Here is a 144179-nt window from a genome sequence, read left to right as displayed (position 1 = left end):
GGTTGATTTAATCAAGATGATGCCAATCTATTCGACCTTTTTGGCTTTGCAATTCATTATCAAGCTACAATACACATCCGTGTAGCCAAATTTAAACCTAACACAGCAAAATGCTTTACCAAAAACGTACTTAAAAGTAGGGTTTAAATTTAGTGTCGGATTTTGTTAAAATAAATTTTAATTTAGAAAGCCATAGTTTAAATGAATGCAAGATTTCTCCGCGGCTTATAGCAATTGTTAAAAAAAAATTGCTACCGGTCTGTAGTGAAAAACGATGCCCTATAGCAGTGCTTCTTAAACTTTTTTAGTTTCGTTCACCCCTAGCATCTATCTCCAGATTTCATTCACCCTTGTCTCATGGTATGATAAAACTGACTTGTACCCCTACGAAAAGCAATTCGGAATTTTTAATTAAATATTGCTGAGAAAACTTGAAAATAGTGAAGGTTGTTGTCGGTCGCGCGAAGCGCGAAAAAAATGGATTTAATTGGTTGAATTGGCGCTAAACTGTAAAATCAGGAGGCTTTTCGCAAAACATTTCGCCCCCCTGTTGCTAGCCTGCCAATTATATAAAATATGGATAAAAAATAGTTTGAACGGGAGATGACTTTTATCATTTATCTATAAGTTAGAAAAATTATACTTAAACAGGGCCGTTATAACTTCGATGATATGAAAACATGGAATGGCCCTCAAAGAGACTTTGTGCTCAACAAAGTAAACAAAATTAGATAACAGAAGATTCGCAAATTAAAAAAAAACAGAGGTTGTACAGCGCAGTAGGAGTGGTGTACAACCAAAACGAAAAAGATACCATTAGAATCATAGCAAAAAATATAAATATTAACTTAGAGCTCGCCTTCCCCCCTACGAATTGCTTGGAGCCCCCCCAGAAACCTTTTTTAAACCAGCAATTCAGCATCTTTCATGGCTTAAGTATTTTTTGGAAATAAATACAACCTCTCGCCTAAAAGTCTTGTTAAAAGTATTAGCAACTAACTCGAAATGGGAAAAAAGAGGACATTTGGACATTTTTGAGGACCATTCAGTTTTCTTAAGAAAAGGGGACAAATCCTCCTAAAAGAAGACATATGGTAGGCCTATTACAATAAGGAAAAAAACACAAAAAACAACAGTTGAGTAGTCGATTTACTTCAGAAAGTTGTTTACTAGTGACTATAGGATGCTCCTGAACTTTCGTTCACCCTTATTCACCCTTTTGGTTGGTTCACCCCTGCAAAAATTTTATTTACTCTGGGGTGAACCATTCATCACTTTAAGAAACACTGCCCTATAGTGAACGATTCGTTCACCCTTCTTAGCAAGAATAAGCTACGTAGAGATTCTTACCTAAAAAGTGATTGTTTATGAAAATCGTGGTCAACATTTTTACATAGCCTAGCGGCCTGGCCTAAATAACTCACACCAGCAGAATATTTGCGATAATTCATAACTGTTACATTTAAGGATAAAGAGTCGGTTTATCTGTCGCTTATCATCGAGAAAACACATCACGATGAATCTCAGTTTTGTTAATAACCGCCATATTATTCTGTCACATTTCTTATTATTTGTATTAATAAGCTGAAACGCTTTTGGAAGTAAGAAATCTTCTGCAGCAAAAAAAATGCAAAAGTAAGATTCTCGCGTTCGTATTAGATAATCTTACGACTGTTTACAAAAGCAGGTATAAAATGTACCTGATTTTATGAACATTTCTAACATCATTATTTTATTATTATTTGAAGGTACACTTGGATCGGTGGCGTCTACAACATAAGCGTCAAGTGCTACAATAATTCAAACGTAAACAACTTTCATTCATACGTCACAATAACAATTGAAAGCGAACAAGAACCATACGGACAGATTACGTCATTTAAACACGCCGGTCCGCCCAATAACGTCACGGCACGTTTAAACATGACCTTGGATGACCCTGACACAAGAGTCTGCGTCCTCGTGGTTTTTGGTGACGCTAGCGAGGGCGACATAATTGTCGCGCGACACGTATCGGACGCGACATGCAGAGATTTGTTCGAGTCTTACGGGTCCCTCAATAAAGTGGTGCAAAAACTAGATAATTTTGTCCAAGAAATTGTGCTGAAATTTAACTACACGTAAGAATGTTGCCTAATGTTTTGAAACATATTTTATCTTTATAGTTAATTGATTAAATATTACAGAACTATATTTTAATCATAATGCTGTTTTAATCTATTTGTTTAAGTCGACTAAAATTAGTCTGTATATCACAAGTCAGAACGCGATAACGTGTTCTGACGTCATATTAACAACAATAAGCATTTCTTACCAAACCTGACATCACATTGGGAAACAAAACCTTGTTTTTGGCGCTTCGAAAAAAAAAAGATTTACTCCAATATAGAAAACAGCTTTTTTACAGTTCTTATAAGTTACGAACTCAATGTAATATCTTAAAATGTAAGACAAATGTCAAAAAGGCTGTTCATGTAACCAGAACATGGTTTTAAAATTCTTGGAATATTTAAAAATTAACAACTTCCGCATAAGCGTGTTTCGTAAGGTCAGAGATAATGTTGCACTGAATATGTGAATAATGGAAATCACCTTGACCCTTGCAAGATAAATGCCGACCTTAATTCCTGATCAGTAACAGCAGAATACTCTAGCAAAGCTAGCAATTCATGTCTAAAATTGATTCGAATTAAGATATACACTGTATTCTGCAGGTTAAAGATAAGAACGGGACAAACATATTCTAAAACATCTTGAAAAAGGGAAACATACCTATTCTTACCCTGACCTGATTAAGCAAGAATATGCGAAAGCTATTTGCTCTATTGAATTAAGTAATTTATTACTAAACCGTCTAAATCACCCACATTTGTCACAAATCATCAGTGTTGTAATGACTTAAGTCAGTGACTTGACTTCAGTGCACTTAAGTCGTTGTTTTCAAATGACTTGACTTGACTTAAGTCACTTGAGCAAAACGACTTAACTGGACTTAAGTCTTTCGGACAAATGACTTGACTGGACTTAAGTTTTTTGGGCAAATGGCTTGGGTTGAAATGAAGTGTTTTTTTGTCTTTTTTCAATAAAATTGAGCTATTTATTCAAATTGTTGCACATAAAACAATTTGCTTGCTATATGTAGCGTTATTTATATTTTTTAGTTCAATTATTTCTCATAATCGTACGAGTTTTATAATTGCAATAGTTCAACGCTTTATATTTACGAAGGACGTGACTTGAAGTTGACTTGCTCTAATTATGACTTGACTGGGACTTGATTTGCGCAACTGATGACTTGGACTGGGACTTGACTTGTTATTTATTCAAAAGACTTTACTTGGACTTTACAAATGACTTGACTGAAACTTAAGTTATTTCAAAATGATTTGTTTACAACACTGCAAATCGTAACTTAAAAACACAATTTGTCAACGCTGCCACTTGTTTTTTTTACTTTGTATTCATGTTTTACTTCTATTTTCTTTTCATAGTTATCTTACAAATACTGTCAGGTCTACACTTAAACCTTTCTGTAATTTTGGTGTAGTTTTTCTAAAGCTACTGACTCGTTTTCATAAGATATAGCTTTTTCAGACGTGATGGCACATACAATATATCAGCCTACCACTACAACGGATCAACTATCATCAAGTACGAGGAAAATCATTCATTTACAGCAGAACTCGGTGATTGCTCAGCAATTCTCGTTATGGCTGGAAGCAGTAATTCTTCACTGCTAATTTACGCCTCAGACACTTTAAATATTGCGTCACATTTCACGGTTCACTGCCCGCAGCCTCACCAATCAGCAGCCGACTACAAATTCACCTTCAACTGGGCCAGTGTCAACTGCTTGAACGAAGTTTCTTCGGAGCGTTTTTACCCCGAGTTTCGCGGAGTTTCGGCAAGTTTCGCGCCGCGAACGTTCACCTTGGGATGTCAGCTGATCAGAGTCACTATGAGCATGGTAGGGTTGGGTTCAAACATTTCGTACACAGCAGAAAGAGAAGTGAACGTGAAGCGATCCAATCTGGTTGCGATGATTTATGGAGGCAGTACAAGAACCTTAGGAAGACTGAAAGGTAGGTATTGTTTGTAAAGTAACGAAACGAGTTGTCAAAAAATGAAATTGCAAGAAATGAGTAAATATTGCCAGATAAGTATAGTAAAAGTACTTGACTCACTCAAGCCCAAACTTTAACTCAGTCATTACCGAACTAATGTTAGCAAAACAAACCCCTGGCCGAATGAGGCAAGTCATTTGAAAACAGTGACTTAAGTGCACTTAAGAAGTCATTTACTTAAGTCATTACAACACTGGCATTAGCCAACATGTACGTTTTTACTCGTATATAGATGTCCATAGAGATCATACATAAAAAATAGTTCTTTTTTGTTTGATTAGGAAGTACTTGGGTACACACTACACGGATCTGTAAAGTAGCTTGATAATATTGTATACAGGGGAGACATGACCACCGTGCTATCTGACTCCACTAAATCGAAACTAAACAAACTGTCTTTGTATTTCAAAGTGCATACTGTCAGGTCGTTTATTGTACTTTCACATAATTCAGCATAGTTCGCTTTCAATAAAAGAGCTTATACAGCGCAGTAGAAACACGCGTTGCCAGTAAGGCGTGCATTGTTGACTGTTTTGCTGTAGAAAGGACACGACTAACGTTGCATTCAAAGTGAATGCGTTGAGGATTAAAACTGGCCAGTTAACGAGCAGGATGCAGGGAAAGGAAATATGCCAGAACGACTTAACCAGGCATTTAGCACACGCACAACGAACACAGTAAATAACAAATACAGACGGTGGGACCTCTGCATTACATTACAAAGCCAAATAAGTCGAGTAGATCGACATAATCTTGATTAAGACGTTCCATACGTACTTGTATCATCATCAGTAAACGCACTTGTATTATCATCAGTTAATGCGACTAAACGAAGTACTTGTCCAGATATTCTGATCGATGCCCAGTCGGTATCGTACGACCCTGACACTGGAAGTTACGTTGACCTGGAGTTCGTCTTTATCTACAAGTTGCTCCCACATGGAGCTGTGCATACGATTGGAAACACTTCATTAACGGAAATTCCACCTGTTTCTCTGGAAGGGTGAGACTTAACAATTGAACTGTACGTTATTGTATTTTTTTACTAAATTTACTATACTTACGATGTTAAAGCGGTTGATGCTTTATTCTGTAGCTTCGACGTGGAAAAGGGTGTTTCAAAACAAACACGCGAATAATAATTATATTAACCAAAAACAGTTCCTCTGCCAATTGTAATCGTTAACCAACGTTTATTATAAATCTATACAACTTTTATTGACGAACGATTCTGGATTGTTTAAACAACAGAATTACAATTCAATAAACTTGCCTTTGCCTGATCAACACAACTATGAAAAATACCGATTTAAAATGTTGCTATAACGAAGAGTGATTTTGGGTAAAACAGGCAATCGAATTTGGCCATAATTGTTTCAATTAAAATTTAAAAGGGGTTGACACCGCGGAAAACGAAAATAGACTTTTACTAGGATGTCTTGAGCAAAAACCTAAACGATATACTCAGATATAACTAATGATTCTTATTCTTTTAACACAAAACCTATTAAACATTATATTTTTTCGACAAAAATTCTGTAGGTTTATTACTAATATTTACACACCGGAAAACCCTCAAAAAACTCGTTTTTGACAGCGACCGACTTGGTGTTCTTCGCATCAAGTCACCTTCGAATGACCTTGGCGATGACGTTACAGTGACGGTAGCGGTGCGCTCATCGGACGGACGGAGGTCAGAGTTCACGCAGAGGATTCGCTTGGTTGATCTGCCACCGCCCAACGTCATAATGAGGTAATTGTGTATCAAAGAAAGATAAATCCTGACAATGATTTTCCTCAAAAGTGTGCGAAGTAAAAACAGGTTAAACATAGAAATGAATATCAAAGCCCATATGGTATTTTGCGAGCGTTTCGAGTAAACCTTAAGATGGGTTGATGTTGTATTTAGACGTAGAATAAATATCAAAGCCAACACTGAAATTGGTAGCATTTTGTGAACGTTTCGAATAAACCTTTATTTGCTTCCGAGAAAATGGCCTGAAAGTTAATTCTACTACTACTACAATTTCCAGCTTTTATGCTCCAAAGCAGATAATGTGTAGAGCCATATCATTAAGATCAATGACAAAGCCAAATGCGCAGAAATACCCACTAATAAATAAGACCGGATTTGTGGACCCTTTTCGGGTTAGGGTTGTGTAATGGTTGGGGTTAAAATCGGGTAAGGGTGAAACTTATTAAGGGAGTTAATGATAAGGTTAGAGATGAGGTTTGGAGTAAGGTGATAGGTGGTGTATAGGCCTGGTTCTGGTCATTTAGGTCTAATTCCGACCGTTTCAGTTTGGATTTTTCTTTCGACGGCACCGGTATTCGGACTATTAGGTATTAATCCTATTTTTGTTCCGAACTGTGTTTTATTCAAAAGTTGATTCTACTTTTTGGTCTTGTGACTGGAGTTCCTAAAACCTTAACCTAACCAAAACTGTATCCAACTTTCTTCAGCTGCCTGGTGAACTGTGCGGACAACATCGTGCACCCCGAGCTGGGGGCCCTCTACCAAATCGATGCGGCGGACGGGGGTAGCTGGTTGCAGACTGGGGGGTTCACCTTTACCTGGAGCATTGAACTGGATTCCAATAATTCGGCTCACATAGTTAACATTGCAGGTAATCTTCGGGTTGGCTCAAATTTGTGGCTAAAAATAAAGTGGCTAAAATGTTAAATCAAATATTTATCTTTTTATAACATACAAACAAACTGATTTTCGGTTTACTAAGTTCTGTACTTAGTTTAATCTTTATCATTGAGGTGCAACCAGAATCGTTTGTTTTCACCATTTGGATTTAGGCAGATTTTGTTTTTCGAAAGAATACTTTGATTACTTTGCTTTGTATATGTATTTTACTTTACTTACAGGAGCTGACGATGCCGTTTTAGGCGAAATATAAATTTTCCGTCGACAAAGTCTGTCCCTTTGTCTCGCTCTATTTTTTAAACTTCGAGTTTTATTGTGATTCGTGTTAATTTCGTCCAATGTAAACGGTATTTCATCCAGATTCCAGCAACAGACAACTGTATATTCCGCCCTACACTCTCCGCGTCAACAATTGGTATTACGTCAGCTGTGACGTCATAGACAAGCAGACTGGCGCCCAAACTACTGTGACGTCAAAACTTGGAACAGACCAAGTCCCTTACGGAGGAAGGTATGGTTAAGTTTTAATTGCGACAATATTAATAGAATGTTGAGTTTATAGATCAGACCGGTTAATCGTGCTGACTTTATTTTGAAAGCTAGTTTGTAAACATCACTAAATCATTACACTGACTTAAAAAATATTTGAAACTAATTAAAGAGTCATTTTAAGAAATCCTTGACTGACTATTTACATTGAAAACCAAAGCAAAAAATATTTGCTGTATACTTTCGCTCAAGTAAAACGTATAGATTTAAAAAATGTGATTTAGCAAACGATTTTTAGCTAATTTTACCTGGCTTCCTTCCGTCAAACTTTCTTACATCCGTTAAACTTTTCTCTGAAATCTTTGTCTGTGTTTTTGGATGTTTATGAACACAACAACTGTTAGGCTAGGGTTGCTATTTTTGAACAGGCCAAATCTTTGTCAGACTTATCACAATTTTTTATACCTTTAGTCGACATAAACATTGTGATACAAAGCTTATTACTGAATTTTATGTTAGGAAAAATTGGACGTAATGCAACCCTAGTATTAAGGGTGTTGGCATATGAGCATATCTTTACACTTTTCTTCACCGAACTAGATTTGCAAAAGAGGAATTTTCTCACAGTGAATATCGTGACATGTCTAAAAAAATCATCCTCTGGGCCAATAAAAAAAATGCTAATGAACTATTTACATTTAGCTATTAATCTAATGTATTTTGCCTAAAAAAAACACAAAATTGATTTAGAAATCCTAAAAAAATACATTATGGAAACCCCAAAATAGTAAAAAATATAAAAAAACTTGTAAAAAAATACATTATGGAAACCCTAAAACTAGTCGTTTTACCAGTTTAGAACAAATAGCCTAAATCAACTTTAAAAATATATATTTCCAAGTACTAAGCTTTATTTGGTGCTAAGTTAGTCCCGCCAAAAATTGTTTTACTTTTGACTTATTAATCTAACGCCATTTGTTTGAAGAAAAAATTCTAAAAAAATACCTTTTTTTCACCAGCTGTGCAGTTACTCCAACCATTGGTCGGTCCTTGTCCACTTTATTCACATTCCAGTGCAGTGATTGGAAGAAGGACAGTGTGTTGGAACTCCCCCCTGCCTTACTACTCGAGTACAAGTTCTATGTGAACGACAGTGGGCAAATGAACCTTCTAACTCACGCCTTCACCCAACAAAGCTTGCCCACTTTGGCCCGTAAGTAGCTTAAAGTATCTGTTTGCGTTTTTTTACTGTTTTTTGTTTGTTTTTTATTGTTGTTTAATTGTTTTTTTATGTTATTTTGGTAGTTTAAATTTGTTATTGTTTTTTTTATGGTATTTTGGTAATTTTTATTGTTATTTTTTTCAGGCTTGTTTTTTTTTTTGCTCTAAAAGTATCCGAAATAAAACAAGGTCTTCGAAATATAAAACAACGTCATACTTGAAAATAAGTTGTCGTTCATCCACACGTTATTTAAAGTTTTTCCTATTGATTAAGTATTTTCCAATCTGTTTGTTGTCAAGTTTTGTCCTAGGTTTTATCAGACCCACCGAATTCATTTTTGCACTGTACTCAAATCTTAACATTTTGTGAACAAACTTTTAGGCATAATGGTTGAAGATTTTAGCTAGACGTAGTGGAAAATTCCCACTGAAAATATGAAAGCCCATACAAAAGTAGGTAGCATTTTGTGAACGTTTCGAACAATTCTAACACCTGTTTAAAATGAATAAAGAGATATACGAAACGTTGAAACGTTACCTATTTTTATATGGGCTTTGGTTCTCCTGCTACGATTACTAAACCGTTTTATTTGTGTGTATAAACTAAGATTCATTCGAATTTAGAGACTGATGATGCCGTGATTGGCGAAATATATTTCTCTTTTATAAACTAGAACCTATAGTGACTGATTTTGACTGAGACAAGAAAGTCTATACTACATTGCTACCATTCGAAGTCATTGTCGTCATTAATGTGCATTAGGACGAGGAGATATCTTCTTTTTTACATATTCAGTTTGGATAAACTAAGGCTGCGGAGTCGGAGTCGAACTCGGGACTTGAGTAAGACTACGTAAGAGTACCGAGTAATGGTAAAGATGTAATAGCAGATGGTGGGATATTTTTCGACCGCGTATTGCAAGGGATGAGTTGCATGGAACCCCTTTAACTGCTGAATATCCACCTTTGTTTTGTAAATTTTACTGGAGTCGGACACTGGTTCATTTTTATTCGACTTTGCAGCCCTGGCAAAAATTATGTTTAAACAGGACAGAAAAGCAAATTAAAGAAACCTCAAAGTTTGTCCAGACCTAAACAAGTTGATCAATTTTCCATACAATTACATTATAATTTTGACATTATTAACCTCAGCTCCTGGAAAAGATTCCAACAACCATAGTTTGCAAGTGACTGCGATGATTTGCAAGAGAACGATATTTTGCGCCAAGGTGATTCTGGACTTGACCGTTTATCCATTCACTGAAGAAGACTTGAACAAAAGTGGCGACATAGTCGATTTAGCAGGTGAAAATTTCAGTAGATTTTGTAGCTGCAACTTTTTAAGGAGTATAGTGATAATGGTTGAAGATAGTGTTGAACTGAATATGTGATATTGATAATTAATCGCTTTAACCCTTGTAAGATAAACGTAAATTTTAATTATTGATCAGAAACTCCAGAATACTCTGGAAAATGTAATTAAAACAGGTCAGACACTTTTATAGATGTTGAAATATAAAGTTTCTGACCTAAATGACTAGCTTTTCTGGTTTAAGATGTTTTAAAAACTTTTTTAAGAAAAAAAACTTTGGGTGCGTACTACATATTCGAATTTCGTGTCATTAAAAACAATTAGTTATATACATACTAATCAAAATAAAAATCTTAATTGTGTAAATTGTGTTTTTAATAATATTGCTCAACGATAGTGATGTCGTTTTTCACCAGCAACCAATTGATCATGTTTCTGTAAAATAAACGAAAACATTCCAAACCACATTAATTTTGCGGAATTAGGTTTATATTGCACTTTCACATTAAATGAAGATTTATGAAGTAATTTAAAAGAAACAAGTTATCTTCTTACAGTCAACACTGAAAACGTGGACCTCCTGGCTCAAGTGGTCAAGTCGGTTTTGCTCGATCCGAAGACCAACTTTTCTGCGGATATTAACAACTCAACAGAAGTAATATTTGCAGCAGTCGAGATTTTAACTTCAAGTTTTTTGAGATCCCAAAAGATCAACCATAATGAAATCCCAATAATCATCTAGAATTAATTGTTAACTCTGATAACTTGAATCGGTGTCTTACAGTCGAAAAATAATTCCTACCAAAGTCGCAAATGTGTATCAGTCGCTAAAAGCAACCTTTTTAGAGTAAAAAAAATGTTTTTCAGAATAAAAAAAAGTGTCTTTCCTATGTCTTCGAGAGTCAAAAAAACCTTTCAGAGACAGTTATCCTACTTAAAAACGAGACAAACCATGTAGAGTCAAAAAAGTAATAAAAAAAGAGTATGTTAAAAAAGAAAATGTCACTCAACAAAATTTTTACAAGACAAAAATGTCTTTTAACAATTTTTTCCAAAATAAAAATGTCTTTCAACAATTTTTTTCAAGATAGAAATGTCTTTCAACAAATTTTTCAAGATAAGATTAAAAATGTCTCTCAACAAAATTTAAAAAAATAAAATTAAAAATGTCTTTTAGAGCCAAAACTCCAGCAAACGACTTGAACTTCGCACTTCGCTTGTGATAGCGATCGACAAACTTGTCCACCTCAAGCCTTCGGTCACACTTAACGACGTCTCGCAACTTTCCGAGGCCCTCGAGGCCACCACGTCATCAGACGATGACGTTACTTCGCCTATGACGTCAGTCGGAAGCAGGATTGCGTCAGAGCTGAGCGGGAATATGCTAAGGCTGGTGGAGAGAACGTCAGTGCCACAGGCAGCCGTCGTCGATATTTCGACAAGTGAGTTGAGTTACATCAGGATTAAAAGGTTGAGTTGATGCGTTTTTGTTTTTTCTCATTTAAAAATGAACAGCGTTGTTGAAATTTTACGAAGACCCATTGTGTCGGAAGATTTAAAAATGTGAAATAACAGCTTGAAAAATCTAAAAAAAATATTTTTTCCATTTGATTGATACATTATATTTTAACAGTTTTCGATTAGTAACTGTTAGTAATGTTTACAATCAGGAACTAAGTTTTAACAGAGTTTCCAGGAGAGTAAAGAGTTGTGAGATACATCAAAGTAAATTGCTTTTTCTAATACTTAAGTTTAGAATATAAACAATAGACCCTTTGCAATTTTTCGCCTTTTAACGGATTTGAAAATGTGCCCTGAAACGACTGTTTAGAATAAAACTTGTTCGTATTGTTGAATACCCCTGTACATTTTTTCTCTGTAAGATCGTTTTTCTTATTTTTTTCTCTCAGAACTGGTGGCATCCTTCGGCAACTTTCTAAACTCTCAGCAAGCGAACGTATCTGCTCAAGCTGACGTCATGCTTTATCCGCAACTCGAGCAATATAAACCAGTGGCTGATGACGTCAATGACCTTTCACCCAGAGAGATTCTGTATCGGCAAAACGCGGATGCTGAGAAATTAAATTTGGAAAATGAGCTGCTAGAAAATAAGGTCGGGTGCTTAAAAAGCAATTTAAAGTACAGTAAATCACGCTAGAAAAACAAATAGCCTGCAGTGAGGTTCGGTAATACCGGGACCTTCGCTCTACCACCTTAGATACACAGGCTCAGAGGGGAACGAGTCGATAAACAAACATACAACAACGCTTGCCACATTCTGTTAGTTACAGTCTGCGATGGCTTTTGGTGTACTACGCTAACCGGATCTGTCGATCAATGATGGACGCAAGGCAGGCTAGAAAAACAATTAGCTTTGCAGAGGTCGTGACTTCGAACCTCATCACAGGATAGTAGTTTTTCTAGTCTGCCCTGCTTGAATCATTGATCGACAGATTCGGTGAGTCTGCGATGGCTTTTCGGTATACTATTGATACGTAAGCCGTAATCGTTGGTCAAAAAGCAGCTTCAGAAGGGCTGGGTCAAAGTTGTTGTATACGCATGTGTGATTGTGTGTGCATGTTCCACCTCAGTTTGAGTGATCTTTCTCAGCGGTTAAATGCGATTTAATTCTTCCGCGGATGGATAAAGTTACCTGTTCATCAAAACTAGACTCAAGCACATCCTGCTATTATCCCGTCATAACCTATTATGACGTCACGCAGTTACTTTTACCGTTACTTGTCCAACAGCGGCGCCAAGTGGTCGAAAACGTGATGAACGGATCGGAGCTCGTGACGCAAACGATGACGAAGGCCAATTTGGTGCACACCGGAAATGACGTGGCATCGGTGACTGGTGACGTCATGAACGTGTCGGTCCTGTCACTCTCGGGCGAGGGAAAGCCCCTACAGACGGAATCGATTAGCGATACGAAAGTTGAATTGTCGTCGACTAAGGCCGCAAAAGCAAGGGTCGGTTGTTTGTTCTTGTATATCGATTGTACAGCATTTATTTCGATAACGATACTCCGTATTAAAAAAAATCCGGAAAAATCGATCCTATACCGGTACCCGATATTTAACAAAAAGTAAATCTGAACCGATCTGATACCAAATGACTTTATTACTTTTGTCAAAAAATTTGATTTAAGTTTAAATTTGCAAATGTATGTTTCCCGGTTTGTGAGGCAAATTATTGGCCCAGGAACTTAGTTATCTTTGAAATAAGCTGCCAGGCATAATATATAACCGAGTGTTGCTCATCCAGCAGTATTATATAATCAACCGACGTTTCGACGTTCTATAAAATACGCCTTCAGCAGGATTATCGCATATCGCGCAAGACAGATTATTATTATTGGTTATCTTTGGTTGTTTAAAAGGATGTCCTAAAATATCGGAACCGACACGCGATACCAAGTGCTAGTATCGGTACTCTTCCGATACTAGGGTGATATCGGTGCCTACGACGCTAAATTAATAAGGAAATTTCAGCCATGATTTGCTTTAAAACGCAGTAATTCTACCTCAAAAAGTATTTTTTTTAAAAGTATGTTGACAACTGGAGGTAACTACTCATTTTAACGCAGAAGCAACTTTCGACCCTATGACATGAAAAAATCAACTTTGAACATTTCAATTTCATCTATTTGACTTGTTTGTTTATAGTAATGAGTAATGACGTATTTTTGGTATTGAGTTGGACCGCGATACTTTTTATGCAGAATATCGGGTATCGGTATCAGGATACAATGAGAAGTATCGTGCATGCCCAGCTATTATACGCTTTTGTCGATAATATAACCTTACTATTATAAGATCCAAACACAGTAACCTTAACTTGTTTTAAAGCTGTGTGATTTACTTTTATTTTGTTTTGTCGCAGGTCGAAATCTTGAAGCAGAATCCTTTTCTTTTCGACGAGACCTCGTTCCTAGTAAACTCCCCCGTTGCTAGGTTACAGATGACGTCAGACGGCGTTGGGCCAATTGCGGATGAGGCCGCTGTGACCTTGCGGAACCGGCCAGTGGAACCGAGTGTTCCAGTGGCATTAAGGTGAGTCCTGAATATTGTGCAGTGCTTCTCGGAGATATTAGTCTGCCGAACACTATTCAAATAAATTGGCGGCATATTTGTTTTAAAATGCAACTTTAAACAACAAACTCAACCTTCTTATACGGAAAGGCAATAGGTAAACATAATCTTTTTAGTTAACTGACCGATGTTGCAAATTCATGCCTTACAGGTTTGATTTATGTTGATGTGTAGTTCTGTTTAGTTTTTTTCGTTTTTTGCAGCTTCTTCACCACATCTGATACTGCCTTACACAGTGTTAAATTTGTAAATGTCAAGTACTAGGGATGTCGATACTTGACATTTCACTCCGAGAGCGATTCCCGATATTTTAGATAAAAGTATCGCGATATGATTTTTACTATTCAAGGTAAAATCGCTGGTTGCTTTTCAAATTAAAGGCCAAAATTGCGATATAAATGTGGTATCGGATATCGGACGAGTAGCGATACAACCAGCCGATATTACCGGACCTCTCTATCAACTACTTACGTTGGCTTTGACGCAATACTTTTAATTATATTTGTTGATCAGTATTTCAATATTACACTTCCCTGCTTTACTCGCATTAAGTTCTTACTTCCTTATATTTTACCTATTAAACTCGATTTTCATATTCAGAAAATTGCTTTATTTGGCATCAAGCATTGCCTCCGCTATTATTGTACATTGCTGATTTTGACGCAATGCGTCTTATTTATAACTGTACATCAGTTTCAATGTAAACTTTTGCCTAATCAAATGAACCATGCTAAAACAAACTTCCCTACTTTACTCTTACTTCCTTATGTTCTTGCATTAAGCTCGATTCTCACATTTCAAAAAATTGCTTTATTAATTTGATATCGGATAGCGGACGCGTAGTGATATATCACACGAGTACCGATTGACGAAATACGTTTAAATTATTTTTGTTGGTCAGTATTTAGATGTAAACTTTTGCATAGTCAAATAAATCATGCTAAAATACGCTCCCGTACTTTACCCTCATTAAATTCCTATTTATTTTCTCAATTTTCTTGCTCTAACTCGGAACATACATTTCAGACCCGGTTCGGCTTCCACGAGTAGATTCGAGTTACGATCGTCGAGTAACGTCATCTCCATCTACTTCCGAGTTACCGAGTCGAGTAGTAGATTCCGGGTACTCTTACGTCATAAAGCCCCGCCTCTACTCGCCAACTACACGACCGATCCTGACGTCACTCATGACGTCACTGATCACGTGTTCGAGTTCCCGTTGGCCGGAAAAGATGTGACCTCACAGGAAGCGTACAGGGTTTTTCTGCCGCAAGGGGCGCACAAGGGTGAGGGGGTTTATTACGTCACAACGGAACTTTTGGCGGGTGAGTGACGAAAATATGTTGCGTTTGTTTTTATTATTTTCTAATACAACCGAAGTTTTTCTGTGCTTCCGAAAAGAAATGTCAAAGCCGAAAAGGTCGAGTAGATCGACATCATCTTGATCACATTTACACTAACCGAAGATGATACAAGTTCGTATCGAAACGTCTTAATCAAGATGGTGTCGATCTACCCAACCTTTTCGGCTTTGAACTTATTTAAGACGTTTCGAACAAACTTCTATCATCATCAGGTAATGTGAAGGGAGGATAAGACAAAGTCTACTAAAGATCATGATACAAGTTCGTATGGGAACGTCTTAAAAAGGTTTCAAAAGCCAAAAAGGTCAAGTAGATCGACATCATCTTGATCACATTTACACTAACTAAGATGATACAAGATCGTATCGAAACTTCTCAATCAAGATGATGTCGATCTACTCAACCTTTTTAGCTTTAACATTCATTTTCAAGTTACATTACAGATCTTGCAATGTGCACCCAATTATGTTATCTCTTGTGTAGCAGTAGGTCGACAGAAGCGATCTCTTAACAGCAACGAGACGCAAGCAGCAAACATCTCCATGAGCATTTCCACACCTGCTTGTAGCATCTACGATGAAGTGACTACAAAGTGGAGCGCAGGGAACTGTGAGGTGGGAGATAAGATTTACCGAACACCACGATATTTCTCAGGAAATGAAATCAAATCTGTTGGCCTGAAAAAAACTCAAATTACATATTAGGCTGCACTGGCTTCAATTGATAGGTAGCAAGACTATTTAAAATATATAAAAGTTTAAACAATTAGAAAATTATAATTCCAATCAATAAATTATTCGTTTTTTGCTAACGGAAAGTCAATTAGCAATATTATTTGAAACAGTCTTGTAAAAACTGTGTGTAAACTAAAGGTATATTAGACTCTGCATGTCAAAGCTAAATGTCAACTAAATAGCACCATCTAAAATGAAATAACAATTCTAGAATATTAATAGCTTGAGAAGCGCAACGCTTCGAACAAAAATCAGTCAGCAAACTCGTAAACTTTTAATGTAAATATGCATTTGCCACATAAATAAATGGCATCATCAGTTTGTCAGTACAAGTAAATAAATAGTAAAAATATTAAATTTAGTAATTTTTTTGATGCCATTTATTTATATGGCGAAATGCATATTTACATTAAAAGTTTAAAACCTTGCTGACTGATTTTTGTTCGAAGCGTTGCGCTTCTCAAGCTGTTATTAAATTTTTTTATCGTCGGCATTATGTGTTCTGTTGGAGGGCAAGATTCTCTTGTGGAAACACATACCAAACTTAACAACTCTAAAACAACTAAATTTTCTATCATAGGTGAGTGAAACCTCGTCGTCCGAAGAAACTGTCTGCGTTTGTCCCGTTACCCCGGGAATTCCCCTCACCGTGGGGGCCCAGTTTTTCGTGCCCCCCAATACAATCGACTTTTCCTCGGTCTTCAGCAAAGTCGACGTGGTCGGAAATGGCGCCGTCTTGTGGACGCTGGTGTCAATCGTTGTGACGTTTGGCTTGCTGCTTTTGTGGCTGAGAAGAAAAGACAAACAAGACAGGGAAGAGGTTTGTACCTAATTTATAAACGACAGAAGCCTTAAGAAGCAAGTGCTGTAATTACTGTCTGGTTCAGAAAACGCGTGTAAGCATCCGCACGATAAAAACGCCAACAGACAAAAGTTCCAAAGTTTTACTTTCAAGTTAAAGCTTTCCTAAATATAGATTTTAATCAATTGTAAAATTGTTCTTCCACCCCGACCGGAAGACGAATTTTGCAATAGATACAATGCCTGGCACCAACATTATATTCAAAGACTTTAATCGTAGTAAATTGTCAAACAGGCCATTAAGCACACAACCATTACTTTTTTAGAACCTGTCAAGATTAATTAGCATAATGGCTGGTGACTATAGTAAGACATAGAATGTACATCTAAGCCCATACAGAAGTAGGTCGCATTTTTAAATGACCTATCTCTTAATTCATTTGAGGTTTAAAACGCTATCTACTTCTTCATGGGCTTTCCATAATTCTTCTTTCGTCTTTTAACATTTCGTTTTTCGTTAAGTGGTCGACGAAATGGCTCGCGGACAACACTCAAGGTCACTCGTACTTCTACAAGGTCACTTTTATCACCGGGATGTGTCGTCACTCGGGAACCTCGTCACAAGTTTCCTTCACAGTTGCTGGAGAGGACGGAGCTACAGGACCAAGACTAGCTCAGGACACTTCGGGAAAGGTGGGGTTCCGATTTGTACAGGATACTTGACATTTTATCCCTATACCGATACCCGATATTTTTGACAAAAGTATCGCGATCAAATCCAATACCAAATGACGTCAGTACTATGCTCATACAAGCAAATGAGAAGAATTGAGACGTTCAAAGGTACTTGTTTCACGCTTTTGGGCCAAAATTCAGTTTATTGTTAAGAAGTTAATCAGCCTACCATCAGTTAAAAACCTACTATTTTTTGATGATTTTACGATTTAAAGTAATATATCAAATCATGGATCTACATTTAGTTTGATATCGGTTACACACTAATACCGCCCTGGTATCGGACGAGCACCGATACCACCACTTGGAATCAGGTATCTGCGACTGCGATACGTTTTTGTCGAACATCCTTAATTACAGGGTTACCACAAAGTCTTGAAATGTTTTGGAATTGATTTGCACATTTATTTCAAAAGCCTTGTTTTATTTTACGTGTAGCTTAAGTCACGTTTTTTTTTATTTTTTTTTTGGTTTTAAAAGTGCACTAATAAAGTTTAACTATTAATATTGCGTTAATAATGTCATATGTAGCCTACTGTTTTGTTTGCGAATTATATTTAAAGCATTAAGTGACTCAAGTCTGAGCCTTTGAAAACCTATGAATTGAGAAGCTTTTGAACAGTGTTTGGTTTTATTTTACGTACATCCTTCATGTGCTGTAGTAGACACACTTTAAGTCATTACAACACTGCTTCACAGATCTGGATGAAGAGTGGTAGTGTTGTTCATTTCCTCATGAGCACTCACACCTGCTTGGGAGACCTGGAGTACATTAGAGTGTGGCATAACAACGCTGGGAAAAATAGACACAAGGCAAGCTGGTTCCTTAATGACGTGCTGGTTCAGGATCTGCATACCAATGAGATGTGAGTTTCATGTTGTTCCCAGTCATTAAGCTGTTGCAAGGGTTTTGAGATAAATAGCTCAATTTATAGTAAATGCTAAATGAAAACACTTTTTTAAACCAAAGTTATTTGGGCTCAAGACTGAAGTCCAAGTTAAGTCATTTGTCCAAAAGACTTGAGTCAAGTCAAGTCATTTTACTGAAGCGACTTAAGTCAAGTTAAGTCATTTTAACGAAAAGACTTAAGCCAGTTGAAGTCAATTTACCGAAACGACTCAAGTCAAGTCAATTTACCTAAACAACTTGTTAAGTCATTTAAAAAAATGACTTAAGTGCACCTAAATCAAGTTATTGACTTGGTTAGTACAACACTGGTGTTAAGTTAGTACAACCCTCGTTTTAACAGGTTTGTGTTCCCGTGTAATAAGTGGCTTGCGGTTGAACACGGAGATGGATTAATTGACAGACTTCTGCCAGTGGCTGGACACGACAACCTATCCTCATTTAAGTAAGTGTTTCGAAAATGTTTGCAGAACTGTGATGTTGTATTAATTAGATCAACTGGGTTTTAAGCAAGGCAAACCGAAAGGACTTAAACATTCTTACACATGAGTGCTACTGTTACCGGGTTGCCGCGAAATGTTTGTTTCTTTAAAGGATTCTAATCGATTTACGTATTAAAAGTAAGACAAAGTATGAATATCGAAGACAGGACTAGGTAGCATTTTAAACGTTTGATATTCTTATTACGTTTTACCACAACTTCCAACCATTATGCTCCGAATATTGAAAAGTTTTTTTAAAAACCTGATGTTGTTTCTAAGTCTTTGAATTTAATTTATGTCCAGCAAGTTATGTGTTTTGCTGTTAAAATAACAATTAAAAATGTCTTTTTAAATGTGTTGACCATGATATTTAAATTGTATTGTTTTCAAAATATATTCAAAAAACGTCAAATGATCCAAATACAGGTCTTCAATTGTAGCCGGGGTGTTAGCTAATCTTTAAAGAGTTAAACTAACTAACAATAGCCCAACGTTAATATTGTCTATAGTCAAGTAAATACATCGGTTACAACTTGTATAGCGAAGTGGTTATTATTATCCACACTGAATCCCTCTATTCCTAAGTAGCTAAGCATATACTCGACTCCAAATTTAGTGTACAATAAGAGAGGGAGAACCTATGGTGGCAAAAATATAATGAACTCTTTGCTTATGGAAGCCATGCTGACTCCCTCCATTTCTAAGCGAGCATATACTTCCTCAGTTTCAAATCCAATGTATAATAAGCTTTGTGGTGGTAACACGTGCAATTCTTCACCAAGGCGTGTGTTCTCGTACACTGCTCGTCAGAAGCTGACTGATGGTCACCTGATCCTTTCTATCTTCGTCAATCGACCTCGAAGTGAGTTCACGAGATGCCAAAGAGCTGTTTGTGTAATGGCAGCTTTATTCCTCGTAATGATCGCAAACGCTATGTTCTACAGAGATAACTCGGATGTTGAAAACACGTAAGTGGACTTAGTTGGTTGAATGGTTTGTTTATTAGTTATTTGGTATGTTGGTTAGTTTACTGACTGCTATGTTTGGTTATTTTGTTTGTTGTGAGATTCAATTATTTGTTGATAAATTGGTTATGTGGTTGGTTGGTTGATTTGTCATCTGGCTGATATTTACAATTATCATTGACTGATTTGTTGGCTGGTTAATTGGTTGGTTGTTTGTTTGACTGGCTGTGTTGTTTAGTGATTTGATTTGTTGGTTTATTGACTGTTAAGTTGACTAGTTGTATGGTTGGTTGTTTAACTAAGTGTTATGTTGATTTGTTGTATGGTTGTTTTTTTAACCAACTGTCAAATTTATTCGTTGTAATGTTGGTTGGTTAACTAACTGTTATGTGTATCGGTTGTATAGTTGGTTGGTTATGTGATTGATTGGTTGTATGGCTGATATTTAAAATTATATTGACGGATTGTTGATTGGTTAATTGGTTGGTTGTTCCCTGACTCGTTGATTGATTGGTTGATTGGCTGATGTGTTGATTTGGTGATTTGTTTTGCATAACTAACTATTATGTTGATTCGTTTTATAGTGGGTTGGTTAACTGATTGAATACGCTGTTTGGTGATTGATTGGTTTGTATGTGATTGGGTTTGGACTGACTGTAAATAACTACCGAAGAACTTGTTTTTATGTTTACTGGCTGTTATGTTGACTTCCTGTATGGTTGGTTGGCTAATTGACTGATGTAGTAATTTTTTATTGACTTCATTGTTATATTGCTGGTAATTATTTGATTAATTGAATGGTTATAATCAAAGTATTCTTTCGAATAACAAAATCTGCCTGAATCCGAATGGTGAAAACAAACGATTCTGGTTGCACATCAATGATAAAGATTAAACTAAGTACAGAACTTAGTAAACCGAAAATCAGTTTGTTTGTATGTAAGTTGAATGGTTGTAATTATTTAATTAGTTTGTTAATTGAATAGTGTGCCAAACTTAAGCATTCCCGGTGTCTATCCTTATCTTTACAGCGAGCCACAGGCCAAAGTAATGATCGGACCAATATCGTTGGAGCTTAAGGTGATATGGATCAGTATCGTTTCAATGCTGATAGTGCTTCCCCCGTCCTTGCTACTTGTGGAACTCTTTAGACGAACAAGAGCCAACAAAGTGCAACATACCGGAATGTCAACCTGTACGATGAATACGGTAAAATATGTTAGTAGTTTGCAATAAACATAACCCCACATACAGGGTTGCCACAAAGTCTTTCAGTCTTTATAAGCCTTTGAATGTCTTTGAATTGATTTACGCATTTAAAAGTCAAAAAAAAAAAATTTTTTTTCTTTTTAAAAAACTTAATTTTTTTTAAAAACACTTGAACTGCCTTTTAATTTGTTTTATGTTCAACTAAAGTTTTAGAAAATGCGCCCCAATTTCAGACCTTAAAGTTACAAATGTTCTTTAAAAAAATGTTGAATGTCTGAAGCCCTGACATAAAGTTTTTGTTGAGAGATTTTAAAGCCCTGATTATTAGCCTCAATTTGCTCGTGTTGGCTTAGTGACTTTAAAGAAGCCGGTTGCTTGATTTTCGTTTAGTTATTGATAAAATCACCAGGTACACTTTTCACGGATCTGTAATGTAGCTTGAAAATAAATGACAAACTCAAATAAGGTCGAGCAATTAAGTGACTTTTATAAGTAAGGTTCGAAGACTTCAGTCACATTCAGTGATGATGATGCCAGTTCTTATCGAAACGTCTTTTTTATAATGATGTCGATCTACTCGACTTTTTCGGCTTGACTTATTCTCAAAATACTCATCATTTTTAAAGCAGGTGTTTTTTGCCATGTTAATTCCTGCAAGAAAAAAAGAGGTATTTAACTTAACATCGAACACTTATTCTATAATTATTTGATATATATATAATTTGTAGAATCTTTTCTATACCTTTTGACCGATTTCCTTTGTCCGAAATATTCCAGTAAAACTACACTAGAACCTAACTTCTTTCTTCTAAATCAGGGGTTCTTAAACTGGGGTCCATGGATTCCCTGGGGGTCCGTGAACTAGTTTTAGGGGTTCCATGAAGGCCTAGTTAAAAAACTAATGTATACTTAAAGTAATTATATTTTAAAAGAACACTTTAATTAAAAATTGAACGGTTTTGGACTGAACGTATAGTTAGACTCCATTTAACTTTTAAATTTTTTCGGACCGAAATAACAGAGTCATGAAGTCTATTTGTTTTGTGACGTCAATTTATGACGTCATTTAGGAGCATTTCTTGTCTGCCGGGGTCCATGCAAAGCAAAAAAAAAATTTAGGGGTCCGCGGTAAAAAAAGTTTAAGATCCCCTGTTCTAAATGATGCGTCTATCATGTTGTTACTACTAAGCAATTTGACGTATCTTATTCGAATACAAATCTTTGCTTCTTAATTTCAGATTGCTTCACAACCATCTGGCGGGACGAAGCACCTTCCCTATTGGTGCACATATGTGGGATGGGCCATCGCAATTGTCGCCGTTCTAACCGCTGGATTCTTCTGCGTGTTATACAGGTTCAGTTAACCTTCAATATAATTAATATATCTTATCTCCGTTATTTTAGGCTTGTTATATTATTCTATACCCTAAAATACGTTTGTATTGTTTCTTTAATTTATGACTTACCATTATTGTCAGTTTATTTGTTTAAGCAAAATTGAATGCTCAGTACGGTTATAGAAACATTTTGCCAGTTATTTTTTTTAGGGTTGTTTCAATATTTTGAATACAGTTACAAGAGATTGGCGTTGCGTACAGCAGATTAAATGAATACAAGTTTAAAATATGTGTTGCAACAGTATTCGTCAACGTTTAAGCGTCGCCAAACATTGGTTCAGACTGAATCAGTTAGGATATCACATACGTTTACCATGTTGTTGGCCGATTTGAGTAGATTGATCAAATTAGTAAACAAGCAAGAAACTAAAAATTAGGGTGTACTACTTTAACACAACCGAAACTCCCAGGTCTGTAGTTTGCTAACTCTTACTAACAAGTAATTTTCTCCACCGCAATTTACTGTTTCTCTTGGGATAAATCTGTCAGAATTAAAGTTAATTTACCACCTTGTAGGTCAAGTTAATTGTATATTATACCAAACGAAATAAGAAAAAATCTATTAACACAACCGTAAAGAAAAAGCAGCTTCAGAAGGGCTAGGTCTCAGTTATTAACACACATATGTGTGAATGTTTCATTGAATAAATGATATGGTACTGTGGATCCCCTTCTATGAGGTTGCTTGTACTAACAGATTGAGCAAGCATAGAGCCTGCATAGCTCAGTTGGTAGAGCGACGGTCCCGGCTTGACCGGAGGTCGTGAGTTCGAACCTTACTGCCGGCTAGTTATTTTTCTAGTGTGCCCTGCTTGCATCATAGATCAACAGATTTGGTGAGTCTGCAATGGCTTTCAGTGTACACCACCGTAAAGTTCAGATATTTAGTTTTTTCACCTTTAATAACCAGAAAACTTCTTTGCAGCTTTCAATGGGGAAAGGAAAAGTCTGAAGCTTGGCTTTCTTCCCTTATACTTTCCTTCAGTGAAGACTCCATTGTGGTGCAACCTATAAAAGTAAGCTTCTGCTGGTTGGTGCATTCTTAACAGTGATGTTATGACGTAATTCGATCAAGTGACTTAAGTCACTGTTTTTAAATGACATGACTTTTGACTTTAACTTCAGTCATTGAGTCGAATGACTTTGGCTGAAAATAGAGTTATTTAACTCAATTTTTGCACGCAAAACATCTTGGATGTTGCTGGAACATTGAAACAAACAAACAAGTACCGAAAGAGCGTCTTTTTATTATAATATGCCTGGTAGCAACATCATATATTGAATTGTGGTTACATGTAATTAGTGAAACCTGAAATAAAATCATCATATCGGATAAATACTAATTTTGTAATGACTTAAGCCACTGTTTTCAAATGACTTGACTTGGACTTGTAATTTTGTCAACCGTTATTGTCCGTTTTTTTACAATGAGAGCCTACACAAGGGTTTATAACCAAGGTTTTCAGAGCAGATTCTATAAGTATTTTCTTATTTTTTTATTATACGGTTAAATTTGCCAATTTTAATCGCTTAACGCTATACGCTTACGACAACAACTTGACCTGGAGGTGACTTGCTTTGATAATGACTTAACTGTGAATTGACTTGCTATTTTCCAAACCGACTTGACTTGAACACTTAAAAAATGACTTTTACAAACACTGATAAATACAAACACTTTTGTGACATAATCTGAACCAGAAGGTGCGAATTATGTTCATCAAATTATAATATTACATCCGAGTCAAAGTTAATTTTCTCTTCCAGGTGATTTTGATCGCCAGTATTTTCGCCATTTTGTGTCGCAAGAAATCTGACCCCCTCGAAGCGTGGAAAGAAGAGCAGTGTGACGTCATAACCACCCCTCCTACGTCACCGTTTGACAACGGGCCAGAAATCCCGGGGAAGCCCCAAGTTTGCTTCGGTTTGTCCAAGTTGAATCGATAAGAATATCATTTGATTCCATTGGATCTTTTCTCTTTGATACAAATCCAAACTGGATTAACGTTCGTGATACAGAAAAAAGTTTAAATGTTTTTTTGGACAATTTTATCGGTAAAATGTGATATCGGTCGATTTGTAGAATTTTTTTAAAGTTTTGTTTCTCTGTATTATTCTAGCCTTGTTTTACGAGTTGAATGGTGCGTTGTGGCGTCATAGTGGTGCGTTGTGTTTATAACAATGGTTTTTCACAGCTTGGTGCTCTGTCACTTTTGGTTTTACTGTCGCAGTTTAAAACTTTCCTAAATCAAATTGATTTTTTGTGCTCCTCTTTGTTATAAAATTACGCTATGCTGGCCTTTGAAGTACAAAATTACTTTAACATTCTTTAGACTTTCCTGTCTTACTCGTAGTCGCTCATTTAGAAGTATTCAAGAAAAAAATAAATATTTCGCTACAAAATAAGGCATCGTAAGTTTCTTGATTCGAATGAATGTTCAATAACTTTGATTAGGGCAGGAATGTTTAAAGAATAGTTGCTCAAATTTGTATTTCTGTCGGCATTTACCTGTGAAGGCGGGGTGCTTTATTTTTTTACATTTTTCTATTTTTTTTGTCAAGCACTTAGATGTGATACAAATCTTTGTTATGAGAGCATTATTTCCACGCTTTGTGTTAATTTTTTATGTTTTTAGCTGAACACGAAGAGGATACAACCAAAGATTCACCGGAACAGCTTGGTGGGGAACTTAGTGAGCCGAGGTTTCGAGCCAAAACCGAAAAGAAAGCGATTGCGTTCGTCACTGAGTTCCTGGTCTATATCTTCTACATCGGTTTGTTTCACCTTCTTTGTATATTTACCACAAAAAAAGGGCGTATCTTTATGGAATCAAAAATCCCGATGTAGACCAGATACTTCCTGTTTTAAACGAACCGGCGCGTCAGTAAATAATCATTGTACAATACATAATTGTGCATGAAAGGGTGTACTACATTTGTTGATTGTTTTCCTAAATTTATGTTTTGTTGATTTAAAAACACGTGAAGAAATTTTTCTGCGTAATACATTAAGTAACACTTTAAAGAGACAGAAAACTTTTTTAATTAAGTCAAAAAAACACACTGTTGGTCGACTGTGTCAAGTGCGACTTTCATAATTTTATTGTTTGATTAACAACTTGTGTTATAATTTTCTGCTTGTCGATCACTGTCCGGATGACACAAGTTTAAAAATGCGAGCGAAACCATTATAAAACATGTTTTATAAATTTTATTATTGCTATGTTTATGTATTTTACTTGTAGGAATGACGATGCCAGTCGTCCAATCATGTTTTTACTCGTTTTTTTAAACTTTGAGTTTTATTGTTACGACAAAAAAATATCGCAATTATTTGGTTCTAACCACAAGACGTAAAAGCAACGTTACAGGTCTTTGGGTTGCCTAATGTAAAAAGACACAAGATGCCTCCGGGAACGCTAAAATCGGTCAGCCTTTTCAGGATTACATTGCAAGAAAGGCAGGCTAAAGAAATATATATGCGGTGAGGTTCAAACTCACTACCTCGGTCAAACATGGACCGTCGCTCTACCATTTGAACTACACAAGCTCAGAGGAGAGAGAGTCGAGAAACAACCATAGCACCATTGCCTGCAGCATTCTGCTTGTAAAACAAGCCTGTGGTGAGATTCGAACTCATGACCTCGGCCAAACCGGGACCGTCGCTCTACCAAAAAAACTGCACAGGCACAGAGAGGAGCAAGCGTCCTGTTCGTAGATAAAAATACTTCCGTATTCCTTCATATGCTAGTAATGAAAATAAACCAAACTCAAACATTATTTTTCCCAGGTTTGCTTTTCTTTATTGCTTACAAAGGCCACCAGGACTACCACTTATTCCGCAAGGTGGCGGAACTGAGCAACTCATTGGCGGCTGAAGATTTTGAGGAGGTATGTAATCAACACTTTATTTAGATCTTTTCACGTGATTTGTTGATACTGAAGGTAAACTAGTTCGAATTGAAATGTGTGCAGGTTAAATTAAAGTGGTCGAAATTTAGGAATAATATACGCGAAAATTTCCCGATAGCTTATTAAAGTTGGATTTTTAATTCAAATTACTGTTAAGTTGGGTGTACGGATTTAACTCAAAAGTACTTCTAAGTTTATCTAGTGTACTGTTTTGACATAATACTCATAAATACAATATGAGCTAAGTATGTGTTTCCTCAACAGAATCTTGCCATTCAACAAAACACAAAAATGCCGACGATAAAAGTTCTACAATGCAATAGGTGTACTGTAATAACTGAAATAAATTCAGCACGTAAAATGTTTCAACAAACCAGTTCTAGGTTCAGTTGGTGTCCCGATTAACCGCAAACTAGTTCTAAAGTTAAAACTTGTGCTGTTTAAACTTTGGGTTCTCTCAGATAAGCACAAGATCGGATGTTTGGTCCTACTTGGAGGAATCTCTCCTTCCAAACGTTTATCCTGTGAAGAGATACAACGGTAAAAAGATGAATTGGAGAGAGCGAATCTTCATCAGTGATGAGGCCAACTATAGACTGGGTCCTGTGAGATTGCGTCAGATGAGAAGAACTCCCGGTAAACAAATACCAGTAATTGGTAGAATAAGTTCATTTAATTTTAATGGTGAAAATAACGGCCCAAATAGATGTTAAAAGCGACATGCTTTATTTTCAAACGTTTCGGCAAATTCTAATGCCATCATCAGTGATGTTCCAAAGTTCATTTAAAATAGGGAAAATCAGGCACCTAAGAAAATGCAACATATATAGACTTTCGTTTTCTGTTAACATTTTTTGGTTGAAAGTAGCTAATTAAAATAAAATAAATTTTTAGAATAGTGTTATCCATGCACTTATTATTATCTAATTTTATAATCCAGCCTTAAAACTTATATTTTCTAATAAAAAAATGATTTTCCTTAGATCTGGCCTGAGGTTACCGATACATAATATAACTGAAATTATAATAAATAGCTTGCGTACCACTAAAAATGGCCCAAACGCCAACAGTATGCGGACTAATTTATTATGTCACTGGAGAATCTCTCTAGGCACAAAATTGCTGCATATGTTTGGCATGATATTGTATATTTATGAGCGTTTATTTGACCTTACAAAGTATTTTTTATATTTGTTTTATCATTAAACTAAAACAGACGCAAAAATATATGACCTAGAACTAGACCATCTTTAACAAGCCTTTAGAATTAAAGTTTGTTTAAACGTTATAACTCAGTTTGAGTCGGAAAATTACTAATTCTTGCATTTTTGACCACTATCAGAAAACAGTTTTATGTTGCTTTTATTCAAGCGTAAAACTTCTATTTTACCCCCTTAAACCGATATATTCAAATAAATAACAAATTTGTCAAAAAAATTGCAAGATATTAAAGAAAGTTGTCTAAAATTTTCCAAAGATATTGAAAAATAAAAGTTGTCTTAACTTTTTTCCCTCAATTCTTTTCACAGCGCTGTGTGATAATTACGAACCACTTATACCCGGCCAAGCATCATCTTTACCAAACTCTTCCACCCCAGTCAAACGCCCCTGTTTCCATGACAACTACTTGGCCGAGGACAGCGCGAGTTACGCCCCCTCGTGGCGGAAAACTAACGGCTCATCCGACCTCGAGGGATGGGGGTATTCCCCTTCGGGAACCACCAACGCTCTGCCCATATTAGGGAAGATGGCGTTGTATGGGGGCGGAGGGTACGTCGTTGATCTGGGTAAGAAGTACATTTTTTTCATTTTGTTTGGTAGTGTAATTGTATAGTTATGATATTTATGATGTCAGTGTTTTTGTCTAGTTATGAATTTCTAAGACGTCAGTATTTTTTATATATGGTTTTAATTTATGACGTCATTTTTTTGTGTGTATTTATTACTTTTTATGACGTCATTTTTTGTGCGTATGTTTATGGCGTCAGTATTTTTTTTTTATAAATTCTATTTAAGTTCTCTTGGTCGACTTACTCTGCCCAAAACAATAATACGAAAAATTATGGGCGTTCGATTAAATTAATTTTCTTTCGAAAATATTTCACTTGTTCAGTTTTTAAAGTTTCAGAACCGGGATCGATTCCCATCTAACAATGGGCGCTCGTGAAAATGGTGTAAATCGCTGGATAGAAAATCTAACAGAACACTTCACTTTGAAATCGTTTTCCTTCACATTAATTTATTTAAAATTATATAAAAAAGTTAACTTAAATAAAGAAAAATATATTCTACATTTTAAACAAAAATTGTGTTCGTAAGCGTTTTATTCTTTAAGGTAACAACAAGTTTTGTGAAATTAATTTAAAAATATTCAGGTTTTTAGCGAAAAATATATTCATTGTTGTTTTAAGAACCTAAAAACAATTTTTGTTTGCGATCACACGAAAGCGTTTTCCAAGGTTACGCCTGAAAATAAAACAACAAAAGGTTTTTTTTTTCAGGCGTAACCTTGGAAAACGCTTTCGTGTTTTAAAGATCAAAAAAGATTTTGTGTGTAAGAATAAATTTTTGTGTTTTTTTTCAGGCGTAACTTTAGATAATGCCGAGTCAAAAATCGAGTCATTGAAGAGTGAACTCTGGCTGGATCGAGCCTCTCGCGCGCTACTCGTCGAGTTGTCACTCTACAACGCAAACTCGGATATCTTCACTTCTGTCAATCTACTAGCTGAGTTCCTAGTAACAGGGGGAATCACCGCAACCGCAACTATAAAACCGTTCAGGTTTGCTTGTATCAGGGTTCTTCAACTATAGGGTCCGTGGACCCCTTGGGGGTACCTGGTGTACTTTCAGGGGTCCATGAAGGCTAAATTGAAATATTAGTGTAGTTTTTGATAAATAGAATGAACTTTTTAGAATAAAATTCATTAAATAAAAAAAAACACTTTGGCGTATGGCTTTACACTCAATTTCGATTTTTTACGTCAAAAACGGAAGAAATTTGCTTTAGTGGTTTGCATTTAAAAATGTGTAAAAGCACTTATTTTAACAAAGTGATAAGAGTGGGAAAAAAAACAAGGTTACCTTACATAGTGTAATATATATTACAAAATATTCTAAAATAATGGTGAAACCTTAAGGCTTATTGTTGCCTAATAAGGCTTCATAGAAAGTGATCCGCGATGAAACTGCTTGAGTCTGACGCGAGAGCTATGCTTTACTCAGGTCTGCTTTAAACAAACAATAGTAAATCCAAATAAGGTAAAACATTTCATAAGATTTTTTTGATTTACGCATTTTTTTGCAATAAAATGACACCGAATTACTTTAATTTGTCGAATAATTTAGGTACTATTATTTTAACTTGAAGAGAAATGTTTTTGCAGCATTCCAATAGCGTGAAGATATATTTTTAAAAACTTTTTTATGTCAATATTAGTCACACTGACGTCTCTTTTTGCACAACTTATTTTTTCCATGTATCGCCAGGCAGCTAACTCTAATTTATTTTGTAGCAATATGACAGGAATTTTAGGTTTAAAGTTTAAACTGAATAGCGGCATAGGACCTACAGTACTCCTACCCTATATTTTTACATGCCATTAAATTTGATTTTAACTTTTGTGAAGTATGTTTTTTTGCTATTCCAGGCTCTACCCCACTAATGACGCAATAATGGTGTTCGGCGCAGCAATGGTCGCTGGATTGTTCGCCCTTTATTACACAATAATCACTTGCAGAAAGATGATAACTTTAAAGAAGAAATTCTTCCACAGCGCTTGGAATTACGTCGCTATTGTGAGTTTCAAACTGAAATTTCCCCAATGTTTTATTTGTTGTTTCTCAATTAAGTTTCACTAGACGATGATTTTGTGTCGTTTTTTATGCCAAGGAAACACTGGTTAAGGTGGATTCTTTAAATACGTAGATGTGTCACAGTAATGATCTTATTGGATAAACGCATTGCAAGTTGATTAACTTAGTTTCACGTAAAACTATTTACTTGATATGGAATAAAATATTTTGATTAAAAATAAAAATATTTTTGATGTCCGATTTAGGAAAACGTAAATAGTTTAAAAACAAGTTTTACGGCTAAGATTTTAGAAGACATAATACATACGCGAATTCATGCTTAAACTTCACCACATTTGTCGAATAACATTTCAGAAAGATTTCAACTTATTGTCTAACCAGCTCTACAATGTATTTACTAGCACATAACATTGCATTGAAGCATTAGAGTCTAAACCGTGGTTGACAAGTGCTCACTTTATAGCTAATCATTACTATTCCAAACAAAGCCAAATATTGTCTAGTACAGTGGTCGGCAACCGACGGTCCGCGACGAGTTTGTTACCGGTCCGTAACAATGTTGCCAGATTCAAATTTGATTTAAACCCAAACTCTAGGCTTGCGTTAACAATTAAATGTATTTTATATTCAAAACTCGTTAACTTTTGTTTAAACATACTCCATGGTTGATTGGTATGTTAAAAAATCAGAATTATTGTCGCAAATAAAATAAAATAAAAGTTTTATTAAAATGAGCCGCGGGCTTGGTTAAATTGCTTGACGGGCCGAAAGCCTCCTGGGGGTTTCATTAAGTTCAATAATTACTAGATAGGAGAATCTCTAAAACAAGCTAAAAGTTCGATTTGAAAGAAGTTGTAATAAATTTCCTTTGGTTTACATTTGTTGTTTTTCTAAGGCCGGTCCGCGACAAAATTTCAGTTTTAAACCGGTCCGCATTGGAAAAAAGGTTGCCGACTCCTGGTCTGGTAAACTAAAGATCACCGAAAGCTTTGACTAACCGAATTAGTGATACTAGCAAGACAGGCTAGAAAATCAACTAGTCTATGGTAAGGTTCGAACTCACGACCTCCGGTCATGATAAAGCCACGGTCCCGGTATGACCGAAGGTCGTGAGTTCGAACCTCACCACAGGCTAAATGTTTTTCGAGCCTGCCCTGCTTGCATCATTAATCTACGGATTCGATTATTCTGCGAGGGTTTCCAATGTAGTTTAATATGCAAAGTCATTGGTCAGTACGACATCAGAAGGGCTAGATCACAGTTGTCGTACACGCATATGTATGTGACCCCCAATAAATGAGAGTTAATTGTGACTTGAAGCTATTTCTCCATCTTTAGATTCGAATTGCGCTCATACTTGTCTACGTTCTGCTGACAATCTACCAGTACAACCTACAGGACAAAGTGTTGAAGACCTTTCAAAAGGACACTTGTAAGTAAATCAGGGATGCTGTAAAGTCTTTTAGTCTTCGAAAGTCTTAAATGTCGTTTGAATAGATTTGCTAACTAAGAATTCTTTCAAAAAACATGAAAGAATGTATTTCCAAAAGTTTTTTAATAGCATTTAAATCTATGGTATGTCCAATATCATTTATATTCCTAGAAAATAATGTTGTGTAATTACTTTTTTATCTAATTGTTGTTAGTTGACCATGGCATTTATTTTGTTTCCGTTAGGCTTTCGAATTATATACAAAAAACGTCGAGCAGTTTGTTTTGTTATGCTCGCGTAACACCAACAAGCCATCCACGAGTATTACGCGTACCACAGGTTGAGAACCACTGGGTTAAAGGCACAGACCCGATTTATGTCATACCTCAGTGTTTCTGAACTCATGAGTCGCCGCTTAAAATTGTGTCGCCGTTAAAATTGGTTCGGTCGCTGCTGTGAAAGTTTTATTTGGTTGTTTTTATCGAGATTGCTTGTTAGCAAGATTTGTCCATAATTTGAGAAAATTGCGAAAACAATACAATGACATGGCTAATATTAACTAAAACTTTTTAAATAAATAACAAGACAATTCACATTCCCAGTCAATAGTTTCCAAGTCAAGTGTCAGTCAAGTAATTATTAAAGCTGTCTTTAAGGCCAAGTCATTGGCAAAAAGATAGCTATTAAATTGGTAAACTCGTCTATTTATGGGGAAGAACTTTGATCCCCTAATCGTGGTCTTAATCATTTTATCTTTAAAGCTTTTTGTTCACCCAAGGCATTAATTCAACACTCAAACATCCACAAGTGCTCACGATAAATTTGTGTAATAACAACACACAAACAAAAGTGCTAAGTTGCTACTGGTATTTTGTGTGTTTTGTTCACCTAAACCAGTGCTTCTCAACCTATGGATCGCGACCCAAAATTGGGTTGCTGTTTAATTTGGTTGGGTCGCCGACCGCAGTAGCTCACATGTTTATATCAATTGAGATTGGTTCTGAGAAAGATTTTTCAATTTGGAAATTAAGGAAGCAATACAAATAATGTCTTACAATATTTTTTTAAATTCGAAATTCTCTATGCCAATGTCTATTTTTTGTTCGCTTACAAGAAAAAAAAATTGGGTCGCCAAAGCTTAGTCGTCATACTTAACGCTTAATATTTGAGTCGTCGCGAAAAAAGGTTGAGAAGCACTGAGCTAAAGCTTACAAAAAGTTCTGTAAAGAAAATTGGGTCGCCAAAGCTTTGCTGTTTACTTTTACGCTTAGTAGCGACTTTTTATTTTTGGCCTTAACAGACGTTTAGTGTAACAGCATAGATATCAGAAATGTTTGAGGACAAAAATATGAGATGTTTTCCATATTTGTGCTTCATTTATTCTATTCAATAAAGTTTTCATCATGTATCTATGCTGAATATGAACTTGAATAATTATTCAATAATATTTTATGATTATAATCATTATTATTTCGAACACTCTATACCAGGGGCTCCCAACCTGTGGTACGCGTACCACTAATGGTACGCGAAGGTTTTTCAGGTGGTTTTTATACTTTGTTTTATCTGTTTTGTTACAAACAAATTCCCGAATCTTATTTATTGTTACGTAACTATCCCTGTTGTTTCCTACCATTACGATCTTCAAAATACAGGTCTCATCAATTGCCAACAAGGAGCACAGTTGCTTTAAAAGGCGCACAACGCTGTGGGTCAGTGGGCGTTAATTATGTCAAATGATTGCTCTTGATAGATATTATCTACTGTTTTTTATCTACTGCTCCCCTAGGGGGGCGCCAAGCAATTCTTAGGTGGGCGCAAGCTCTTCTCAAATATTTACTTTTTATAATGATTTTATCAGTTTCATGTTGCGTTAGTTATTAAATCTGTGTGTTTTGTCAGTTTTAACAACAAAACTTTTTTTTTGTTTGAGCTTCGCGCAAACTACGAAATACCTTTTTTGCGCATCACTTATTGGGAGAAACTCAGACTTTTTGCGCCTATTTGTAATGTTATTTGCAGTTAATAGCCTTTGCATTGTGTTCCATCATACTTTTTAAAACACGATTACCGCAATGTTTTATTTTTTCACAACATGTCTGTCAAAATCAGCTTGATGTAAACCAAATACATCGAGCACGAGCAACTTTTGTGTGTCTCCCAAATTAAAGTTTAGCCAATACAAACCAAATAAACGCAATTTTTTGTGTTCGTGCCACGAAGAGTTAACTTTTCTATTTTCATGCTGTCGGATTGATATGTGTTAGAAAAATACCGAAGTATTATTGTTTAATATCTAAGGGGGCGCAAGGCACAGGACATTTATTAAAGGGGGGCGCGGTAGAAACAAGGTTAAGAACTACTGTTCTAAAAATAAGTGGTACGCGTGACAGTACAGAGCGTCCAAGTGGTACGCGATCGTAAAAAGGTTGGGAACCCCTGCTCTATACGGATCTGTTCATAAGTTTAATGGTGAAAATAATGGCCGAAAACGTTTGAACAATAAAGCATGTCGCTTTTTACGTCTATTTGGGCCGTTATATTTAAAACAGGTTCCTCTGGCAATATATATTACTAAGTAATATATATTGCCAGAGGAACCTGTTTTAAATATACTATGCCTGGTAGCAACAGCATATTTATTGGGCCGTTATTTTCACCATTAAACTTATTATTTTTTATTATTAGTTATTTGTTGTTGTTAACATTTTTTTATGGTTAATATATATATATATATAAGGTTATATCAACAGTCGGAATGAACAAAAGTATGATACATTTAAAATGTTTACGTTAATAACAAAAATAAATTCCGCATGGTTGCGCCAGAGATCTCAGGCAAACAACTGTGGTCAATCGGCATCCGACTAATGAGATCGTTAAAAAAAGCTGAAATCGTAACGTGATGAATTTTACACAACGCAGTAATCTGAAATGTTTGTTAAAGGCCCTTCAAAAATATTCTTATTTACGATGGCCAGCAACAAAATAGTTGTTTAAAGATTCCATGCGGCTCAAAAAACGATGTTTTTGAACTATTTTTCTAGTGTCACTTATCAGCTAGGGAACCTGTCTTTTAACAGCAATCAAGCTTATTAGTAATGTCACATTTTTTATTATTGTATAATGTTTATTTTTATTATAATTTGTTCGCTCCAGACGGTTTCGTGAACTTCCAGGAGCTTTCCACGGTCACCGAATCTCTGAAGGATCTCATGGCCTTCATAAACTTCGTTGAGTGTGTGAGGGTTCTGCAGTTCCTCAGGCACCACAAACATATGCGGAGGGTCGCTAAACTTGTAAAGTCCGGTGGTCATGTAAGTCGGGTTTTGTGGGTAGATGACATTTTTGGGGCTTCTTGGGGGTTCTAGGGGTTGTTAGGAGTTTAGGGCTTTTTGAAGGTTGATGGATTTTGTTTTTGGGGGGGGGGGGGGCGGGGGGGGGTTGGGGGTGTTTTTGTTAAAGATTTAGGGGGTATTACAGGAAGTTGATTGAGTTCTAGGAAATTCGCAGGTTGTTACGTTATTTAGAAGTTGGTTATTATCATTTAAGCATTTTTTAAGGGTCGCTTTACTTGTACAGACCGGTGGACACGTAAGTCGGGTTTTGTAAGTTGGTGACATTTATTTGGGCTTCTAGGGGTTATTAAAGTTTTTCATGAGTTTACATGGGTTGTTTGTAAAGATCAACCAACACTACTCTTTCGGACCGACACGCGATTTTTTACGTTTTTGAGAACGGATACCGATACCAGTTTTTATTATATACTTTGTATAGCTTGGATATAATAGTAATTTAAACTAACAGAAAACAAAATCCAAATGACATTTCAGTTTATATACCATTATATTCTTAACTCTTCTTATTTTGCATATTAACTTTGCATAATGTTAAATGAGTTTTTTTTTGCAAAAAGTAGGAAATTTGATTGTTTTTCAGAAAAAAACTATATCATATTTAGATCTAACATCAAAAATTTTGGAACAAATTTAGCCCTAGTTAATTGGATTGTTTAACCTCTGTTTTTTGTTGGTAGGTTTCTGGGAGTTATTATAATTTGTTTTTTTCAGGGTATAACGGGGGGTTGCTTCAGTTCTAGGGAATTAGCAAGTTTGTCAATTTTGGCGTTGGTTGTTATTTATCAGTTTTTCGATATGACGTTTTTTTGTATGTTTACGGTAATTCTTGGACTTTTTGCTTTGTTTAACTTTGGCCTTGCAGTTTTTTGTGAGATACTTAGATCTATTAAGAGGTTTAATGGTGGAATTTTTTTCAGTAAACATGTAAACATGTACACCCACTATTTCATATGAAGTATAAATACGCCGAATCGCATTCTTCAATCTTTTATTTTAATAAATATACTGTTGCTGACAGAAACTATACCAATTAATACCTTTTGCTGGAAATATGTTTTATATGTGCCTACGTTTCAACGGCCTATTCTGGTAGTCTCCAAACTTTCCGCAAAAAATACACATAGATGTTTTGTTTTAATCCAGGTGATAGTTGGAGCGTGTGTTCACTTCCTACTAAGCTTCTTCACTTACACAATGGTTGCAATTCTTCTCTTTTCCTCACAACTTGGAAGTTACATGAACTTTCAAACAGCAATTCAGTCCCTATTCAGCTCCTTACTTGGAATACCAACATACGGGGAAATGAATCAGGTCAATTAAATATCTTGTTTGAGCAGATTTGTTAACATGTTCGATGTTCTGTGTGATACATGTTAGCATGTGTTCAATTATAAACTGTTTTTTTTAATAAACGCCTGTTTTTTAAGACATGTGGAATTTAATGGTCGCCAAAATGATTAAATTAACAAGTTAGCTGTCTTTAGAGTACATAAAATTACTAAAACATTTTCCAATAATATTATTTTATATATTTTGTTCTTAAAAAATATTAACTTTATTAAAGTAACATCAAGAAATTCTTCCTGTTGATCATTTACCCCTTTAGCAGTAAAATTGTTTGGTATCGGATAAAATGGCGGTATTTGCAACATACCGATAAAATATATAATATCAAATTAAAACATTTAGAGCATCGTACAATTAACTTCTCGTTATCAGGTTTCAAGCGTTGCGGGAAAGGTGTTTTATTTCATGTTCAGTCTCCACATGGTCTGTCTCCTGCTAAACATGATGATCGGGATAATGGACGTCCTTCTGCAGTCAGTCAAGCAAATTACTTCCGAGTATGACGTCAAGGAAAAGTACTTCCACATTTTTGCGAGGTACACTTCAAGGTCGATAGATTTATACCAAGGGCGTCCAATTTTAAGTGTCGCGGTAAAGTATGTCCATAAAATCCAAAGATCTAATAAGATTGAATGAAACTTCGTTTGGATCACTTAACGCTGATTTTCGCTGCGATTTAAAGCCATAACGCTTGAGATAATCGCCCAATTGCGGCAATACACGGAATATAACGTGAGTTTATTAATGATTCTAAAAGCCAATAAGGTGAAGTAAATCGACATAATCTTGCTAAAGACGTCTCGATAAGCACTTGTATCATATTCAGGTAATGTCAAAACGTATTTTTTTAGGTTGATATCGATCTACTCGACCTTTTTTAGAAAGTATTATCTTTAAAATCTCTATTAAAATTTTATTTACACATGACATAAATGCAGTTACGCCATGGTATTATTCTTTTTTTCGAACGGTTGCAAAATAATTTCCAAGATCCCAGTAAATCTTATGAAAAAAGGCAAATGGGTTTCTGTAAGATTATGTTTCCTCCTTGGTCAGGTCTAAATGACTCAAGTCAAGTTATTTGTCAAAAATTTAGACAAATTAAACTCTAAATGACTTAAGTTAAGTCAAGTCATGTTGACCCTACTATTTGCTCAGGTGTGTTCAAATTAAATGTTGAACTTTTAAAATTGGTGAACGCGTTCTATTGTGTGAGATATTTTGCAGAGCAAACATCAAAAGTAGGACAAATAGCAAGTTGACATTTAATAAATGTAAAAATTTGATTAAATAACCCAACTTTGTTAAACTGTATTCGTTTAAAGCCCCTTAATTTAGGTTGAGCCATTTGCTTAAATGACTTAATTTTTAGTCAAGTCATGCACCCAACAGACTTTAATCTAGTCAAGGTATTTGTCTAAATGACTAAAGTCAAGTCATGTGTCAAAACCACTTAAGTTAAAGTCAAGCCATGTTGTCCAAAAGACTTGAGTCAAGTCAAGTGATTTGTCTAAGGCAGTGGTTCTCAAACTGGGGTCCGCGGTCCTTTTGGGGTCCGCGAGACAATTTCCTGGGACCGCGAAGCACCTAGCAAAAAATCAACACGACTCTCCTAAAGAAGAAAATTTTTTGTGCAATTAAATTTGCAGGCAAATTCCAAACCAAGCTGATTATTATCATTATTGTTCATTCACGTTATTGCACGCTTTAAGTTGAATTGTCCATTGTGACGTAATAGTGTTGCATTGTGCTAATGAGAATTACGTTTTTACAGCTTGCTGTGCTGCCATTGTGGGTTGTACGGCCACGGTTTTAAAACTGTTCGTGATTGCTTCACTCAAATAAAGTGATTTGTTAGATGTTAACATAGCCGACCTATAGCAAAGAAGCAAGTGCACCCGTCCCATTGATACCATTTAAAAACAACATGTCGTTTTGTGTTTATTGTGTTTATTTTTAAGGGACCGTGAGCAATTAAAAAAATTGCTGGAGGACCGTTGTGTAATTTTTTTTTAAAGTTTGAGAACCACTGTTTTTAAAGACTAAAGTCAAGTCAAGTCATTTTGCCGAAAAGTTTATTTAAATTTAGTTATTTAAAAACAGCATTAAAGTCAAGTCATTACAACATGCTTAAGGCCTTGTCATCTTGCAGGTATTTTGCCAACAAAGTAAGAAGATTGTTTAACATCGAGGAGATTTCGATCGACGAGTTCCTGTATCCTCCAAAATCTCCATCAGTTCCGGATTCGGCGGAAGAAGGCGAAGAAAGTGACGAGAAATCTTCAGGTAATTAGAGCTTATAAGTTTAACAAAAACACTTTTTGTCTTAAGGTTACAATCAGGTAGTCGAACCGTTTGACTTTTCCGGTTCAGGTTCGGTTCGGGTTCAAAGATTTTTTAGGAATCCGGTTCAGTTCCAGTTTCGGTTCTGAGCAATTTAAGAGTCCGGTTCAGCTCCGGTTCGACCATCGTTATTTCAAAACCGGTTCATAAAGTTCCGGTTCGGATACTACATAAGTTGCGTTAAATCTAAAAATGCGGGTCACCAAATGTAGAGAGTAACTATTGAGTAGCAACTCGTATTTAATCTAAGTTTCGTAAAGCACTAAAAACAAGCAGTTTATTATTTAAACATCTAAAGTAAAAGAATAAAATAAACTCTATGAAGTACAATTTTGTGACGTCAAACGCATTCTTGGCAGGTCCGGGTTCGGTTAAGGTTCAGGTTCTTTAAAATTATTCGGTTCAGTTCCGGTTCGGCTCCTTCAAATCTTACAGAAAACGGTTCAGGTTCGGTTACGGTTCGGAAAAAATTGGCCCAAAACCGGTTCATAAAGTTTCGGTTCGGTTACGGTTCGACTCCCTGGTTTTGGGTCAATTTTATCCGAACCGTAACCGAACCTGAACCGTTTTTTGAAAGATTTTAAGGAGCTGAGCCGGAACTGAACCTAACATTTTAAAGTACCTGAACCTTAAACACACCCGAACTATTTGAAAAGCGGTTCACTCTAGCACGACGTCACAACTCCTATTTTACAGAGTTAATTTATGTCATGTTTAAATTTGGCACCGCTTGTAAAATATTTTCAAAAAAATGTTTGTGATTAATAAATGATAAAACACAGGTTAACATTTATTCGTTAACCTATCAGAGATAAACTTAAAGTGCTTAGGTTACTTGTAAGATAAACCGTATTTCTCTGGTAACTGACAAAAAAGTGATGCAATAGCGCGAAATAAATGATGGAAAAGCAAATACATTTCTTTGAGTAAAACGTTGATAATTTACTGAATAGAGGTTTCAATAATAAGCTGCTTGTTTTGTTAATACTTCTTCGAACTAGATTAAATACGAGTTGCAATAAAATTACTATTCTATAAATTTATCGAACAGTTTTAGGTTTAACCCAACTTATATTAAACCTGAACCGGAACTCTATAAACCGGTTTTAAAAATCATCGGGGCAATACTTTTTAATTCTCCTAAAAGTATACAAGCATTTTATTATCTCATGGTGGACCATAACTATTATATTTTTTTAAAGCTGGATCATACACTTTATGATTTTCCATAATGGATAACAGCAACTAAATTTTTATCAAGAGTAGAAAAAATCTATTGTATTTCTTCTTAAGGTTACCCAACAGCCACCAAGTCTCGGCGAAACAAAAGGCGACGAAGAAAAGTTAAATCCAAAAATCAGAGCGCTTCAGTCGAGGTAAAATTGCGCTGAGTCACAAAACCTTCTTGAAAGAAAAACGACGATTTTAAACATATTTTAATTGCGCCTATTTAATTGTTGTTTTATCAAACATTTAAACAAAAGATTATAACGTCAAATTTTAATTTGCCGCTTTCTTTTAAATGGTTTTAATCTTAGTAATCGAGTTTTCTACAGATGTAAAAAATAAACAGTTTAAGAGTCATTGTCCTTACATAGAATCTCCTTATTGAAACTACTTTAAATAGCCGCCCTGTTTCTAACCGCTTTTCATCCGCTAGTGAAACATACATGCACAAGTGTAATATGAAAAATGTGTATATACACAAATGTGTATTCTGTGATCGAGCCTTATGGAGTCGTATTGGCCAACGATAAGGGCGTTCATATATACAACACTCTTCCAAAGTCATCTTGTGTACATTTTATTAGGTGTCTTTCACCGACGAAGATTATCGTGTAATGGAGTCCAATCAGTTCAAGGCATTGGTAAGGCTCCGAAAACTTGAACGAATGGTGGATTCGATCGACATTACCACATTCTCTGACAGTGTCGCTGAACCAATGAACAAAAAAGAGCTCGTCCTAAGTCAAGCAATGGACGAGGCTAATGTTATATTTCAAGGTTTTAGCGACAACCTGAAAAGCCTTTAGAAGTTTAGATCATCGACTTAAAATGGTCTTTCGTTTTAATTTTTTTTCCAGTGTTGTAAACATTTCATTTTGATAAAGTCTCAGTCAAGACTTTTTAAACAACAACAAGCGAAGTCCTGTACATTTTATTGCCATTTAAAGTCCAGAATTGCATGAAAATATAGTCTTGATAATTTGCCTAAGTGGCGTCTATTCAAGTGAAGCCATTTCTTTTAATCATCAAAGCACAGGGCGGGTCATTTTACCAAAAGAGTAAGGTTTAAGTCTTTTAAAGCCGTTACGTCTTTACAACACTGACTTTTCCGACTGTCTAATATTCTAGTTCCATATTTATTATCTATATTATGTAAATCTTTCTTTTATATGTTGTATATTTTTTAAATCGTTGGCCAGTCATCTTATCAGTATTAAGTGTCCGACGCAGGGGTAAACGTAAAACAATTTTTTAAGTTTAAATAAATTCAAAAATATGGCAGGATAGACTGGTAAAAAAGACGGGGGAGGGACGTTATTTTACTGAGAGCCGTTTCGGACTGTTCCGCCTTACTTCAGACTAAAAAGGAAATACTGTTAAACAAATCTATTGTCTAGTCGCTTGTATCTTTCTTTCCATCGTTTATATTAATTTTATTTTTATATTGACTGTAATAAATAATTGCAATAGCATTTATTGTTAACCTTAAATTAATTGTTAAATAAGAATAGCACCGTTACACAGGGCTGCAGATTAAAAAAATGCTGGATCCGGACCGAAACACTAAACCGGAGTTGGCCGACTCTACAGCCTTTATTCCACTCATTGAAGTTACCAACATTGGGTGGATGTACAACAAATCACTAAGGGGTGCTATATAACTCTTCCGCCCACAATAAGTGGAGAATATATTCTACCTTGTGCTATTCCACCTTTACAAATAACAGTCTGCGGCCTTCAAAGGTTTCTTAAATGCGCACGTCGGACTCGGGTTTCTTACTTGAGTTCCAAGCCCGAAGCCCTGTTGTTACCTGCTGCTTTCTGTATGTACATAACCTAATGTTTGGGAAAATGCAAGAAGAAAAATGTACTGCGCACCAAATATAAACCGGGTTGCCAAAGAATTTTATAAAAAGGCTTTTTAAAGATCTAAAATTAGGTCGCTCGTTTTTCGAATATAATTGGAAAACGAAACAGCATGAGTACCATAACAAATTGTTACATTTCTAAACGTATAACTTAAGCTGAACATAAAACAAATTTAAAGACAATTAAAAAACATTTGTATTGCAATTCATAGACTTTTCAAGATTCTTAGACTTCGTGGTATCCCCAAAGTATAACACTGTAACTCAAACAACAGTAGGAACTACTGACTTAAAACTTCCATCAGTCGCTAAAACACTTATTTCTAGAAAGCGCTTTTAGCTTTTTAAATACTTTAGTTCGGAACGTTTGTAGTTTTTAAAAAATAAATCGAAAACAAAACAGTAAAAATGCTATGGTCAATGCCCTTACAAATAGCTAAAAGAACGACACTTTCTATTTTTCTAAACACATAAATTACGCTGGTCACAAAATAAACTCTAAAGACTTCAAGGAAAACAGAATTTTTAAAGACTTTTTGGCAAGCCTAAAATATAACACTACAACCCAATACACTATCCTAAACCTTCCATCTGTCGCAAAAACCAACCTTAATTTTCGGAGGGCACTTGTAGCCTTTTTAAAAAACTGTAAATTCGGAACGTTTGTCATTTTTTAACAATATTTCGAAATTAAACCAGTTAAAATAAATGATTGGTTACAAATAGTTAAAAGCTTTCTATTTTTCTAAACACAGAAATTATGTTGGTCATAAAATAAACTCTAAAGACTTCAGAAAAACATAGGGTTTTTTAAAGGCCTTGTGACAACCCTAAAATATAACAATGACTCCAACAAATATCAATACTTCCATCACTCGCACAAACCACAATCCTTTCTAGAGGGCGCTTCTTTATGATACACAGAAACGTGATGACGTCAGCAAACAGGAACCGGCGCAAAATCAATGACGTCACGAGCGCGCGCGCACACAAACGCTTTGAGAAGAGAAAAACGAATCTCGAAACTCGGTCGGTAGGGGGCGGTAAAGGGGCAAAAGTTGACGCCGCCGGAGAGCGCTACGGCGCGTTGCGAAAATGCGAAAGAATCCGAAGCGAAGCGAAAGAACGCGGGCAACTCGTGTGCTACGAGATGGCGCAATATTTGGCGGCCATTTTTGGTCACTGCGTTGCGAATGGCGAAGCCGCAAAAAATACAATGTACAACGGTAGCGAGCGAGGCCGGGATTCGAACCCGCGACCCTAGGAACGAAAAACAGGACGAGCGAGAATATTCTACATAAAATATGGTTCAACGAGTGGAGAGGCAAAATATAACGAAGCGTGGGTTGGCGACAACGCACCATTTTTTACGCTTGGTAATGACAAGAAGAAATTTCAGTTTCTATCATTGCAGAACCTTTGTTTTTTAAGTAATAAGCGTCATGATGATTTTATCTTCTTGACAATTTTTTCTAAAGTGTAAAAAGGCGAGTTTTCAGCAAAGATATCGACTGTGGGTTGTCACACAATAACGATACACGAAATCGAATCGAACAAAAATTTCGCACGAACGAAAAGAAATTGGAACGAAGGCAAATTGCAAAAAGGGCGTTTTCGACAATAGGAGTGTAATTAGATGAAATCTGAAAGAAAAACGCGACCTGAAATCTATTTGTTGTTTTTCACGTTGAACAAAACCTCGGAAAAAGCACTAAAATTTATTCAGGACAAAATCGCACTTACTAAGTTTTGCAACATTAGAAGTTGCTAACTTATTTATTGTTCCGTATGACTTTGAATGGAAACTGTGGCGCGAATACGGGTACTACCCAGCTTTAAACGTAAAAACGGCAAAAAAACGCAAGAAACGGAGCGGATTGGTCAAAAAATGGGCGTGGTTTAACTGGATGCGTCCACGCCCACTTATTAGGTTCAGAACGAGGCGTACTTTTGCTAGCGACAAAAGCTGGTCGACACGCTAAGATTCGAACCCCTGACCATTGGAATTTCGACGTTTCTGTTCACTCGCATATAGCAAGGATTTCAAGTCGAAGCGAATAAGCAAGATTTGGACGCGAAAAAAATAAAAAAAAGTCTGAAGCAATTTCGCAAAGCAGTAAGCGGCAAAACGAGTTTGTAGGTGGGTACTCGGGGCGTACGAGTACGAAGGAACGCGAGTAGCTCATTAAATCGGAAAATCTAAACATGTAACTCGCTCACTCGGATTTTTACATCAAGTAAAAACTCGATGTCCGCGAAAATACAGAAGAAACAAAATTCGCTAGATAACGTGTTAGCGACGAACTCGGCAAACGTGGACGCTTCTGTTAGAAGCAAACGTGTAAAACTCTCTTGTTTTTCGAAAGGCACGCAGGATTAAGCCGCTTTGGCACAACAGTGTTCCCTTTGTGACGTAACAGAGAGGATGCGCAAGTACAACGACAGGGTGACGTCACTACGCGATAATGACGTCACATACACACAGAAACAATTACGTCGAGAAAAGCGGCGATCGATATTTGAGGGAAATCTCGGCCCTAACACGGCGAGACTGTGACGTCACAAGTCCAAAGTATGACGTCAGACGGTAAAGAATGACGTCACGAGAAGGGTATGACGTCACGCGACAGTGAGGTAAGCGCAAAGCCCTGCCGACGAGTTGTACCAGTGAGCTGGGTATGAGGCGGTTACGGGACTTTCCCTAAGCTAAGAATCCCTGATACATAGTATTTTTGCATTTTTGAGAGATTTCAACTGTTTGACAACTTTCGAATTCTTTTTAAACATTTCAAGTAATTAAGGGTGTTTTTTTTAATTTCGAGATTTTCTTATATTTTATAATAACATTCCAAAAAATATTACATATTTCCAAACTATTAAATTATTGCAAAACTAAAAGCCAAACTGCCATTACAACATGATTCCCATATTTAAAAGAAAAATATTTTATTAATATTTCTGTCAAGGACGGATCCCGAAATGCGTCACCTCACATAAACCACCTTTTAATCCTTTTAATATACGCCCAAGCTTGTGGCGATCGCGTTTCAATTGTGACGAAACAATGGAAAGCCATTATTAGCGCGTAGCGCGCAGCGACGCCGTATCGCTGGTGTTCGAAAAAAGGACGAAAAACAAAGCTTTGGAATGTCGAAAAAAACTTTTGGTCCTCGGCGCGAAAAATAAGAGCACATTGACGAAAATGACGTCATTAACGATTGTTACCTCACTGTGTAACTTTTAGAGTACGTCATAAACGCGTCGTTTTTCGCTTCAAATCGCTGTTTTTCTTGTCATAGTGCCTTTGCTGTGATGTCACAATGTTATCGCGACCCAACAATAAGGAACCTCAGTGACGCAACAATGGCGTCGTCGGCGTTTCGGGGATGTGCGATATTGTTGGATCGAAGCCGATAGAAAAACAGCGCCGGTTATTTCGCCATTATAAACAAACCAACGCCCAGTTCAATATTCAAAAATAAACGATGCATTTTCCTCAAAGCAGTTTTATACCTGGAAGATATTTGGCTTGGAAAAAAATCTCAAGAAACTTGTTTCTTAGAAGCTAAATTAAATTTGATCAATTAAATAAAGTTAAATTGTTTTCCATTTTAGTTAAAAATGTTTTCCAATTAAAGTTACAAAAATGTTTTTCCAATTCTTGTTATTTAACATCGCCCTAAAACTTAGCGTAAGGAATCTTAATTAATTCCTAAAAGATATTTTAGCCTGTAGAATTTACAACTGAAATTGTTTTTTCTTCCAAGGCAAATATTTGACCCATAACATGTTCAACATACCATTTGCAGGTTTTAATTTAAAACCATTTCGCCAACATGACTTTAGCTAAAGAAGAATCGATATCGGACAAAAAATTCCCCCAAAAATATATCGGGCAAAAAAAAGGATCAGACATCCGATGTCGAAAAAAATCGAAAAATCGCGTCGCCAAAAAAAAGAAAAAATCGGGCGTATGACGTCATAATAGCGGAGGTCGCGCGCGTTACGAAAGCGGGGGTGCTTGGCTTATTAAATTGTCAACATCGTCGACCTCGTCAATGAGCCTGTCGTCCTGCGCCTTGCGTATTCGGTTGATGACGTATTGTCTCCTGTGGATCCATTCTTCCAGCTCATCGTGGCTGTGGGCTGAAGGACAGTTGTTCTCGCTGGCTGGGAGAGGGTCGAACTCGCAGATGCCCTTCTCGTGTCTGGGGGTGGAAAATAAGTCGGTTTGTGAGTGGGTCGGAAAATTACCGACTGTTTTCATACTCCAAAAAAATTCTATTGGCTTTTTTTTCATTACATTTTTTTTTTGAAGTTTTTTTACGTTGCTTTTATTTCTATGCTATTTTCTCTAAAATTAGTGTCGGTAATGAAAGCGGGATATTATAATCTAAGGAGAATATATTTTTAGATTTCTTTTCTTTTTTATCAATTTAGGAAAAAATTCTTTTTAGGAAAACAACTTTCTTATATTTTTGGTAAATCTTTTTTTTTAATTTTTAGGTTGGGTTAGTATCTTTTCTCCTAAAGAAATACCCTTTCTTGTACATGTGTCCCACATTTGTTGTCTATTTTTTGCAAAATAATGGTATCTATGTAATTTTAACGGATTAACAATTCGGCAATTAACGGATTAACAATTCGGCCATATCTCAGTCTAATCAAGAATTTTAACAGAATAAACACACTTTTTTTGCTTTGCTATCATTTTTTTACGGGATTCCGTGCAGCATACCATTTTTAAATTATATATATATATATATACCAATAGAAAATACAGACATTTTAAACTTCAAAGCACAATTGGCAAACACACCTTTCGCATATCTTGTAGTTTCCACCGGGCCTTCTGTACCTCCAGTGCCCATCGCTGTCAGAAATGGCTCTCAGTTTGTGCTTCTCGCTCGCACAATGCTTCTCCCACTGTCTCTGGCCGTTGCATTCCTTATCACACAGCCAGCAATGGTAGGCGCTCTAATCAACATAAGGGGGTTGTTACTTGTGGAGGATTATCAAACAGAATAGGCTTTTGACAGAACTGGTAAAGCTGGTTTTTGGCGTAACTACAGTATTATGTGTTCTAAGTACACTTGTTTTAAATCTGTTTTAACCTTTATCGCCCAACCAGCAATGGTAGGCGCTCTAATCAATCAAGTAGGGTAATTAGGCTTGTAGAGGTTTATCAAATCAAATCACTTTAATCAAGTACAGGCGTTTGTTACTTGTGGAGGCTTATAATCAGGGCTGGAGTCAGAGTCGGACTCGGTACTCGACGAAGTCGGTTTGTTTTACTGGAGTCGCGCTCGGGACTGGAGTAAGAAGACAACGTAAAATTACCAGAGTCCCGAGTCCGACGTGCGCATTCGCACATCCAAATTTTTACGCGCTCTAATCCACCAAGTAAGGGTTTAGGCTTGACAAGGAAAAAAAGTTTTTTGGCTGAACTGGTGAAGCTGGTTTTGGCGTAACAACAGTATTCTGTGTTTTAAATAAACTTGTTTTATATCTTTTTTAACCTTTGTCGCACAGCCAGCAGTTGTACGCGCGGTTTGTCAAATCAAATAAGTTTTAGCAGAACTCATGATGCTGGTTTTGGGAATAACTTTAGTCAACCAAGTACAGGCGTTTGTTACTTGCGGTGGCTTATAATAGAGTGTGACTTTATGGAAATCTTCGTATTGTCAAATTCTAAACAGGGAATCAAGTGCCACCATATAAAGACAAATTGTATTAAATTCTCGACAAGCTTTCGCACAACATAGCTTTATCATGCCAAAATAGAAACCTTCGAAAAAATGCTTGTCCAGAATTTAACACCATTTGTTTTTATGTAGGGCCACCTGACCCCATTTTTTGACATTCGGAACCAATATATGTGCCTAAGCACGCGCCTTAATTTATTATGTTCAGGGTTGACGCACGATTTTTCGATAAAATTCGTTCAAAGACTTTTTAAGTAAATTTTTGTATATGGCCGTATTTGTCTAAGTATCGCCTTTTACTCGCGCTTGTGCTTTTACGTGCATCTTAATTGTTTTCATTTATTCTTTGACCTGATGAAGCACGGTTGTGCGAAAGCTTGTCGAGAATCAAATACAATTTGTCTTTATACAGTGCCACCTGATTCCTCTATTAAGTAAATTTGTAGCTTTTTAATGACCTAAAAGTGATGATATTCCAGAGACTTATGAAGATGATTTGTATTTGTGTACAGCAAAAAAAACTTGACTTTAATCATTTTTTTGTGAGTAAAGATCAAATATTTCAAATACAGTTTAGTTTGTTTTTAAAACTTTTTAAATCTCTTTTTCAACACTTTGTATGTGTATTAACAACAGAATCTTGCCCTCCAACAGAACACATAATGCCGACGATAAAAGTTCTAAAATTTATTAATAAAAGCTTGAGAAGCGCACCGCTCCGAACAAATATCAGTCAGCAAGGTCTAAAACTTTAATACAAATATGCATTTCGCCTATAAATGGCATCATCAGTTTGTCTGTACAAATAAATAGTAAAAAATTAAAATATATTAAAATATAAATGTAAAATAAATTAATAAAATACATCCAAGATGTTTTCGTTTTTGCGTTGTGCCGTTCCATTTCGGAATGTGAGCCATATCCGTTTTCTTGTCTAACTGTGGTTTTAGGTTTGCTTTTGCCTTTCCACCTTTTCTTATCTACCGTGTTTTGCTACGTCACTGATTCTCATACCACTTCCCTCTGGGCCGTGTTTTTTTCAGTGGCTTTCTGTGGCCGCTACACGTATCGCATGCTCCTTTTGCTTTTGTTTTACAGTAGTGGTTGGGGTTTATACGCAGACTGTCTTTGTCTTTGTTCATCTTGGATGTATTTTATTAATTTATTTTACATTTATATTTTAATATATTTTATTTATTTGTACAGACAAACTGATGATGCCATTTATAGGCAAAATGCATATTTGTAATAAAGTTTTACACCTTGCTGACTGATTTTTGTTCGGAGCGGTGCGCTTCTCAAGCTTTTTTTTTTCTTTTTCAACACTTTTTATTTATTCGAGAAAGAATTAGTGAAACATAGTAAAAGGGTTATGTGCTGAAAGATCTTACAATCTATTGATAAAAATGCTTTTAAATGAAAACAGCTCCATGCATTAAATTATTATCAAGCCCTGCCATGCTGTAGGCTTGAAATTTTAAGGTGTAAAAACATTCCATAGTAGAGACAGCTTAACCAACTTAAAAAACAAAAAAAAGCTTTTTTTAAATTATAACAGGGGTGGGGAACATACAGCAAACTGTTTTGGCACAAAAATCAAACTAATGCCACAAAAAAGCCGTATCCCTTTTAATGATAAAACTTATAAAACCTAACTATTTGATTTTTAAACTTTTTTTTATTAGTGGAATTCTTGCAGCCCAAACTAATATATATGTTGAGTGATTTTAAACCTTTTCTCATAGCAACTCAAATAATAAAAGTAACCATAATGGCAAATCTTTGGCGACCCAATTCTATTCAATGTACTGTTCGTATGAAAAAAACGCGGTAGCATAAATCAGTGCGAATTTAATTAACATAGGCCATAACTCTCATTCCTTCTGCAAAAAAAAAAAGTTTTTAGTGTGAAATATTGATAAGAACCGATCTCGATAAATCTAAGCATGTAAAACTACTGCAGCAGACTTGGACAACTAGATTTATTTTAGATTTTTAAAATTAGATTAGAATTAAAATTAGATTGTTTTGAGTTTTTTTTTCAAATTAGATTAGAATTAGAATTACCGAATTCCTAAAAAAACAAAATTCAACTAGAATTTGAACTAGAACCACATACAACCAATTTAATTTAATCGCAATTTATTCTTAAGGAATGTAATAGTAAATATGTGTGTGCTAATTTTTAAGCCTTCCAACCAAAGAGTTTTAATTGAAATTCTGTGTTTCATCTGAGTGACTAAAAATGCCGTTGCACATAAGTAGCAGTTTTAAAAAAATTCGAATTAGATTAGAACTAGAATTAGAGCACACAGGCAATTCATAAATTAGATTAGAATTAGAATTAGCCGCATTTTGCTCTAATTCAATGAATTAGAAAACTAGAATTATCTAGTTGTCCCAGTCTGTACTGCAGTGGGGGTCCAACAAAATCAAACGGACACTTAACTTTTGGATGCTGTCTATAGGTTGAGAAACAGCGATGTGATAGGTTCCCCACCCCAGAGTATTTACACCAACAGACAAGTGAACATAATCTTCAAAGCATGCCATCACCACTAAGCCATTTATTGAAACTGGACATACTTGATTATTTAGAGATGGTGGTGCTATGAAACTCCCATCTACCTGTGGTATAGTATCGGTTGGCAGGATAATATTGGCGGAATCTGTCCCTTGAGCGTTGTTCTTCATCGTGAGTTTTGCTTGTTCGGCTTTAGTGAGAATATCGTACAACTCTTCAAGATCTTTCACTGGACAAAATAAAATACATTTAAAGTGGGAAGAAAAGAGAACATATTCATCATGGAGTGATTTCTCAATGGTCAGTAAGTCTCTATCCATGGTTGTTGCACAGTTTTATGAAAAGTTTTTAAAGACACTCAAAGAATTTTTATAGAAAATTTATATTCTTTTAAAGATCTAAGCATGGATTGCCTAAAATTTACATAATTCAATTAAAAAAAAAGTATAAATGAAGTAGGTTGCATTTTGAACATTTCAAATAAAAATTGAGATAATGGCTGGAGGTTGTAGTTTGACATAAAATGAATATCAAAGCCCATACAGAAGTAGGGAGCATTTTGTCAACGTTTCAAATGAATATTTACTCATTTTTAACATAAAATATTTTAAAGCATTCACAAAACGCAGCCTGCTCTACGTTTTTTTTTCGCTCATATTGTTTGCTAGTGAAAATAAAATTTGACAAATATACACTGAAATTTTAGTCAGTTAGATTTTCAACAATTACTTGTTTGCTCTACTTTATAAGTACCTGAAGGACTTGGTTAGCGGAAAACAATCTTTTTGGGTTTGTTTTTTAATTTGAGTTGTCAAACTTACGCTGGTTGTCGCGCAAATACATCCAGATGTCCATTTCTTCCTGGGAATGCGCAAAGTTGCATTTCGCCGAGAACGAACATTTCTTGGAACGACGGAAGTTTTCACAAAGCTCAAAACGCACAGGAAGGTTCTGTAGAATAAACGGGATAAAAGTGATAAAACTGAAGAAAAGGTCTCTAAATAAATAAATAAAAGTAATACTATGTCACAAGAATTTCACAAAAAATAGGGCTGCAATTAAAACAGGGAATCCAGTGCTCAAAAAAAATAAAAATAAAAAAATGTCACTAAATAAAGTTATATTATTTCATGAGAGTTCTACCAAAATTAAAGTTGCAATACTACTAGGGCAGTGTGTTTTATAAATCAGCTTTCTATAGTCCTTGCAAGCTTTGGACATTTTAGTGTACATTTGAACAACATTCTAAAATAAAAAGGTTCTTCTATCATAATAGAATAATTTACTAGAACATCTATTTGAGTGGAGGCAGAGCTATTTAGACCAACTAATAAAAGCCAATTTAATTACTTAGCAAACGCCCACATAAAACAGATACAGTTTAATATTTTAAAACATATTAAATGTATATGCTGCACAGTACAAAACAGAACACTGTCTTTCAACTCAAAATGAGCTCACCTTGTTAGTTACATCTTAGTGTGACGTTTACCTTAAACTGATGCTTTACTAAAATTGTTTTATTTTTATTCTAATGAAGATACGAGGCCACCAGATTAAGCCAATGAGTTGTTGATAATTTTAGTAGCAGATTGGATCCAATAGTTTTCATAAACTTGCACAAAAACAAAGTTGAACAAGTTTTACCTTGTTCTTTAGATAGGGTAGGTCTCTGACTTGAGCCCAGTTCCTCTTGCTTGTGTGAACGAGCATAACTTTCTTGTTGGTTGACCAGGAGTGCTGGGCGCGAGCTGTGCAGTATTTGTGGTCCTTAGTAGCCTCGCTTATCTGTCCGTTCTTGTGGCACAACGAGCAGATGAACTTTGCTTTCCATCTGACACAAAAATATGAATATTGGAGTTTGGGGGGGAAAGAATATGAATATTGAAGTTTGGGGGGGGGAAAGAATATGAATATTGAAGTTTGGGGGGGAAAGAATATGAATATTGAAGTTTGGGGGGGGAAAGAATATGAATATTGAAGTTTGGGGGGGAAAGAATATGAATATTGAAGTTTGGGGGGAAAGAATATGAATATTGAAGTTTGGGGGGGAAAGAATATGAATATTGAAGTTTGGGGGGAAAGAATATGAATATTGAAGTTTGGGGGGGAAAGAATATGAATATTGAAGTTTGGGGGGAAAGAATATGAATATTGAAGTTTGGGGGGAAAGAATATGAATATTGAAGTTTGGGGGGGGGGGGGGGGGAAAGAATATGAATATTGAAGTTTGGGGGGGAAAGAATATGAATATTGAAGTTTGGGGGGGAAAGAATATGAATATTGAAATTTGGGGGGTAAAGAATATGAATATTGAAGTTTGGGGAGGAAAGAATATGAATATTGAAGTTTGGGGGGGGGGGGGAAAGAATATGAATATTGAAGTTTGGGGGGCAAGTTTTATTTAATAAGGTAAAATTTGATAAACTTTATTACGTTTTTAAACTCATACAAAAGAAATAAATCTTGGAAATAAACTGTAAAAAAGTTTCCAAGTAATATTTTTTTGGGCTTTAAAAAAAGTGTTTATATATATATATTTTTTTTTTTTTATTATTAAAAATTCTTTAAATTTGGGTACACTATGCACGGATCAGTAACGTAACTTGTTAATGTTATTTGTCTTGAACGGTGAAAAGTTCAGATTCGAGAGTTTCGCTGTTAAACCAATGTGCCTAATATTTGGGTAAAAATGTTAAGCATTGCTCCCGAAAATCACGTCATAAAACAGTTGATCCTAAATAACCGGTTGTTCTCGAGCGAAACCGCGAACATGTAGCGTTTACAGGTCACACGCTGTAACATGACATAGTAAGCTTTAGGACAAATAGATGCAATTAAAGCCTAAATGATCCCAAAAATGAGCTTAAACAAAATCTCTTAGCCACACTATTTTTAAAATACAGTAAAATAAATGCACGGCTCTTACGTGGCCTAAAACTACAAGAAAGTGAAATATTTTTCAGCAAACCAAGCATGTGGGACAAGAACCCACATTTCGGCTGCGGCCCACAGTTTGCCAACCACTGGCCTCCACTAAAAATGCTTGGGAAAACTAACCTAAAGGCTGGCAGGTTTTCTTCGGCAAACCAAGCATCGGAATCGGACTCTCCGTTCGGGATGGAGTGCTTGGTAATGTGCTCCTGAGATTGCTTCACTATGTCAGGCGCGATAAGGCTGCAAATAAATAAGGTGATAGGTTTAGAAATAAGCAAATATACATGCAATATCTTGGTACAAAATTGGGGCTGGATAGATGAAAAAATACTGATCAAATATAGCCTTGGCAGCGCCATCTTTTTAGTTATGATCACTTTTTGTGAGTCAGATATTCATTTTCAATCTATATTACATATTCAGCCTATTAATCAAGAAAAAAACAAAACAAGAGTAATTACAGTTCCAACACAAATAAAAAAGCAAAACACAAATTATGTTCCCAAGTAAAATCAATCTTTAAAAAAAATGGACATAGAGGCTTTTGGAACCAACAAAATTTAACAGCTGTACGTCAGTAAGGTGGGGAGATCTATGAAATAACAACTTACAATTCTTTTCCATAATAGCCCAAATTAAAAAGCAAAATAATATATTGATTTAAATACGCATACTCTATTTACTAACCAACTGATCTATATAGCAGACAAAAACACATACCAACTACATTTAACAACTATATATACATTAGTACAGTGCGGAGATACATAGAATAACAACTTATGCTTCTTTTTACATAATAGTCCACATTTAATAGCAAATTACTTTGAGAAACAATGCGTTACTAACTAAACCGGTCTATACAGAATAAAAACGGTGCAAATATTGGCTAAGTCAACTACTTTAACAACTGTATATTAATACGGTGCCGAGATACATAGAATTACAACTTACGCTTCTTTTTCCATGATGGCCCATGTGTCCTTCTCCACCAAACTGTGGGCAAAGTGGCAATCGGTTCCCCTGGTACACTGGAACCGGACAGCGTGCCGGCACAAAATGGCCTGTTGGACCGGAGCACGGATCTCCGTATACTTGACGGTAGACTCACGGATAATGTGCGTCTAAAAATATGTTTTCTACTTTAAAAATGTTACAAAGTCATAAAATTCTTGAATTTTTTTAACAATTATTACTAGTACACGTATTATTCATCAGTTGACCATTTTGTTTAACTTTACAATTGAAGGGTTATCTTATTGTAAAATTAAAAATAAAAGTAAAAAAGGTCTAAAAAATTGGTTTTAGTTGTTAAATGTAATATGATCAGGGTCAAGCATTTTCTTAGTTTTTTTTTTCTAAACAATTCTCAGTACACATTCTAGTCATCAGTTGACCATTTCGTTTAAATTTAGAAATAGAAAGTTACTTATTGTAAAAATAAAAGTAAAAGGTCTAAAAATAATAGTTTTAGGTGTTAAATGTTATATGGCCAGGCATATAATTTTTAATTGTACACATTTTATTCATTGTGTTGTAATATCGGGTGGCGAAAAATAAATTTTTCTTACTAAATGTGTGAACAAGCCATTTTGAAGTAATACAGCCAAGTAGCGATACAACCGCTTGGCATCTGGTATCGACTGATCCACCGGTCCGCAAAATTTGTTTTGAAATTTTACCGGTTCATAAGATAAAAATGGTTGAGAACCACTGGTTTAGATTATTATTATCGATCGATTGTAATTTGCTCTGTGCTTGTTCTTTCTTTTTAAATGGATTTGGCAGTTGTTGTAATTAGGGCGCTTTTTGAGCGCTGCATTAGTGTCGCGTAGGGCAGCTCCGAGCGCGACACAAATGAATCTTGACGTTGAGCTACAAATGCTGCTCAATCGGTAGAGCAAAAGTCCCGGCTTGACCGGAGGTTGTGAGTTCGCACCTCACTGCAGGCTAGTTGTATTTCTAGCCTGCTTCACTTAATCATTGATCAACAGATTCAGTGAGTCTGCAATGGCTTTCAGTGTACTAATGATACATAATCCGTAATCGGTTGGTCAAAAGCAGCTCCATAAGGGCTAGATCTCAGTTGTTAAGACACATATGTGTGTGCAAGTTTCATCGAATAACTATCATATATAATCAGACATATAATAGGACATCCTTATTTTTATCCACCATCTTACCAGTTGTTGATTTTCGGGAATGTTGACATGCGGAGTGGAGTCGTTCGAGCAGACGCCGAGAGTGAGAGAAAACTTGCTGACAATACGAGGTTTGTGTTGGAAACAAGACTTGCAAAGGAAATCGAAACTGCCGCGATGCTTGCAGAGAATAAGGCCAACAAGCGAAAAGTTTTTAACGTAGTTCATATCCATGGATTTGCACAGCCAGGCTCTGCGAAAAAATGTCATGGTTTTTAAATTTAATTTATACAAAAATCCCTTTTTATCTCAACCAACTGTTTAATTCCTCTTCCACTATTTGTGGATGTTATTTAGTAATATTTGTACATTGTTACGAATGGCACGATTAAAAGGCTAAGAAATCCATATTTTCATGTTTAATCACGTAGTTGTCAAAAATATTCAGTACACTGCCTTAGCCGAAATATTTTGTTGGCTAATTATAATTTTAAACCATTGTGGGTTTATAAACATAATGTTTCATGTTGAGAATTAACCAAAGGATTGTAGAATTTTGTAATGTTAATATTTTAGAAACTTTATAACACCTTTAAGCATTTAAACCAAAATGTGTCTGTAAATACTTTTTTTTCAAATTATATGTAGTATACGCTTTCTTATTGCTGGAAACAAATAACCCATTTAAATTATGGATGATACTAGAGAAAAATAATATGCTTTAGTCAGTCATAACAAAACAGCTTCAAAAAATCTAAAATGGCTTGAAATATTTAGTAAAAAAAATAATAACAAATAGTGAAACAATGTTACAGCCGTTGGAGCATAATGGCTGGAGGTTAAGTTAAACTTAGTAAGAAAGTCAAAACCCACACAAAAGTAGGTGGTATATTGAAGGTTTAAAATTAATAAAGAGTTACTTGAAAACATACTAAAAAAAACTTCTATATGGGCTTCCATATTCCTATCACAACGTTACCGATCAAATTGAAATAGATCACAAAGACAAACCTGTTAAGCATTCCTTTTCGCTCGAGAGTCCAAACATCAATTTCTTCTTGATTATAAGCAAAGGTGCAGACAGCAGGGTACGTACAATCCTGCCCAGCCATCAGGTCCTTGCAAATGTAGTACGGTCCGTCGTAGAGCTGTGCCTTCGATTGCGGCTGTGGCCTCGGACGGATTTTTAGCCACTCTGTGTTTCCTCGGTGGCGACAAAGTAGTATGTTCTTGTAGCAAACATGAGCGACGTTTTCATCGTGCCTAGTGTATAAAAATAAAAAATGTATAAAAACTTAAAAAAAAAAAATAATCTAAAACAATTGTTCCCAGTGCAAATAAACAAAAAAAAATTTTATTATTATTATGTAAAACATTAAATCCCCTTGCTTATTTTAAGTATATATAATAAAGACTTGTTTTTCAACATAAGTGTTAACAGAGGACTGACAATGGAAAACAACCTTAAGTTTGTAATAGAAAGTTTTGGCAGGTGCTCTACTTGACTGTTTGTTACTGAGGTGATAAATATTAACAGCATCTTTAAGTGAGTAAAGATAATTTAGGCATTTAATTGTAGCGACTGTAATCAGAATACTAAGATGCGTAACATAAATAAATTTAATCTAAGGCAGGGGTGGGCAAATGTATTCAATTAAAGAGCCATTTGTAGAAAATAAAAGTGCCAGAGCGCCTCAAAATTATTTCAATACAAAAACGGTAAATATTGGAAGTTCAGCAATAATAACAGAATTGTAATATACCAAAACGGTAATAGTTAACACAATAATAATAACGGTAATAATAAAATAACACGCACAATATTTATCAATACCGGTATGAGTCTTTCATTTGATTTGCCAATCTCTGAAACCTTAGCAATGAAATTGTGTCGACTTGTTGTAACTGTTGTTAACTAACTCTACAAATTCTATGTATAGTGTTCAGCCATAAACTAAATTCTGGCCTGAATTAAGAAAAAAGAGAGAGAAACAATCATAAACGGTACTCTTGGTAGCCTTTTTGCCCTAACAATTTATTTGGAATTTTACGATTCGACTAAGAGAGCCGCAAAAAAAAACGCATGTGGCTCGCGCAAAGAAATAAATATCAAAGCCTATACAGAAGTAGGTAACGTTTTGAACGGTGAAAATATTTTTTTATTCTGATATCTAAGGGTTTTTTAAACTTTGGACCAGTTATGAAAAAAGTTTGCTTCACAAAAAGCTATTTTTTTCAAACTTCAAAACTATTGAAAGGGCTTTTAAAGTGACAAAGAATTAGGGCTTACAAGCACTGTGGGTAATTTAAACCAGTGTTTCTTAAACTGGCGAATGGTTCACCCAGGGTGAATAAATTTTTGCAGGAGTGAACCAATCAAAAGGGGTGAATAAGGGTGAACCGTCAGAAATGGATGACAGCTCTGCAGTAAATCGACTACTGAACTGGTGTTTTTTGGTGTTTTTATTTGCTTAGTCTAATAGTGAAGTTGGGTTTGCACCAAGTACAAAAGTTTGGTGACTGTGTTTTGTGCTTTTGTAGTTTTATGTTTCTGGACTCGAGAAATTGTAGATTTGCACACTTAAAAGGTAAAACTTGACTTGATCTTAACAAAAATTGAAACAACCTTTATCATTTTGTGTTGTTATATATAGACGAAATAGTTTTATCATATCATGAGACAAGGGTGAATGAAATCTGGAGATCGATGCTAGGGGTGAAAAAAACAAAAAAGTTTTAAGCACTGGTTTAAACTATACTTAGCCAAAACATGCTTTTCAATAAAGAGATAAACTTCTCGAACAGAATGAGGAAGCCATCTATATTCATGCAGAGGAAACAACCCACACAACAAGGTACTAAGTTTTAAACTATACCTTAAAAATGCCTTTTAAGTGTTTTTAAATAATATATACAGAAGATAAGTATATAAAAAATATTAATTTTACAGTACCAATATTGCTTTATGGGGCAGTCAAATTATTTAGTCTTTTAATGAGTTGCAATAAATGAAGTAACTTTGTAGCATGGCATTTAAATAAAATAATTGTGGTTAGAAACAGTGTAGCTTTGGTTAACAAGAACACAATTTATCAATTATACAATTATTCTTCGGGCAACAATTTATTAAAGTGAACGTTTCGACCTATTCAGACAATATTGTTCATTGCAATATCATTACAACTAAGGCAAACATTTATACAGCAGACAAACAATAAAAGAAAGAAAACCAACACAAACCACACTCTAAACCACGAGGCACGAAATAAACGAAACAAACACCATATAACCGGACAATGCGAAACAACAAGGCTGCAGCTTTCTAACATATTTTTGTTGTTTGTATTATTTCTTATACATTTTTTATCAGGTAGTTTTTTTCTGATTTGTGATTCGTGTTTGTAAAATAAATTCTGTTTTTGGACAATTCGATCATATACAAAAATAACAAAATCAGGTAATTTTCAGTAAGCTCAGTGTTACTTACTTAAAATCGATGACGCGTGAACCGGTTCTCAGCACACACTCCGAACAACCGAGCTTAAACTCGTGGCTGTCGTGGAGAGGGTTGCGAAGTATTTCGCTTAAAGAATCACTCATTTCGTAAGGTTCTGTCAACCCAACGCTGATGTTACTACTGCTGTAGGTTGTGGACATCATTGACAAAGGGGGAGTTGAATCTATAGAGTAAAATACGACATAAAATTAAGACTATTGGGCAACTTGTTTGAAAAGACAGAAAAAAATAGAACATTTTATGCATTTTAACGACATCATCAAATTTTCGCACATTCTCGTAAAAACACTTAAAATGTGCATTTTTGAGCAAATCGAAGTAAAAAAGTCATACTTATGCCGGGTCCTGGCAAAAAAAAAAAAAATAGCATGCTCTATATGACATTTTAAATTGTTAAGCAAGAAAAAAAATGTGTTTTAGTGTGAATGTACTCTTTAATGAAAGTATGAAACTTTTAAGTAAACATTATTTTATAAGATTTTCAATATAATCACTTGGTTTAAGTTTTTAACAACATGGGAAGAACTTTTTTTAACGTACACTTTTATTAACAAACAGTTAAACGTTTAACCAACAAAAATCTTGCATTCATTTTATTAATTATAATTTTAATAGTAAGTTTTATCAGGATTTTTTAAAAATCTAGGCCATCACCAATCAAATATGCATATATATAAAATCAAAAAATCTAGAAATTGGGACAAATAAATGAATATTGTAATAAACGAAAAATTAGCAGCAGTACCTATTCCAGATAGTACAGAAGTAGAATGCTGTTCGGACAAGCGCTGGTCGATGGTCGTTGAGATCCCAAGCATTGCAGGTCCGAGCATGGAGCCAGTGAAACCAGTCTTGGATGAATCAATGGGAAAGTGTGTGTAGCTCGGAGTCACAATTCCAACTAGAAAGAAAAACAAGTTTGCTGATACACATTAAAAGCACTTTGGAGTATAATGATGAAAGGTTTTAGTTAGATGAAGTATCTATATCAAAGCCTATGCAGAAGTAAGAGAAATTTTGCACGTTCCAATTGTAATAAATTTATCAAGCAGTTTATTTCCACAAATAGTTTTTGTGATTAAAATAAACAAACTTTAATGCTAATTTTATTAAGCATAAAAGCAATTACAAAAAAATATGTATCTAGTTTATTTCTTATCTCTTTTTATGTCAGGTTGTATTTAAACAAATATTTTTTTATGAATACAACTAGCAAGATTTACTTAGATTCTTATGCATGTGTAACATAGATAGTACTTTAGATAAATACATTATTCAAATTAAAGTTTGTTGTATTCAATCACCCCTTGGTAATATGAAAAGAAAAAAAACAGAAAATATACCAATTGAAGTATAACCTCAACATATTTTCGACCACTTTCTTATCGTGAGTACTTAGGGTAGGTGTTTAGAAATATTTACCAAACTTGCTAAACTAACATCACCAGATACTCAGTCAGCCACATAAAGCACCCCAATCTTGTGATGTAGAGAGCAAATAAAGAAAGACAGCATACAGAGTAAACTAAACATTACACCAGAAACTAGGGGTTGATGTAACAACACCTATTTGCCAAGTGGCCGCTGTCGAGATTCCAAAAGTACATTAAAATACCCATTCTGACACAGCTTTTTACATTAAAAATAACCATAAAAAACAAATTTTGTGATCACTGACAAAAAATCACCTTGTTTGTATATCCATACAAAAACATTGCATAAAAATCCAGCTGCAGGGCTCCCAATAAATTTTAAAACTATGTCTAATAGTAATGAGTATGAATTCTGCTACACAACAAGGATTTCTTTTCAAATTCTAAGAATACATGTGCATGAGCAGTGAGTACTGCTGATATATATCAGCTGTTATTCAGTATATATTATAGAACCCAAAATATAAAAACAACAATATAAGGTGTGGTGTTAAACACAGTTATGTATGCCGAGTGTTTTAATGAAAGCTTCAAAGTATGTTTAATGATTAAGTTTGTAAATTTATTTATCACTAACATACACATTTATGTCAGAGTCGGCGCATATGTGTACATATATCATTGTAAAACATACTCATCATTAGTTCTACATCACATCATTTTATATTGGTTTGTTAAACAGCTGAATATTTAGCTAATGAAAGGCTGTGACCTGACAATTTTTTATTTAGCACAGGGGTTCTTAAACTGGGGTCCATGGACCCCTTGGGGGTACGTGAACTAGTTTTAGGGGGTCCATGAAGGCCTAATTGAAATATTAGTGTACGTTTAAGAAGTAATCAAATTTTTAAAGAAAAATATTTTAATTAAACATAAAACATTTTTGCTCTGAATGTATTCACTCTAACATATTTTTTGACCAAAAACAGCAGATTTATAAAGTTAATTTGTGTTGTGACGTAAATTTATGAAGTCATCTTTAAAAATTTCTTCCCTAACGTGGTCTATGCGAAGCAAAAAAATTATTCAGGGGTCGCAGTAAAAAAGTTAAAGAAACCCTAATTTAGCATATATATAGTAATTTGGTTAATTATTCAAAAAAAAAATTAACCAAATAACTATTTTTTTAATAACTTCGAAGAATAAAAAATACAACCACAAAAAGGTAGTACACTCACAACACAATTCACTGCTATTATAAACATTGCTTACTTCACTTGGTATTTTCTAGGGCCTTTGTGTGATTTAAAAAAAACCTGAACCTTTTTTTGGGGGGGGGGGGGGTTAATGTTTACCTGCTGTCCCAGATCCCTGACCATTTTGGGGGTCGATGGATCACAAAATTTTTCTAAAATGTTAGTTTTTTAAGCTCATAGGGTATATAGGTACTCATTTTGATTATTTTTACCTATATTTAACATGTACATAAAAAGTCTGTTCTTGCTAACTAGTTTCGTTGGCCAACTGATGTGCAACTTATGTAGAACTATTAAAGTTACCTGAAATTGGCGTAGAAATGTCACCAGAATTATGCCAGAGGGATGGAGCACTTTGGAATGAGCCATTCTGTAAACAAGAAAAAAAATATAAATCACATTATGAAACCAAACATGGTAAGGACTTCTAAACTGAAGCTGTACTGATCTTTAACAAACATAAACATTCTTTTTGGTAGAACTATTACAAAAAAGGTAAGCTTTTTAAAAAATAACTAAATCAGTTTACTCATTTGCATTTAATTAAAAGTCAAATATAACAATAATAAAGTCAAAAACAAATTACTTGCGATTCCACTTTTTGAAATATTCTGTTTATTTAGCCATTGCATGTTTTTGATAACTCTTTTCTGTTTTTTTCTGCAACTAACTTTTAAGTCAAACATATTTTTAGTAATAATAATATTATGTAGCTTGATAATGAACTGCAAAGCAAAAAGATCGAGTAAATCGACATCATCTTGATTAAGACATTTTGATACCTACTTGTGTCATCATCAGTTAATGAAACAATAATGATATTATTATTATTATTATTTTTGTTAATATCGGGATCTAAGCCTGAAGCAGGCTTGATTCTATTTGAATAAGAAATTAGCAGAACCGATGATGCTTTTTGCTTAACTATATAGTATTTTGATTTTGTTAAATAAAGTTGTTTTAGATCTTTTTTACAACCTTTGTGGTTTTGTTCGGATCTTCAGTTAAATTCAGTTAATCAATAACTGAAGATGATAGAAACTCGTATCGAAACTTCTTAATCAAGATGATGTCGATCTAGACCTCTTTGGGCTTTCAAATTAATTTTCAAGCAATATTACAGATCCGTGCATAGTGTACCCAAATATTATGGAAATTTTTTTTTAGATTTTTTTAATAATTAGTTTTTTTTTTCAGTTGGTTCAGCAAGAAACACTTACAGTTGTAGCACCAGGGTTAAGTTCATCTTCAATTGCTTTTGCTAGTTCTTGGTCGGCGTGGCTGTCAACGTTTCGCATTTTTGCCATTCCGAGCAGTTGGGAGCTGTCTTTCCAAAGAGTTTCAGTGCCGAAAGCGTTCATTTGCGGCGGTCGCTGGTATCCAATCGGCAAAGGCAACGAACCAGGAAGTTCAGGGTGCGAAAAAAGCGAATCGGACGGAAAAAGTGACGACTTTACATTGTTATGATATCCGGTGTTTTGAAACGCGGGGCGAGAAATCGGGCCGAACTGTTGTTGTTGAGCTAGGAGCGGCTGCTGCGGATTATTTGAAGATAAACTAGTGGCGCTGAAGGCAGAAGTTAGACTTTGTGTCTGGCTGCTGCTGTTGTTGCTATCTGGATTGAAGAAGGACTGAAACTTACTTCCTGTCTGTGGGTATAAGTCGGCGGGTTGGTTTGTCGTCGACGTGATACCGGGCATTAAAACCGAATTGGCCTTGTTTGGGAAATTGGAGTATGACATAAATCCGTTAGTTATTTGATCAGTGGTTCCGTTTACGACAGGCCAGGTTGACGAGGGTTGCGTGCCGCCGATCAGGGCATTGGGTCCGAGCATGGGGCGCACAAGACTCGGTTGGTAAGCGTTACGACTTCTTCTGTCCCCGATAGCCCCCTTCATCCCGCTTGTAAGTTGTTCTTCGCCGATGCTTTGCTTGAGAATGTTAAAGAGCTGCGCAGACTCCGTGTCCTGAATCAAAATACAAATTAATAAACGCTTAATTTTTTAAGCGCAATAATAAGTTTCGCGCTTCGTTTCACTCCGAACTAATAAAATATTATGCAATATTTTAAATTCTATGCTGTATGTGTATTTTATCGCGACGCTCCGTTTTGGTACTCAAGCCAGTACGAACAAAGCTAATAGTTCATGCTGTGCAATTACAGTTTTGTAAGCGCAATCCAGTCCATTGCAATAAAAAGGGAAGTTTGTAACAAAATATACCTAGTGGTTTACCATTGATTTAAACGAATTTGCAGTATTTACTGTGAATTATTACTTGCTTAGATTATATAAACTGCTGCTGACAGATATAATATCAATGAAAAATCAGCTCTGCTGGTAACGATATTTCTTCTCTAAAGTTTCCGCAACCTATTCGAGTGTAGTACTAGGAGTGTTCGGCGTAATTCGCCCTGAACAAGGTGACTTGAATAGGTTGCAGAACAATTGAGAAGAAAAATATTTGCCAGAGAAGCTGTTTTTTGATTGATATTATGCCTGGTAACAACAGTTTATATCAGGGGTGTCCAACAAGCGGCATGTGTGCTAAAATTACTTTTGATATAGTAACATTATACTGTGTGGAGGCTAGCATTCACATAATATTATATAGTTTGGTGTGAAGAAACAAAAGTCAGCTCACCGAGAGACACTTTGATGCAGTGATGCGCGTTACCACTGGACAAGTTTAAATAAACGTTCTTATTTTTGGTAAAAAAGTGCTTTTATGATTAAAAAGAATTGGTTCGGTTATGAAATTTTGGCACGGGAAGAAGTTATAAGATAAAAATTGGCACGACAGTATGTTTGAAGTTGGAAACCCCTGGTTTATATAATTTTAATAAAAAAGCCCTTTTTTATCAATTGATTCTTTAGCAAATGTTCAAACAATCTACACAAGCCACCCTTTATATATAATAGTTAATAACACTGTATACCAAAGGCAACCATAAGGACGAAGGAAAAATGTGAGAAAAATTTAAAGATGAACACACATATGGAACTGAGTAAATACTGCAATCTTACAAAAATACTCATTCCATTGCAATTCTAACAAAAATGTATATTCCTACAATTTCTTCAATTGTGAAGAAATTATTCTTACATAGGACTTTCCGGAATGCTTATTATACCATGTAGTAATTTTACAATATTTATAAAACATGGACTTAACGCACTAAAATAAAAACAGACAAGCTTCTAAGATAAATCCTAATTACGTAGCACATATTTGCAAGACATAAAGTTAGACCACTCCAAACAATAGCATAATGTGATTCTGAAGATGAGAATTTAGAAAAAATACTTACAAAAGTTGCGATTTGTGAAAACTTAACCATCAGGGCAAGTGCGTCGTTTCTGCGCCCACAGTCGACCAAAATGCGAGCTTTGAATCTCAGAGCATTCTGGTTCGACCCGTTGCTGATGTTTAACACTAAAGAAAAAAAAATGGCTGTTAAAAACATGTAGAACAACACTACAAACAACATTCTAATAGATATTGCAATATAACAGTCACGGCCCAAAGTACTCTTTTCCGATTGAAGGCCTACCACAGACTTGCTTTTTGTTTTACAGTTTTGATTTATGTATTGCGAAAAATTACTCTGAATGTAATTTTTGCATCAAATTTGTAAGTTTAATATTTATATATAATGTCATTTATATAAATTGGATTTGACTTGTGTAACTAATGACATGGACTTGGACTTGACTTATTTGTTGAAAATGACTTCACTCTGTTCTGTGGATGGCTTAAATGGACTTAAGCCAAATTTCAAAAAAGACTTGTTTGCAACACTTGTTTTTAGCTTTCACAAATAATAAAAACATTTCAACCAACCTTTTTCTGCGTCTTCCAAAGCAGAGGCAGCATTTCCCTGGAGAAAGTAACATAAAGTATATATACATTAGGGAGTATCTTTATAGAATCAAAAACTATCGGCAGCAGGTTTTAGCCAGTCGATCACTGCTCCGCTGACGCGTATATTAACAAGTAAAACTCATAGTTAAAAACATAAAAAAAAAACAGGATCAGACGTTTTGTTTAAAAGGAAAATATATTTCGCCAATGGCTGTGCTCTGATTTTATTTGTACTCTTACAGGAACTGATGATGCCATTTGGCAAAATATATTTACCTTTTAAACAAAACGTCTGATCCTGCTTTTACACATGTTTTTCACTATGAGTTTTACTTGTTAAAGTATGTATAAAACACACTTTGTCCACTGACATAATATCATTAGCAACATGCCAACAGTTTTTGTTTTTTGGGCCCAGCGTAAACTCCAATTAATGCAACTTTAAACAACAAAATACTGCCAAAACCTTTAATGTCATAAGGGCTCAATTTAGAATTTAATCCTAGTGAAAGACAAATGTAACCAATCTTTGTATATGGCCGTATTTGTCTAATTCTAAATAGAGGAATCAGGTGGCACTGTATACAGACAAATTGTATTAGATTCTCGACAAGCTTTCGCACAACCGTGCTTCATCAGGTCAAAGTATCTGATACTACTTCCTCTAAATGTAAGCAAGTTTCAGATGAATACACAACTAGCAGATCTTGAAGCTTAAAGGAAACTTAATTTATTTATACATTAATTGTATATACCAAGATGAAAAAATATATACTAAAATGAACCAGGTGCTTCCATTATCCACTTATGCATTTTAATAACAATATACATATAGGGAGTAAAGATCAAAACACAAAAAACCTAGTTTATATTTTAATTTATCAGAAACCGTTTCAAAATTTTGTATTAAAACATTTTTTTGAATTCACAAAGTAATTATATTTCTTACCGAAGCAAGCACAAGTGTTGCACGCTCCATGAGTAGTCTTTCCAGGTAGTTAAGGTGGCCTTTGATGTCTTCGTTCTTCATGTACGCGCAGATGTTGATTCCCTCGCTCAGTTGGACCACCGCTTCTTTCGGGTCGCCCTCCTTATTCTGTTCAATTCCCTCCTCGAGCAACATTTCTTTCAGTTGGTTCAGAAACGCCTGGTTTTAAAGAAAAAAAAGTTAAAATGTAAATCTACATATGCAAGTAGTGCTCAATATGGTGTTTAACAAGTGGATGCCAGGTATAACTCTTAACAGGATTATTCAAAAAAATTGATTGTAAATCAAGATATACCGATATGTCAGTTTACCAATAATATCGGCTAATATTTTGCTTCTACTGATATATCAGAAAAGAAATAAAAAACGGTATCGGTATCAGACCGAAAAGTGATATTGGTCGATCTCCACTGCTTACTAAATTGGGTTAAACAAGTGGTTAACAGAAAATCATGTTTGAGGATTATTCACTTTTGCCTTGTATTAAGTAAATAACTTGTTTTAAAATAGCGCATTTCTTACCTCATACATTTCTGTGGATCCCGTCCACGGTAAAGATGATCTGGAAGAAAAAAAGGAAAATTTAAAAGTGACTTAGAAATGGAGGATTTATAACATAAATATCTTACTGTAAAAACTGAAGACCTTGCTTTATTCGGAAGCGACGACTTTCGCGAGCGTCGCCAACTTGAGCTTTCGTAGATTGCGTTGCAGTGCTGAAAATAGTAAGTAGTGTCATTTGCAAGCCTTTTATACAACCATTTTTGAAGACACAAAACTGTAGCAAGTTTCCACCGGAGCTATTTTTAAAATTGAATCAATTAACTGAAGTTATTTCTCAACCTTTATTCACTGCAACCCAAGCGGAAGTATAAAACAACTTCTAGGGCGAGGATTAAGTTAGATCAGGGGTGGGAAGTTAGTTTTTACGCCGGGCCACATGAGAATCATAAAATATTATAAACCAAAATAAGATCTGAAATACACACTATATGACGTCATACTGAGATGCTATAAAAACGTAAATTTGTGAAACCTGATATTATTATAACTTTGTTATAGTTTTCCGCAAATGTGCAACTGAAGGCAAATATCAAGAAAAGGCGAAAAAGGAGAAAAATTTGCGGCTATTTAGTATACAAAGCAAGGGTACTATTAATACGTGGTGTCGTGTTAGGTAATCAAATTACAATGATAAGCATGTCTAATGGCTTATTTGCAATTTGTTTAATGGTTTGCAGTCTTCGTAATAAAATTGCTTAAAAAGGAAACACATACTTCACTAACTATATGTTTGTGTAACATACAGGTAATAAAAACCGAATTAAAGTGAATAATATACAACAGTTTATTAGGATAAATGGTTGGCATATCCTTGTAAAGCAGAACTTTGGTGATCCAATCCTCAAAACTGAACTTGTCCAATCAAAATTAATTTATTCAAGTCATTTCATGGTGTCTTTTACAATTTTGTCCAATATTGGCGAAAGCTTCTCAAAACCAAACTCAACAAATCTAACTATACAAAACTGCCACATTCAGCAACCCAACCAACATAAACGGCGAGCAAATATCCTATAGGCTGACAAACACCAAATTAACTGAAATTGTTTTAACTCACAAAAAGTGTTACAACTTTTTAAATCAAAAACATAACAAACAAAACATCCATTTATAAAAAACATTTAACAAAAATATCCTCTTGTGTTGCTTTATTATCACGCACAAAAAGCCAAAACTAGTGAGCAGCTTTTGTCTATTGAATTCTTAGTAACAGCACAAAATAATAGCATTACCGTTACAAATACAACAGGTAATTTATTGACTAGCATTATGCAACATATTAGGCAAAACCTTAGCCACACTGCAATCAGGTATTACATTGATTTCAACTTCCTGGTAGCAAATCTATTTTTGTATATTGCAACGTATAAGGCAAATTAGTATTGGGTAGTACACAATTTATCAAAATAAAACACACAATAAATGTCCAATGTAGGATATCAGACCTAATTAAAAACCCAAATTTTTTTGTTATTTAACATTTTAACAGCTGTATATATTATGTTTTATGTTTTTCTTTATTCAACAGCAAATGTATAAATACAGTTTTTACAGCTGAATACAAAATACTAAATAGCCCCTTGTTAGAATATCATATATAATTCAATTCAATGCCTTAAGCCAGTGTTTCTTAACCTTTTTTACTTGGGGGCGCACCTAGAGACATTTGAAAACGAGGCGGCGCACTTTGCGAGCGCGAAATTGTTTATGTGTACCTCTATTTCGCTTGCAATTTTTTATTCTATAGGCTTTATAGTTGCATATCTTAAAAGAGACTTTAGCCTTGAGACCAAAATAAGAACATCAACTTCGGAATAAAAGACAGTTAGGAATAAGGCGTACACAAGACTTAAACCTAATAGTTGTAATAATGACAAAATCGGAATCAGAACTAAATGGCCAAAATAAGGCCTATATAACCTTTTATCTAACCCCAAACACCACCCATAACTATCACTAACTGCCCGAATATTTTCAACCCTAACCTAATTCCTAGCACCACTAACTACCCGCCCATAACCCCAAACGGGGGCAACAAATCCGGGGCCAAAACAGCGGCGCCCAAATGCTGACAGCAAACGGCCATTGCCAAACAGGTGTCCCCCAATCATTCCATAACCTTTCCCTACAGTCTTGGGCGTAGTTTTGTCTATTTAAGTCTTACTCCGATTGGTCTTATCTAGACTATTTTAGATCTTATTCTGTCGTGGTAGTTACTGCGAATTTGGCGTTATTATGTCGGTGGTCATACTATATGGTATTAGGCTATAGATTATCTGATTTAGATGTTGTTGCTTTGTAGGTCTTATTGTGTTTTCTACTTAAAAGTACTGCGGAATCAATGAGCTAAGCTTGAAAGAAAAGTAAAAATACATGTTTTATATATTAAATTAGTTCTTTCCATTTGCTCGCGGCGCACCTGGCAGCCTTTCCATGGCGCACTGAGAAGCGCTGCCTTAAGCCAATAATAATAGATTTAAAAATAGTTGGCTCAAGAAATCTTAAAATGTCATTCTTACAAAGGTGTATATTTACGCTATTGATATATTGTCAGTTAGTGTATAATTGTTTATTCCATTTGGTGTATTTGGCAAGGATTCAAAGGCTTCAAAAGACATTTAAAGGCTTTGTGGCAGAAGCGAAACTGCAAAAATGTAACTAAATTTCAATTCCGGAGTCCTTACTTAGTAGCACTGGTGACCACAACTGGAGTTTCAGTCGTAGTGTTGCTTGTATCGGTCGACGGAGCAGCAACATCCTTCCAAGCCTGGGTTTGTCTCGGTGGTGGGGGGGCAACGCGCGCTTGTTGGGGGGGCGGGATGTTTTCTGGTAACAAACATTTGATGAATTAGTGCAAAATTGACTTTTGGAGGAATGTTTTGCGGTGAAATACAATTGGAAACTTTAAATGACACAAAAATTGTGCAGTGTACACAAGAAATAACAAATTGGAAACTTTAAAGTGTTTAATATATAAATATTGAGATGTTGAAACATGGCAGTCTGTGTGACTAGTTGGTATCTGTTAATAAATTGTTTTAGCCATTTTACCATCATACAAACAACATAACATAATGGATAACAAGAGTTAGAAATATAAAATATTTGTGCAACAATTGAAACAAATAGATAAAAGAATATATTTTTCATTAACTGGAGAGAAAATAAACCTATTTTGTTTTTGTGGCAAAAACAATCATAAACTATGCACTGGATAAATATCCAATTAGTAATACCTGTTGTTGACAAGCCGTTAGTTTCATAAGCATCGCGCTTCGAAGGTTTCCAAGTACTAACAGGCTTGTTGTTGTTGTTATTCGCAAATTCCACAGAGAGGACGCTTCCTCGAAAAGTCTCGCCGCTTAGATTACGAACTGCGTTGTTAGCCATCGATGGAAATCGCATGTGAACGATCGCGTGATCGCCCAAGATGCGACAGAGCGTAACCGTTCCGAATTTCTTAAAAAGTCTATGAAGGTCATTCGAAGTTATTCCGCTTGGCAGATTTTTAACGATCAGCTGACACGATTTCATAGAGCGCGACGTCGACAGTTCAACGCTTAATTTGCTGCCACACAAGTCGTACTTGTCAAGGGCAGCAATCGCTCGGTGGGCGTCTGATTCGCTCGACATGTGAACGAAGCCATAATCGCGCAGAATGTCGCAGTCCGACACCGGACCGTACTTCTCGAACAGCTCTCGAAGCTGCGCGGCCGTTACAGCCGGCGACAACCGGCCAACAAATATCTTAACCATTCTTGCCTGGAAACAATTTCGACAAAATAAATATACATTAGAAGTACTTTACATAGTTTAACTAAGTTGTTTAAAAAACAAATAAATATTTCTTCAAAACTGGATTTACTTACTAAAAAAAAAAAAAAAAAAAATATAAAAAACTAAAAATATTGTTGCTGCCAGCACAATTAATGCTCAACATCAGATAAAATAAATAAGTAGTGGAATAGCTTATTTGTTCATATCTTATAAATGTTGTTTTATAAGATATGATGTGATGTGGCATATGTTAGTCTAATGAAAGCAAAGAGTTATTAGGTGTTTATATGTAAAATTTACAGGGAAGCTGTTATAACTTATTAAAATAAAACATGAATAATATATGTTTAAAAAGAACAAGTTTTATAATAAATTCGGTCAACAAACTCGTAAACGTAATAGCGGGTCAAAGATGTTACTAATGTGCGCTCCTACCCACCAAAGATTCATTTAGAATATTTTTGCAAAAAATCCTATGCCAAAATTTTGCAGATATATGTCAATAAGGCTATTTTTTATTTTAACAAATCAGTGCCTATATATTAGTTCAACAACAAAATTTTGTGCAAAAAAACGCCTGAAGCCAGGCAAGATTTCATACCAAGATCTTTGACGGGAAGGCACTGGAATGCAATTGCAGTGCGTGTGATTCAATTTAAAATCCAACTTCATAACATGACTGTTGTAACATTACTTATTTTACAAAATATCTGGCGCTGGTCTAGAGTGCTACCACGCGCACATTATTTTGGTTAGGGTGCGGGTTAAATAATTAATATAATAATACTTGACCCACCCAGATCCAAACGCTAGCTCGCACCCTAACCAGGTTGGAAAGTTTGGCCTGCGCGGGGGATTTAGTTAGTATAAAACTGACGTCACATTTATTCACTCATCACTCGTGTATGACCGAAAATGTGTCACCTGAAATCAGGCCTGCACAACTAAAATGGTACAAGGGCCACAACAAGCACAAAAAAAATTGGCGGGCCGCATACTGAAGTTGCATAACATTTTTTAACTCTAGTTTGTAAGACGTATATAATATAATGCATCATATAGAATCCCCTGCGAAACGCTAAAAACGCACAGTTCGGCGTTTTGGTTACGCATCAGTGGACAACGGTCATGTGTATAGTGAAGTCAAATTAGGCAATATCGATATTGCATATTAAATGCTACACTATCAAACTTTTTAAATATTTAGCTACGCCCGCACACCAACCAAAAATTGCTCAGTGCTTCAAGTATACTATGAACGCTGTAAACCTGTAAGTTTATTATAATGTCGCAAACTTTCGGTAGTCTGGTGGTTTATTTTCAGCCGCGCAAGTTCAAGTCGAAATTTTATTTTCAGCCGCGCATTTTTTCAGCTGCAAAACATCTCCCAAGCGCAATATCCAAAGTTTCCAATCTGGGCGCCCGCACACCAAACAAAAATTGCTCAGTGCTTCAAGTATTCTATGAACGCTGTAAACCTGTAAGTTTATTATAATGTAACAACTTACAACGTTTGGTAGCCTGGTGGTTTATTTTCAGCCGCGCAAGTTCAAGCCGAAATTTAATTTTCAGCCGCGCAATTTTTCAGCTGCAAAACATCTCCCCCGCGCAATATCCAAAGTTTCCAATCTGGCACCCTAACCCAAATATTGTGCGTTGATTTAAAAATGGTGGTAGGATTCAAGACCAGTGCCAAATATCTTAACAAATTATGTTTACATGACAAAAGCAACCATTTTGCATGCATTTGTTTCAAAATACCAAAAATTAAAGACATTTGAAACCATATGCTCTTTTGTTCTTTTATTAAGCATCAGGGAATTAACTGCGTAACTAACATTCCGCAAATGCATAGAATAGACACAACTTTATCAGTTTGATTAACTTAAACTGATTAACAATTACTTAAAAAACGAAAAACTAAGTCACTATTTCATTGAACAGTTAGCCATGAAATACTACACACTTTCCAGTCAAATTTAAGCAAAATAAAAATCATGACATTTGACACAAAAACTAGTTCACAATCTAATTTTCTGCAACATAGCTTTACTCTTAATAAAACTAAAACGACAGCAATTCTTACTTTTTTTGACAAAAGGAACCAGAACCAAACAAACGAATTTCTTGCTGAACAACACATTTTCACACCTATTCGACCCCTTTTCCCGCAATCACGTTGCCATTGTCTTTTTATAATCTTCGGCGGGCTGTGGTATGTTCGAAAAGTGAAAGAGATTTAAAGCTTCGTAAATACACATTTGAAGAAATAAATTATTTGTAAAATATAAATGTGTTGAATAAACAGCATTCATTTTTTTAAGTCATTAAATTATACGTCTAATTGCATATGCTGTGTTTTGCTTGGTCAAATCGGGTAATTTAAATCTTTTAATAATTTCTATAAATCGAAAAGGCTAATTTTGTTAGAGTTATCACGATTTTAATTCTTAAAACTATATTTATCTTTTTTGCCGCCTTGAGTCATTCATTGTTTAATTTATTGTAAATCGTGACGCGTTTCAATCGTGCACCAGCGCGTGACGAAATCACTCGTACTGGTGTTCTAGTAATTCGACAGAGCAACGTTCTTATTTACGAAGCGTTACTACGTTCGAGTAGTTGTGAGAACACACTTTGTTTTCTTCCTCCAGCGATTTATCAACAAAACACGGAACGAGTTTGTTATGAAGCGTTTTTTGTGGCGTGGTTCATGATGCAAACGCGTTCTAACGGCGAATATGGCAAACTTTACATGATTTTTTTACGATTCTGTCGAGCTTGTAGTCGGATTAAACTATACCACCGCTTGAAGATCAACTATTTATTCGTTTTTGGATTTCGCCTTCTGCGATTTGTTTGTTGTTTACTAGAAAGAATTAATACATTTTGTTGCTTTATAGTAATACGTAGATGTTTTTTCATAACAAAATATGCGACAGTTTTAAAAAATAAGTTAATTCAAAGAAAAGTTAAATCTGTTGCATTAACTTAGGGGTACAGAATTAGCAAAATATTCATAATTAGTTTTTTGATTTTTTGTTAACTGCATGACGTAAATATAACTTAACTAAAATACAAAACTGGATTTAATAGTGTATTACTCAGTTATTCGAAATGTGAAAAGTTGTACTTTCAATTTGGGAAATTATTCTTTTAGATAAAAACTTTTTGTTTCCTGACCTTGATTTTAACAAATATATGTTTTAATGGCGCTCTTTCACTTATGTATGTGAAAAGTTATGCAAAAAACAAAACAAAATAATACCGCTTACCACAACGCATATTGTTTGGGTTAGGGTGCGGGTTAGCGTTTGGGTGAGGGTGGGTCAAGTAATATTATGTTTAATATTAATAATAACTTGACCCACCCTCAACCAAACGCTAACCCTAACCCAAACAATATGCGTTGTGGTATGCGGCATTTGAAGAAAGTTTTTTTTTATTAATTTTCACGTACATAAGTGAAAGAGCGCCGTTTTAATTGCCAGAAAATTATGTCGATTTAAGTTTTCAAGCTTAGCACCAAAACAAAAAACAATAAAAAGTTTTTTATAACTGTTTTTGTTTGTATTTCCTGTGCAAAATATTTATTATAATGGAAAAGCTTTCACAAATTTAACGGTTAAATATTTACTTTGTATACCAATGACTTGCATTACTCATAACTTTATTTGTTGATATAGACTTGACTTCAAATTTTTTTGCAGATGATTTGACAAATCATCTTCAATTGACTTTTTTGCTGAACTGACAAAGGGCCTTACATAGAAACTGTGTCACAAAAGTTATATTTATTTTTTGATTTACATCGTTCATAGTTTCTTGTATACGTAGCCTATATTTTTTTAATCCTTATATTCCATCACAAAACCAGGTCGGTAGTTACTGTTTTTGTTTTTTTGACTATTGCTGTCACAAAGTGTTGTAACAATCTTTTACGAAAGACCAAAGTAATCGCAATGGAAGACCTCAAACATCAAGTCATGATAAATCAATTTGTTCTTGCGGCAGGATGTCTATCACATGAAGCCAAAGACCATTTAAAGTCAACACATTGGCAGTTTGAGGTACAATGCATTTTGTTCTCTTAATTTTATAATCATTTTGTTCTCTGAAATATGTTTTTTTTTACATTTTATAAACATGGAAATTTTAATGTATTTTAGGCTGCTCTGAGCAACTATTTCCAGGAATCAGGAATTCCGCATCAGAACAATCAACATCCGGTAAGTTACTATTGATTTCAAGCAAAACTACAACACCTTTGATTTAGCAACCTGTCCAGTGAATTTTAATGGCACTTTTTAATAATAGATGCGTACTCATCATGAATTAATTACTATTTAAAGCAGTGGTCGGCAAACTGTGGGCCTTGTAGCCATTTTTGTTAATCCGCAAGCTATTTTTTGATGTTACTTAGTTTTATCATGTAGTTGTGGGTTGTGTAATAGCCATACATTAATTATATTATAAAAGTTGGTGTGACTAGTAGTTTTTTCTTGGTTCATTGTTGCACAAGACTTCTAGGTTCATGGCCTCCCTAAACTATATTTTTAGCGAACTTAAACTATGCTTGTATTTTCCTCTTAGCACAAGCTTTTGTCTATTTTACCTAAATCAATTCATCCCAAAGGCCCTACTTAATCCTACTATGACACCTATCATTGTGTTACTCCTACACTTACGGTCTAATTTCTGTTCATTTAGGCTACAAATTTTGTTATTTTGAGCGAAATTACAATATTTTATTTGCCTTGTAGGTCACCTATGCTTTTAATTAATTAAAGTTTTATGAATTATAAACAAATAAACATAATTTTTGCACTACACAAGTTTTATTCAGTAAACAAACAAGATTAATTGTATTATTACATAACTTAACTAAAAAAACAATCCTGAAACCCCACAGTTTTCGTAGTAGTTTTAGGTAGTCGACCGATGATTTAAAGCTACAGGCTAGATGTTTTTTTACCCCCTTTCAATGATTTTAAATCACAGTGATCTATAGGTTGAAAAAAAAAAGAGAATCAACTGCTTCTCATTCTTAAACTTATTTTTCTCTAATAGCTCTGTCCTCCAACCAACACGCCAGCTACACCACCAGCTTTTCCCGAAGCTCTTCTGGCTCTTTCAAAGCTTCAAACAGGAGACAAGCAGCCTACTGTTACGATGGTGAGCACGAGCCCACAGCAACATGCAGCCAAGCAGAGCAGCACCAATGGTTTTATGGGAATGCAACGTAGCTAACAGTTGCGGTTCTTCGTTCCGTTCGGGACAAACCGTGGACTTGTTTCAAATTGCGTTCAAACACTTTAGCTTTTCTTTTCTAACAGCGCACTGGAGCGTTTTGGTTTTTTGAAATGCTGCGCCATACACAGGGCTACCCTAATATTTCCTTACATACGTAACGTTTGTGGTAACAGTGACACATGATAATAGTTGTTAATCTTTCAGCAGGCAGTTTGCCATGTTTTTTGACAATCAGCTCCAACTGGTGAATAAAATAACAATAAATGAAAAAAAAAATATTTTCCAATTGGTTATAACAATAAACAAAAAAAAACATTTTTTGAGTTGGTTATCCCTAAGTCTGTTGTCACACCTGAAATTTCGTGACCTGCAGCAAATGTGTGTACATGAATACGTATGCATCATTGCACATATAGCATGTTTTGTTGTGTGATGATTATCAACTATTTTTCGTTTTTTTTTTCAACCTTGTTTTAGTTATATCATGTTATGACGTTGCCTGGCATTATATCCCTAATCCAATGGTAACGTGTTTCTTGAGCCAACAGAAAATGACGTTCTCTTGCTCTCACAAGTGTGAGGGGTTTTAGTTTTTTTAACACCTTTGTATTGTGGTGTAACGTAACACTACTTTTGCTATTACTTTTTTCTAAGACAACCTCAATCATTGTTTTGACAACAAAAGTCTAAATAAAACAAAAAAATGTCATTTCAGTCAAGCCAAGCTTTTTTAAATGCTTGGTGAAATCTTTTTTCCTTTTATGATTCGAATCTTGTAAATGCTGTTGTATTTACTTTTATAAATTTTGGAATAGCTTTGCGCATTCTATCAATGAGTATATTTTTTTTGATTGCTTACAATTTTGCATAATTTCAATTGGCCTACCGATCTAGCTGTAAAATTGTACATTTTGTGTTACATGCATCTTCTTTCATTCGAAAACATTTTCGTTTTAGAGAAATTTTAAGTTTCAGTTTTTGCAGAAAGTATGTGTTTCTATTAACCTGTCGTGGTGCAACTCAGAAGGCAGAAATGTTTGCCATATAAACTAAAAAAGTGCCTCTTCCCGCGCACTTTGTAAACCCTATCGGCATTCTATGGATAGCAAACCTTGGCCTCCTTTCTCTCTGTCAATTGTGTCCTAGCTATTTTGTTTCTGGCAACCTTCCGCTCTTTTGAAATACAGACGTAGTCGCCTGAGCGCAGGCCAAGTGTGGATACGAGTGTTTTGCTAATCAGTTTTGTATTGAAATGACTACTATTATAATTTGGGTAGACCATGCACGGATCTGTTGTAATGTAGCTTGATAATGAACTGCAAAGCAAAGGTTGAGTAGATCGACATCATCTTGATTAAGACCTTTCTATACAAACTTGTATCATCTTCAGTTAAGTATAAGCTCGTATCGAAACTAACTGAAGATGATAGAAGCTCGCATCGAAACGTCTCAATCAACCTAATGTCGATTTACTCGACCTTTTTGACTTTCAATTCATTATCAAAGAATAAATTGTTATTTGATTCTGATATCCGGTATGTTTGATGAAAAGTATCGCAATCCGATACTGGAAGGCGACATTACCTTTCTTAAACAAGCTAAGCAGATGAAATCGTTAAAGGTCATTTTCCAGATAATTACTTTGGTGTTGATAAATTTAGTTATTTCGAGTTATTTACCAACTATTCTGTAATAAATTTATGTTTCAAGATAAACCCTTGCTGCGTTGCTTCGCAAGTTCCAAAAAAAGATATTCTAATTTTAATTTGATCTCGGGTCGGCATCGATACCACCCCAGTATCGGACGAATACCGATATTACCACTTGGTACGGGTATTGGCTCCGATGCGATATTTTCGGACATCCCTAGTAATTAGGCATCTACAATAATATCTGATCGGCATCGATACCCGACGTCAAATGTGTGGGTATAGATCAGTGATTTCCAAACTGTGTGCCGCGGCACAACAGTATGCTTCGAGAAATTGTCAAGTGTGCCGCGAAATTTTTGGTAATTTTGAAAATAAGTTTTTTGTATTAGCAATATGCATACACGCAAGCATTTCAGATCTAATACGCACTCTACATTACAAACTGCAGGCTAGTTGTTTTTCTAGTCTGCTCTGCTTGCATCATTGATCGACAGATTCGGTGAGTCTGCAATGGCTTTTCGGTGTACTAATTATACGTAAGCCGTAATCGTTGGTCAAAAAGCAGCTTCAGAAGGGCTAGATCTCAGTTGTAAGCACACATATATGTGTGTACATATGTTTCATTCTACATTACAAATTATCAATATTGAGATATTTACATATAATTTGTCGTATGGTAAGGGCGATTGTAAAATCACTGTATTGTTGTTCTGTTAAAAGTTTGCCGCGAACTTTTTTAGGCTTTTTTAGTGTGCCGCGAGCTAAAAACGTTTGGAAACTACTGGTAAAGAGGGTGGTATTGATGCCGATCTGATGCCAAATTAATTTGTGCATAACAAGCGTGTTTTGCGATCCAACTCTAAGGTTTGTACAAATTTCCGACCATAGCAAAGACGTCATTTGGTATCGTATCGCGATACTTATGGCTCAAAATATCGGGTATTGGCCTCGGAAGGAAATATCAAGTATCGTAAGTCCCTAATTGTAATGAGAGTATTTTAATTTATTCCATTTTTCAAACCAAAGACTAAGATTTAAATTAGGCTTTATGGAAACCTTGAAATGAGTCCACGTAGCCCAGTCAAGGAGTTAAAACACCCCATTTTAAGAATCCCAGTTTTAATTGCTAATTATTTTACGACTCAAGCGATATCTATGTATACAAGGCAATTTATCAGGGCTGGGATCCGAAGCCGGAGCTGGAGCCCGGAGCCCGGAGCTAAGCATTTTCTCTGGAGCCAGAGCCAGAGCCAGAGCCGGAGCCATTGTTATTATTTTTGTGGAGCCGGAGCCGGAGCCGGAGCCATTTTTATTATTTTTGTGGAGCCGGAGCCGGAGCCATTGTTATTATTTTTGTGGAGCTGAAGCCATTTTTCAATTTGTGGTGCTAAAGCTAAGAAATTATATTTTGTTCCATCTCCAACGTTAGTTAGCCAAAAGCAATTTTTTAAACTTGCCATTGAATAAGTGACTGGTGGCACCGGAGCTGGAGCCGGAGTCATTGGGTGTGTTTGATGGCTCCGGAGCTGGAGCCGGAGCCAAAGGATTGAGTTTTACGACTCCAGAACTGGAGCCGGAGCCATTTAATAATTGTTTGATGGCTCCGGAGCTGGAGCCGGAGCTAATGCTATTTTACGGTGGCACCCCAGCCCTGCAATTTATTCCAGTTAAGAAAACATATTAAGTTAACTAACATGAAACCACTACCGATACTCCACTCATAAATGCATTGGATGGGTTTTAGATTTCCTGAGCTTTTTGTATGTATAAGTCATTCTGGAGGCGGCTCAATTTTTCCAGTTATGAGCGTTCAATCGTGTTTTGAAAAAGGCATGTACTGATAACTTCAACTATACACAGGTTACCTTTCTTTAAACCGAAATCGCTCAAGCGGACGTTAACAATAGTACTGTAGGCTACACGGTTACCAAGGTTTAACATCAAATCACTCTGCACATATTTTACGCAGCCTGTTGCGTGTATCGCACCGACAACCGAACTGTTGACATAAGTTTTCGAGTATAGCGAAAGAAACTGTTTTACTGAAAGTAACCTTAAAACCAGTTATTCATCGAACCGTGCAACTTCGCACAACCTTTGTCATGGGTCATGAACGCTAACAAGTACTGATTGTGGATTGTTTTGTTTTGCAACATACCAAAACGTTTTTAACAGTGTGGTTTAATGTTTAAAAATGTTGTAAACCAGTCAATTTGAAATTATATGGGTCCCCGTTAAGTCATTTGGAAAATAACCTGAGCCCAGGTAAAATCTTAGTCGAGTCATTATTGAATCAAGTCAATTCTGTCATAACTGCTAAAACTGGTAAACTCGTCCGACTATAAATAATATTTCAACCGAAAATAGCAAACACAAATATCATATAGCCTAACAATTAATCGTTTTACGTGCAAAAAGTGAGATAAATAGCCTATAGCCGAATTTTCCAATAAAATGACCATTGAAAACACTCAAATTCAACCCAAGTAATTTGACTAATGTCATTTTATCACGTCAACTCTAAAGATTTTTAAAGATTTTCAACTAAAGCATGCGAATCCGAAAGTTTAATTTTTGCCTGAAAGGAAATAAATGTGCCAAATGTTACACGAGTTTAAAATATAACATTTTCCAAAAACTTTTATATTGAAATAGACACATGACGTAATAATCAGTAAACAAGAATGAAATTAAACAAGAAGTGAAAATAAACAAGAAGTGAAATTGTTATCCATTAATTTTGGTTTTAAAAAAAACTTTCAATTGTCGCGTCATAAGCTTAAATTACCGCTATTGCTACACAATCCCTTCTATTTTTTTTTTTTTTTTTTTTTTCATGCTAGCCAATTAAAATCATGAGTCCGCGTTAACAAAATTGAAGAACCCTATGTATTGGTGGACAATAAATGTTAGGACCACTCTTTCTAATTAATGCTTTACACATCGGTGTTTGATTTGGGTGTTCGTGTTATATCCCTTAACAGCTATTTCTTTTCATGAACTAATACCTGTAGTATTCGCCCGTGTAGGCCGTTTTGATCTTTGTACCCTAAACGCGTTGTCGCCAACCAACCGGGTCAAACGCTGTAGGAACTGCCGGTGCGCCGCTCATAAAACGACGTTGATTGATTTAAATAGCTGTGCAGGGACTGGCGAAAGCTTATATGCGGATTACTATCACTTTCATGTGCGTGTGTACCAGCTTTAATGGGAACAGCATTTTCGATGCCAAGAAGTATTATTGGTACTGATATTTGAATTGTAAATGTGCCGATCCCATTTTAAATGTTTGCAGTAGAGCCATGTTTTGCCATCCAATATACTATAGGTTTTTTCTACCTGTTAAAGTAATTATCTGAGAATTACATTAAAATCAAAGTTAGGTTCGAACGGCTTCGTTCGCAAAAGCAAATTTCGGCCTACTACCCTGAAAATGATTACCACTGTACTTTCAAATTTGGTCAATTTTACGTGTTTCGCCATAGTAATGACGTCATTTAGTATCGAATCGGATCGCAATGATTTTTGCCCAAAATATCGAGTATCGTTATCGGAAAAATAGGTATCGAACATCCCTAGGAAAACTGGGTATATGGAACAAGGCATGGGACGTCATTATTATTTACTTAAACTTTTTACGCGTTTAGGGAAGGAAACTTTTTATCATATCAGTGCGTAAATTGTTTTACTTTCACTTCTGCCTATATACCTATATAGCTACGTATGATATTTTTGTTTACATAAATTCGCTGTTTTGTTTAAATTTTTAGCTTATATACCCACAACCATGCAGAAAGGTTGCCCGAGTCCTGAGTGCCATGTTGCTTTATCGTAGCAACCACTAGAATTTTAAGATACCTTAGCTTACGGCCGACATCTAATACGCCCTTATGTCTGTAACGTCAGTTAAGGATGGCGTTTTGGGAAATCCGTCGGCCCAGCGATTGACGTAGGTGGGCGTGACCAGGGCGTGGTTTAGTAGTTTGTCAGGCATCTATGGTGAAAAAATAGTGACTCCTAGGTGCGCCTCGCGCAAATGAAACAAAAATATATAAAATAATATTTTTTTAACATTTTTTGTTTTTCTATCGGCTTGGCCTGTTTAGAATAAAGTATTTTGAAGAGAATCTTACTTTTTAGGCCTATTTTTAACTCTTGCAAGCTATTTAAGGTAAAAACGGCATATTCCAAAAATTGGTGCGCCACCACGGTTTTAGTGGTCTACAGGGGCGCCTTAAAAAAAAAAAAAAAAAAAAAAAATTAACACCACTGCTATAAATTATATAATTTATCGCCACGTACGGCCTTTCATCAATTTACCACTTTAACTGTCAAGAAAATTCTTTGTGTTCAACAAAAAAACCTCCGTGACAATCTTCCTATTCCTACAACAAAATTTAGTGAATTTTTGTTTTAAACTTTGCTTACAAGAAATTTATTAAACAATAGTCACTTCGGCTACTCAGTTCATATCTTGGCCTGACTAAAAAAAAGACAACAATATTTTACTCGGTCATGTTAACATTTCTTCTCCATTAGCGAAGTTCTTGCAAGAGATCAAACAAAATAGTGCACTAATGGAATACGCGACACACAACCTTAGCGGGATAAATTATTTTTATATTATATCTTTCTTTTTGCTTGCCTCGCGTGAAGTAAATACATCAGTTTTTTCACCAAGATTCGGTCTAAGCCAGTGGTTTTCAACCTTTTTCATGACGCGACCCATTTTAGCAACCCAATATAACTAACGACCCCCTTTCAGGCATATGCATTTGTGTATGCGCAATAGCACAAAAATGGGCGCTGGTCTAGAATCCTACCACAATGCAAATTATTTGGGTTAGGGTGCGGGGTTAGCGTTTGGGTTAGGGTAGGTCAAGTATTATTATTAAATAATGAATATATTAATACTTGACCCACCCTTACCCAAACACTAACCGACACCCTAACTCAAATATTGTGTGTTGTTTTAATAATGTGGTAGGATTCTAGACCAGCGCCCAAAAATGGCACAAACATTTATTTAAGTGACACAGTATTAAGATTCTACGTTTTATTTGTGACAACACAACCAAATATTTCTCGCGATAATAATCGTTATTGTGATGTATTAATAATCGGTATTCGCGATAACTAATCTCGTCACACCGTTAATATTTTTTTGCAGTACAGTAAACACTTGTTTAGGTTGTGAATTCTGTCTTTAAAAGTTTGTACTGTTCCAAAAGGTCTATCTCGCAACTTGCCTTCTGGCTGCTCAGTGTTTGAATATTCAACTGTTTAAACATTCACTAATATCATTACAGTTATATTTTATGCTAATTAATTCGCATTCTAGCAATAGTGATTTGTATTTTTGATTGTCGTCTTCGCGACCCCCAGAGAAAAGGCGAACGACCCACCCGGGGGTCGCGAACCCCAGGTTGAAAACCACTGGTCTATAAGCTTTAATTTTTTTTAAAGTATTGTGTTGACAATTTGCTACCATTTGCGACCCCACGGCCTCGTACTTGTGTTACAACTACTGTTTTGTTAAATGGCTACATGTTTTGCCATTTAACGTGAAGTTTTCTACTTTATTTTAAAAGATTAACTGTTAAGAACATTTTGCCATAAAAAGAAGAAAATATAGGCCATTTTAGCGCAAATGCAAACTTCAGCCAACTATGTTAAAAATCACTCCCATTGCACTTGTAAATTTTATGGGTGTTGCTTGTTTGGCCATAGTAATGACGTCAATTGGGATTGGATCAGTAAACGATCCCATTTGCCCAAAGTATCGCCCAATCGCCGTATGAGTATCGGAATGAGATACTAGGTAACTAGGTGTCGGGCAACTCTTTCATACGTCATTTTTTTTTAAAACGTCGAATTATTTCGTTTAAAAAATTACCAAAATCGTCTGAAATGTCATTTTCAGGTTACTAAAATTCGAAATATCGACTGCCAATCAGTATTTGTTAGGATTAGGTATTTTCCCGAAATAAATAACCTATGGGTGGCGCTGTAAGCTTGTGACTATATAAGGCAAACAAATTTTATAATAATTCACCATTTTAATATTTGCGTTAGACAAGGGTAAACAAAGAAGAAATTCACTGATTTTTACTCATCTGTGTGAAGTAATGTAACAACATTTAATCATACCTTGTTACTTTATGTGTCAAAACATCGAATGAAAGGTGTTATGCGAACATTTAAAACACCCACGCAAACCTATACACCGGCTTGATTAGTCGTCTCTGTCATATGCCGGAATTCTTCGAGTTAGTTCCGATGAATGACTCAAAACAAACTGAAATTCAGATGGCAAAACAGGTGGGCATTAAACTAGATTAACAATAATGTTCTGTTGAATGGAAACACGGTTGCCATCAAAGTCTATGAATCTTTAAATGTTTGTCTTGATTTGCATTTTAAAAAGTCGGCGCTGGTCTAGAATACTATACCACTTCTATTTTACGGTAGCGAGACAAGTTATCAAAATTTAAATAAGAAAGAAATATATATATATATGAGAATAAATATAATAATAATGCTTCACCCACCCAAATGCTAACTCGCACCCTAAATAAATCATGTTACCAGTATATACAGCCGGACCAAAATGTGGTAGAATTCTAGACCAGAGCAGACTTTTTAAAATATCTTTAATAAACCCTATTTTTCTGATAGTCTTTGAGTTTATTTTATGTGCAGCTTAAGTTGTGTTTAGAAAGTGGTGTAGTAAAACTAACTTATAACTGTTCTTATTGTGTTGACCATGGCATTAAACTGTTATGTGAACTTTTATTCCAAACAAGTAATCCAATGTTAGGACGCAAATCTATAAATTTTGTCTTTGAATTTATTTCGTTAAAATGTGTGGCAAACCTGTAGGCCTAAAATGTTTTTCTTGTAATGTTATTCAAGTGTTTTTGTAAAACGTGTTTTTTTGTCTTAGGGGTATTAATTGAACACACACAAACTTTTTATCGTTATTTATGAGTTTTTAAAAGCTGCCTGCTTTACTTTAACCAAATAAGCCCATTTTGAAGCTGAGAATTTTATGATGTGTGTATTTGGTGGCTTTGGAAAGTTAATTATTGCTGAATATTTACAGTTTGTTTACTGAGAGTGCTCGTAAAAGGCGTAGTGACCATGTTAGACGGAACTGACTCACTGATAAAGCAATGAACATTTTTATTTGGTATTTGTATTTTACTATTAAAAAGGATTTTTTTACTTTTGTTCAGTAACAATCGTTTAATCTTCTGTATTTATTTTACAGTTAAAGCTAAATAAAGTTCCTATAAGCTTAACTGACATTTTTTGAAGCCATTTAATCAGATGTAAGCACCCAAATTTAAATAACAACTTTATGAGATACACAAAAACAACCTAAATTCACTAATTCACATAGTTTTTTTTTCAGATAATAACACAAAAATTTTAATCTTGTGAGATAAAAAATGTATTAAGTGTTCATAAAAAGTTTGACTTCACATACTCTTGCATAGAGCAGTTAAAAATAGCATTTTGTTGCTGTAAGTTCATGTGTTGTTTGGAAATATATAATTGTTTGTTAACTGTGTTGTTTTGTAGAATGTTTATTTGTTTCAAAAAGGAATAAAATATGCCCTGTTGTTTGTTAAGAGCTTCTTTTTTTTTTCAATAGTTAAAATACATTTCTGTAATAATCAAAGTCAAGTCATTTTATAAGATGTAAAAAGGAAGATATTTGCCAAAAAGGCAGCTTTACCATAATAACAGCTTTAATTATAAAGGATTATTGCTTTAATTTAATGTTGTTGAAAATTTACTTGCAAGGCCAAGCAGATTTAGTTTTTTAGACATTTATCTAAACTGTTGTTACAAGGCATAATAATATTAATCAAAAACAGTTCATCTTATAATTGTAATTGTTAACCAACGTTTCGGCCACCTATGCAAGTAGCCTTGTTCAGGATGAATGACAACGAACGCTTGTAGTAAGATGTTGGTTAACAAATACCAGATGAGCTGTTTTTGATTATTATTGTTAACATTTAGTTTACCATTGCCGTTTTAGTTTGATACGATTTAAAATCCTTTCTAAAAAAATTGAAAGAATATTTGTTTCAATTTAATGTCATTATTATCATTTACTTGCAAAGGCAAGGAGATTTGTTGTTTCTAAACATTTAGATTGTCACTGCCATTTTTAGTTTGGTATGATTTAGAACCTTTTTTTGCCACTAGAACTCAGATGCCATGGTTGAAACAACGTTAACATCGAAGGCTGACGGAGTGCCACTGCTACCGGGAGAGGTTGTATGTGTGGCACTCCTTAAGGACGTAACATACCTCTGTCCCTACATGGGAGCCATCAATGGAAAACTAGTGGTCACTAATTACAAGCTCTATTTCTACCAAGGCTCTTCTGAACAGGTGGGGAAAGTTATACACTATAAGTCAGACAAGCTTTCATACTGTAAAGGATTTTTTTAGGATGTAGTCATTTGGTATGTTCAAATAGACTATAAATTTAAAGAAAACTTTTAATGTACAAAATAGGTAAATATTTATGCCTTTTTTTTATGTGAGGCTAGACATTTATTTAGCATGTAATCACAGGTCCTTTACTGGTTTACCAATTTTTTTGGTCAAACAGTAAAAATAATTAACTTATAATGTATTTTTGTAAACAGATAAATAATCTCTAGATATTTAAAATGTTTTTTCTTGAAAATGATTTTTTTCTTAAAAAACTGTGATTTTTAAAGGTTTACAAATAATTACTGTAATTCTATAAAATTTCCTGTAGATGCCTCATTGCGTTGTGGATATTCCTCTTTGCTGCATTAGTCGAATCGAGAAAGTTGGCGGTGTTACGACGTCCTCGAAAAATCCTGACGGCCGTAACCCTTACGGCCTTGAGATATTTTGCAAGGACATTAGAGTGTTGCGGTTTGTAATGCGACAAGAAAATCGCCAACGCAAAACAATCCATGACAAGTTACAGGAACTTTGTTTTCCGGCAAGCATGAAACAGGTAAAATGACTGTCCTGGTTCTATTATTAAAATTGCTTTTTGCTGTAGAACAGTAAAATAATAATTGCTTCACTATCTTAAGAATAGAGTTCAATTTAAGTAGGATGTTGAAAATAATTAAAGTAATTTTCCTAATAGTCAAATTGCTACCTACTTCTATATATATGGACTTTTGATATACTAATAGTACATTTGAAAATTTATGTTGATTTGACAAAAGTATTTTTTGTTCGACTCTGATAGCTTTATATTATTTTATTCGATATAACCTACTGGAGTTTAGGTAAACTAGAACATAGTGTCGTGTTTATATATTTTATAAATCCGTGATCGGCAAACGCAGGTGCGTGAACCGGTGGTTACCGGTCCGTAGCAGGGCTGTAAGATTAAAATTTTGTTGAAAAACGAACTTAAATATCCTTATTTTGAGAAGCTGGTGAGAATATAAGAATTGGCAATTATGTTATACCAGTGTAATTTAAGAAAAAAATGTAAAGGCCTAAAAGTTTTTCTGAAATGAGCCACGGGCTGGGTTAAACTAAATTGTTTGGCTGGCCGGATGCCGCTCGCGGGTTTCAGTAAGTTAAATAATTCTTAGACGGGAGCATCTCTTTGCGGCAAAACAAGCATAAAGTTCGTTGTAATAAATTTCCTTTCCTGAACATTTGTTGTTTTTTCAAGGCCGGTCCGCGACAAAATTTTAGTTTTAAACCGGACCGATTACTGTTATAAATCACTGTATTGTCTAAAGGTGCTTTACATATTACTGTCCTAAAAGCAATTTAATTCCTTTCTATGGATATTTTTCAGCCGTTTTTTGCGAGCATTTTCAAGGAAGAATACCCCGAGGATAAAAACGGTTGGCAGTGCTACAGCGCAAAGACAGAATATCAACGACTTGGTTTGCCCGTGGAGGGATGGCGATACACCAAAGCAAATCACAAACATGAAATATGCGAAACATATCCACACTTGGTAAGTTTAGCAAACAAATTATTCCTAAATTTACCTTAAGTATGACAAAAAATGTTTTGTTGTTGCGATTTACAGTGTTTTTTAGCCCTTATAGTAGTTGATATGCATATTTGAACAATGTTTTCTACATTTTTTATATACAAATCACAGCATGAAATTTGTGAAACATATCCACACTTGGTAAGTTGAGCAAACAAATCATTTTAAATTTAAATAATTATGGCTACATCTTGCTTGTTGTTGTGATTTTTGAACCATTTGGTAGCTGGTTTGTATATTTGAACCACATATACTACAATATGGAAATCAGGTGATACTGTCTAATGAAAAGTTGTATTAAAATCTTGACCAGTTTTTGCACAACTGTGCTTCATCATATCAAAGTACACTACAGTGTTCATACATGTTGAATGTTTTTGGCCATTAAATGGACACAATGCACTGAATTATATATGAAACATATCCTTACTTAGTTGTGCGCCAACAAGTTATTATACCCTTTAATTATAACAAAAACTTTAATCCTTTAAGATTGAGTAATATGATTTGTGTTAGCAGGGCTAATGAATTAGTTGTAGCTAAGGTCCATACAGAAGTTCGTTTAGGTCCACTCAATGCATTGGATTATTTATTATTAAAGTATGTTCAACATACCTTGAAAGAACATTTAAGTCATGTGTTGGTCTGTAACTTATGTTACTGTTTTCGAATGACTTGACTCGACTTTAGTCTTTTAGACAAAATTACTTAAAGGTTAAAATTAAGTGTTTTCATTATCCCTTTTTTCGTAAAATTGCATTATTTATCGTAATTATTACACATAAAACAATTTGCTTGCCCTCTATTGCTTTTTTCTTATTTATTAGTTAAGGTATTGCTCATATTCGGACGACTTAACCCAATTTTAATAGCTTAACGTGTAATTTTTATGACCAGGACTTTACTTTGAATTGACTTGCTTTAATTATGGCTTGACTGGGACTGGGCTTGTTATTTATTGAAAAAGACTTGATTTGACTTGGACTTAAGCTATTTTACAGATTACTTGACTGGGACTTTAGTTATTTCAAATTGACTTGTTTATGGCACTGCCATTTATTTATATACTACACTGTACATAATGGAAACTCCCCTAAATTGTTTGTCTAATTAGGATACAGCAAACAACCGCATTTGACTTATCGTGTTCTAACATACACTTCCAGCCCTGTGTAGCTCAGTTGGTAATGATTGTCGAATTTAACATGCTAAGGCAGTGGTTATTAAACTTGACCACAAAAAAAAGTTTCAATGGGCCAGCGCAACATCTTTTAGCTGTTTTGGATGATAAATAAATTAGCCGGGTTAGATAATTTCCATTAAATTTTAATACTTTAGTACAAAAACTTTGCTGCCCTAATTACAATTTCTCATTATTTGTATAGCATTTATTTAATTTTTTAAAGCTTAAATCAATGTACATCGGAAGCCAATTGCAGACTAACCAAATCTGTCAATATATCACAAGGTCTAGATCACAGTGGTTGCACGTATGTATATGTGTGTACTGTGTATAAACATATTTCATTTATATGACAGTTGGTTGTGCCATCAGCTGCAAGTGATGAAGATTTGAAGCAAGTGGGCCAATTTCGAAGTCGTTGTCGTATTCCCGTTCTATCTTGGATCCACCCAGAAAGCCAGGTGTGCATTGTTATGTCATAGTCGCCAATGAGTCATAACACATTCTCACAACCTAACAAGTCATGCTGTGCAACAATTTTTACAAGTTTCAAAAAAATTATACTTCAATATATACTACATTTTTCTTGTTTGCAGTACTTGGGCACATGCAGATAACTGTTCCAACTTTTTGGTTGTATGTCTTAGGGTTAATTTTAAGTTAATGAATTAACGTTTGCAAACTAAACTTAGTTCTTTATATATAACAATTGTACTGATAACCACATTCATTTGTTTGCAGAGCCACATACAAATAACTGTTTCCACCAATTTTATTGCTTTTGTGCTAAACATGTATAATTTATTATAAATGGCAGAATAGTGTCTAATTTTATTTCAACTGTTGTGGAGAAAACTTGTATGTCTTCATCAATTATATTTTTTTCAAGGCCACAATGACGAGATGTGCGCAGCCTCTTGTTGGAATCAGCGGAAAGAAAAGCCGTGACGACGAGCGTTATATTCAACTTATCCTCGACGCCAACCCACACGCTCATAAACTACTTATATTCGATGCAAGACCACAAGCCAATGCAATCGCAAACGTGGTAAGTTGAGGTTAATATTGTGTTTGTTGAAAGCACTACAAGAAAAAGTAACACTTTATAAATAGTTGGTACATACAAAAACACTTTTGAACTCTGTCATGTGTGTTCAGAAGTACTACAAGAAAACACAGTTTAAAATAAATAGGATAGCGATGTTACCAGGCCACTTTTAAATTGTGGTTCCATCTAAATTTTGTCAGCTTGTTCTTGATGAAATAAAGATTAAATAGGTGTAAGTATGTTTTTTAACTTTGGTCAAAATTATGGTTCTTGTTAAACACTTTGCAAGAGTTCCGGTGTTATCAAATATTGTAGGCCTATAAGGCAGTAATTATCATACTAAAGAAGTGTTTAATTTAGCAGAAATTGTTTTTTTTTTATGATTTTTGATGCATTGTTGGGCAACTTATAAATAACTGTGTTTTAATGTGGTATTTTTTCCCCCCAAAAATGAAATTGTATAACTTTTCTTGTTTCAAATAAAAAAATATCATGTGCTGGTAAAGATAGGGTCTACGCTATTTTCTCGTGATTAATTTAGTTAAAAGCCGACATATCTCTTTGAACTCTTAAACTTTGCTTGCCTTCTAGCAGCACACTACCACTTTCACTTTATTATTATATAAGGGACCTTCTTAGCAAATGGTAATCCATCAACATAATTAGCACATGATTTAATATACTTACACCATTGGTCTGCCTTGAAATCACATGCGATCTACTCAACAATAACTTCCTTCTAAGTACTGCTTTATTACGCCTACCACACCAGTGTTATTGTAGTTAGATATTACACCAGGATGCTTAATTTTAGTTGTTGATTGATTGCAAGTTTGTTGCACCATACACTACTTTATAAAAGTATGCTATTTAATACATTGCCTTCATGGTGGCAACTTTTACACTATTTATATGAAATTGCTATTTACAATGTATTTATGTTAAAGCTTTTTAAAAAAGACAAGACCCCACCAATTTTGTTTCTCTGAATTTATATACCACACAGATGAGCTAATTAATTTTATTTGTTCCATTGTTACAAAGTTGCCATCAAGTCTTTGAATCAATAAATGTATTTTTTACTATTAAGTGTTTGAAAAGTCTTTTGAAGTCTTATAATTTAATTTATGCTCAGCTTAAGTTACGTGTAGAAATAGTTCCGTCGTGATTTTTTTTTAAAATCGATACAATTTTTTTTTCAAAAATTTTGTCAATCGATAAATTTTGTCAATCGATACCCGATACCGATACCGATTTTTTTTATATACCTAAGAAATGTTCAAAACTTTAATAAATTGAAAATCAAATCCCAATAGCGTTTTAGTTTATATACCTTTATTAATTATTAAACTATTATTTGGATAATAACTTGGTGTGATGCTAAAACCCGAATTTTTTGATAAAAAAATGTGAACTTTCTAGAGGAAAAATTATATCATATTTTCATCTAAAATATCGGCCTAAGTAACGGCCTACATTTACCAATACCGATATATCAGTAGAAGCCAAATATCGGTCTATATTATCGGTAAACCGATATATCGGTCTATCTCTAGTGTCAACCATAGTTTTTATTGTGTTTTGTTCTTGAATTATTTTTAATTATTTGGCCAATTACCTAATTTTAGATCTTTGAAAAAAGTTTTTAAATGTCAAAAAGTGGCAAGCCTGTTTAAAGAATTAAAGAAACTCCCAATAAAATTAACAATATTCGACTCGTTTTATATTTTAAAGTTAAGTCCTGTAAACAACCTGTGTTGTGTTTAAAAGAACAAAATGTTGTAAAAAATATTTCTAACAAATCTGTTTTAAAAGTGACAATTTAAAAAAAAAGATGTTCTATTAGGCACTGCAATATTTACAAAGATATATATTCACAGGCTTGTGTGGGCGGATATGAGAAATATGTTTAAACTTGCTGCTTATTAATGTGTAACCTGGCTCTAGCAGCTAGTCGTTTTACAGCACCACCCAGCCCATCACATGGCCTCTTTCCGTGAGATGTGGTAAACAAGTTCCATTCTGTATTAACTATAAAGTCTTTCCTGTGATTTAATAAATTAAGTTTTTCTTATTTTTATATAGTGATCCTTCTCCGTTATATTGTCTGCTATATATTTTTTTCTCGCCCAGTTGCAATATCATTACTCTGTTCAAGGTTTCCTGAATAGTCTATCGCAGTGCTTTTCAACCTTAACGATTTCCATCCGCACTTTTTTATTTTGGAAAATTTCCATTCGCACGAAACAATCTCAGTAAGTATGCAACCTTTAGTTTTATTTGTGAAATAACAATGAAAGGGTTTGTGTATTAAAACCGTAAGCCTAAGCCTTGACCGATATAAAATAGATAGCTTAAGGTGCAATGAACCACTATACGAGACTATATTACTGTAGCTGTAACGCATAAGTGGGCGCACCAGCTTATTTGATTACTGTATTACACTTAATAAAAATAATAACAAGCACCATTTTCATCCGCACGACGTTTATCATCCACATTACAATTTTTTTTATTCACACAAGTGCGTAATATCCCACGGGTTGAAAAGCACTAGTCTATTGAAAAGTTGGTACATTTAATAAAAAAACATTGCCTGAAGAACACTTATTTAATTATTTACAAATATGTTTGTATCCAGGCTCGTGGTGGTGGATACGAGAAAACCGACGTCTACACAAGCTCGGAGCTCTTCTTCTGTGACATCCACAACATCCATGTCATGCGAGAATCACTGAGGAAGCTCCAGGATGCTTGCCTCCTCGCAAATCCTAACGACGACAAACACTGGCTGTCAAACCTGGAGCAGACGCAGTGGCTACATCACACCAAGGTGCAAAAATTAACTTGTTTTCAATTCTAACTTGTTTTGGCATTCCTGACTGCAGCATGTGACGTCTTCTTTGAAAACACTCAGGGTTGCCACAAAGTTCATGAATCTTTACAGTTTTTAAATGTTTTTGAAGTGATTAAAGTATCAAAAAGTCATTGAAAAATTCATGTTTTTACATAAGTCTTTTAATAGTATTTGAATTTATTTTGTGTGCAGCTAAAACTATATGTTAAAAAAGTGCCGCTGTACAACCATTTTTTCAACTAATTGGATTTATAACTATAAATTATCTTAGATTTTTTTCATAAAACTGTTTTGCAATCCTAAACACTGGATGTAGTATGTTGCTTTGGTCTTTATAATTGTGCAATGATTTATTTATAGCATAATCTAATAATCAAGAGACTATACAAATTGTCAAAAAAAATATTGATATATTTTGTTTTTAGTCATATCTTTTGACATGTTATAATGTAGAAACATGTTTTTTGTGTCTCCCTAAAATACCAAAAATTATATCACTAAAACCTTCGTTTTAGTTGTTCTTTTGCATTTGGTGTTATTAATGTATCTTAAATATTGCAGACGATCCTAGCAGCTGCGACGCGAATAGCTGACCGGATTGAGAGTGGTAAAGCATCGGTTCTGGTTCACTGCAGCGATGGTTGGGACAGAACAGCTCAACTAACATCGCTAGCAATGATAATGCTCGACTCGTACTACAGGACTTTAGAAGGATTTCAGGTAAGTTTGCTGAGAAAATGGATAAAACTTACCTGAAAAGTGTATTGGTATTTAGTGAACCTGACTTCACTGATGAAGCAATTTTGATTTATTGTATCGTGTAAAAAATAAATAGATCCTATTGACTTGTCGCCTAGTTATTACAAAGAAATAAGAAAAAAGGTGAAATTATTTTGGAATAAAATTAAATAACCTGACCAATACAAAATGCACAGAAAATTAAGTAATTTCACATAAAACTCAAACACAATATTAAAACACTGACATATGCCTAAAAATCTATGGTTGTGCTTTTGTGCTGCAAATAAATCAATACAAATTAGGAATCTCCTATCGTTGGTTGCGTCACAAGCTCAATAAACTTTTCCAAAGGCGTCACAAGAAAAAATTAGAAGCACCGGCTTAAACCATACTGCTAACTAAGAGAATCACAAAACAGACAAAAAACATGTTTAAGGCTTGGAATACAAGTTAATTATTTAGAAGGAAATTGTTAAAATAGAAGCTAGGTGGACACAATATTTTGATTAATAACTAAATTTGTCTTGAAACAAATTTTTTTAAGCCCATACAGAAGTAGGTAGCATTTTGCACGTTCCTAAAAACTCTTTTATCCTACAACATCTTCCTACCAGCAATGTGCTCCTAAATTTGTCCTCTTATTCATTACCATATTCAGGTACTTATTGAGAAGGAATGGTTAAGTTTTGGTCACAAGTTCTCGCAGAGGATTGGTCACGGAGATAAGAACCACTCGGACTCTGAACGGTCTCCTGTCTTCCTGCAGTTTATTGACTGTGTGTGGCAAATTACACAACAGGTCAGTTGTTGAAGTCATTCTTGTTTATTTGGTTAAACTACAATCAGACGTCGGATATATTTTCTATGGTCCAGTTAAATTTATTTTCACCTCTTTCTCTCTCTCTCTGTATATATAAAAAAAACTTTTCTATGTAGTTATTTTCCAATAAATGTATTTTTTCAATGGGAAACTGTGCATTACAAACTACCTGTGTTATCTACTTTTCCTAGAGTTGGATTAAAGCATTTGTGTTCTTCTTTAACTTTAGCTGATCACTGTAATGACGCTCATATTAATTGAACAAAGAGAGCCGCCACATGGCCTATCAACTTGTTGTACATTCCTGCAAACAGTAATTCTGTTAGTAGAGCTTTTGTCCCAGTACCGTAAAGTTAAAATCATAAAAAGCGATTTTTGCCTTGCACAGCCTTGCTGTCAACTTTTTAAATCCGGGTTTTAGTTTCCCACAGCATTTGAGTTCAACGAGCAATTCCTTATCCTGATCTTGGATCACCTTTATTCCTGCCTCTATGGAACTTTCCTCTACAACTGTGAAAAAGAGAGAAAGAAAGAGGTAAGACCTTTCAAAGGACACTTGAAGCGTTTCATCCTGTTTTTCAACTGGCTTGACCGATTAATATCATTTGTTTGGCAAAGTTAACTGGCAATAAGAAAAAAGTCACCCTCTGATTAATGTTTGGACTGCCTGTTAGGTGGCCAGTAATTCATTTTTGCATTACGAGTTTGTTGATTAAATAAACTTTTGCTTGAATGTGTTGTTGCTGTTAGTTAAAGTTCCATATTTTTTTTATATTACACTATGTCACCTGTTGTTTAAAATGACTCTGATAATATTTACCAAGTGAACTGTCTCAGCTCTTCAGTTTCCTTAATGTTCCAAATGTTTAAAGTAAAAATATTTATCTGAAATCATTTATTGTTTTGAGGTTTATTTCGCTGTATAAAAAAATGGAAAGCAATTCAAAAGTAGGTGGCAGTGCTGCGTTTCATTTCAACCTCCAGCCATTACTTCCCATCCTTCTAGCTTGTCCGAAATATTTACGTTGACAACTGCAACAAAATCTAAGGTTAACTATTTCAGGTTGGGCAAGATTGGTCAACTCACACAATATTTTTCGATTGCTTTGCAGGAAGTGAGGAAAAAGACCAAATCCCTGTGGTCGCTCACTGCCTCCTTACGCGAGGATTATCTCAACGCACTTTACGTTTCCGCGTACCAGAACCACGTACTACTTCCAATTGCAGCTGTTCGACACCTCGAGTTTTGGGCTGGTTACTTCGCGAGGTGGAACCCAAAAATGAAACAACAGGTGGGAAAAGGTTGTCAGAACTGTCCCGGTATGACCAGAGGTCGTGAGTTCGAACCTCACTGCAAGCTAGTTGTTATTCTAGCCTGCTTTGCTTGCTTTTTGATCGACAGATTCAGGGAGTTTGCGATGGCTTTCATTGTGAAAAAACATATGGTAGAATATTTTCCAAACACGTGTTGTGGGTGGATGAGTTATATGACCCCCAAAGAAGTAGATTGCTGAATACCAACCGTATCTTAGTTGCGTAAATTACAGGCTGCACAAGCCGGGCTCTGGTTCATTTTTAACCAACTATGCAGCCCTGTTAAACAGTACATTATTTTTAGTACACCGAAAGCCATCGCAGACTCACCGAGTCTGTTGATCTATGATGCAAGCAAGGCAGGTTAGAAAAACAACTAGCCTGCAGTGAGGTTCGAACTCACGACCTCCGGTCATGCCGGGACCGTCGCTCTACCAACTGAGCTATGCAGGCTCAGAGAGGAACGAGTCGAGAAACAACCATACGCCAATGCTTGCTCAATCTGTTAGTACAAGCAACCTCATTGAAGGGGATCTACAGTACCATATCATTTTTTCAATGAAACATTCACACATATGTGTGTTAATAACTGAGACCTAGCCCTTCTGAAGCTGCTTTTTGACCAACGACTACGGCTTACGTATAATTAGTACACCGAAAGCCATCGCAGACTCGCCGAGTCTGTTTTACATTATTTTTAGTTTGCCTTATATCGAAGTGTTTTCATTTATTTTTTTTCTAATTCTTATTTTATTCCAGGAACCAATCCAGGAACGCCACAAGGAACTTCTCAAGATCCGCGATCATCTTCGCAGAAAGGTCGAAGAGTTGGAACGACAACTCGCTGAGAAGCAAATCTCTCCGAGCGACAACCTCACAATTCCACCCGACGCAACTCCACTGGCAGTTTGAAGCAATAACATGCAAAACTGGATGTTTATGTTCTTAAAAACAATTCCAGAGTGTTGGTACAAATGGATAAGCGCTTATTGGAAAGTCATGTAATTTCGCTTAAATGAATTAGATTCTTTACTGAAGTATTGTGCTTCTCATATTAATTTTTTATATATAAATTGTTTAATTTCCCAATGAATGATGCTTATCACAGATGCATATAATAGTCGGTAGAAATAAAATTCACATAAAAATATTAAAACTTTTTCAATAACCGTAAACATCTAATTCTAAAACTGGAAATCTGGTGGTACTGCTTAACGATAAAATGTATTGTAACATTGACAAGCTTTTACAAGTGTCACCTGATTTCAGTTTTAAAAATATGCAACTTTCTGATCTACTCGAAGTAAACTACAGGCAACATAGTTCTGTGGCTTGCAAAATAAAATTTAAGGAGGCGCACAACATGCCCTTACAGCGGATATATGGTGTTACGATGCCTTACAAGGCAACATTTTGTTCCCAACTGCGCTGATTCCAATACTGCAGGTTGATTTAATAGTTTTTAAGGATGAGCTGTGTATTTTTTTAGTTTATTTACTGTAGGCAACTAATGGTATAATTGTTTCACCAAACACCCACAAATATAAAAAAACTTATATTGGAAACTAGATACGTTCAAACCTATCTTTGCTTAATCTCTTATTTCTATGGCATTAGAAAATCTCTACATTGCTTATTTTTACTGCTTTATTAGTGTTTTGCGCATATATTTTCTTTGTACAACTGTTGGGTGACTAACAGAACTTGATATTTGATTATGCCCAATTAGAAATTGACCAAAATGTCAGTTATCTTACATCCCAATGCCTAATTGTGCTGGTACTCATTACTACTATTGTAATGCTTTCATCCTGTGATATTGCTGTTATCAGACAACACACAAGTCCTCTAATTTATTTTAAAAATGGAGCTGGGAAATTATTCTAATCACTCGTGAAAATAATCTTTTTAAATTATTTTTATCGGCTATCAGGAACAAAAATTTCTGTTGTATTTGGGAAGTTATTTCTAATTGAATATTATGGTAAACATTTACTTGGTTTAGTTGATTATTTGAAGAAATCTTCTGACCGTCCTTACAGTTGGAGTTTTCTTTTTCGTTTTTTTCTAAAAATATGTAAACCCAGACTTTTAAAGTCCAGAAATATTTTATTAAAATAAGCATTTTTTGTGCAATATCCTAAAGAACTTATTGACCATTTATAGTTGATTCACATGAATGTGTTATGTAATATCCTTGGCTGAAATTGTTTGTCAAATTGCTCTATTTCATGTTTGTGACCGTTTTAATTAGTTAACCACTACTAATGCTTGGTGAAGGCACTTGTTTGTTGCAAGTGTGGTCTTTCTAAATGTTGAAATAAATGAGCATGACAACATAGTCTTGTGAAATTAAGATTTTTATTCGCTAAATATTGCAGCTAAGTCTACTGCATAGTAAAAGTATAAAAACAAATAGATTCTTAACATTTTTAAAATACCTTCATAACAGAACTACAACTTGAAATATATTTTGAAATTTAAGACAACATCAGCCCAGTAAGCACGAGAAACAAGGCTGTAATTGAAAGATCTTGTCAAAAATGTCGGTCTTATTTCTAACCGTACATGAATTCTTTATTAAAAAGGCTAAATCTCGCTTATCAAACAAAGTTTTTCTCAATTGAAGTGCTAGCAAACTAAAGTTTACATTTTCTAGATGGGAGGAAATTTCATAGGCCCGATAGGTTCGCAAAAAGTTAGCCATGCACTGTGTATAACTCACAATTTCACTAGCATATAGTTAATGAAAACAAATAACACGGAATTAGTGCTTCAATTGCTGATGGATATTTAGATAAAAAAACACAACGGTGCCTTAATAAGGTTGATTTAAAGGTGCCACAAAACTAAATCCCCCCTCTTTTTTCCTTGACTAAAACCCGCTACAGACTGCACATTTCACAAGGCGGCTGTTTTATCTCTGTTTTACACCTATACTTTAAATAGCTTAATCTAAAGTACAATAAGTAATAAACATCAATGCTTTCTTGTATGTTTAGTATGGAACACATCCACAGTGGTAGAATGGCAAGGTTTCAAATCTGTGTCATTGAAACCAATGCAAAATTTATCAACCCTTTTAAAATAGTCAAGGCCGCGGCCGATTTTCACAATCCAGCCATTGTCAAACCTAATTTCTCTGTCATGTAGTGCGTTGGCGTAGTGAACGTCCATTGTGATATTGCGTTGCAAGAGGCTGTTCGTTAAACACTGTAAATTTTCTTGCTGGTTTCCATTTCCATTATCGTCCATTGAAGTTTTGAGGTGGATTTTTTTAAGGTTGCGACATCGGACACAAAGAAGTTCGCAAAAACGCAGATAGTTATTGATCTGAAAAACAAGACAGCCCAAAAGGTTAGATTTTTCGAACAACACTTGCTTTCATTACTTTGTTTTTAATTTAGATGAATACCAATATAAAAATGTAAATCTAGTGGTGACCAAGAATCTGATTACCGTATTTTACGGACCATGTGGCACACCCGATTATAAGGCGCACTGTCAATAAATTGCTGTGATTTGATTTTTGTTCATACATAAGGCGCACGATCAATTTATCCAAATCGCCTGGTTTAGGCCTCCACAAAAAAGCTGAGACTTCAGCCGCGTGGTAAACCGCTCCGCTCTTTCTCCCACTCTTCCCACTTTTTCTCCGCGCTCCTCTTTTTCGTCTATCTTCTAGATATGGTACCCGTATTTTACGGACCATAAGGCGCAATCTAAATACTTTTTTTCCCTCATAAATTGATGGTGCGCCTCATAAACCGGTGCGCCTAATGTATGGATCAAGTACGGTAGTGCTTTATTGCCTACACTCAAAACCAGTACCGATACTATTATTATATAAATAAACCACGGTCTTACATAATAAACTACGGTAACAGCAACTAGCAACCAGGGCTGCGGAGTCGGTTAAAAACAACCCGAGTCCGACTCCGCAGCCCTGCTAGCAACTAAACTGTGATATTCACTAGGCTAATTTTTTCTACTGCTCATTATTCTGACTAGCTTACATTTATTACGTAACAAGTAAACGCTTATTTCTCTTGCTTCTCACAATTGTATATCCGTATTTTAAGGCGCACCGGGCTATAAGGCGCACGATCAATTTATCCAAAGAGGCCTCCACAAAAAAGCCGAGACTTCAGCCGCGTGGTAAAACGCTCCGCTCTTTCTCCTACTCCTCCCACTTTTTCTCCGCGCTCCTCTTTTTCGCCAATTGTTACTGGTTTAAGTGTAGGCAATAAAGCACTTCTGTACTTGATCCATACATTAGGCGCAACCGCTTATAAGGCGCACGATCAATTTATGAGGAAAAAAGGATTTAAATTGCGCCTTATGGTCCGCAAAATACGGTAATACAAATACTGCTTATATCACCATTTTTGTACAGTACTTTCTGTCCTTAAAATGGCGCCAAGGAGACATGCTTACAAAGCGAGTTTAAAGCTTCAAGCAACCGAGTATGCAGTAACACATGGAAATAGAGCAGCTGCAAGAGAATTTAATGTTAACGAATCGATGGTACGAAAGTGGAGAAAGCATGAAGATGCCCTGCGCCAGGTAAAAAAGAATACACTGAGTTTTCGAGGGCATAAGGCAAGGTGGCCACATTTGGAGAAAAGAATTGAGCAGTGGGTTATTGAGCAGAGAAGTGCAAGTATAAGTGTTTCTACAGTCTCTATTCGGCTGAAGGCAAAAGCTTTAGCATGCGAGTTGGACATTAAAGAGTTTCAAGGTACCCCTTCTTGGTGCTTTCGTTTTATGAAGCGGCACAATCTTTCCATTCGCACCAGAACTACCGTTTCACAACAACTACCAGATGATTACCAAGAAAAACTGACGTTGTTTCGCACCTACTGCACAAACAAGATAAATGAAGAAAACATCCAGCTAAAACACATCACAAACATGGATGGGGTTCCCATGACCTTTGACATCCCCATAAACCGTACCGTCGAAAGAACAGGAACCAGTGCTGTTAGTATACGGGCCACAGGAAATGAGAAGTCATCGTTGACAGTAGTTCTTGGTTGCCAGGCAAATGGCCAGAAGCTACCGCCCATGGTCATTTTTAAAAGAAAGACTATACCACAAGAAAATTTTCCGGCTGGTGTCATCATCAAGGCCAACCCAAAGGGCTGGATGGACGAAGAGATGATGAGTGATTGGTTACGAGAGGTTTACGTGAAGAGACCAGACGGATTTTTTCATAAATCGACATCTCTGTTGATTTATGACTCCATGCGCGCTCATCTGACCGATGCAGTTAAAGCCAAAGTTAAGAAAACAAATTCAGAGCTTGCCGTTATTCCGGGTGGGCTAACCAAAGAACTTCAGCCGTTAGATATTGGTATCAACAGATCATTTAAGGATAAATTGCTAGTTGCGTGGGAGCATTGGATGACAGACGGCGAACACACGTTTACTAAGTCAGGTATACAACGACGGGCAAATTACGCAATTATATGCCAATGGATCGCAGATGCGTGGGCAAAAGTATCAGTATCCACTATCATGCGATCATTTAGGAAAGCTGGGATAATCACTGAACAATTAAATACTGATAATAGCGATGAGGCAGACTCTGACAGTGACCAGACAGATCCAGGAATGTTTAATGTCGAAATCGCACAACTGCTGAATTCCGACACAGAAGATGAAGAATTTGATGGATTTCTGGAGCAGGAATAAACTGTACTGGTTTTGAGTTTTTAATTTTTGTTCGTTTGATCGTTTTTTTGAATAAAACACAATAACCATAAAAAATATTGAGCATTTTTGTTTAATGAGCTTTATACGGTAACCCTTACCCCTTAAAAAAGGGTGCGTTCTATAGCCCGGTGCGCCTTATGTATAAACAAAAAACTAATCATAGCAATTTATTGACAGTGCGCCTTATGGTCCGTAAAATACGGTAATATTGTAAATTTTATAAGACTTGCATTCCAGCCCTATTTGCAGCAAAAAAAAAAGAAAAAAGAAGCAAATGTTAAAAGAAGAAATTAACATAATGTTGCTTAATTATTCAGGTTCAAGTCAAGTAGTAAGAGAAAAATGCACTGATTTCATGTACATATATATACTGCTTAGGACAATCATAAAGTTACCTACTTCTATATGTGCTTTATATATTCTTATTATGTCTAGCTAAAACCTCTAACCATTAGGCTTCCAACAATGCTTCAAAGTCATTTTCACACTCGACGCGTTAAGTCCCCAGTCCAGAACAATTTTTTTTATGTATTTTTTACCTTATAAAATTGATTGGCTCATAAAATTCATAATTTCACATGGAGATTACAAAACCAAACAAAAATTAAACAAACTGTTTTCCACATTTAAATTAAAGTAAGTATCCCAACTATGCAAAAATGGTACTCTATTAAAACGTACTACAATTTGAGTCACAAGCCTAAATGACTGAAGGCCAATAGAAGTTGTGTTCAAATCAGGGCTAGGGAACCACATTAAAATAGCAATGGCTCCAACTTTAGCCCGATAAATTTCTTTGTGACATGCTAAATTAAGTTACATTTGCCACAGTAAACTGTTTACTAATTTTGGTTTAAGTTTTACACAAATTAAAACATATGCCCACTTCGGGTTCCACAAACCAGGGCTGTGGAGTCGGTCTAGGGACTCGAGTAAGACCACATAAAACTACCAGAGTCCGACATGTGCAGTACCAAATTTTAAAAGTGATATGGCCGCCAAATGAAAATTTTTAAGGTGGTATAGCATATAGTAGAATATTTTTCAACCATCTATTGTGAGTGGGTGAATAAGTCTGACTCTGGAATCGGATTCGGACTCGGGTTATTTTTAACAGACTCCGCACAAATGTAATTAAATGGTAACTGTGCCAACTTTAGTCATTTCAACACCGATATAGACTAGGGTTGTATTAAGAAAAGATTTAAAAGACCTGATGGAAGCTCCTGATGTATGCATCTTCCACCCAGACTTCAGTGACAGTTTCGTCTAAATAAGGGGAAAATATTTTTGTGTATCCAAAGCCAACGGCATTTTCTTCAATCCTTGTTTGCTCGTGGTACTTGCCCTCCTGTTTCAGCTTCTCAACGTGCATTTTCACCTTTTCGGCTCTCGTCATGTATTCTTCAACTTTAGTTCGGTAGTGCTTTCTTTTGTTGGAATCTTTAACCCCTGAGATTGGAAAAGTTTATTGAAATTTTTGTCACAATCAAAGATTATGGACTAATTTTACCAGTTCAATACCCATTGATTGAATCTGAAATGTATAACAGACCGGTTCTGGGTGCACCAAATGTCTAACATACCAAAACTCATGGTGCAGTTTTTCTATTTTTCATGGTACACTTTGTATAGTTTTACAGAGTTTCTAATTACTAGTTTTGTAAATTAATCCTAGTTTACTAAAAGTTTCCAGAATAATACCAGTTTTGTGCATGTGCACACCTGATTTTTTTATCCAAAGAAGTTTGTGTGCACCCTGAATTGGTAAATTTTGCACTGACATTACAAAAAGAGCTAAATTGTGGTAGGATTTCCAACCTAAGATGTGCACACTTGCACACCTCAAAAAAATAGCGCTACACACGCGAGATTGTAAGAAATAAATAAATATGGAAGAATAAATATAATTTTATTTCATGTCACATTCAATAACCCAAAATAATAAAAAAAGGCTAACCCTAACCCAAATAATGTGCGTAAAGCATAATTTTAAAAAGGTACCTTATCATTTTGCAAAGTTTTGCATTTTTTTACGTACCAAATTGAATGAGCCCCAAAATCTGGCATAGTTAGTTTTACGAAGTGGCCAATCACTAGTTTGGTCGATAAACAATCCTAGTTCACTAAAATTACAACCAGAACAATATTTTCACTTAACAAACTTTTACAAGCACATAGGCTACTGTCCATATTTTATTTCTATTTTAAATATACTATGCCTGGTAGCAACAGCATATTTATTTATAACCTTTTAAAACCTCCATGAGCAAGTCAATTCCTTCTTGATAACAAACCAGGGCAGTTTGGAACTTTGACTGCTGTTCATTTTCGACCGCCCTTGTGAGAATTTTCGCAGCTGACGCTTCAATACCAGCAATGTTTTTGTCCATGATTTAAAACAGACGTTTGTACGTTTTAAGGTTGAAGTTTTCGCCGTCTTAGTCACGCCTATCGCCTGTTTTAGCTTTAAAGGTAAAATCATTCAAGTTTATTCAAGTGGAAATTTAAATTTGAATTAAGAGCTTCAATACTTTGTCAATAAAAAAAAGTGAAATTTTAAAAATACTTATTTGGCTGAAAATAAATAAAGAGTTATTCGAAACGTTTCAATGATACCTACTTCTGTATGTGCTATGATATTCTTATTACGTAAAAAATACACACTTTTCACCTTTATAGATAAGTATGTTGTTTGATTTTCAGTTTATAAACAACCTCTCGTTTTTAAAAAGGGGAAAAAAAATAAAGACAATTTATAAAATACCCTTGGGGAATTCCCAGATGAAAAACTACAGAAGAGTTGTAAATTATATAATTTGGTTTTACGCAATCGCGCCACGTTTGTTTCGCACTATATCAACGCAAATGAGGAAATACATTCAAAAATGCAAACAGCTAGGTCCCCTGTGGAACTGTTTCACCTCCAGGCAGCTTTCATCAAGCACATCACGCGTTTTATCGCAATCTAAGCCGTTGAAAAGATCAATCGGGCAACCCACATCACACTCGCATCCTTTTCTTATGAAAGAAGGTAGTAAATATTCCCATAATGATTTACTGTGATTTGAGTGTAAAAGTATTTGTTGTTTACTCTAAAATCCTACCTTATTTTCGTCTTGGCGTTTATATTGTAAGAATATTTGGGTTAGGATGGAAATTATTGGCTGGGTCAAGTATTCCTTGCAATTTCAATTCTAATAACTCGTTTTGTTACTGTAAAAAAGGGGTAGGATTCTAGACTAGCAATGTTTTTTAAAGACAAAATAACTGTATAACCAAACATAATGGCTTTTTAGATGAAGTCACTCCATCTCTTACAAAACAAGATTACAAACTTCGGAGAAATAAACTGATATCTTCACTTTGTTCTGCAAACATTGTTGATAAAAATGTAAGTTTTGTCAGCCATTGACATGATGTGCTATTATAATGTTGACAGTCCTGTGCATAAGGTGGTAAAAATGCTTAAAAAGCTGCTCATCGTTGACTGGCATTTCAGTTTTTTAGTTTGTAATATTAAACAGAAGGTTATTAGTATTTTTCTTACCTGATCTTAATAAAGTTTGCAGCAAATTAAAAAATAGGAAGTTATAAACAATAATATTAAATGCAGACTGTCATTTAAGCCAATATTTTATTGAAGGAAATATGTCCTATTTTTTTTAAAAACATTGTATCACACTTTATTTCTGTTTATTATTTTATAGCCCCAAGCAAATGCCCATGCTGTGATTATGCTGGGTGAACCAATAACCTACATGAGTGAAGATATTCCATATCCTTTTCATCAGAACACAAACTTCAGATATCTAACTGGATTTCTGGTAAGTTATTAAAGAATATTTTAGATGGCTTACAAAACTTTTTAAAAACACTGCTAAAAATGTTGTTTTGAAAAAGAATATTAACAGAAAACCCTAAAATTAACCTATAGATATATATATCTTGGTGTATAAAGGGTTACATTAAATATTAAGTGTCACTCTGTGATGTAAACTTTTTCTGAAGAGAAATGTAATCAATTGAATTGCATTTTATTTCCTAATAAAGCTGTTGTAAAATAACATAGTCCTATCCATAATGTTTTTTAAATGTATATGTTATTCTTTTGAACCTAATGTTGTTTTAAAAAAGAAAACTAACAGAAAACCTTAAAGTAACCTATAGATATATATATCTTGGTGTATAAAGGGTTACATTAAATATTAAGCTGGCTTACTCTGTGATTTAAACTTTTTCTGGAGAGAAATGTAATCAATTGAATGCTGTTTATGTAAAATAACATAGTCCTATCCATAATGTTTTTTGAATGTGTGTGTTAATCTTTTAAACCTAATTAGGAACCTGAGAGCTGCCTGATCTTGGAGACATTTCCGAACGGTTCATCGTCACCCAATTATAAGTCAACATTACTTGTGCCAGAAAGAGATGTTTCCAAGGAGTTGTGGCATGGACCGAGGGCAGGCACGGAAGGGGCTTTACACCACACAGGTGCATACAATACTAACTAAATTTGAAAAAAGAAAGTAAAAATTAGGGTACTTGACAGATTTTATTTGAATAAATATATATTTTTTAAATATATAAAGATGATGCTTTCCAACATAGTAATAAAAAATATGGGTGATGCTTTTCGTTGAAGTAAAACTTTTTCAACAGTTATTCTGAGAAAGTGTTTTAAACTTAGTTTTAATGCTGACTAACATTGAATTTTTCAAAACTGTTATTAAAAGTCAAACTGTTGTCAAATACACTTATTATTTACTTTTATATAAAGTTGATGCTCCACATTGTAGTGAAACATGTTGATTATTTAATCACAACAATTTTTTTTTATTTGTTCTATTTTTTAGTTTATTTTGTTCCTTGTATCTGCTTTTTTCTGCAAAATAGCATTAGGGTTTATAAAATGATATGCATAGCCAAAATTTTGTAAAACCATCAAAGACATCCTAATAATATCTCAACTTAAAATGGAATATATTAAGAATAATACTTAGAATGTACTGTTGTTTGACTTTGGAATTTTAGTAAATTCTAGCATAATTAATTTAGCATCTGCAGATATTGCTATTTAACCTCATAGCTGCTAATTTTTTGTTTTCTGTCTCTCTATGGTATTTGTGTTATTTATTTAAAAATTACAATGTACACATATGTTGCAAGGTGTTGATGAAACTGGAGTTATGGAAAGCCTTGATGGTAGATTGGAGAAACTGCTCTCTGATAATTACACCATTTGGTATGACTTCAAAAAGCCATCAAATCAGTATCTTCACATGAAACTAATGAGGTTTGTTTGAAGTTGTTTGATCGTTAAGAAATTTATTGGGAGTTTTTTTTAATACTGAAGAGACAATTTCTATTCAGTTTAGTTTGATAATTCATCTCCTTGCAATTTAGGCCGTTTTTGACGAAAGTTTTTGACAAGAAGATGAACATTTGTCCTGTGTCGGATTTTATTCACAGACAGAGACTTGTCAAATGTGAAAAAGAGATTTTTCTTATGTCCCAAGCTGCAAGAATAACTGCAGAGGTAATGCAATGAGAATTTATGATTGCGGCATATTTTACCAATTTATATTGTAAAGTTGTCAAAAATTAAAGTGTGAAATATACTTAACTAGACTCTATAACCATTTTGGGGTTCTTTGTTGATTCTTTGCTAGTGTGTTTTGACGCATTTGATAGTTATCTTGTCTTATCTAGTCATTAAAAACAAAATAAAGTCAGACTCTCCATGAGACAAAATGTGTTCTCAATGCGACTTATTTCCAGGCATTCAAGAGGGTTATGCCGGTGTCATACCCAGGTATGAACGAAGGAGCCATCCAAGCTCTGATAGATTGTGAATGCAGGTTGGCTGGCGCTCAAATACTCGCATATCCACCCGTGGTGGCTGGAGGTAACAGGTGAATACAAAAAAAATATATTTTCCATAAATACATGCATAAAATATAGATAATAGTCTTTGTAAAATCACAACATTGCAGGTGTATACAGCTGTTTTCTATAAAAAAATAGCACAAATCAACGATATAAACTTTAATAATATATACGGAAGGGTATCTTCCATATTCTGTGTTTAATGGGTCGTGATTTTTTCAACTTAACAAGACATTTTTTCTGGTTTCATTATGTTATTTTATATGTAATTTGGTAGACTGTGTAAGTTGACCAACAGCAACATAATTTTATGTCACTTGGCCTGCCTTGCTCAGTTGTTAGAACAACGGTCCCAGTATGTCCGAATCTCACCGCAGGCCAGTTGTATTTGTAGCCTGTCAAGCTTGCACGAAAATTCCTAATATGACTGATTTTGTCAAGCCTTTCTGAAGACACCTGGTATATTATTCTGAGTATACCATAATTGTTTGTCCTATTCAACAGGAATATAAGTTACAGTATACAATATACACCCATTCCATTGCTCGGTTAATCTTAGAAACTAAGACTTTGAACAAACACATAACTATTCTAGTGTTAAATAATTTGTTCCAGCATCCAATTATTCACCAATTTTAAGGTGAATTTCACCAATTCTAGATATACGATTTTATTTTCTTTGTAAAAACTCTCATCGTTTATGATTGCAGAGCGAACACCCTTCACTATATTTTCAACAACCAAAATATCAAGGATGGGGACTTGGTTCTAGTCGATGCTGGAGCTGAGTTCCATGGGTATGTTGCAGACATCACGAGGACGTGGCCAATTAATGGAAGGTAAGCTGAAAACTTGCACAAATACATGACTGTGTTACTTCCGCCTGATAAGTGCAATGAATGTACGGCTATCACGCGGCCCATAACTACGTGACAACACTAAACTATTCAAAAGTAACTCGCGGCTCACAGTTTGCCGACCACTGCTGTAAGCTATGACCATTGCAGAGTGGGCCAAAAGTAGGCTTACAGTTATAAAAAGTAGGGTTTGGGCCTAAAAGTAAATTTATTGTTTTGTGGTTATTCTCATACACCTTGTTTTTTTTACCCCCAAACCACATGTCAGGTCAGGTGAGCGTGGTGGCCATTCAATGCTACCTCTTCTTCCAAGCCAACGCTGTCAAATAACTGTAAGCCTACTTTGGACCCACCCTATATATTAAACAAATAAATTGCACCCAATCTATTATGTTGTCGACAGAGTATTAGTGGTCCTAATTTATTTTTTCTATGCCGTTAACTTTTATACCATATTTTCTGTTTGAGAACTAAAGTATCAGTCAAAAAACAGACACCTATCTGCAAAGTTTTTTCAGATGAAGAACTCAAATTAGCCAGTGAAACCTATGATGTACTTGTACATCGTTAAAATAACCTGGCATGTTTAACTAGGCGATATTTGTGCCTCAAAACATCAACATAAAGGGGTAATGTTTGTGATCATCTTGTCATTATCAATTCGCAATATATGTCCAGGTATACTTACTAAAGTTGACTGGTAGGCAAACGTAAAAGCTCCAAAGTAATCCTTATCAATTAACTCGAAATCCCTTCTACATTTAAAACCTTGATTTTTTTTTGGTTAACATCTAAAATAATCTTGAACAACCTGAATGCAAATATCAGTGATTCAATACCAGGGCATAAGAATCTTGTATCTTCTGTCACCATTACACAAGATGTCTCCGTAAAGGCTTAAACCGAAACCAGTCAACCTAATCAGGATTGTAGTGTGATGTAAGCAAGGCAATGCTAGAAAAACAACTTGCCTCTGATGAGGTTCGAACTCACGACCTCCGGCCATACCGTGGCCGTTTGATTACAGAAAACACATTGTGCATATGTACGTTTCTGTTGTCGTCATTAATTGGCAATATATTTGCAGGTTTTCTCCCGCCCAGCGCATTTTATACGAAGCCGTGCTGAAAGTGCAGCGAGCCTGTATCCAACTCTGCACCGTCGGTTCCTGCCTGCAGGATATTTACCAGGTCATGGCTTTCGCGATCGGCAAGGAAATGGTGGACGCCAAAGTGTTTAAAGAAGAAGTCAAGCAAGAGGAGCTGGTTAATGTGAGTTTTGCGAATGTCATATTGCTTTGCGTAATAAAAAATAGCTATAAAAGGGCGTATCTTCATGTAATCCAAAAGCATTGGCAACAGTTTTCTGCTTGTCGATCAATGTTCCACTGACGCGTATATTAACAATAAAACTCAAGTTTGAAAAGATACTGCCAGGCAAATAATATATTACTTAAAAAAAATGTATGATCCTGGTTTTACTCGAGTTTTCAAACTTTAAATTTTGTTGTTCCTATAGCTCAGGGGTTCTTAAACTGGGGTCCATGAACTAAAAAGTTTAAGAACCCCTGCTATAGCTAATATGCCTTGAGGGTACACAGTTCACCCTTACAAATATGTTTTGCCTGAAGCTCAAACCATTCAATTTCAGTGAAAACTCCCCTTTTTCAGATCGGTCGTCGCTTCTGTCCACATCACGTGGGTCATTGGCTCGGAATGGACGTACACGACACTGACGTCATCGTTAAATCCTCAACGCTTCAAGAAGGAATGGTGGTCACCGTTGAACCAGGTAAGACGGATGATAAATGCTAATAATTTTTAATAAGTTTTGTGCCCTATAATTTTGTTAAATGTTCAAGGTTATCGGCTGCAGTGTAAGGGAAGCCTTCCTATTTTTCATTTTTTTGTATACCACAAAACAGTTTTCTTTCTGCTTGATTTTAGTTCTCGGCGCTAATATTACAGAAGTTGAATAACTTTTACCATTTTTAGAACTTTGTGCTTGCATTTTTTTTTTAGGACCTAGTAATCCATTTGTGTAGTCGGAAGATAAATGCTGCGGTTGTTTATTGCTTTTCTTTGAGTTTTGGTCACTTAAAACTTTTTACTAAATGCGTAACTTAAAGGAAGATCTTTCTATTTTTCTTTCCTTCGACAAAATGTATTGTAATGTTGAAAACGTTCAAACAACAGTTAGAAGCCTGAATGTGATTGTTGCCCTAGGTGTGGTTCTGGTGGTTCTATCAGATTAATATACCAGTTAAAACTCGAAAGTCGACCTGTATCGTTGTAAACAAATGGTTCGATAGCATTTTATGAAGCCAGAACTATTAGAACCACGGCTCAAAAATCTAAATTTGTGTTTATTAAGGAAAACCGTTCGAAATGAAATGTTAACCTGAATCGAAACAACACAAGCGGCCTTTATATAAAAGATAAATAACCAAACAGTATTGCGCGACATTTGTGAAGTCAAACAATCAAAAGAAAAGGGTTTTTGATTTTACCATTCTACTTAAAATGCCGCCAAACACCAGTTATGCATTTTGAACTTCACGAAGTGCTGTAATCCTTTTAAAGTGCTTCGGTTTAATGTAGCACTGAACATGTGATATTGCAAATCACCTTGAACCTTGCAAGATAAGTGTCAACTCAATTCAGTTACAGCAGAATACTCTAGCAAAGCTAGTGATTGAGGTCAGACACTGTTAAGATCTTAAAATATATGTTTATATTTCGCCAGCAAAGGCATTGTATAAGTATATCTTAATTCGAATAAATATATGGGCAGAAAATATGAACTAAGCTAGCAAGGGATGCCTTTCGAAGTGTGAGATAAAATAACACCACCTTAACTTTTTCGCAACTTTAAAGTCAAAATTGACCTCCATCTTTTATCACCAGGTATCTACGTCAGAGATGACGACACATCAGTTCACGACGAGTTCCGTGGAATCGGGATCCGAATCGAGGATGACGTACTAGTGACGTCATCCGTACCCACCGTGCTCACCAAGGGGTGTCCGAAAGAAGTCGACGAAATTGAGAAACTGATTAATGGATGAGCGGGCCGAAGCGGTTACACCTTTTCGGATGAGCGAAAGTTTTCAGGGAGTTGTTTTTTTAGCAAATAAAGGGTTATCTTTTAAGATGCGTGAAAATTTCAAGTTGTTCGCCATCAAAACGACGTTTTAAGTGCTCATTGAGTAAAGGTGCGAAATTGTGCCTTTTCATTCTGATGTATGCATTTTTCGCATACGTTAGTACATTATGCATGTTCAAAAACTTTGTAATTTACCAACAATATAACCTTTTTCTTGAAGTTGAATTAGTACATTGTGTTTCCACTTTATCGCTGCGATAAATTGTGTCAAGTACAACATATAAGTTTATATTTTTGTTAAACATGTTGTAACTTCAATAAATTTTAAAAAAGTATATAAACTGTTGCTACTAGAGAGAATATTAATCAACAAGTATCTCCTTTGGTAATCATATTTGTTACAAGTCCCTTGTATTACCAGCATGGGGTGTGATTCTCCCTGAAGAAGGCGCCATGAAAAAGTTGCCGAAACGTTTAAAAAAATTGATAACTAGAAGTTTTTTTTTTGAATAATAGTAAAATTAGGCGAGAACTTTTAAAATGATGATTGATCCCAGAGATAGCGTAGAAAGCCGTATATTATATCATCAAATTCGTTCAGTGTTACTGTAACGCAATAATTTGAAATTGTGCTGGACTGTCAACCTCCAAAATAAAGTCGCCTGGAACGTTTTTGTTGTTTTTTAATTAACGTGAATTCCTTAGTAATTCCCGTTTCAGACTTAAATAAGCTAAATCACGACGTAGCCTTTTTCCTTTGGTGTTCTGCAACTATGTTCAAGAAGCACTTCTTTTTATAGAAATTTAAATGTTTTACTTGTTTGTGTTGTATCAAATCTCTTGGAGGCCTGTCGTTCTAAATTCCAGTTCGACCAATAATAGGCTACCAGCAAAATAGCTGAAGGTTGTAGTTAGACGTAGTACAAATATGGAACTTCTAAATGACTGTTTTTGACCCAGACAAGAAAATCTAAAAGCATATTGCTACTATTTAAAGTCACAGTCGTCATTTACGTGTGAGAGCGAGGAGATATCTTCATATTTTACACATTCAGTTTGCCAAATCTTTATTACGTTTGTTGAACAATGAGATATAGGAGAAGTACAAAACGTATTACCTACTTTCATATGGGCTTTAAATATCTTTTAACTCATTTTCAATATGGTGAGAGAAGACACTTATTCCTAAAGTGAATGATATTCCAAACGTTACTTCTGTTTGGAATCGATATTTTACAACGTTTAGCTAAACACTCCAACCGTTGCGCTGTAAAGTACCAGAGACTTGTTTTCGAATTTCAAACCGGTTTCCGCATTATTTACCAACCGTTTGTAATGAGGAACGTTTTATTTATACACGGTAAAAAAATCGCACATGAACAATTCACGTTTTATCAGCGAATATCAAACCGATTCAACATGGCGGACGCAACAGTAAACAAACACAATTATCAACAACACAGGGACATTTTTACGATTACAGGGGTGTGCTACTTCCGACGTGCCTTATGTACACTTGCAGGGGAACTAAATTACACACAGCAGAGCATTCGGCTCGTGACAGTTTTCGCTGAAGTTCTGGCAGCTGTACGAAGTCTAATCCAGATCAATATCAGTGGGAACTTCGAATATTTTGGGCTCCCCGTTCTCCTTAGCTGTGGGTTCGGGTTGAGGCGGGTCTGAGCCCATCTGAGTCTTGGCGAATTCTTCCTGTGCGGCCTTGAAGTCGAAGTTGGACATATCAGGCATCCCTTGAAAGTTGAATGGCATACCCCCCGGCATTCCCCCAGGCATACCCCCGGGCATACCACCTGGCATACCACCTGCCATGCCTGCTCTCATGCGTTCACGGGCCTCCTAAAACAAAGGCCATTTGTTAAAGGCAATTTGATCTATTAAAATAACTTTGTTATCCGGATAAATAGCCTTAGGAGCCCATAATTGCTATTTGCCCTAAGTCTCCTAAAATACAGGTTGTTATATAAGCGATCATACCACAATAATATTGTGTTTCTGAACGAAAATGTATTTAAACGAAAAAACGAAAATGTTATACTTAAAGCGTTAGTTAAATTTTTCCCTGCAACAATCTTCAGTCTTAAAAGGTCAAAGTTTAATCTATAGCTTTTTCATAGTAAAATACGGCAATCATTTATAGCAATTAAATTCCAAGCCCTTATAATATATTATTAGCAATCGTTATGAACTATATAAACCAAACAACTTTTTAAATGTATTAGGAAAAAATGTAAAACAGTTTCCCACATTGCTTTTTTCTTTTCGTACCAAGTTTATTAGGACTGTCTTACCAATAAGTAGCAAACAAAATGAAAAGGTATATAACATTCGGGTGAAACAAGCATGAAGGTAAGTTTAATTGAAAATACCTCGTCTCTTTTCTCCTGTTCTTTACGGGCTTTTTCTTGTGCCTTTAGGATTTTCTTATTACGCTTGATCTTGGCGGCAATTTCTTTTTCCTTTTGTTTTCTCTCTTTCGTCATATTGTGCTCACGGATTTTTTGCGCCTGTTATAAAACGATATGATTAAACGGCGTGTTTTGTCCACCTATAAACGTAAAAATACACCTTTAGTAAGTATAAGCTTTTCACCATCGCTTTGCCACCCAAAATAAGGACGACTGAAAAGTATGACTTTTATAGCTAACCATTTCTTAAAATGAAAAAAGTAAAACAAGGGTTTACCTTGAAAAAATAATAATAAATTTCGATAAAGATCTTAAAAATAAGGACTAGTCCTGAAAATAAGGACAGTATGGCAGGCTTAAGAGAAGTAACCACAACCGCTAGATTTAGACTAAACGCTGGGGGGTTTCCCCGCTTTTTGTTTGGATACGAAATATCAAAGTCCATATGGTTGCTGTTTATCTTGTGACTTGTTGGTTCCTTTGCAAATGCTCGTTCCAGAAAGGAAATGCAGAGAGTCGGAACATTCTGCTTGCTTTTGTTAGCCTTATTACCAAACTACGGTGAGAACTCTGGGGTAATACGAAATTTATTTTTATGTATGCAATAAAAGGCGCTGGTCTAGAATCCTACCACAACGAAACACCATTTGGGTTAGGGTGCGGGTTAGCGTTTGGGTTAAGGTGGGTCAAGTATTATTATTAAATTAGGAATATAATAATACTTGACCCACCCACACTAACCCGCATTCTAACTCAAATTTTTTGCGTTGATTTTAGAACTGTGGTAGGATTCTAGACCAGCGCCCAATAAAATATAAGGTGGTAATAATACAAATTTATCATACCGGTTTCGGAATGTTTAAATGGAATAAAAAGGTTTTATATTTTTATAGTGCCGTTAACACCCATTTAGTTTAGAACTTGATAGATTGAATGTTGCATTGCATATGTGATATTAAAAATAACCTTGACCTCAATTCATGATCAGTAACAGCAGAATAGTTTAGCAATTCAGGTCACAAACTATTTAGAGATGTTAAAAGAAAATATAATATACTTTACTGACAAATGCATCGTCAGTATGTCTTTAATTCGAACGAATCATTCTGAATTACTATCTTTGCTAGACTATTTTGCTGATAATAGAAATATAATTTTAAAAAACATAAAAAAAAACTTATGTTGTTAATTATTACTATTACATATTTTTAAGGTTTGTCTTTGATGTCCCCTAAGAAATTTTCTGAAACCATTTTTTATTTAAGGCTGTAAAGTAGTTACAAATATATAGTAAGATACCATTTGAGACATTTAAAAGACTACTTTAAACTCCTTTAAAGAAAGATTTACACATATATGTTCAATAACTATGATCCAGCTCTAGTCCTTCTGAAGTCACTTTTTGACTTTACAAAAAATGTTGTTTGAACACATATTTTTGTGTTTTAAAGATTGCAGAAGATCACAAAATTCGTGAAATATTCCTAAAGGTCTGCCAAAATAACCATAGCTTTAGTTACAGTAATATTTTGAATTTGAGAGATCTTTAACAAATTTAAGAGACAAAAACTTTGAAAAACTATTCAAACATATTTTTAATGTTATATATTTTTTTTAATGTTTAAAAGGTTGCACAAGATCACAAGATGAATTTAACAGTGGCGAACAATCTCAGAGGTTCGAGTCACTCCGGTTGAGAGAACAAGAGCCGATATACAAAGCTCTTCGGCATGACAAGCCAAATCATGCTTCATACAACGCAATACTCAATGAACTTATCGAAATTTATGAAGACACGATTAAACCGCTTGAGGAAGCGTATAAGTACAATGACCTTGCCGAAGGAACAGACATGTCTGGTACAACAAATAAAATACTTCTTAATTTACTAGTTTTAATACTGAACTTGAAATGTTTTTAATTATAGGCAATTGAAAGAAAAATTGCGAACAAAAAGCGTTTTTCTTAAATCATAAACCTACTTTAGTCAGTTGGATGTTGTATAAGTCTGGTAAGGATTGGATAGTTCTGATAGGCATTTTGTTTTAAAATCAGTACAATACAACAAAATATGCCTAAATTTAATTATATAAAATATTATATATTGGTGTAGTTTCCAGTGAAAAACAAACATATAATTACAACTTATAGTTGGTCAAATTCAAGCAAACCCACTGGTTTTATTTCTTGGCCCGTGGAGTACTGGGAAAACAACTATGTTGGATTATTTCCTGGACACAAACATACTCAGAACAGGCAAGCAAACATTGAAAAATCACTAATTGACATGTCAATGCCTTTTTTATTACTTACATCTTCATAAAAAAATTTGCATGCATCTGAATACACGGGTTTTTATCAAATATTAAGTTGTTTTACATGTAGTTAAATGTAGAATGAATATCAAATCCCACAAAGAAGTGGGTAGCATTTTGTGAACTGTTCTAATAATATTAATATTAAAATATATTTTTTTTAAATGCTACTTTCTTCTGTATGGGCTTTGATATTCATTCTACATTTAACTACAACCGTCAGCCATTATCTTAACATTTATGCAAAACGTTCACAAAATGCTTTGTACTTCTGTATAATCTTCAGTATTTATTTTTACATATTACAAACTTCAACCATTATTCTCCAAAGTTGTAATATTTTGCATTTTTACATAGGTGCCGAACCTACAACCTCTGAATTTACAATTGTGAGTTACGACGAGAAAAGTAAAAAAACTGAAGGTATTGTCTTGGTTTCTGACAAAACAAAAGGTTTTTCAGCACTTGAAAAATACGGGCAGAATTTCCTGGAGAGATTTACAGGAGTTGGTTTGCCTCACCCGCTTTTAAGAAAAGTTACGTTTCTAGATACACCAGGTGATTTCCAAGTTTTATTCTGATCATTTGTATTAATCAAAGCTCCGTAAAGTTTATAAATGTAGTATCACATGCTAAAATAGATGAAAGTGTGGTATCAATGCAAAACTTTAATACACCCAAAGTTTATGAATGTGATATTACTTGATAAAACATTTCTAATACCACAATTTATTTTCGCCTATATACAGGAATAATAGAGAACCGTAAACAACAAGAGAGAGGTTACCCGTTCAACCGGGTGGTTCAGTGGTTCATTGACCGAGCACAACTCATTTTAATCGTGTTCGATCCAACTAAGCTGGACGTTGGACTGGAACTGGAGACACTGTTTAAACAACTTAAAGGAAAGGAATCGCAAATAAGGTTTGGCAATTTATAATGCTTTGAAGCATAATGGTTAGAGGTTGTAGTTAAACATAAATTGAATATCCAAGTACATATAGAAGTATGAAGCACTTTGTGAAGGTTCAAATAAATCTTAAGATAATGGCTGTAGGTTGTAGTTAGACGTTGAATGAATATTAAAGCCCATATAGAAGTAGGTATCGTTTTGAACGTTTCGAATACCTCTGTCAACAGTCAACTACACTTTATCAACACTGCCAATTGCTTTAAACTTCTTACATATGTACTTGATTCAAGCAAAAGTTTTGTTTGGATCTTATGATATGGAAAAATGATCAACAACTAGAAATGTTGGAGCAGGCTTAGATCCCAAAATGAACAAAAATAATAATAATATTATTATTATTTCATCAAATATGTACTTGACTACTTTTAGACTGATTCTCAACAAAGCAGACAGTATAGCTACTCAAGAACTGATGCGGGTTTACGGGGCACTGTTTTGGAGTCTCGCCCCCTTGATTAACGTCACCGAACCACCAAGAGTTTACACCGGATCATTTTGGAAATATGAATACAAGCAAAACACGAACGAAGAACTTTTCAAGCAGGAGGAATCTTCATTGCTACAGGTGCTATAGGAATTTTATGTTTATCTAAAATATATCAAATAACCCTTTTTCTGAATCTCTTATCTTATTTAATCCTTGCATCACTTTGATTGTCGTTTTAAAAAACCTAAATGCATGTTATTTTGAAACCATTTATTAAAAGAATAATTAGATTTTTTTAAATTACATTTTTAGTGACATTTAACCATAACAGGCTTAATGTTTTATAAACAAACATTAAGCAATGCTCTTTAGACATTAGAAGTTTCATGCCACATCACTCTGTGCAAAAGTAGTGGTGAAATAAGAATACGTAAACAATAGCTTTTTTGTTTGTCATAGGATGTTGGTTGAACATAGTAAATGAACTACTTATTAAATAGAGTAGTTTAGACCACTTTTAAGTTTAAATTATTACGTTTGTTTCTACAACACAAAACCAAGGTTTTTTACAGGTTTACATTTGACAATATCAAGTTTTTTTTTTTAATTTTAAGTGAAAAAAAAAACTTTTTTTATTTTTCAAAGGACCTGAACGACATTATTGAAAATCGACTGGAGAACAAAATCGCGCTTGTTCGGCAACACGCAAGTCGCGTGAGAATGCATGCGCTTATAGTCAACGAATACCTAGAAATGTTGCAAAAAGAATGGACTTTTTTCAAGAACAAAGACCAGGTCATATCAGAGCTGATGATATCATCGGGACTTTTTAAAAGCGTCAAACGAAAGTACAACATCAGTCCGTTTGACCTGCCCACTCCGAGCACCTATAAAGATTTCTTCTCTGCGAACCCGCTGACAAATTTTAAACTACTCCAGCACCACTGCGGATATTTTTCTGGCTGTCTGATGGAGCATTTGGACGACTCGATTTCAAATAAACTCCCAGAGTTGTTGGCCAGAACCAACAGAGAAAAGCACTTTTCTGGGACGAGAGATGAGCTATGACAGAAACTATTCAATGCTCTACTGAAAATAGGTTCTTCTGGTATTTCGGCTAACTATCCAGGAAGCCTTCATCTGGTAATACAACACACCATGCCTAACAGCATGCAAAGTAAAACAAAATAAAAGCGACAACGCACAACTCAGTTGTTATCTTTGAACAGCTGTCTGCACATATCCAAAAGGTCGGACAAGCAAATAAATACCAGAACAACTTATTTTCAGTAATAGTATGCCTGGTAGCAACAGCATATCTATTGAATGCTAGCGATTCGTCAGAAACATGCTGCTTATTGTTGATGTCGTACTGAGAAGCTGACTAAACTGATTTGTAGGAAAATTATAATTTGCATCAAACTGAGATTTGTCGTTCAAAGAACAATTTTTCTGCCTATGTAATGTTGTTAAATGATATTGCCTATTTTGATAAAAAAACAGTGTTTTACGCGCTTGCCGAAAAATGTTGCTGTTTAAAAAAATATCCCCTACGTTTTAATTAACTATTAAGGTGTGTTTTTTTTTTATGCAAACTTCATGCTTGATAATATGTTCCAACTCTGTCTTGAGTTTTCACTGTTGTGTGATATAATCTATAGGGGGATTTTTGTTGTTTAATTTTGCTTTTAATAAACTGCTTTGTATGACACAGTGGTTTAAGGTAGATGTTATTTGGTGCATTCTTAGAAGGTTGTCAGTTCATTCATATTTTTTTTAATTATTACAGTGTTTCCACAGAAATATGAAAAAAACCTCAAAAAAATGGTATAAAATTTGTAGCTTTTAAAAGACCTAAATTGGGCCGCACAACGGTTTTTGAATTTAAGTTGAAAGCAAAACAGTATAAATGCACACAATCAAAAAAAATTTTTTAATTGCTTTTCAACGGCACTTTCAAAACATAACTTAAATCTGTACATAAATTAAATTCAAAGACTTAAACATAAGTATTTTTAAATACCTTTTAATAAATAAATTGAAATACTATGAAAGATTTAAAGACTTAGTCTTTTGGCAACTCTGTATTATAATTTTTCCAAATATGGCTTGAGATAAAGAAAATTTAGGACAAATAAATTGTTGATTTTTTTTACTTTTTTTTTTAGATATCCATAGTTTTTATTTAATATTTTTTTAGTCCAGATTCTTTTATAATGACAGCCAATTTTTAAACATGGCTCAAAGCACCTACCTTTGGTTTAATTTCCTTGAGCAATTCGGCGATATTTTCATCGTAGTCAATCTTCTGCGAAACTTCAAAATCATGACACGCCTCGTCCCAGTTTCCAAGAAGCTTGTTCGCTTTTCCTAATACCTAGGCAGGAATGAGAAATGACAGTAAATTTAGGTAACATCTCACTACAGTGAATGTTTTGTGGGGCATTATGATCTCACCACAATTTTTGACCCACTGATGCAATATATTTTTCCTTTTTTGTTGGCAAGTCATTATAAGCAGTTGACAGTTGTTTAGTGCACCAAGATATTTTTTGCAAAACGCAAATGTCTAGATTTAGACATCTGGTTAGATTACACAATATTTCACACAATGCTTCTATACTGAAAGTGCATATAGGTAAAACTGTAATAGCTCTCTCTATATATATTTCTTCTTCTCTGTACAATGTGCATAGGCGCCGAACATGGGTGTGCAGAACGTTTTTAGGCGCCCTGAATTTCTGGCAGGGCATCAAAGCGCCCTGGTATTTGACCAAGTCACACTTCTTAATAGAGTTGAACGGCTTTTTCTTATTTTAATTAAACCCATTTTAAATTGTCAGTTAAAATTAATATGGGCCCGCCGAGACATTTTAGGCTTAGCATTGACACGAGTCTAGAAAAAGATTGCCGAACTCCATTTTACACACTGCGTCCTGTGACATAACAATTCCTAAATCTTAAAACAGGCTGTGACGCTCGGTCGCTCAATACCAAAGCATAAGCTTCCAATCGCAACCAACATAAAACAAATTTGTCGTTCAGTACTTTATAGATACTGCAACGATGAAGCCTATGTAAAAAATCTTGCAGGCAATTAAAAAAAATACGGGTAGACCACAAAAATTCCGCGCTCGCTTCGCTCGCCAGATTTTTATGTATGTTACCACTTTGTCGGCAAGTATAACTTAAATGTTTGGCCACTCAGCAGTGCGAATTAATAATCGAGGGCAAATTATATTGTTCACTGACAGAGATCAGCGTGTAAGGTATTTCTATGTTGTGAAATGAGTAGTTCGCCACTATATATTGCACTTCATCATTTTAGAGTACGCATTTGCTAGTTGTTACGAACAAAATTACGATAGACACAACGGATTGTTTCAACAATAAAACACAGAAGCGCTAAATCGGTTTCCCAAATACTGTTACGTTTTGGTAGTGATTTGTACTGATTTTGAAAAAACGCCCTTGATTTTTGAAAGTTTGGCGCCTATGACAATGTGTATCAACAGAGCGGTTATGGAAAATCTAGATGAACTTTAAACCACTCTAATTAAGTCCATATCAAGTAAAATTACTGTGTATATAGTGTAGAGGTCGGCCGATATCACTTTTTGGACCGATACCGATTTTGTTTTTATATACCTGGGAAAATGTTCAAAACTTGAATTAAACTAAAATATCGGCCTACATTTACCGATACCGATAAATCATCTCCAATATATGCATCCAAATAGTTAGTTTTTCAATATGTTTCTCATTATACACAAAAAAACTAATCATGGTGAAAGGGTAAAGGCATAAATCAAACCTTGTAAGCGGCTGCAGAATCAGGATTTATTTCAAGAGCTTTCTTTGCGTCTCTAGTTGCAGCATTTGGTTTTGAAAGCCTCAAAAATGCACTGAAATAAAAAGACAATTCAAAGAAAGTTAACTTCTCTGCCTTTTTACCAGTTTAGAAAACAACAGGAATATTTATTTAAAGAAGTAATGCAACTTTTAGGTCACACAGTTAAAAACCTAATAAGAACTTAAAGACTTTAAAACATAGTTTAATAACTGGTGATAACCGATGCTTGATGTTTTCCTCCGATACTGATATTCAAAATTATTTAAAAAAAAGCATCATGAACCGATACCAAATGTTGGAATTACCAGCCTCCAACCAGTCAAATAGGTTACATTGAACGTTCAGAGGTTCATTTTTTCTGGGTATTTGTCCAAAATTTGTGTTAGAGTTTAAAAGTTCAGTTACTTCCATTTGTTAACCTATGGTAGAATCTCTGTGTAGCATAGCAAACCATAGCTAAAGTCCTAAACTAAATTTTGTATCGGATCGGAAGCGATACCACCTTACAGTGTTGTAAACAAGTAATTTTGAAATGAAATGACTTTGATTTAAATAAAATAACTTCTCAAAAAAGCACTAGTCAAGTCCCAGTCCAAGTCAAGTAAATACTATCAGTAAATGTCAAATCACTGATATAACAATATATCATTAAAAGCAAAAATTCAACTAAAAAATAACAAAAATAACAAGTACCAATATAATTCTTTTACCTACCAAACTTCCTACAAAAGATGAATACTTTTTTTGTCATAAAATATTAAATGAAGTCAAGTCTTTTGAAAACAGTGACTTAAGCGCACTTAATTCATTACAACACTGCCACCTTAGTATAAGATGAAGAGCAATGCGACCATTCACCAATGACTATAGCAGGGGCGGGCAACTTTTCCGGTTGGCGGGCCAGATATGGGAAAATGAAGTACTTGGTGGGCCGGATTAAGTACTACTAAATCTTGCCTGCCTTGTCGTATAATGGCGGTTAATGTTGTACTCTTTAAACACGGCCACACTTTCATTGCACATTAAACATACTGATTACTTCCCGACTTGAAGATAAACTAAGTGCAGAACTTAGTAAACCGAAAATCAGTTTGTTTGGAATTTAATGTTATAAGATAACAATATTTCGCTACTAAAAGCATCATTTCATAAGTATAATGATTTTACTAGCGAAATGTGGCAAAATGAGGCCGCGGGCCACAATATCAATTAAGGCCAAACTGTCTGCGGGCCGTTCAAAATCCCGTCGCGAGCCGGGCAGACCCGCAGGCCGTATGTTGCTAGGCTTCAATCAAATTTTCAGATATCTTTAACAATTACCTAAACTTCACTAAATTAACTTAATCTGCCCCAATTATATGAAGCTTTTTTTTATGCTAAAAGCCTGTGAAATATATAAATCTTGTGATTTATAAAATACTACATAAAGTTGCATCAAAATAATAAGATGGATTGCCATATTATTATACGGTCACTAGGATAACTTACGCAGCCCGTTTCACAAAGAGAACAGTCTTTGTGTTGTCGAGTTTTATGCCAGCACTGAAATGCTTGATTGCACCCTCGTTGTCGCCATCTTGCATCGCTTGCATTCCCAGTTTTCTCATTTCCATCGCCTGCAAAATTAAAATAATACGAAAAACATTAAACAAACATTAGTCTATTTGAAGTAGAAGTAACTTGTCTACTTTTATAAGAATAAAGGAAATGAGGTGATTATAGTACAACTAGCAAACATTTTAAAGTAACTGAAATAGATAATATTTTTTTAATTTAAACGAACCACCGCTAATAAAATATATGTATTTCAGTATTTGCATTAAAATATATTAGAAAATGAAAAATAGATACTAAAAATAAACCAAAAAAATGTTGTCATTATTTTTTTTTTCAAAGTAAATTGCTTGATAAATTAAAAAAAAACGTATTAAAATGTAAACTATGCAATCTTCACTCCAATATGAACAGACGTTTTAATGCCTGAAAAAAATTCCTTTTAATCACAAATGTTACCTGGTCTTGTTCCTCCTCTGTGCTCTGTTTTCCATCTTCCCCCATTTCTTGATCTGGGTCGGTGTCTCCCTGGATTACACCCTCCATATCTAACTCTATAAAAACAAAGAGGTGCTGGTTCACAAATCTATCAACTGCCGGTTTTACACTTGTGCATCTTTTATAAACAGTTGAAAATAATTAACAAAGAAATTACATTATTCAATATTGGGAAAATAAATCTTGATTAATTATAAAGCTGAAAATAAAAGGAACTGTTGACTATAGATGTTTTAATGTTGAGTAGTCTTTTTCCACAGTATGTTTATTGATCTGTGAGCTTTAAGCACATAAAACCCTTACAGATTGATAGGATAGTAAGAAAGAAAGAGTGGCTTATTTAATGGAATCATTATATTGCTTTAAATATACAGATTTAAAACTCATTTCATTCTATCACCAAATCTAACTATCCTCACCAAACAAAAAGCAAAACATTTTAGTTTTAAAAAGTAAAATTGTTCTATTTTCGCAAAATATTTCTATTTCAGTAAAATACAATATTTTTCCAATTTAAAGCTCATTTAAAACCAACTTCAAACTAAAAAATGCCGATACACTAAGGTCATACCAAGGTCACTCGATTCTGCATCTTCTTCTTCGTCCGATTCGCTCTCACTGCTGCTCTCTGGTGGTGGTCTGCTCCACGCCGGTTTGGAGCTCTTAGCATCTCCTTGTTCCTTCGCTTCTTCTTGTGTTGTTTCACTTTTTGATGACGCTGGTTTGTCGGGAAGTGTTGCTTTTAAACTATAAAGTTAAACACTTTCTATTTTTTTGTTTGAAAGCTTCTAATTTTATTTTGATGGAGTTCATTAAAACTAATTTGCTGCACTGTAAAACATGTGGGCCCCACATTTGCAAAAAATAAGTTTGAAAACATTAAAAAAAAAGTTGTAGGTTTTAAAAGCCTAAAATTGGAACCCTTAAATATAATTTAAAAAAAGGTGTATAATGCCATGGTCATGGTCAACACAATTTAAAAAATTTATTAATTTTTTAACAGCACTTTCAAAACACATAACTTGTTGATATTAAAAGTTGATATTAAAACAAATTCAAAGAAAAAATATACTTTTTCAAAGGAAAATCAATTAATTTTGACTACATTGATAAATGCTAGAATAGATTGTTGAATGATCTAAAAAAAAAACTAAGAAACTTAAAGCGAAAGGGCAAAGACAGTTTAGCCCTCGTTTAAAGTAAAAGATAAATCGCAATTGACACTTGTCGTAGCAAATGCATAGTAACACAAAATTAAGCCGAAGACAAAGTATGATTTAATTCAGTGTGGTCCAACTGCAGGCCGGGTTCCACTTTTTTGGCCCGTAAACTGGGCGTTCCAGCTTTGCTGCAATCTAGCAATATCACTTCAATTTTTGTTTCTTTGTTATTGTAATTGACAAAAAAACTTCGTAAATCATCCGTTGTGATTTCATAGTTACCGTAGCTGAGCAAAGGTGTAGATTTCAAAGTTAGTATATATGCCATAGGCCAGCGGTTCTTAACCTGGTGGGCACGCCCCCCTAGGGGGGCGCCAAGCAATTCTTAGGGGAGCGCGAGCTCCAAGTCAATATTTAAATTTTTTGCCATAATTTTTAAGGTTTCGTTTGGGTTGTACACCACTCCTACAGGGCTGTAGGCTACAAACTCTGTTTTTGCCATGTTTAACATTGAAACTGCACAAAATTCTTCGCACGAATCTTCTTTTTTTTATCCTTTTCTTGACCATGTTTTAGCCTTTTAGTGCCATTGCATGTTTTCATATCATCAAATGTATAATGGCCCTATTTAATTACAATTTTTCTAACTTATACATAAACGATAAAAGTCCCCCCCACTCCCCCCGTTCAAACTATTTTTTATTCATATTTTAAATATGACAACAGGCTTGCAACAGGGGGACTCAAAATTTTTTGCGCAAATCTATAATGTTTTTGCAATATGGCCGTTGTATTGTGTGTCGTCACATCTTTTGAAACAAGATAACGTACTGTTTAAATCAATGTGACGAGCACAAGCAATTAGTTGTGTGCCCAATGCGAAAAGCCTCCTAAATTTATAGTTTAGCGCCAATTCAACCAATTAAACTCAATTTTTTTTTTTAGACTGACAACACACTTTATTATTTTCAAGTTGTCTTAGTGATATTTAATGGAAAATGCAGAATTGCTTTTCGTAGGGGGGCGAAGGGCATATGAAAATTACCTAAGTGGGGTGCTGCTGATAAAAGGTCAAGAACCACTGCCATGTGCTATGTATAATTTCCATGCAATAAGCCTAGAATCGCTATTTAAAAACATTGGCCCGCAAGATAAAAAAAAAAGTTTTTGGCCCGCGATGAAAATAAGTTGGACCACGCTGATTTAATAGATTGAAACTGTGGCCACAATAAGTCCTTTCGCAAATTTTAGAATGTGTCATATTTAATGCTTGTGAATTACACCCGTTTTTAACGGAGGTAAAGTTGTAAAACATTGCTTTAAACTATCCCCACAAAATTTTGCTTACAACTAATGAAAAACATAATTGAGAGTTTATAACTAAAATTAGGTCTAAAAGGAAGTATAATTGTCCAGGAAACTTAGGAGGGGATTAGGAATTAAGAAAGTGTTTGCATGTTTCTCAAATTCGAAATTTTGAATATTGTGCGGGGGAGATGATTTCACATCTTAAATTAAGTGGCTGTAATAGTATTTTTACTAAAATTTGCAGGTCTGTAATAACTTTATTTTTAATATTTTCGGCCGAAATTTTGTGAGTTAAAATGACTTTTCACCGCTAATCGCATTTTACTACAATTTTTGACAAAATGCGTGGCTAAGCAGGCAACAGGCCTAACTTTCCAACTTTGCATGTTTCTGATAATATAATCCATGTGTAGCATACTATGCACCAGGTTGGAAAGTTTGGCCTGCGCGGGGGATTTTTTTTTTGATTTATCCCCCGCGCAGTAACACTTTCAGCCGCGGTCACAGCCGCATTTTATAGAAAATGTGTTCAGCCGCGAAAATCTGACTCGAGCAAACGCGCAAAACTTTAGCCGCGTATATTTACCTGCGCACTGCGCCCGCACACCAACCAAAAATTGCGTAGTGATTCTGTATGAAACTTAACACAAAAAAATTGGCGGGCCGCATACTGAAGTTGCATAACATTTTTTAACGCTAGTCTATAAGACGTATATAATATAATGCATCATATAGAATCCCCTGCGAAACGCTAAAAACGCACAGTTTGGCGTTTTGGTCACGCATCGGTGGACAACGGTCACGTGCATAGTGACGTCAAATTAGGCAATATCGAGTAATATTGCATATTAAATGCTACACTATCCAGCTTTTTAGATATTTACCTGCGCCCGCACACCAACCAAAAATTGCGCAGTGATTCAAGTATTCTATGAACGCTGTAAGTTTATTATAAATTCGCAATTTACAACTTTCGGTAGCCTGATGGTTTATTTTCAGCCGCGCAAGTTCAAGTCGAAATTTTATTTTCAGCCGCGCATTTTTTCAGCTGCAAAACATCTCCCCCGCGCAATATCCAAAGTTTCCAATCTGGACTATGCACAACAAAAAAACACAAAATGTAAGATGTCTAATAAAGCTTTCAAATTTCTTACTCGTCTACAAGCCAATTCCTGAGAAAGGCCAGTTCTTCGGTGTGAATAACGGCCGGGTGGATCTTACAAAGCTGAACGAACTGCTGTAAAAGCTCAAGCTTGTCCTTTGAAACTCCAAGTTTGTCCATCGTAGATTTTGTACAGAAACAACACACTTAAAACTGTTATGTTGCCTGTACAACATTGCATAAATAAGTTTAGGAGGTTTAAATTGAAATAGTAAATTCAATGTGTCAAGGATTGTTATTATAACATGGCATCTTGAGCCTAAAAATGTTTGGCGGCCAATTATTATTATATTTCAAAATTAAATATTTAAATTATTACACTAGATTTAAGTTTATGTCTGATTCCCATTTGAACATTGTTCCAAGACCAACTATTAGGTCAGTTATTTATTCGGTTTGGCTATTTAGCATACTACCAATTATATATTAAATAATAAAACCTTGCACCCTAAACCAAATAATGTTGGAAAAATAAACAAATATTTTTGTTAGGGTGCGGTTTAGAGTTTGGGTAGGTTAAGCAAAATGATTAAATAATAATACTTGACCCACTCTCACCCAAAATCTAACCGACACTCAAATATACTGTGCGTTGCTTTAAGAATTGTTTCAACGCTGCGGTAGGATTTTAGACCAGCGCCAAAATTAGTTATTAATCTAATGAAACTTCCAACCTTTAACATTTTATCAAATGCTTGTCTTTAAAAACTGCAAGAAAGACATTTCCAGTTCCGCTTTTTTAGTTTTAAATTATGTTTTTGCAAGTTTGCACATGTCGTTATGCTTGACTGATTAAATCTGCTCAACCGTTTTAAAACACATTTCTAGAAGTTTTTTATTTAATTTTAAAAGTGAAAGGCTTCAAAGCTTGATTTTTTACCTCTATACAACCCGAATCCACACTGCTTAAAACTTATCATCATCAGTTTTATTGTAAATGCTAATTTTTTTAAATTAACAAGAAGTTAATTTTCAAATATTTTTTATGAACCACGTGGTATAGATAACGCCATGATATAAAAATGTAAACAAACTGTTAAACAACAACACTTAATATTTCTGTAAATAACTAAATATCCTGCAAAGATTGGAAAGTTCGTGAACTTTGGCTAGTGGTGATGAAGATTTCAATTGTGGAAGAAGTACAAAAAGTGTGTTGAAAAGTTTTATTTTAAATATTGTTTTGTCGACTAAATCAGGCATTTATTTAATAATAACCCAATAAGATGAACACACTAAGACCTATAAAGCAACAAAATAGAGCAGAATATTGTATAACACTTGTTTTTAGAAACAACCACAGTGTTTAGAACAACCACATCATAGAGCCAACCACACATTATATCCAGTGGTGGGATTCACATTTTTTTTGTCAGTCGGTTCTATCACAAAAGGCATATTTATTAGCCGGTTCTGTTACAAAATGTCATAACTTTTGGAAAATAAACTGAACAGTGAGCATACATTAACACTGTGTCATACACGGGAATGATAGGAACAACAAAACTAAAAAAGTACAAAACTAAAAAAGTCAAGTAAATTAAAACTAAACGATGAAACTATCCGTTTTTGCCATTAAAATTAGCCTACAACATGTTAAAAATGGTGCAAACCGGCTGAATCCCATCACTGCTAACAACCACACTAAAAAGCAGCAGTCATCTTATGACTTTCACTTATGATGTAAAATATAAAATTTTCAGACTAACAATCACAAAAGGAAAACTATTGCAATTATAAAAATTAACCCAATGTATGACAGTTACGTTCGAAATTGGTGTATTAGATAAAAGGCAAAAATTCATTGACAGAAACCAGTAATGCCAACCGGTTCGTTGATCTTATAAAATTTTGTTAGACGGTTCTATAGAACCGGTGCGAACCGGCTGAATCCCATAACTGATTACATCTGTACCATGGAATACAACCTATATTTACCAGAATATAACATAAATCTGTTGAAAACATTCCCTAAAACTGTAGGGAGAGATGGGGTGTGTATGAAATGTTTGGGTGCCACCGATCTAATATTGGCCATTTTAATATCAACATTTGAGCTCCCTAATTTAAACGGCGCTTCTGTACTGTAGATTGGATAAGGTTAGAATTTGGATGAACGTTGAAATTATTAAGCTAGATTTTGGTTTGTTTCAACAGGCTTATGTCTAATTAACATTTGAACCTTTTTCCCAGTGTTAGGTATGTTATTTAATTATTCTAAACTTGTCGTTGACCTTTAGGTTTGTCCATTTATCCTATAACCAATTATATATGAGTTTATTGAATCAGCCAAGAAACTATACTTTTTACAAGCCTCTAAATTGGGAGCTGGTTTTCAAGCAATTTTAAAACATCATTATGATGATCCTATAAAATAGAAAACAAGCGATAATATACTAACTTTTTTATGTTATTTGGGTTATTATTATAGTATTTTAACTACAATTTTCTCTTTTCAGAAGTTGGAAGCCACTTTATCTGAACCTTCTAGTTGTGGCTTTTTGGTCGGATGGTTCACAGATGAACAAACTGTAATAACTGGGTGTTTATGTACAAGCAACAATCGAATCGGAAAACTGGAAAATGCCAAACAAATGTTTGAGATGTGGCTACCTGGAGGTTATAACAACTATTGAAGTTTTCAGTAGTTTTAATCAATATGTTATTTTAATTTTTTATCGCTTGATTTTGTTTCAAAGGTATTGGCATTCTTGGATTATTCGGAAAGAAAATATTAGACGAAAAGATACATATTTCTCTAAACGAAGTTTCTAAACTTGAGATTCACATGAACGAAGATCTTGTTTCATATGATACAATTTCATGTGAAGAGGCGGAAAACATTTTAAAATCACAATTTATGATCTTTCATATAAACTGCGAAACAACTGTCAGTGTATCAAAAATCAAAGGTAACTTATTGTATTATGTTGTAGCTTTTGCCTAATTTATGTATCATTGATTAATTGGCACCCGTTCTATATAATTTTTTTTTTTTGAAAGTTTTGCTAAAATAACATGTGCATGTAGAATTTTGTCATAAACAATGTAGTTCGAAAAACGTAGTAACTGCTTGCATTAAAATTTAAGTATAACTATGTCTATAAGGGCTTTGCTTTTTTACTATGTACTAATAAAACCCCTAACCTTTTCTTGATTTTGTGATTTATCCCATTTTCGTTTCAGGGTGTTTTCAAGTTGAGCTAAATGAAATTGTGTCTGAAAACGTTGCGTTTTACTTGAGCGATTACAAGAGAATTATCAGTAAAACCAGTGATGAGGGTTCTGCCACTTGCAAAGCAGTGTTTGACACAAGTAACTCAAAAAAGAATGAAAGCAAAGAACTGAAAATATCTTCTGTGATACAATGCAGCATTCTTGAGTGTGCATCTTCAGACAGTGAGAGATTTGTGCCAACTGTGGAATGTATCCAAGAAACTCATGAAGTTGCTGAAATTCCGCTGTGTGTTAAAGCACTTTGCTATGTCCACAACGATATGCCATTCAGCAGGTATGTTAATGGATGTTCATATTTTTATTCTATTAATAAATAAAGGTTTTTAAGAGTAGCTAACACTATAGTTAGTGATCTTAACTTACATTTTTGTGAGGCAATAAAAGTTAGTTTATAATGAAATGGATGGAACCAATTATATATAATTATGTATAGTTGCATACCTAACTTTAAAAATATTGTGAGGTATGCTTCGGACTCTGTATTCGAGACTTAATAAGACTCTGCAAAATTGCCTGAGTTCAGAGTCCGTAGACGCAGTATCAAATTTTGATACTGACAAGGCCACAAACTGTGTATTGTTAAGATGGAACCACATTAATTTTCCAACCACTTATTGTGAGTGGATGAATTATGACATCCCTATGTGTAAATTTTTAAATATTCATTTTAGTTACATAAAAAGGTTAAATACAGCTCTACATTCAGTTGGGTTTGATTTTAACCGACTTTGCTTTAACTATCTGTTATTTCATTTCAACTTCACTATTTTGTCAGGTTATTGGAAACGCTGTCGGAATGTGTAAAAAGACAAATTAAGTATTTTAATTCATGTCTGAAGGACCAACCAGCAAACATGTGCGAACTTCCACAATTAAACTATTTTAAATTGCCTGGTTGGTGCCACCCAGTGGAGATTTATTATTCTATTGAAAAAAGTGACGAGGATTTGACGACATACAGAAAGGTACATTGTAGCTTCGTTTTTATTCAAACTGCAGCAATTGAAGCAATGCCAGTAAACTCATTTGTGTTTTATTTTATCTTGACTGGTGACAATTGTTTACTGAAAAATGTAGTTCGGAAAAAGCAAATTTTATTTAAATTACAATTATTGTGCTGCTCATCATAAAAATCTTAAACCAATAGGACTTCTTCGGTACACTAAGCACGGATCTGTAATGTAGCTTGATAAACAGTATTGAAACGTCTTAATCAAGATGATGTCGATCTACTCAACCTTTTGTCTTTGTAATTCATTATAAGATTTCTATTGTGTATATTAGGTTTTTAAAGTTACGGTGTTTTTTTATGACAAAAAATAAGTATCCTGACTGAGTACACCGGAAGCTATAGCAGGATAACAGAATCTGTTGATGCAAGAAAGGCAAGCTTGGAAAACAACTAGCCTACAGTGAGGTTCGAACTCTTGATCTCCGGCCATACCAGGCCTGTCCCATTATTCACGACCTAACTGATTTGTTATTTTTAATAACTGGTTATATCTTTAAACAAAACTGGCATATTATTTAGGATGTTCTTCACCAAGTATTTCTGGAGCCATGTAACCGGCCACTGTTTCGCAAAGGAAATGCAATTGACTTGTTTGGGGAATGTGAACAGTCGGGTCTACTCACAAATACCCATGTTGGTCTTCCTCCTCCAAAAATCATGGATGGCAAGGTAATAACTAGGAAACAAAAATATTTAAACTATTTCTATAAAGGCTGTTATTACAATTAGATGCTTTACAATATATTTACACAAAAAACTTTAAGTTCTCTGTTTTTTAATCTCGATTTCTTATATGGAAAACACATGTATGGTTAAATTTGCAGACTTTGGTCAGTTATGCTAAAGATAAAGCATAGTTGTGAGAAGGCTTGTCAATTTTTTAAAAAAATATTATACAGCAACCACCTAATTTTTTTAACTGTTAATCTTTTGCTAACAAGAAAAAATATTTAGGTCTATTTCTATTCAAAACATACAATTTTTTCAAATAGAAATTAGAGCTTTTTTGTAATTTATAGTGTTATACTTTGATGAGCTATACCAGCCATACATTCTGTAGATATCATTCTGTAAAGCTATATTAAAGCCATGTATTCTGTAGATATCACTGGTGAAAGGAATCTACGGCTACCACCATTACATGCAAGATCACATGGACGATAATGGGTGGGGTTGTGCCTACAGGTCTCTACAAACACTTGTATCATGGTTCAGAAACCAAGGCTATACCACCAAGGATATCCCAAGTCATAAAACTATTCAACAGGTTAGAGGTTTCATTGTAAAACTTATTAGTCAAAAATTAACTGACAAACGCAAAATAAGGATTTTGTGTTTAACATGTAAATTTGCAGTTAGTTTTACTTTTTTTTACTTATGCAGTTAGAAAATAATTATATGCATTTTCAGCCTTTCAGGTGAAATCTATTTATACTACTTTCCCTTTGTCATGCACCATTTTACAGTACCAAACGAGCATTTTTTTAATTTAAAAAAATATTTATATAAAAAATAGGCACAATGTGTACAACACATTTAAACCATGTAACTAACTTTAATATCTGTATGTATATTTCTTTCAACTAATTGATTAAATTAACTTCCGTCTAAAATATAAGCCCAAAAGTTTGTAGCTTTATTAATTGGCAATTGCCAATGATGACTACATTTCTTTTTAGCTTCTAGTTGACATTGGAGACAAGCCGAAACAGTTTGTCGGTTCGCGTAAATGGATCGGTTCGATCGAAGTCAGCTCGGTGCTGAACCAATACCTGGGAATAACTTCCAAGATCATGTTCGTTAGTCAGGGGTCAGATCTCACAAGTCGAGGAAGAGAACTCGCAATGCACTTCAAGAATCAGGGAACTCCCATTATGATAGGTGGAGTATTTGAGATTAGGGATACACAATAATTTGAATTCAATTCAAATAGCAAAATAGATAATTAAACTACTAAACATAATGTTTGTAGTGTTGTTAGGTCAAACATTTGTTACACGTTGGGAAATTTGTTATTTACCTATTTTTAAAATGCTATGGTCTAATAAAGGACCTTTCAATTTAGAAAACACTACCACATGGCGTCAAAATTTAATTTTTTAAATTGTGTTATATAGCTGGGGCCTGGGGGGTAGTGTTGTAATGACTGACTTGACTTAAGTCACTGTTTTCAAATGACTTGACTTGACTTGAGTCATTTGGGCAAAATGACTTGACTTGACTTAAGTCATTCGGACAAATGACTTGACTTGACTTAAGTATTTTGGGCAAATTACTTAGGTTGAAATGAAGTGCTTTCTGTAAGCCTTTTTTTAATAAAATTGAGCTATTTATCCAAATGTTTGCACATAAAACAATTTGTTTGCTATAAGTTGCGTTTTTCTCATTTTTTAGTTCGGTTATTGCTCATAATCGTACGAGATTAAAAATTCCAATAGTTCAACGTTTTATTTTTACGACAAGGACGTGACTTGAAGTTGACTTGCTCTAATTATGACTTGACTGGGACTTGACTTATTTATTCAAAAAGACTTGACTTGGATTTAAGTTATTTTACAAATAACTTGACTGGGACTTAAGTCATTTCAAAATGACTTGTTTACAACACTGCTGGGGGGTCCAAATACGGCGCGCACCTGCAAAATTAATTCTACCAACCAGACGCATATTTTTTTAAAGATTAAGTACAATTAAAGTTTTAGGAAGTTCCAAACTGAATTTGTTCTGCTATTTTAAACTGGAAGACACAATTCTTACTGCAGTTTTTGTTTAGTTTAGAATAGGCTCCCTGACTGATTCCAATTTAATATATACTTTAACTGTGTTTTAGCCATATTCCCTTTATAGTGGTCTAACCAGAAAATGTCCAATGTTTATTTAGTTTGTTGCGCCATTAAAAATCCATAACGAAACTGGTAGTTTGCATTTAACTAAGAGCATTACAGGTTTATAGAAACTACTTAGATAATGTGTATGTAATTAACTCTGTTTAACCACTATCTACTACTTCAAGCCATAAGTTCACAATGACGAGAATAACCTGAAATTGCTAGCATTTCTATTCCTTAAAAATATATATAATTTTGTTCTTCCATTGTAATACTATTTTTTCTACAAGATAATCAATAATTTTCTATATTTCAAGCCACAGGTTCTCTATGGTGGTATAACTGGAAAATGCCCCAACGTTTATTACCTTTTTTTCTGTAGGAGGGGGAGTACTTGCCCACACCATTCTCGGGGTAAGTTTCAGCGAAACAAGCGGAGATACAAGTTTCCTTATTCTTGACCCTCATTATACCGGGGGTGAGGATCTCAAGGTCATTCAAGGCAAGGGTTGGTGTGGATGGAAAGGAGCCAATTTCTGGAACCAAACCGCTTACTATAACCTCTGTCTGCCGCAGCTGCCAGATATGTTTTGATGCAGTGACAACTTGTTTTAGTAAATTGCATTGTTTTTTATACATTTTTTTCAGTTTCGAAAGATTGGTATTTTAAGCTGGCCAGAGAAAGACAGCCTTTTTTATGCCTTGGTTATTGCAACAACTGATAAAGTTTATTAAATCGTAAATATCTGCCAAAAGATTGACCAAATAAATGTCTATACAAGTTTAAAAAAGTCTATTATCGAGCATATTTCTTGTGCAATAAGAGTTTTATTGTTAGTGGTGAAATAAAGTTGCTTCCTTGATATGCTTTTTCATTCAATATTAACAGAGACACAAGGCTAAAATTTACCACAATCTTGACATTATTTTACAGTTGAAATTTATTACTGAGCATCACTTGCAAAAAACACACGGGTATTTGTATTTCGCCGGTTGCTTTACAAAAATGGCACAATTGATTGGTGCAATAAGTTGCTGAATAGAGGAGGATAAGCAGCAGCGATTGTAATAATTGAAAATGTTAGTGTTTTTCCAACACAGCAGATAGCAGGTCGTTCAATCGGTTGACCATTGGCCTTGCGTCGTCCACCAAACCAGCAGACACCATTGCACTGTCGTACAACTGAAACAATAACACACAACTTTAATGTGAGGTGCTAATATATATACTAGCTAAATTAATACTAAGGGCAATAGAAGTCACTGCACCACAAATAAATAACTTATTGCGCAAATTCAATTTGAAAAGGTTCCAAAACAACTGCACCCAGGTTGCTTCGAATTAAAATAACAGGTTAGAAAACTTTGATAAAACATCCCCACTATGTCCTAATAACAACCTGCCCTTTTCACGAACAAGACAACAATCATACTTTCTAAAGGAGGGTTTTTTAAACTGGGGTCCGTGAATTAGTTTTAGGGGGTACATGGAGGCCTAATTGAAATATTAGTGTATATTTAAGAGGTAAACATTTTTTCAAAGAAAACAGTTTAATTAAAAACAAAACGGTTTTACATCGACTGTATTTAGTCTCCATTTCACTGTCACATTTTTTTAACCGAAATCAACAGATATGTGAAGTCTATTTGTATTGTGAAGTCATTTTTTTAATTTTTTTTGCCTATCGTGGTCCATGCGGAGCCAAAAAAATTTGAGGGTTCCGCGGTAAAAAAAGTTTAGGAACCCCTGTTCTAAAGAGATTTTAAACTGGATGCCAGTACTTAAGTTAATCACAAAATTAACAGAAACAATAAGTTACCTGTTGCAGAATTTGTTTTCCCAATTCTTCATCAAGATCTTTAATCTTGTCCAACTTGAGAACAACAGGGTGACTGGAAATAAACAATTAGCTTAAACTAGGTGGAACTTTTTAGTGATTTCAATATTACACAAGCGCAATACATTATGAATATGATAATGCGCGGTTAAACATTTCTGTATTTTAGGATGTGTCACAACCAGATGCATAAGCTTAGATCAGTGGTTCTCAACCTTTTTTCTTTTGTGGCCCATTTTCGTTGCACAAAAATTCTGTGGCCCAAAAAATGTTTACGAATGGACAAACTATAAAAAGGTTTAGAACAAAATATAGCGAAGCATATAACAATAAATTTACATTCCTACTCAATTTCCCCCCAAGGCATTATTCCTGTAAAATTAGGTATAGTGACACAAATTAAACTAAATTCTTCAATAAATCTAGCTTTTTTTAATTGGTCTGTGGCCCATCTAAAAAGTTCTCATGGCCCACCAGTGAGCGCTGGTTTAGATGGTAGAGACTTATTAGAAATGTTTCAACTACAATGCTCATGTTCTTTAGCATTTGCTACAGTTTTTACAAAAATGCGCAAACGAAAATAAAAATATTGTTAGGTCAGCTTATTTGTATTTTCTAAGCTTTTAAAATGGATTTCTTCATAAAAACTGATAAAAAACAAATATGGTGTGATGCAAGATTGTACAGTAAATTTAATTGCTTATTTTTCTTTAAATCCAAAATTTCGATGTAAAATTGCAAAATAAGTTGCTAACCTTCCATTAAGTTGTAATGTTGGATTAAACAGAGCTGATCTTTCAGTTTCAGACAGCCCCTTGGGGTCAGTGAGGTATTGACTCTTAAGGTAATGTCGAACTGACCCCATCTCCCACACTGTCACCATAGCAGGATGCTTGTCCAGTTTGTCAGTTACCTGTAGAAAGAAATAATTCCTGCAGCACCCATTTAAACCTCCGCTTAAATGATTTTTTGACAAGGTGCTTCAAATAAATAATTTGATTAAGTAGCAATAATTAATTTTTTGATAAGTGTTAATGAGCAATTTCACTACCTTTACTTAAAAAAAATTAATCAAAAATAAATCTTGTTATTTATCAAGCATGTTTTTAATTATAAATTATTAAACTGTTAACGTTAAGTGCATTTTAGTCTTCAGTTGGCCAAATTCTATCTTTATACACTTAAAACAGTGGTTATCACTTCAAATATGAAGCTGACAAAGTTAAAACAAATTAAAATCCTGAATTACCTTTACTTCTGCTACTTTTGTGTCCAAAACAGCCTTGGCCCACTCGGTGAGCCCCTTGCTTTGCGTTTGGCTGAGCTGTGTTGTGACAGTTTGTTCGTCGGGTTTAGCTTCTCCGTCACTAGAATCTTTGTCCTTAGTTTGAAACATGTCGGCTAGAACCTCGTTTTCAAGCGAGAAAAGCTGTTTACTAAACAACAAAGGAAGGAAAAAAGTTATGGTCAATACTTTCTGTTTAATCACCATCTATTTATTATTTATTAGTTTTGGATATGTGAAAATTTTTGTTTGATGTCTGAAGCTTTTTTATGAAAAAAAGTAAACATTCAAGTGCCAACATTAATTCCATTATGTAATTTCATTAATCTTAATAACTATAATGTTATATAATTAGATAGACAAAGTTGCTGACATCTATACAGATTTGAGCTATCGGTAAGTACACAGAAAAGGTGGCGACAACATTACAATTTGAACCCAGTATTAGTTAAAGGTTAAGACCTGTTAAATTTCAGAAATATGATTTTTTTAATGAAATAAGAACAGTTTCAACTTACGAATCGAAGTTTTTAAGTTGCAGCATGGTGATCTCATCGTAGGAATCGTAACAGAACAAAACCTCGACATCTTTTCCTTTAAGTGCTTCGAAATAGGGCGAGGTTTCAGCGAGATGGCGACTGTAACATAGAAAAAAGTTCTATTATATAATAAAATGAATTAAAGTCTGGGTGTCAAATAAATGGAAAACCTAAATTAAGTAAGTTTAAGTAAAAAATAAAAAATAACTTCTTATAAGTGTAGTTTGAATAGATATCTCATATGATGATCAGATGATGATACAAGTGCGTATTAAAATGTCTACATTGAGATGATTTCGATTTACTCGGCCTACTTTGTTTAACATTCATTTTCAAGGTTTAAATTTCTGATCGGTAATGAAGCTTGATAATAAATCCCAAGGCCAAAAAGGTCAAGTAGATCGACATCGTGTTGGTTAAGACCTTTCTATACAAACTTGTATCTCCTTCAGTTAAGTATAAGCTCGTATCGAAATTAACTGAAAATGATAGAAGCTCTTATCGAAACGTTTTAATAATTAAGATGTCGATCTACTCGACCTTTCAGGCTTTGCAATTGATTATCAAAATGAATAATTCTTATTGCAAAGTAACTTTTTTCACAGTACCTTGGTGCACAGAGGTAAAATATGTTTCTCTGTCCATCTTTCATCCTTTTAATGTAATCCTTTAATCCTGTGACCTCTCCTTCTGGTAGGTTTGAAGATTCGTATCGCAAAAGCTGGGCAACTTCTTCCTGTAAGTCGGTTTAGAAAAAAATATTTTTAAATACTTTACAATTAACCCTTATATTATCATATTGTTTAAGATTGCCCATCGTAAAATAGTCAGTTGCTTTATAAAACTGTCAAACATTTGTGTGAATTTGAAAATTTTTTAGGTTTTATATATCAACTCAGCAAACTTGCAATATTAAGTCTCAACATTGAACAAACGTAGCTTTGGAATTTCAGTATTGATATAAATGCCTAATGCATAGAAATAAACCCTTTTTAACTCGAACCCAAAATTTTCGCTCAATATTCGTTTCATCCTCCTAGCAGCTGAAACTGGACATAATCAAATTATAAACTTGAATTTACGTAGGTTAATTTGGCCGAACTTTCAATTTATAACATCACATGGCACCTTGGCGCATAAAAGAGATTCAAATTTAGGTTGAAATAACAGGATTTATGTTTCAAAGGACATCCTCGCCCAACCCTTAAAACAGCTGCGTTGAACCCCAAGGAGAGCCACTGAACTAGGTCATCTATTTAAAAAACGAAAGTTTTGCTGTCTGTATTAAAGCATTTAGTGTGGTATGGTAGAACAATACACATACCCTTTTGTCTTGAATGTCTTCAGAAAGCACTCCTTCAGTGATAAAGAGCTTGTAGTTTTGGAAGAACTGCAAATACTTCTCAGAATCTCGCTTGCTTTGGTCCAGGAAGAATTTTATCAGTCTGCTTGTCAAGGTCTCTCGCAGTTTGCTGAAAAAAATTAAGGCAATAAAACGTCAAACCAAAGTGGCACAAATATAAAGTAAGAGCAAAGATTAGTACACTGAAAGCCATTGCAGATTGACAGAATCTGTCGATCAATGATGCAAGCAGGGCAGGCTAGAAAAAAAACTAGCCTGCAGTGAGGTTCGAACTCACGACCTCCGGTCAAGCCGGGACCGTCGCTCTACCAACTGAGCTATGCAGGCTCAGAAGGGAACGAGTCGAGAAACAACCATACACCAATGCTTATTCGGTGAAGAGTCTGCAATGGCTTTCGGTATACTAATGATATGTAAGCCGTTATCGTTGATCAAAAAGCAGCTTTAGAAGGGCTAGATTTCAGTTGTAAACACACATATGTGTGTTCAGGTTTCAAGAGCAAAGATTGTATGAATGTCAAAAACTTAAAACACCTTGAAAAGAATTTTTTTTCTATGATAATAATATACTCAAATTTAAATTTAAAAAATTTTAAATACTCAATTTAAATTAAAAAACTCAGTACAACAATGGTAATGATTTTGGCCTTCAAAATTGAAACAAAAACCCGTAGATAAATCATTTACTAAGGGATAACAAGGGTTAAAATACCTTTTTATATAAGGGACTTTTAAGAAAAATATTTTTTTCCGATTCCATGATTAAATTAAATTCCCAGCAGAGGTTATTCAGTGATCAGAGCAAAGAATCTTATAATAAAAAATAAAAAAAAATAAAACTTTATATTTAATTTTCCTTTTTAACATGGTTAGAAGGGTTGAGTTTGTGCGTGCGTGCATGGTGTTAGTAAACAAAATTGCTGATTTTAATTAGAACTTAGTATTTGTTTAATTTTCCTTTGTTAGCGATCAAAGCAAAGAATCTTATAGTAAAGTTAAAATTCTAATACAAAAATGTCCTTTTTTCCTGATTATTATTTTGAGCAGAGCTTAGTGTTTGCATGTGTATAATGTGCATGTATGTGTTTGAGGCAATTGTGTGTGTGCGTTTTTTCCTCAGTTGCAATTGGTTTGCATGTCATGGGACCCGGTTTTCTTCATGCAACAAGAAAATTAACAGCCAACCATTTTAATCAAACTTAGAGTTGTTTAAGTACCTGATAAGGGCTGAGTTCTGCAGCAATTCCCTGCTAAGGTTCAGTGGAATATCCTCACTATCGACGACCCCTCGCAGGAATCGTAGCCACTTCGGCAGCAAATGCTCCGTGTGGTGTTGGATCAAAACCTTACGACTGTACAGCGACACGCCTGAGCGACCACTGGTGTCTTTGGACATTTCCAAGATGGTTGGCCGCTGCTCCGATATGTAGAAAATACTGAGGAACAGAAGCAATCACAGTAGAGCAAAAATCAAAAGAAAAAAAATTCAACCTGTTTTTGGCGTAAATTGGATTTTTTTGTGAAAGGTAGTTGAGTATAGATAGGTAACTATAGCACTAAGAATAAAAAAAAAATAGTTTCACAATTTTTACTGTGATTTGTTGGTTTTGTCACATGTTTAAGTAAATCAAAGCTCTTTTGAAGAGTTTTTTTTGGCCCCAGTAAGCATCTTATCTTAACACTAAAAATAATTTACACACCTATATAACTAGGATCGGTCACATTAGAAGTTACACTGGCTAGTGATTTAATAATGGCTATGGTAATTGAAACACAGGGTTAGCATGGTTTGATACAGCTATCTTGGTAAAACTGCTTCTAACCATTTAATAACATCGGTTAATTCATTTAACAAATTCTGTTATGCCCAAATACATACCTATGTTTAAAATGTTTTATAAACCTATTCTGCTCACCTTCTAATGTTGAGGGGTGCGTCGGTCTTGTAAAAGAGCTTGTACATATAATGTTCCTGATCGTTTCCAGATAAATGACGGAAGAACTTGAGATGTTGATCTTCGTCAATATCCCTTGCTTCAAGCGTCCACAAAGGCTACACAATTAAAACAAATATTGCAGAGCAGAACAACCACATTTTCTTTCAAGATTTGCCCTTATTTTTAGATCTACATTTAAAAAAATTAGTTCTTTTTTTTGGAAATGGGCTAATGTATTTATTAAACTATTGTAAATACAACCCATTTATATAATCACAGTTTTTAGAGATTGTTCACTATAAAAATCATAGTTATTCCAGGTCTTTATTTTGGGTGGTAAAAGGTAAAAACCAAAATGCAAGACATGAAGAATGTACTAATAACATTGTTGGATACCAGGCCGGCATGTTATTTTTGACGGGGAATTTTATGTATGTTTTCCCATTTTAAAGCATGACTAGTGCACCTGAACGGGGTTAAGCAGCTTTCCATTAAGTTTAACAGGAAAGCCGACGAAGGCGCTGTGTTTCTGTATGATCTTTGCAACAGTTTCATCTTCAGCAAAGTTGCGACAGTCCGGTTTCAACTGGACGACGATTTTTGTTCCCGGTTTCACTTCCTCTGCTTCACTTATCTCATATGAAACACCCCTGGAAAAAATTACAAATATTCTACCTTTTCTATCAGAGAAATAAATTTCATCAATCAGTGACTAGCTTATCAGAACACATAGCTTTTTTGCATCATATAGTTGTTTATAAATCTATAAAATTTTAACGCCAAAGATTATAAATCAAGAAGATATAAGATTATTTAACAATTTGAGTACAAATAAATGTTCAATTTTTCTTCTTGACAAAAATTCTGAAAAATCAAAATCTTAGAACTTTGTGCATTGTAATCGTAATTGAGTCGCGTCAAGTCATTTGTTAACAAATCACTAAGTGGTATAGTTACAAAAATAAATAAAGACTGTCGGAAAATTCTAATCTGTGATATAGCTTGAATATCGATAACAAGATACATTTTTTTACTATTAGTCTAGTTACCCTTGTGAAGTCCAACAATATCCCACACTGTCTGGTTCATGTGTTTTTGTGTACACGCGCACCTCGTTACCGACCATAAAGGTAGAGTAGAAACCAACACCGAATTGGCCAATAATAGATGAATTTGCATCGCCTAAAACAAATAAATAGGAATAAAAAACAGGAATGAAAAAATACACAAATTTGAAAAAATGCATGATTTTAATTAAAAAAATAAACAATTGGAAAACTGTAACAAAATATAAACTTTTTTTATCTTAAAATTATCATTAACGAAATTGCTTTTAAATTACTTTCTATTAATAAAAGACAAGAAATAAACCAACCTTTATCTGATATTTGCTTCAGAAATTCTTTAGACCCAGATCGTGCAATAGTTCCAAGGTTATTAGTGAGATCTTCTTTACTTAATCCGATTCCAGTGTCTTGAATTGTGAAAGTATTGTTTTGTTTGTCAGTTCTGATGTGTATTTCGAGCGGGAAATCGTCGGAAGTTTCTTCCGAGGTGAGCCTGGAATATCTCAACTTCTCCAATGCATCGCTCGCATTTGATATTATCTCCCGGATAAAAACCTATTTAAACATAAATTTTAATTGATCTAAAAATCAGAAGTAAGAGATACAGAAATTATGATGGTAAAACATAGTTTGTTTACTGCAAACTATAAAAATGAGTTAATTTAATACAAAAAAAAAATAACAAAATGTGCATTTTTCTTATAATTTATTTTTAGAATTCAATAAGTAATGGCTTTTAAAGTGCTTCTATCGTTCTTTCAACAACAGCAGAAAGCAAGTGCTCATGATATGGTAAGTGTCCATTCAACTATTTATACTATCTGAGTCAAGTTATAAGCTACACAACATAATCGACCTTTTCAGTTTATCCTAGAAATATTTTTTGAGTTTTATTCTTCATGGTTTTTATACAAAACTTGTAGTAATTTATTTGCTGCCGTAAAACACTTAGCATTTACTTTCATATAACTATGCAATTTAAAGCATCTCCCTTATAAAATATCAAAACTTTTAATGACTTTTTTCCATCAAACGGTCAAAATTTAAAGCAAACCAAGGTAAACAAACCTCTTTTTCGGAGTAAAGAGACTTTGCGACAATGTTAAGAAGTTCGGCGGTTTCGGCCTGGAATTCATGTTTGTCTTCTGAACCAGCCACCACTTTTTCGGTGTCCTTTATAATCGATTCTTCAACAACTTCTGCCTGTTCTTCAGTTGCCTCGATCGGTGGATTTTCTTCGCTTGATTCAGCTGTCTGGTTGCTGTACATTCGCCAGCTCGTGACATCATAAAAGGCTGAAGTTTTTCCATTTTTAAGAAGAACTTTTGGACTCCGAGAGTCACTTTCTAATAATAAAATGTAAAACAAGTTTTTACTTACATGAAAGCCTAAAAATGTGTTTTGCTAGTATTATATTATTGTCTTCACAGCAAGATTTGAAATTGCGCACTTAAACTTAAAAAAAAAAAAAAAGATCTTCAAACTGAGGTGTGCAAAAAACAGGATTGATTGCACACCTCAAAATTTGGTGCTGCACACCCAAGATCTCAGCGTTAAGTGTGATGAAATGAAGACTAACCAAAAGATACCGATACCAATTTTTATAAGAATTTAAATTGATAGAAAAAAATGCAAATAACAAATATATATTTCAGTTTCGTTATTTGGCACTGGTCGAAAATCGCACCACAAAGCACATTATTTGGGTTAGGATAGGTCAAGTATTATTATTAAACAATGAATATAATAATACTTGACCCACACACACCCAAACGCTAACTCTAACTCAACTATTGTGAGTTGGTTTAACAATTGTGGTAGGATTCTAGACCAGCGCCATTTATTTTATAACTCCTATTTTGCATAATATGTTGGAAATTTGTTTTTCAGGAAAAGCTGTATGATATGATCGTTGTAAAACATCGGCCAAATTTTACCGATACAGATTTATCGGTACGAGCCTAATATCGGCTGATGTTATCGGCCAAAAACCGATATAACGGTCTATCTCTAGTTAAGTATGAGAAATCATTTTAAAAGTCATAAACCTACCGAGTACTTTTGTCGATGATTGGCGTGCATAAACTCGTGAAGTTGAAGTGGCCAATCTTCGTACAGTGGATAAGTTTTTCCTCAATAATATCGAAGAACACGTTTTGCTGCATGACGCCATCTTGGAAAAGCATCTACTACGATCTGGATCCGATGAGACAAGCACCAGCCACTCGTGAGGTTAAAGTTCAAAAATGATGGCGCTAAATTATACAAAAGAGATAATAACGGACTCCAGTAATAGACCGAAAATAGAATAACATCAACGTCGGTATGCAACAATCTTAAGAATAATATGCGAACTGAAAGGTCAATTTGTTCTATATGACGTCACATTTAGATGCAACTTTGGGTCGTCACGTTTTGACGTAAAAGGAAATTGTTAGGGGAGTTATTGATTAAGTGAGGGATGCGGTTTGGGTTTAGGTCTTGGTCTTGGTT

At 34.8% G+C, this 144179-nt stretch overlaps 9 protein-coding genes and 2 non-coding genes across 12 annotated transcripts; 5 read left to right on the top strand and 6 right to left on the bottom strand.

The window, feature by feature from the left end:
* Positions 1-45439: 45439 nt before the first annotated feature.
* On the bottom strand, positions 45440-70416 carry LOC146162792 (zinc finger CCCH domain-containing protein 7B-like). The gene is made up of 20 exons (XM_083384123.1): positions 69897-70416; positions 69345-69486; positions 66726-66812; positions 66619-66658; positions 66058-66255; positions 65088-65124; positions 64555-64679; positions 62465-63211; positions 61548-61614; positions 59361-59516; positions 58586-58778; positions 56110-56361; positions 55141-55351; positions 53912-54081; positions 53081-53197; positions 51668-51854; positions 50842-50971; positions 50125-50249; positions 46611-46768; positions 45440-45999 (listed from the first exon to the last, which is right to left on the bottom strand). The coding sequence occupies exons 1-20, from the start codon at positions 70414-70416 to the stop codon at positions 45795-45797; spliced, it is 3867 nt and encodes a 1288-aa protein (XP_083240249.1). The 3' UTR covers positions 45440-45794.
* Positions 70417-73950: 3534 nt separating this feature from the next.
* On the top strand, positions 73951-76907 carry LOC146162791 (UBA-like domain-containing protein 2-A). The gene is made up of 3 exons (XM_083384454.1): positions 73951-74507; positions 74607-74666; positions 75508-76907. The coding sequence occupies exons 1-3, from the start codon at positions 74400-74402 to the stop codon at positions 75685-75687; spliced, it is 348 nt and encodes a 115-aa protein (XP_083240580.1). The 5' UTR covers positions 73951-74399; the 3' UTR covers positions 75688-76907.
* Positions 76908-83405: 6498 nt separating this feature from the next.
* On the top strand, positions 83406-97674 carry LOC146162789 (phosphatidylinositol-3,5-bisphosphate 3-phosphatase MTMR2-like). Its single transcript, XM_083385695.1, has 12 exons — positions 83406-83663; positions 85566-85754; positions 86131-86358; positions 87169-87333; positions 88912-89016; positions 89445-89603; positions 92245-92436; positions 93022-93180; positions 93860-94000; positions 94443-94556; positions 95134-95313; positions 96095-97674. Exons 1-12 carry the CDS (start codon positions 83595-83597, stop codon positions 96245-96247), a joined length of 1854 nt encoding a protein of 617 aa, XP_083241821.1. The 5' UTR covers positions 83406-83594; the 3' UTR covers positions 96248-97674.
* Trnaa-ggc (transfer RNA alanine (anticodon GGC)) lies at positions 95714-95788 on the bottom strand. The gene has a single exon. It is a non-coding gene; the product is annotated as a tRNA-Ala (tRNA).
* Positions 97675-98213: 539 nt separating the features above from the next.
* Positions 98214-103498, bottom strand: LOC146162788 (MIT domain-containing protein 1-like). The gene is made up of 3 exons (XM_083384642.1): positions 103305-103498; positions 102267-102505; positions 98214-98668 (listed from the first exon to the last, which is right to left on the bottom strand). Exons 1-3 carry the CDS (start codon positions 103444-103446, stop codon positions 98315-98317), a joined length of 735 nt encoding a protein of 244 aa, XP_083240768.1. The 5' UTR covers positions 103447-103498; the 3' UTR covers positions 98214-98314.
* Positions 103499-103877: 379 nt separating this feature from the next.
* On the top strand, positions 103878-110920 carry LOC146162787 (xaa-Pro aminopeptidase 3-like). The gene is made up of 11 exons (XM_083384755.1): positions 103878-104087; positions 104353-104447; positions 104764-104880; positions 105397-105547; positions 106223-106349; positions 106460-106592; positions 106835-106968; positions 107653-107781; positions 108887-109070; positions 109470-109590; positions 110706-110920. Exons 1-11 carry the CDS (start codon positions 103922-103924, stop codon positions 110864-110866), a joined length of 1518 nt encoding a protein of 505 aa, XP_083240881.1. The 5' UTR covers positions 103878-103921; the 3' UTR covers positions 110867-110920.
* A 1510-nt stretch (positions 110921-112430) lies between these two features.
* Positions 112431-126730, bottom strand: LOC146162785 (putative protein FAM10A4). The gene is made up of 8 exons (XM_083383615.1): positions 126573-126730; positions 123522-123697; positions 122912-123006; positions 122387-122514; positions 120860-120950; positions 119300-119422; positions 113282-113429; positions 112431-112691 (listed from the first exon to the last, which is right to left on the bottom strand). The coding sequence occupies exons 1-8, from the start codon at positions 126698-126700 to the stop codon at positions 112501-112503; spliced, it is 1080 nt and encodes a 359-aa protein (XP_083239741.1). The 5' UTR covers positions 126701-126730; the 3' UTR covers positions 112431-112500.
* On the top strand, positions 113759-118755 carry LOC146162786 (sarcalumenin-like). The gene is made up of 7 exons (XM_083383614.1): positions 113759-113891; positions 114959-115189; positions 115482-115586; positions 116003-116203; positions 116395-116569; positions 116988-117183; positions 117691-118755. Exons 1-7 carry the CDS (start codon positions 113837-113839, stop codon positions 118111-118113), a joined length of 1386 nt encoding a protein of 461 aa, XP_083239740.1. The 5' UTR covers positions 113759-113836; the 3' UTR covers positions 118114-118755.
* An 867-nt stretch (positions 126731-127597) lies between the features above and the next one.
* LOC146162784 (ufm1-specific protease 2-like) lies at positions 127598-134520 on the top strand. Its single transcript, XM_083386055.1, has 9 exons — positions 127598-127731; positions 129040-129199; positions 129280-129492; positions 129767-130091; positions 130593-130782; positions 131349-131498; positions 131932-132096; positions 132509-132710; positions 134040-134520. The coding sequence occupies exons 1-9, from the start codon at positions 127699-127701 to the stop codon at positions 134249-134251; spliced, it is 1650 nt and encodes a 549-aa protein (XP_083242181.1). The 5' UTR covers positions 127598-127698; the 3' UTR covers positions 134252-134520.
* Positions 134521-134525: 5 nt separating this feature from the next.
* Positions 134526-143873, bottom strand: LOC146162782 (heat shock protein 75 kDa, mitochondrial-like). 2 transcript variants are annotated; one of them, XM_083386054.1, is made up of 14 exons: positions 143735-143859; positions 142755-143028; positions 141995-142241; positions 141669-141801; positions 141086-141269; positions 140599-140735; positions 139900-140118; positions 138644-138791; positions 137928-138055; positions 137299-137418; positions 136745-136931; positions 136251-136408; positions 135478-135550; positions 134526-134840 (listed from the first exon to the last, which is right to left on the bottom strand). In XM_083386054.1, the coding sequence occupies exons 1-14, from the start codon at positions 143857-143859 to the stop codon at positions 134739-134741; spliced, it is 2235 nt and encodes a 744-aa protein (XP_083242180.1). In that variant the 3' UTR covers positions 134526-134738. The 2 variants fall into 2 exon arrangements, with proteins under 2 accessions (XP_083242180.1, XP_083242178.1); XM_083386052.1 differs by having other exon boundaries at positions 134527-134840; positions 142755-143032; positions 143739-143873.
* On the bottom strand, positions 138935-139009 carry Trnaa-ggc (transfer RNA alanine (anticodon GGC)). Its single transcript has one exon. It is a non-coding gene; the product is annotated as a tRNA-Ala (tRNA).
* Positions 143874-144179: the final 306 nt, after the last annotated feature.

Source organism: Ascidiella aspersa, chromosome 3, assembly GCF_963924565.1.
Source record: "Ascidiella aspersa chromosome 3, kaAscAspe10.2, whole genome shotgun sequence".
Classification (NCBI taxonomy): Eukaryota; Metazoa; Chordata; class Ascidiacea; order Phlebobranchia; family Ascidiidae; genus Ascidiella; species Ascidiella aspersa.
This window is presented reverse-complemented; position numbering and strand designations above follow the sequence as displayed.

What these genes read in the sequence shown, in the direction of transcription:
- LOC146162792 (XM_083384123.1), bottom strand. Translation starts at nt 70,416, where the DNA reads ATGGTTAAGATATTTGTTGGCCGGTTGTCGCCGGCTGTAACGGCCGCG. An exon ending in GTGGTCACCAGTGCTACTAA is followed by an intron (nt 66,813 to 69,344) that starts GTAAGGACTCCG and finishes TACTATTTTCAG; the next exon opens with CACTGCAACGCAATCTACGA. An exon ending in TTAACCCTGGTGCTACAACT is followed by an intron (nt 61,615 to 62,464) that starts GTAAGTGTTTCT and finishes TCTTGTTTACAG; the next exon opens with AATGGCTCATTCCAAAGTGC.
- LOC146162791 (XM_083384454.1), top strand. Translation starts at nt 74,400, where the DNA reads ATGGAAGACCTCAAACATCAAGTCATGATAAATCAATTTGTTCTTGCG. An exon ending in CAACACATTGGCAGTTTGAG is followed by an intron (nt 74,508 to 74,606) that starts GTACAATGCATT and finishes AATGTATTTTAG; the next exon opens with GCTGCTCTGAGCAACTATTT. An exon ending in ATCAGAACAATCAACATCCG is followed by an intron (nt 74,667 to 75,507) that starts GTAAGTTACTAT and finishes TTTCTCTAATAG; the next exon opens with CTCTGTCCTCCAACCAACAC.
- LOC146162789 (XM_083385695.1), top strand. Translation starts at nt 83,595, where the DNA reads ATGCCGGAATTCTTCGAGTTAGTTCCGATGAATGACTCAAAACAAACT. An exon ending in AAAAAGAGAGAAAGAAAGAG is followed by an intron (nt 94,557 to 95,133) that starts GTAAGACCTTTC and finishes ATTGCTTTGCAG; the next exon opens with GAAGTGAGGAAAAAGACCAA. An exon ending in ACCCAAAAATGAAACAACAG is followed by an intron (nt 95,314 to 96,094) that starts GTGGGAAAAGGT and finishes ATTTTATTCCAG; the next exon opens with GAACCAATCCAGGAACGCCA.
- LOC146162788 (XM_083384642.1), bottom strand. Translation starts at nt 103,446, where the DNA reads ATGGACAAAAACATTGCTGGTATTGAAGCGTCAGCTGCGAAAATTCTC. An exon ending in GCTCATGGAGGTTTTAAAAG is followed by an intron (nt 102,506 to 103,304) that starts GTTATAAATAAA and finishes TTCCAATCTCAG; the next exon opens with GGGTTAAAGATTCCAACAAA. An exon ending in ACATCAGGAGCTTCCATCAG is followed by an intron (nt 98,669 to 102,266) that starts GTCTTTTAAATC and finishes CTTGTTTTTCAG; the next exon opens with ATCAATAACTATCTGCGTTT.
- LOC146162787 (XM_083384755.1), top strand. Translation starts at nt 103,922, where the DNA reads ATGAGGAAATACATTCAAAAATGCAAACAGCTAGGTCCCCTGTGGAAC. An exon ending in GATATCTAACTGGATTTCTG is followed by an intron (nt 104,881 to 105,396) that starts GTAAGTTATTAA and finishes AAACCTAATTAG; the next exon opens with GAACCTGAGAGCTGCCTGAT. An exon ending in ACGTGGCCAATTAATGGAAG is followed by an intron (nt 107,782 to 108,886) that starts GTAAGCTGAAAA and finishes ATATATTTGCAG; the next exon opens with GTTTTCTCCCGCCCAGCGCA.
- LOC146162786 (XM_083383614.1), top strand. Translation starts at nt 113,837, where the DNA reads ATGCAGAGAGTCGGAACATTCTGCTTGCTTTTGTTAGCCTTATTACCA. An exon ending in AGCCTTATTACCAAACTACG is followed by an intron (nt 113,892 to 114,958) that starts GTGAGAACTCTG and finishes AATGTTTAAAAG; the next exon opens with GTTGCACAAGATCACAAGAT. An exon ending in GGAAAGGAATCGCAAATAAG is followed by an intron (nt 116,570 to 116,987) that starts GTTTGGCAATTT and finishes GACTACTTTTAG; the next exon opens with ACTGATTCTCAACAAAGCAG.
- LOC146162785 (XM_083383615.1), bottom strand. Translation starts at nt 126,700, where the DNA reads ATGGACAAACTTGGAGTTTCAAAGGACAAGCTTGAGCTTTTACAGCAG. An exon ending in ATTCTGCAGCCGCTTACAAG is followed by an intron (nt 119,423 to 120,859) that starts GTTTGATTTATG and finishes ATTCCTGCCTAG; the next exon opens with GTATTAGGAAAAGCGAACAA. An exon ending in AAGAGACGAGGTATTTTCAA is followed by an intron (nt 112,692 to 113,281) that starts TTAAACTTACCT and finishes GGGGTATGCCTG; the next exon opens with GGGGAATGCCGGGGGGTATG.
- LOC146162784 (XM_083386055.1), top strand. Translation starts at nt 127,699, where the DNA reads ATGAAGATTTCAATTGTGGAAGAAGTACAAAAA. An exon ending in GTCATAAAACTATTCAACAG is followed by an intron (nt 132,097 to 132,508) that starts GTTAGAGGTTTC and finishes ATTTCTTTTTAG; the next exon opens with CTTCTAGTTGACATTGGAGA. An exon ending in GGGAACTCCCATTATGATAG is followed by an intron (nt 132,711 to 134,039) that starts GTGGAGTATTTG and finishes TTTTTTCTGTAG; the next exon opens with GAGGGGGAGTACTTGCCCAC.
- LOC146162782 (XM_083386052.1), bottom strand. Translation starts at nt 143,859, where the DNA reads ATGGCGTCATGCAGCAAAACGTGTTCTTCGATATTATTGAGGAAAAAC. An exon ending in CAACTTAAAAACTTCGATTC is followed by an intron (nt 136,932 to 137,298) that starts GTAAGTTGAAAC and finishes TTTGTTGTTTAG; the next exon opens with TAAACAGCTTTTCTCGCTTG. An exon ending in CAAAAGTAGCAGAAGTAAAG is followed by an intron (nt 136,409 to 136,744) that starts GTAATTCAGGAT and finishes TTCTTTCTACAG; the next exon opens with GTAACTGACAAACTGGACAA.